Source organism: Ranitomeya imitator, chromosome 7 (assembly GCF_032444005.1).
Source record: "Ranitomeya imitator isolate aRanImi1 chromosome 7, aRanImi1.pri, whole genome shotgun sequence".
Taxonomy (NCBI): Eukaryota; Metazoa; Chordata; class Amphibia; order Anura; family Dendrobatidae; genus Ranitomeya; species Ranitomeya imitator.
In genome coordinates, this window is record NC_091288.1 from 193,000,074 (window position 1) to 193,144,252 (window position 144,179).

A 144,179-nucleotide genomic window follows, 5' to 3' on the forward strand; every position below is an offset into this window, starting at 1 on the left:
AGGGAGTGCGTTCAGGTTGCTACTACACAGGTACCCGCAGATCTTTCCTCTCTCCCCAAGCACTGTTGGCCCTATGCTGACGTGTTCTCCAAAAGAGCTGCGGAGACCCTTCCGCCTCACCGCCCCTATGACTGTCCTATTGACCTCTTGCCTGGTGCTGAGCCTCCCCCGGGTCGAGTCTATCTGTTATCTCTCCCGGAGACAGAGGCAATGTCTCAGTACATCCAAGAAAATCTGGCAAGAGGATTCAATAGGAAGTCAGTGTCACCGGCAGGGGCTGGGTTCTTCTTCGTACAGAAGAAGACTGGAGACTTACGTCCATGCATAGACTACAGGGGTCTTAATGCCATCACCGTTAAGAACAAGTACCCTTTACCCCTGATATCTGAGCTGTTTGATAGGCTACGGGGAGCGAGGGTATTTACAAAGTTAGATCTGCGGGGTGCTTACAACCTGATTCGCATCCGTGAGGGGGATGAATGGAAGACGGCTTTTAACACTAGGGATGGGCACTATGAATATCTGGTGATGCCCTTCGGGCTCTGTAATGCCCCAGCCGTTTTCCAAGACTTTGTGAACGACATCTTCCGGGATATGCTCACCACCTCAGTCGTAGTCTATCTGGATGATATTCTCATCTTTTCTCCAGATATTGACTCCCATCGGAGAGATGTTCGCAAAGTCTTTGACCTCTTATGGGAAAACTCCCTCTACGCCAAGTTGGAGAAGTGTGTGTTTGAGCAGGAGTCCTTGCCCTTCCTTGGTTATATCATCTCTGCCCAGGGATTGGCTATGGATCCTGCCAAGCTACAGGCTGTAATGGACTGGCAGGAACCCCATTCTCTTAAAGCGGTGCAGCGCTTTATGGGGTTCATTAATTACTATCGCCAGTTCATTCCACACTTCTCAACTTTGGTAGCTCCCTTGGTTGCCCTCACCAAAAAGGGAGCAAATCCCAAGTTGTGGTCAGAGGAGGTCTCCAAAGCCTTTCTCTCGATCAAGTCTCATTTCCCTAGCGCTCCCATCCTACATCGCCCCTATGTTGATAAACCATTTATCTTGGAGGTGGATGCCTCATCTGTTGGTGCTGGAGCAGTCCTTTTCCAAAAGGATGCTCAAGGTCGGAAGCATCCTTGCTTCTTCTTCTCCAAGACCTTCACACCAGCGGAGAGGAATTATTCCATCGGGGACAGGGAGTTGCTAGCCATGAAGTTGGCTTTTTCAGAGTGGAGACATCTCTTGGAGGGAGCTCGCTTTCCCTTCCAATTCTTCACTGACCACAAGAACTTGGTATATCTACAAACGGCCCAGCGGCTGAATTCTCGCCAGGCTCGATGGTCCCTGTTCTTCTCCCGGTTCCATTTTACTCTCCATTTTCTCTCCAGGGAGAAGAACGTTCGTGCCGACGCTCTCTCCCGCTCCGTAGTGTCATCTGAGGAGGAGGAGGAGGAGCCTCGGCTTATTGTCCCTTCTGAGAGCCTGAGAACTGTAGCTCCGGTTTCGCTAGAGTCTGTGCCCCCGGGCAAGACTTTCGTGCCAGCTAACTTGCGACCGGAGGTTCTCTCTTGGGCTCACTCCTCTAGAGTGGGTGGGCATTTTGGGACCAAGAGGACATCTGAGCTTTTGGCGAGAACATACTGGTGGCCGCATATGGCCCGAGATGTCAGGGACTATATTCAGGCGTGTATTTCTTGCGCCCAGAATCGGTCTCCTCAGCAATGGCCTGCTGGGTTGCTTTACCCTCTAACGGTGGCAGACAGGCCCTGGGAGATGGTCGGGATGGACTTTGTGGTGGGCTTACCCAAGTCGCGTGGCTGCTCCATTATTTGGGTTGTCACCGACCATTTCTCTAAGATGGTGCATTTGGTGCCGCTTCCTCGGTTACCTTCAGCACGGGCCTTGGTGGTGTTGTTCATTAAGCACGTTTTCCGATTGCATGGTATGCCTGATAAGATTGTCAGCGATCGGGGTCCCCAGTTCGCGTCTCGGTTTTGGAGAGAGCTCTGCCGTTTACTCAGCATAGAGTTAAACCTCTCCTCTGCATACCATCCCGAGACGAATGGGTTGGTGGAGAGAACCAACCAGACTCCGGTGACATATTTGCGTCATTTCGTCTCTGCTAGGCAGGACGACTGGGCATCTTTGCTACCTTGGGCGGAATTTGCCTTGAACAACGCCGTAGCCGATTCCACTGGTCAGACTCCTTTTCTCCTTAATTACAGCCAGCATCCGCGTGTCCCTGTGCCCATGCCCGTGTCATCCACCGATTCTAGGGTGGCAGACTGGGCGGTGGAGGCACGTGACATCTGGGACTGCACACAGGATGCCATCCGGGCCTCCAAGGAGAGAATGAGGGTTTCGGCTGATACACACCGGCGCCCCGCTCCGGTCTTTGCTCCTGGCGACTTAGTGTGGCTCTCCGCCCGTAACATCAGGCTGCGAGTTGAGTCCACTAAGTTTGCTCCTCACTACATTGGCCCGTTTAAGGTTCTGGAACAGGTCAACCCTGTGGTCTACCGTTTGCCTATTCCTCCACGCCTTGGTATCACGGATACTTTTCACGTTTCCCTCTTAAAGCCCGTTTGTTTGTCCCGGTTTTCTGAGACATCTGCTGGGATATCGGGTTCATCCACGGATGAGTTTGAGGTGAATGCTATTGTGGGGTGCAAGGTGGTACGTGGCAAGAAATTTTATCTGGTGGACTGGAAGGGTCACGGCCCAGAGGATAGAACCTGGGAGCCTGTGGAGCACATTCGGGCTCCGCTGCTTATTGCAGCTTTTGAGCGTAGTGAGGCTCAAGGAGGGGGGGGCCCTAGGAGGGGGGGTAATGTTAGGAGTCGAGTTTCCTCTGCTGCACAGGAGGAATCTCGATCCGTGTCTGCTGCGGTCTCCCATTCTGCATCGGCCGCAGTGGGGTCTGCTCAGCAGAGGCTTCACTCCCAGCGTCTTGCTGGGACTGATTCTGTGCAGAGGGTTACTGCTGCCTTTTCTGGCTCTCCTGTTGTACCCTGCACTAATCTGCGGCGAGCAGGCTTCTCTGGGACTAAGTCCTTATTTTCACACACTGAGCATGCCCAGGGCAAGATCTCCCGTTGGAGATCGAGGGTGTCACGATTCCCCTGACCTCTGTCACCAATTGGTCAGGATTCCCACCGTGACCGTCACCCCTACGTCACGGATTGAGGTGACTTTAGGCCAACAGACGGCTATCACATGTGCAGGGGGGCTTATCTTAGTTATCCCTCCACTCCACAATGTGATGAAAAACCACACACAAGGCTATTGACCTCTTAGTTTACAGCAGGGGCTTATTCTAGGTATCCCACTGCTTTCAATATACCACAAACTGCAGGGATTTATGTATATCCCACTTACAGTTCCACTTAACACTTGCAGCTCTCTGGCGCCCCTTACTCTCAGGTCAGATTAGGTACTGCACCCTGGGTAATTAGTCGCCAGAAAGGCTGCCTGCTATGTACTGGCTATTGGGCATGCTGCAGCGACGCGATAACTACTCCCACTTAGGCAGGATCAATAATTATCAACGCCGCAGTCGCTACAGCATCGCTCAACAGTCTGCACACTTTCGCTGCCACCAGCTTCGATTAAACGGGTCCGAAGCTAACCCAACACAGTAGCGTAATTCTCTTCAAGAGACAGGGTATGGCTTTTAGAGCATGGAGAAATGAACTAACATATAATAGTATATCCCATTAAAAAAATTAGGCAGTGCTTTATCAAAAATATTTTATAAAGATGTTACAAATGAGACAATTGCAAATATGTACAAGGGTAATTATAACATAAAGGGAATAAATGAGAAAAAGCAACACTTACATGTTCAAAGCATGACAGGCAAGCAGGCTAGTGGAGTTTTCCATATGTCCCAGCTCATTAGGACGTGTGCAGGGCTCTTCCAGGAGAAGACAAGAAGTCCACAAGAAGAAATCAAGCAGAGAGACTGAGCTGGGGAGCCTGCCACAACTTAATACATTAAGGCTTTGACATCACAGAAGGGCTGGCTTATCCAGACCCTCCTCTCTCTACATTCTGAGTACTTCAGTCTTAAATTTATCTACTTGCTATAACTTTGCTACAAAACATGACAGAGTCAGACCCAACCTATCATTCATCTCGGATTAACGTGAGCATTCTAATGAGATCAAATATGTCCTATCTGGGATACATATTTACAGAGAAATCCCTACTTCTTTACCAGATGGAGTTAGAAGCCCGTGTTTCGCGGGATGTGTAGATACACCGAGTGAGAATAAGAATTTATATTTTTGTATTTCTAGCTTAAATCGTTTGCCTAATATCTAACAAAAACTAAACAAAGAATCTTTCAGGAATTTTGAAGTTTCTACATCACTTATAGCTGAACAAGAGCTTACACAGGAAATGCCAGTCGTAAATTCCATTCGGTAATAAAACTTCCCCCAGTACATTGCAAAGCAGCTCTTGGCTGAATGAAAGGGAAGGGATTTGAAGCTCCAACTGTTGCAGCATCCCTTCAAGAAGGGGGGCTTAGCCCACGCAGGCTAGCAAGAAAACTAACTTATGATATACATTTTCCTCACACCTCCCCCTTCAGGTGTGCGCTAGGGAGGCAGGACCTGACAGTATGCCTCCATGGGCACCTCAGTAGGTTCACCCTGGCGGGAGAGTCCATCTGCATTTCCATGCTCTTTGCCCGTTTAGTGTTCAATGGTGAAGTCAAACTGCTGAAGGTCAAGGCTCCAGCGTAGCAACCTGCCGTTGGTTCCACACATGGCGTTTAGCCAGCGCAGAGGGTTGTGGTCGGTCACCACAGTGAAGGGTCGACCGTACAAGTAGTGCTGCAAGTGCTGCAGGGCCCAGACTATGGCCAGGCACTCCTTCTCGATTGTGGAGTAGGCCACTTCCCTCGGAAAAAGTTTCTGGCTCAGGTATAACACGGGGTGCTCTTGGTTCTCCGAGTCAACCTGGCTGAGCACAGCACCAAGGCCAAACTCGCTGGCATCGGTCTGCACCAAGTACGGTCGACTGCTGTCGACTGCTTTCAACACAGGGGCGTTGCACAGTGCGGTTTTCCACGCCTGGAAGGCCCCCTCACAGCCTTCTGTCCAGTTGACGATGTGGGGTAGCTTCTTCCTGGTGAGGTCCGTCAGAGGTTTTGCCAGGCTACTATAGTGCTGTACGAAGCGCCTATAATACCCTGCAGTGCCCAAGAAGAACATCACCTGTTTCTTGGTCACGGGAGTGGGCCAGTTCACGATCACTCCCACTTTGTCAGGCTCTGGCTTCAGGGTGTTCCCGCCTACCCGGTGCCCCAGGTAGTGAACCTCCCTCATGCCCATCTGACACTTTCCCAGCTTGATAGTCAGTCCTGCTTGGTGAATTCACCTGAGCACCTCCTCGAGATGCTGCAGGTGTTCCTCCCAGGAGGAACTGAAGATGGCAATGTCATCCAAGTACGCCACGGCGTACTTCTCCAGTCCCTGAAGCAGGAGGTTGACCATCCGCTGGAAAGTGGCAGGGGCATTCTTCATGCCGAAGGGCATGACCGTGGACTCGTACAGTCCAAAGGGTGTGATAAAGGCGGACTTCTCCTGCGCCTCAGGGCTCAGGGGAATCTGCCAGTATCCTCGACTCAGATCCATTATTGTTAGGTAATCTGCGCCAGCTAACTTCTCAAGCAGCTCCTCGATGCGCGGCATTGGGTGCGCATCCGAGGTTGTGATGGCGTTGAGCCCCCTGTAATCCACGCAGAACCGGGTGGTCCGGTCCTTCTTTGGCACGAGAACTACAGGTGATGCCCACGCGCTCTTTGACCGTCGAATCACCCCCAGCTGTAACATCTCATCGATCTCTTGGCTCATAATCTGCTGCACCTGGTCAGAGATTCGATAGGGTGTTCGCCGTAGTGGGGCGTGATTCCCGGTGTCCACCTCGTGGACTGCTAACTCAGTCCTCCCAGGTCGGTTGGAGAACACGACCCGGAAGGGTTCCAGTGTGGTTTGCAACTGCACCCGCTGGGGTTCAGTTAACGAGGCGCTTACCTCCACATCCTCGATGGACCCATTGGCCTTGGCTTGGGCCAGCAAGTCCAGGAGGGTGTCTTCCTCACCGTCTTCGGGCAAGCTGCAGACCGGTAGGACGAAAGGTTCACGTTCGTGATGAGCCTTCATCATGTTGACGTGAAAGGCCTTTCGCCTACCCCGAGCGTGGTCAAGCGTGACCACGTAAGTGACCGGGTTGAGCTGTTGGTGGACGACGTACGGGCCCTCCCAGGCTGCCTGAAGCTTATCCGTTGGTACGGGGACCAGCACCCACACCTTTTGACCCACGTGGTAGGTCCGCTCCCGGGCATTCTGGTCGTACCAGTGCTTCTGATCAGCCTGAGCCTGCGTCATGTTGTCATGCACCAACTGCGTCAAGGTCTGCATCTTGTCACGGAAGCGCATAACATACTCCACTATGGACACTTCAGAAGGGTTCAGCTCTTCTTCCCAGGATTCTCTTACCAACCCAAGGGGTCCCCGGACTCGCCTGCCGTACAGGAGCTCGAAGGGGGAGAACCCCGTCGAGGCCTGCGGAACCTCTCGGTAAGCGAACAGCAGGTGTGGGAGGTACCGCTCCCAGTCGCGCCCTTGAGTCTCAACCAGCATGCGTAGCATCTGTTTGAGGGTACCATTGAAGCGTTCACACAAGCCATTGGTCTGTGGGTGATACGCACTCGATACCAGGTGCTTCACCTGCATTCTCTTACAGAGAGCCTCCATTAGGCGAGACATAAATTGGGTCCCTTGATCAGTAAGCATTTCCCTGGGAAACCCTACATGTGAAAAGATAGCCAACAGGGCATCCGCCACCTTATCTGCCCTAGTTGACAACAGAGCTACTGCCTCTGGGTACCGGGTAGCGTAGTCTACCACAGTAAGGATGTATTGCTTTCCAGAGCTGCTGGGGACGGCCAGCGGGCCCACAATGTCCACTGCGATCCTCTGGAAAGGCTCCTCTATCACTGGCAAAGGGATCAGGGGAGCCTTAAGAGCAGGCCCCGCCTTCCCCACTCTTTGACAAGTGATACAGGAGCGGCAGTAGTTTGACACATCTGTCCCCATCTTAGGCCAATAGAAGTGTTGAGACAGCCGGGCCTTCGTTTTGCTGATCCCCAAGTGTCCAGCTAGCGGGATCTCATGGGCAATCCGCAACAACTCACCCCGGAATTGCTGGGGGACGACCAACTGTCTTTCCCTCAACCACTCCTTTTGTGATTCTCCGGGTACTGTCTCCCGGTATAACCTTCCTTGTTCCCAGAACACCTTCTCCTTATCAGTCTCGGAGAAGAGCGTCCCGGCAAGTTGTCTCAAACTCTCTAGGCTCGCATCTGTGTGCAGAGCGGCCTGAAACTCCTGGCTAGGGGAAGCCAAAAGCGACGTCAGGGTCCCTTCCCCACGGGAACCCTCTTGGACCTGCTCTGGGTCCACCTCTGGTTCAGTCACAGTGATGACTGAGGAGGGTCCGGAAGGCAGACAGTTATCTGCGTTCCGGGCACTCTGACTGCGGGTGACAGCAGCTACGTAGGCTGTCTCCCCGGGGGTTTCTACAGTCCCATCAGCCGGCGCTGCTATGGGCTCTACCTCCCCATCCACCCCCAACACTCCAGGGGCAGTGCTACTTATGGGCCAGTTACCTTCCTCGGTGGCACTGGTCACTTTCATGGCATCACCTTCCTCACGGTTCCCATGCATCTCCCCATTTCCTGTAGCACCGACACTTGCCCCTGCTAGGGGTTCCTCAGCCGTCTCACTCCGCAGAGCGACGTGGCTGGGCACGCCTGTACCTATGGACACATTAACCTTCACAGAAAAATCATTATCAGGTTCAGCTGGCACAGGTACAACATATTCACCATCAATCCTAGGGAAAAAATGGTTAATAGATGCATCATTACAAGATAAAGCATAGTCAGGTAACACATGCGATTTCCCATCATCATCATCATCAGGGTTAACTTTACCCTCATTAGTAGATTGGGGAGGGGTGCCAGGGACGTAGTATGCAACCATCCTCCCCAAATCAGTCCCCAACAAAACATCAGTGGGCAAATTATCAGACAGCCCCACTTCCTTCACCCCGCTCCCGGCACCCCAATCAATAAAAACCCGGGCCATCGGTAAGGGACAGCTGATGCCCCCAATCCCAGTGACAGTTAGGGTTTTCCCCGGAATGATTTCTTCAGGGGCCGCCAGTTCGGGTCGGATGAGGGTTCGTTAAGCCCCGGTGTCCTTGAGGCCTGTAGCAACATGGCCTCCCACAGTGACGTGCTGTACATTGTCACACACCCTCCCAACCACACCACCCACCAAAAGAACTGCTGCATAAGGCCCTGGGGCCTTGGCTGGGGTGTTCTTCGGCTTGGCTGGGCAGTAGGTACTGATATGACCAGTCTGATTGCAGTGGTAACACTTGCGAGGTTCGGTGGTAGGTCTGGCGCTGCTGGCCACGGGGACAGGACCTCTGGTGTGCTGGCTGGCAGGGGTACTGGTGTTGGTTGCAGGCTTACCCCCTCTCCAGCTGGTGGTGACTGGCTTCCGCACTTCCGATCTATGGTTGGCCTCATAGGCAACGGCAATCTGTGCTGCTTTCGTCACGTCTTTGGGTTCTCTGTCCATCACGAACTGTCGCACCTCAGCTGGGCAAAGATGAAAGAACTGGTCTTTGATCATCAGGTCTCGCAGCTGTGCAAAGGTGGTCACTGACAGTCCTTGGGTCCACTGGTCAAAGTGGGTCCCCAGTCCATGCACCACATCACTGTAACTGTCGTGTGGGCCACGTTGGAGGGTCCGGAACTTTCTACGGTACACCTCGGGTGTAAGCTGGTACTTGGCTATCAGAGCCTGCTTGATGGCCTCATAGTCACCATCTTGTTCTTGAGGGAGGGCAGCAAACGCCTCCAGAGCTTTACCTCTCAGCCCTGGTGTCAGGTATCGGGCCCATTCATCTGTAGGCAGCCGGTACTGTCTGCAGGCTTTCTCAAAGGCCCGCAGAAAAGTGTCCAAGTCCCCGTCCTTCTCCATAACAGGGAAGTGATCGGGCCGGGGCTTAGGTATCTGAGCGCTGCTGGGCTCACGTCGCTGGGCGGTGGAGGGCATCCCCCCTGCCGGAGCATCTCCAGTTCATGTTCTCGCTGGGCTTGGCGCTCAGCTCTCTCAGCCTCCCGCTCGGCTCGGGCCTCTCTCTCGGCTCGCTCCTGGTAGTGCTGGATCAGCTGCAGACGTCTCTCTAGGTCATCCGCGGAGCATTGTTGCAGAGCCAGCTGCAGGAGGAGGTCTGCACCCCCCTAGTTGCCAGTAGGGCCCAAATTCAGTGGTTGGACCTCTGCTGCAGCACCATGTTCGCTTGTGCTGGCTTCTGCGGCCTCTGGGCTCTGTGGCCTGGCTTGGTCTGCTTCAAATTGCACCAGTTCAGCGACCATTTGAGCCTTGGTCTTACCCTGGGGGTTCAGGCCATGGCACGTGCATATCCCAGCAAGAAAGTCCTTCTTCTGCTGGTTGTACCAGGCTTCCCCTTTCGCAGCCATGGTTGCCAAATAAAAGATAGGATAGAAAAACAAAGAGAAGGGGAGGGGATAATTACCCGTACACAATTGTCTCACAACTAAAAAGCACTGAGTTCGTTCTCCAAACTTATTTGCGCAGAGTCCTCGCAAGAACTTTCTGCAAGTTTTTAGTGAGAGGAATGATTACTCAAACCAAATCACTAATGCTCTAAGATATCCCACCGCCTTGCCACCAATTTTCACGATTCCCCTGACCGCTGTCACCAATTGGTCAGGATTCCCACCGTGACCGTCACCCCTACGTCACGGATTGAGGTGACTTTAGGCCAACAGACGGCTATCACATGTGCAGGGGGGCTTATCTTAGTTATCCCTCCACTCCACGATGTGATGAAAAACCACACACAAGGCTATTGACCTCTTAGTTTACAGCAGGGGCTTATTCTAGGTATCCCACTGCTTTCAATATACCACAAACTGCAGGGATTTATGTATATCCCACTTACAGTTCCACTTAACACTTGCAGCTCTCTGGCGCCCCTTAGGCCTCTTTCACACTTCAGTCTTTTGGCGTCAGTCACTACCGACATAGTGACGGATTGACGGATCCGTCACAATTGTTGCGAAAACGGTTCTAACGTTCTAACGGATCCGTTTTTTTGATGGATCCGTTACTTGGGGGTTGTCTGGGAGAAGTATCTACTTTTTGGAGCATGCGCAATTGAAAAAACGGATTGGGGTGACGGATCCGCCGAAAAAACGGTTGCGGCGGATCCGTCGCCCATAGGCGCCCATTCTATGGAATGGCGGACGCGACGGATCCGTCGCGATCCGTCATTTCGGCGTTGACAAAAAACGTTCCAATGTCCGTCTATTTTCAGAAAACGTCCGCCAAATTTCGACGGATCCGTCGCATGGCGGACGACCATCCGTCACAATCCGTCACTAATGCAAGTCTATGGGAAAATAACGGATCCATCAAAAAAAATGACGGATCCGTTATTTGAGGAAAATGGCGGTTTTAGACTGACGCCAAATAACTGAAGTGTGAAAGAGGCCTCACTCTCAGGTCAGATTAGGTACTGCACCCTGGGTAATTAGTCGCCAGAAAGGCTGCCTGCTATGTACTGGCTATTGGGCACGCTGTAGCGACGCGATAACTACTCCCACTTAGGCAGGATCAATAATTATCAACGCCGCAGTCGCTACAGCATCGCTCAACAGTCTGCACACTTTCGCTGCCACCAGCTTAGATTAAACGGGTCCGAAGCTAACCCAACACAGTAGCGTAATTCTCTTCAAGAGACAGGGTACGGCTTTTAGAGCATGGAGAAATGAACTAACACATAATAGTATATCCCATTAAAAAAATTAGGCAGTGCTTTATCAAAAATATTTTATAAAGATGTTACAAATGAGACAATTGCAAATATGTACAAGGGTAATTATAACATAAAGGGAATAAATGAGAAAAAGCAACACTTACATGTTCAAAGCATGACAGGCAAGCAGGCTAGTGGAGTTTTCCATATGTCCCAGCTCATTAGGACGTGTGCAGGGCTCTTCCAGGAGAAGACAAGAAGTCCACAAGAAGAAATCAAGCAGAGAGACTGAGCTGGGGAGCCTGCCACAACTTAATACATTAAGGCTTTGACATCACAGAAGGGCTGGCTTATCCAGACCCTCCTCTCTCTACATTCTGAGTACTTCAGTCTTAAATTTATCTACTTGCTATAACTTTGCTACAAAACATGACAGAGTCAGACCCAACCTATCATTCATCTCGGATTAACGTGAGCATTCTAATGAGATCAAATGTGTCCTATCTGGGATACATATTTACAGAGAAATCCCTACTTCTTTACCAGATGGAGTTAGAAGCCCGTGTTTCACGGGATGTGTAGATACACCGAGTGAGAATAAGAATATATATTTTTGTATTTCTAGCTTAAATCGTTTGCCTAATATCTAACAAAAACTAAACAAAGAATCTTTCAGGAATTTTGAAGTTTCTACATCACTTATAGCTGAACAAGAGCTTACACAGGAAATGCCAGTCGTAAATTCCATTCGGTAATAAAACTTCCCCCAGTACATTGCAAAGCAGCTCTTGGCTGAATGAAAGGGAAGGGATTTGAAGCTCCAACTGTTGCAGCATCCCTTCAAGAAGGGGGGCTTAGCCCACGCAGGCTAGCAAGAAAACTAACTTATGATATACATTTTCCTCACAGAGGGTCACATGCTCAGGTACTGCAGCACATTCCATTGGTCCTCCAGGAAGGTCCTGAAAGGGCAAAACTTCGGTAGCAGCTTCCTGTGCTGCAATTATATAAACTGCGCATGACCGCACGGCCATGCGCTAGTATTGTCTTGTAAATATGTGTATGTGTTGTGAGTGAAAGTCGCTCTTTAAATAACCCTCCCTATGGGATGACTGTTCGCGGAAGGTGTATGTTTGCTATCTAGCGCCCGACTTATCCAACAGCACGTAACACACATTACAGCTACCAGTTGCTGTGTCCGCCAGTACGGCGCCGTGCGCTTGCTCTGCGCTTTCCTGACCCAAGCCTGGGTGGTTAGTGGCGTCCGTCAGTGCGGCACCGCATGCACTCTTGTGCCTTTATATTATTATTTATGTTCCTCTGACACCCCAGTTGCGGTGTCGAGCGCATGGGGTCTTCTGAACTCAAATCCTCAGTCTCGGGTTTGAGATTAGTGACTCCTTGCTTGCGCTCTATGTGCGGTACCGCGGTCCTGTGACGCAACAGGGTCGCTTCCTTCACACAGGGTGAAGCTAACCCATGTGTGTATTCTTATAGTACCGCCATATAGTCCATCTTTACTAGCAGCAGGGTTTTTACCTGCACGGTGGACCTCGGACTGCGAACGCACCTAGTTCCATTTCATCTTGTACTTGGTGCGCTCCGCCAGTCCTTAACATGGAATATGTGTATATGCCGCCGTATGATCACTGCTAACTCCACGGTAACCCCACACTCCTTGCTGACAACAATAATCCTGTTTTTTTTTTTAATTTATTAATATGGGCACATTGGACGCCATTCTTCTTTGGAGGTTTACACCATCAGGGTTTTCCATCTCCTCTCTCTCCAAGTAGGGGTCATATACTGTCCCCCATGCTTATTCACCCACTTCCTTGATCACCTTTCTGCCTTGAGCAACACTTCATGTCCTCAGAATTGCCATCCCTTAACCAGAGAGACTTCAATAGCCCCAACTGCATCCCAGCTTCTATCTCTAGCCACTTCTTGTGGCCTCTCACAACTTTGAATCTCAAAGACACACAAAGACGGCAATATCCCTGATATGGTCTTTGTCCGGCTCAGTTCAATCTCCTACCTAGATAACTCAATTCTTTACCTTTGTTCCCCATGAAATTAGGAGTATAACCACAACTTACACATTTTTAGGTGCTCCCTAAAAACACATCTGATTAGGGTGGCCTATCATGTTCCCTAATCAAAGTCCTTTTTATATATAGCCTATTCTCTTTTTGCATTAATTTATCTGCACCAAAATACTATCATTAAAAACATCAGCTCAGTGCCAAAATATAAGCCCTCACCCAACCCGAGATCACGAAAAATGGAGATGCTATGGGTATCGGAAAACGGTGCAATTATTTCTTTAAGAAACTTTAGAATTTTTCACCACTTAGATAAAAAAGAACCTAGACATATTTGGTGTCTACGAACTCATAATGGCCTGGAGAATCATAATGGCAGGTCAGTTTTAGCATTTAGTGAACATGGTGAAAAAAAAAACAACTGTGGAATTGCATTTTTCTTGCAATTTCACCGCACTTGGAATTTTTTTCCCATTTTCCAGTACACAATATATTACAACAAATGGTGTTGCTTAAAAGTACAACTTGTTCCACAAAAAACAAGCCCTCACATGGCCATAGTGATGGAAAAATAAAAAGTTATGCCTCTGGGAAAAAAGGGAGCAAAAAACAAAAGCGCAAAAATGAAAATACCTCCAGGGGTTAAGGGGTTAAAATGGCATAGTTAAATCGCTAATTGTTATGACCTGGTGGTCAGGACAATAATGGACCTGGTGGTTAAGAGCTCACGGAATGACCTGATAGTTACTGATAATAAAGGACGAGCTCTGGGACGTGGGAACTCTGCTGACCGCAATCCCTAATCCTATCAAACACACTAGAAATAGCCGTGGATTGCGCCTAACGCTCCCTATGCAACTCGGCACAGCCTAAGAAACTAGCTAGCCCTGAAGATAGAAAAATAAAGCCTACCTTGCCTCAGAGAAATTCCCCAAAGGAAAAGGCAGCCCCCCACATATAATGACTGTGAGTAAGATGAAAATACAAACACAGAGATGAAATAGATTTAGCAAAGTGAGGCCCGACTTACTGAACAGACCGAGGATAGGAAAGGTTACTTTGCGATCAGCACAAAAACCTACAAAAAGACCACGCAGAGGGCGCAAAAAGACCCTCCGCACCGACTCACGGTGCGGAGGCACTCCCTCTGCGTCCCAGAGCTTCCAGCAAGCAAGACAACAATAAAAAATAGCAAGCTGGACAGAAAAATAGCAAACCAAAGAAATACAAGCTGGAACTTAGCTTCTGTTGGGAAGACAGGTCACAAGAACGATCCAGGAGAGAACTAAACCAATACTGGAACATTGACAGGTGGCATGGAGCAAAGATCTAAGTGGATTTAAATAGAGCAGCAGCTAACGAATTAATCTCGTCACCTGTGGAAGGAAACTCAGAAACACCCACCAGAGGAAGTCCATGGACAGAACCAGCCGAAGTACCATTCATGACCACAGGAGGGAGCCCGACAACAGAATTCACAACAGCTAATCTCATTTCTATAGGAAGAAGAGCTTGCGCTAGGAAAGCTTGGCCAAGATGGAATTTTTTCTTTTTATTAATGGACTTCTTCAAACGTTTACTTTCTATCCACCTCCAGGAGTTTCCAGAGAAGATCTAAATCTCAAGCCTGGCTGTGGAATTATATTTGTCCCTTTAACATGTCTAGGAAAATGCTCCAGATATATCACTTAATTTAGGCCACTGTGGTATATTTTGCTCATAGTCTGCCTCGTTTAGTTTCAAGCTAAGTTTAGGTCGCAAACAGTAATAAATCTGCCGCAATACGCAAATATTAAAACTATATATATATATGTATCTAATATATAAAGCTGAATGTGTGTGTGTATGTCCGGGATTGGCATCTGCACCGTCGCAGCTACAGCCACAAAATTTTGCACAGTCACACGTCTGGACCCTGAGAGCATCATAGGCTATGTTGTGAGGTGAAATTTTAACCCCGCGCTTTCCAATTCACCAAACAATTTTGCCCCTATCTACATAATGGGGAAAAGTGAAAGGAAAAGTGTTGGAGGCAAATTGACAGCTGCCAGATGTGAACAAGAGCGATGGCGCCAAAGAGTATATACCATACAGTTGCTAAGGTGGGGCCCCAACATGGGATACTCACCACACATGGGGATATGAACACACACACAAAATGCGCCACACACTACCACGTGCTTGAACACATATTACCCTCAGCACACATTTCACCACACATACACCAACCTCGCCACATAAAAGTCGAAACACAAAAGTCACCGCTCAAAACTCGCCATGCACAAAACTTGCCACATGCAAAAACAGGGCTCACGCAAAACTCGCCACAAGTGCAAAACTCACCTCATGGAAAACTTGCCACATGCAAAACTTGCACACGCGGAAAAATTGACACATGCACAAAAGTTGCAACACATGCAAAAGTTGCCTCACACAAAACTTACTCAAAAGGCACCACACATAATACTCGCCACGCGCAATACTCGCCATGCGCAAAACTTGCTGCACACAACTTGCTACACTAACCTGTCACATGCAACTCGACACAAAAAGTTGCTACACGCATGTTGCCACACAAAACTCATCTCACAAAAGTCGCTACATGCATGTCGCCACACGCAACTCAACACACACAACTTGACAAACGAAACTTGCCCTAAAACACACACAAGTCTGGTATTATCCTTCAAAAATAAATATCTGATTAATAAGCAGACAAACTACAAGAGCAACAAATGTACCATATAGGAAATACGGCAGCTGTCAGTCACATGACTGTTGTGAATTCTGCTCTTGGGCTCCCTCCGGTGGTTATGAGTGGTAGTGCTGCTGTCTTTGAATCGAAGCATTTATCAGGTGTGTCCACTTATTGCAATTTGGACTGGGCTATTTAGTCTTGCTTGATCCTTTAGTCAGTGCCAGTTGTCCATTGTTTTTGGAGGATTCACATCCCTACCTGGTCTCTCCTGTTTTGCTGTGCTTTTCTACAAAGATAAGTCCTGGCTTTGTTTTTGCTGTCCACATGCTGTGGGCCTTATAGTTCAGTGCATTTTCATGTTTTGTCTTGTCCAGCTTGTCTGTGTAAGGATTTTTTGCAGCCAAGCTGTATCTCTGGAGATGCAGATATACCCTCCATGTCTTTAGTCAGATGTGGAGATTTGTATTTTCTGTGGTGGATATTTTCTAGTGTTTTAATGCTGACCGCATAGTACTCTGTCCTATTCTTTCTTTTTAGCTAGAAAGGCCTCCTTTGCTAAATCCTGATTTCAGTCTGCATATGTCATTTCCCTCTCCTCTCACAGTCAATATTTGTGGGGGGCTGTCTATCCTTTGGGGATTTTCTCTCAGGCAAGATAGTTTTCCCGTTTCTATCTTTAGGGGAAGTTAGTCCTTAGGCTGTGTCGAGGTGTCTAGGGAGTGTTAGGTACATCCCATGGCTACTTCTAGTTGCGGTGCTAAGTTCAGGGTCTGCGGTCAGTACAGGTACCACCTTCTCCAGAGTACGTCTCATGCTGCTCCTAGGCCACCAGATCATAACACATGACCTGTCTGTTATGTGTATGTGTGAGCTAATATATACTGCCAGGGGGAGGGCTTCCTGTTGGCTGGGGATTTATCAGGCTGCCAATTTAGCTTACAAATACTGAGGTAAAAATACTGAGCAAATAACGTGTGAACAAGGTCTAATACAGGAGGAGATGACACACAGGTATATACTATATACAGGAGAGATGACACACAGGTATATACTATATAGAGGAGGAGATGACATACAGGTACATACTATATACAGGAGGAGATGACATACAGGTATATTCTATATACAGGAGGAGATGACACACAGGTATATACTATATACAGGGGAGATGACACACAGATATATACTATATACAGGAGAGATGACACACAGGTATATACCATATAGAGGAGGAGATGACATACAGGTACATACTATATACAGGAGGAGATGACATACAGGTATATACTATATACAGGAGGAGATGACACACAGGTATATACTATATACAGGAGCAGATGACCTACAGGTATATACTATATACAGGAGGAGATGACATACAGGTATATGCTATATATAGAAGATGACATACAGGTATATACTATATACAGGAGGAGATGACACACAGATATATACTTTATACAGGGGAGATGACACACAGGTATATACTATATATAGAAGGAGATGACATACAGGTATATACTATATATAGGAGGAGATTACATACAGGTATATACCATATACAGGGGAGATGACACACAGCAGGTATATACTATATACAGGGGAGATGACATACAGGTATATACTATATACAGGAGATCATATCAAAAAATACCGCACTCAGACTTGATGTGATGCAAAAAAGTTTTTCAACATGTTTATTGTAGCCAAAAAGAGGTAGTCATAGAAATCTAGGAACAGATGTGTTCAAATCAGACCAAACCCAACGTTTCGACCCACCAGGGTCTTACTCATGGGGTTGCTTGGTTTCAGTGATATGTACATATACGGCAACTAAAGGAAGCAGAAGGGCAACTTCTCTAGTGCGAGTCCTGTCTCTGTAATGTCTAGGGAGGGCGCTCCCGTGTTGAGGTACTCGACTGCACAGTGTTGAAGTGGTAAGTTGATTATATGTCTAAGGAAACTAAGTCTGACACACCATGGTCCTAAGGTATCCTGTGGCAGTGGTGTCGGGTACGGTCCAAAATGGTATACGAGAGAAGGTAGATCTATATGCCCTATTAGATATAGCCGGACTCGGCGTTCCAGATAGTCCTGTAGAGACAGCGCACTAATACCCAGTAGGTTAAGCTTCAATAGAGTGATGGTGGATGATGGACAGTTGAGTCCTACTGTTCCTGTGGAGCCTGGAGTACTGGACCTGAGAGGTCCTGTGTCCATTGTGAGAAGAGGAGGTGGAGCGGCACTCCCGTGCCCTGAGCTAGGCAGGGGAGTGCCGCTGCACCTCCTCTTCTCACAACGGACACAGGACCTCTCAGGTCCAGTACTCCAGGCTCCACAGGAACAGTAGGACTCAACTGTCCATCATCCACCATCACTCTATTGAAGCTTAACCTACTGGGTATTAGTGCGCTGTCTCTACAGGACTATCCGGAACGCCGAGTCCGGCTATATCTAATAGGGCATATAGATCTACCTTCTCTCGTATACCATTTTGGACCGTACCCGACACCACTGCCACAGGATACCTTAGGACCATGGTGTGTCAGACTTAGTTTCCTTAGACATATAATCAACTTACCACTTCAACACTGTGCAGTCGAGTACCTCAACACGGGAGCGCCCTCCCTAGACATTACAGAGACAGGACTCGCACTAGAGAATTCGCCCTTCTGCTTCCTTTAGTTGCCGTATATGTACATATCACTGAAACCAAGCAACCCCATGAGTAAGACCCTGGTGGGTCGAAACGTTGGGTTTGGTCTGATTTGAACACATCTGTTCCTAGATTTCTATGACTACCTCTTTTTGGCTACAATAAACATGTTGAAAAACTTTTTTGCATCACATCAAGTCTGAGTGCGGTATTTTTTTATATGACTATTTGGGCCTTCAGGTCTGTTTTACCAGCACCTTGAGTATTTCCGATCTGAGTGCATACCATCATTTCCCCTATATACAGGAGATGACATACAGGTGTATACTATATAAAAGGGAGATGACAAACATGTATATACTGAGGTGAAAATGAAAGGTGTGAGGTGAAAATGAAAAGGTGTGAGTGCAAAATGAGAGGAGTGAGGGAAAATAGTGGAGTGATCGGAAAATGACAGATGTGAGGTTGAAATGACAAGTGTTAGGGGCAATGAGAGGAGTGAGGGAGAAAATGAGAGGTGTGAGAGAAAATGAGAGATGTGAGGGGAAAATGAAAGATGTGATTGGGAAAATGAGAGGCGTGATGGGAAAATAAGAGAAGTGAGGTGCTATAACTAACTACAGATATTTACTATGCCCAGGCAATGCCGGGCTCTTCAGCTAGTATATATTTATATATATATATATATATATATATATATATATATATACAGTGGGGCAAAAAAGTATTTAGTCAGTCAGCAATAGTGCAAGTTCCACCACTTAAAAAGATGAGAGGCGTCTCTAATTTACATCATAGGTAGACCTCAACTATGGTAGACAAACTGAGAAAAAAAAATCCAGAAAATATCATTGTCTGTTTTTTTAACATTTTATTTGCATATTATGGTGGAAAATAAGTATTTGGTCAGAAACAAAATTTCATCTCAATACTTTGTAATATATCCTTTGTTGGCAATGACAGAGGTCAAACGTTTTCTGTAAGTCTTCACAAGGTTGCCACACACTGTTGTTGGTATGTTAGCCCATTCCTCCATGCAGATCTCCTCTAGAGCAGTGATGTTTTTGGCTTTTCGCTTGGCAACACGGACTTTCAACTCCCTCCAAAGGTTTTCTATAGGGTTGAGATCTGGAGACTGGCTAGGCCACTCCAGGACCTTGAAATGCTTCTTACGAAGCCACTCCTTCGTTGCCCTGGCGGTGTGCTTTGGATCATTGTCATGTTGAAAGACCCAGCCACGTTTCATCTTCAATGCCCTTGCTGATGGAAGGAGGTTTGCACTTAAAATCTCACGATACATGGCCCCATTCATTCTTTCATGTACCCGGATCAGTCATCCTGGCCCCTTTGCAGAGAAACAGCCCCAAAGCATGATGTTTCCACCACCATGCTTTACAATAGGTATGGTGTTTGATGGATGCAACTCAGTATTCTTTTTCCACCAAACACGACAAGTTGTGTTTCTACCAAACAGTTCCAGTTTGGTTTCATCAGACCATAGGACATTCTCCCAAAACTCCTCTGGATCATCCAAATGCTCTCTAGCAAACTTCAGACGGGCCCGGACATGTACTGGCTTAAGCAGTGGGACACGTCTGGCACTGCAGGATCTGAGTCCATGGTGGCGTAGTGTGTTACTTATGGTAGGCCTTGTTACATTGGTCCCAGCTCTCTGCAGTTCATTCACTAGGTCCCCCCGCGTGGTTCTGGGATTTTTGCTCACCGTTCTTGTGATCATTCTGACCCCACGGGGTGGGATTTTGCGTGGAGCCCCAGATCGAGAGAGATTATCAGTGGTCTTGTATGTCTTCCATTTTCTAATTATTGCTCCCACTGTTGATTTTTTCACTCCAAGCTGGTTGGCTATTGCAGATTCAGTCTTCCCAGCCTGGTGCAGGGCTACAATTTTGTTTCTGGTGTCCTTTGACAGCTCTTTGGTCTTCACCATAGTGGAGTTTGGAGTCAGACTGTTTGAGGGTGTGCACAGGTGTCTTTTTATACTGATAACAAGTTTAAACAGGTGCCATTACTACAGGTAATGAGTGGAGGAAAGAGGAGACTCTTAAAGAAGAAGTTACAGGTCTGTGAGAGCCTGAAATCTTGATTGTTTGTTTCTGACCAAATACTTATTTTCCACCATAATATGCAAATAAAATGTTAAAAAAACAGACAATGTGATTTTCTGAATTTTTGTTTGTCAGTTTGTCTCCCATAGTTGAGGTCTACCTATGAAATTACAGACGCCTCTCATCTTTTTAAGTGGTGGAACTTGCACTATTGCTGACTGACTAAATACTTTTTTGCCCCACTGTATATATATATATTACTAATTTAAGGGCTTAACCAATAATAATCTAATCTCATCACTGCTGGGCTTCTAGAGAACAGCTGCAATCCGTGATGGAAAGCAAAAATAGGTTTTCAAATTCTTTACGGCGCCGCTGCTGGGAATGCAAGATTCAATTGAAAAATTGTTATTCAGATTCAATTGAAAAAAAATTCACTATCCAAAAATGCATTAACTTAATTGGTCCTCCTGAATGAAAGACAATACATTGCTGTAGGCAAGGAGGAACCATCTACTAATATTGGGTATATATTGTAGGTCATACAGGACATAGGTATGTTTGACAAGTTCACAACGTGCTTCGACGGTAACCCTGCTTCCTCAGGTGGAATTTTGACCTGATGAAGACATGGTTACCACTGAAACGCGTTATCAAACATACCCATGTCCTGTAGTTCCTAGCATTCCACTGACCGTTCTTTTATTCTACTACTCTACCCATCCTCCGTTGGAGGTAGACGGCTGTAGCTGCAATGGACCTCCTGCTTGCTCAATTTACCCGGCCAGTCTACTCTCTCGGCGCTCCCCAGTGACCGCAACCTGTCTGACTGCTATATTGTAGGCCATGTCCTACGTGGCAGAATCTGGCACAGTTTTTTCAATGATGTTCCCTTTTTTCAATGTAGACCACTATTGGAGTTGCTACTTCTAGGTTCCCATAGATGTAATTGTCAGACATCTCTAAAGCTGGAAAAAAATTTCAGTCTTAGGCCCAAAAATTCTGTTTAGCTGATTACGTTGGTAATTTATTAAAATCTTCAATACACTAAATCTAATGCAAACGAGCATAATTTATATAAAGTTCATCCTGCTATAACTGCAAATAGATTCATTTGAGTCCCCAAACATTAGTATGTGAACTTCATACCTTGGCACTGGTAAAGCTGCAGAACAAACAAGATAAAAAAAACTGCAAATCATATTCTTTTATCCACTGGACACATCACGTTATAACACACCTTGGCCAACATTCATTTGGATGAAATATATAATGCTATGTATGTAAAAACAAGATTGTGCAATCTAAGCCAAGATTGTCTGACGAAGGTAAATGGCAATGGGCCAATCAGTTTATTATAGGTTATTTGTGTCCTAGTAAAGATTAACACATGTAGGAAAAATAAGCCAAAGTGTATAAGTATAAGGACAGCAGCACAATCAGAACTGACTCTTAACAGTACTTCGCTATGGCTTTCGTTGCCTACTTTTTGGCTAGAGCCGATGTGTTGGTATACTTTTCAATTTTCATTGCACTATTCATCTATTGGATAAATGGAATTAAGAAGAGCACAGCAAAGATGCCCCCTGGACCTATGCCTCTGCCGGCCATTGGAAACCTCAACCTGCTGGACCTGGAAAAGCCCCACGAATCTCTGATGCAGGTAGGATACTGTACTTACTGTATGGTCAAGGAGGGTGCAACAATATTTAGCTGGGGGCAAAGGAATTGGGGGTGGTTGCTGAATGAGACAGGTATGAATGGATTCATGGTGGGCATTAAAGATCTGGAGGTCGTATTCTTTACTGAATTGTACACAAACTATTGATGTGAATGAGCACTTTGTGAGCAAATTATTGTCAAGGAATGAAAATAATAAAATAGGGATTGTTCAAATCAAGAACCTCTTGAAGAGCCGTAGACTTGTCATGTTGCTGGAGATGCGTGCAACCATGTTCTGCTATCATGATTTTCACTGTGTTGATTTACTAAGTTTGAGACTCGCTCCTTTTTTAAACAATAGAAGAAGAAAAAATGGATTAATGAAAATACCATAGCATTTAATGTATAGCCAAATGTAACTCCAATACCATTTACAAGGGCATTTATTAATTTCATTTGTAAACTTTGGCCAATATTATGCTATGAGGTTGATTGTCTCTCCTGGTGCTGTAACAGTTTCCAATTTCCTGGGGAGTATTTCTACCAAATATTACAATGGCTGTAAAGATTTATGTCCATTGAAGCACATGAGCATTAGTATTTCAAGTATTTTTTGAATTTTTTTCTTTAAGGGAATATAAAGGGAGGGAGGAGGAGTAAACAATAAAAACTTGGAAAGGAGACAGAAGGGATCCATACGGGCTCCAGTAGGTCTCCTGCAGTATTTGTGGTGGCTGTGGTGTAATTTTACTGAAGATTCAGCAGAGAAATCCCCCTTCTGCCACTTTTCCAGCGTCCATCTGTTTAGCAGGCTGTGGGACTTTGCAAATGCCACATGGTTTTTTATTTGCCTTTTGTTTGGTGCTGGCTTCTGGGCACTGATTCGACCATGGAGGCCATTTTGAGACAGAATCCTACAAACTGTTCTAGTTGACACAGGGACTTGAGGTGACCAGGCCTGTTGGAGCTCTGCTGCAGTGGAAGAGGGGCTTGCTTTGGATTTTCTAACCAACAATTGTTCCCCCTGAGAAGTTGTCTTGCGAGGTCTGCCGGACCTGGGCTTGTCAAACACATCTCCAGTCTCTTCAAATCTTTTTTTATTTTTTTGTATTTGACACTGAGACACATTGAAGGTGCCAGCCACCTCTGCAGTGGATCTGGTCTTCAGCCTCTTGACAATCCAAGCTTTGGTCGCAGGGTGGATTTTTGGCATGTTGTAAGAGCTCAAGTTGCAGTTCAAGTGAAGGTTTGGGGTGCTGGGTTTCTTTTTATACACACACATTAATTAACTGATCATTTACTGAGCACAGGTGAGGATGTGGACTAGGATTGGGTGCATTATATGACCAGGCGACAAAACTTTTGTCTTGCCAAGATCTGACCATTCTGTGTCCATTAACTGATCAATATTTCTGCATTGATGCCAATTTATTTTTTTTAATCTAAACCACATTTCGGAGGGTTTCAGCTTTCAAAAGAATAATTTATAAAATCAATGGATGAATTTAATGTCAGGTTATAAGCTTTTATTTACATAACATGGATAAGCGACATAACTTCTGTCAGGGAGTGTAGTGATAAGGCAACATACTTCGATCATGTCCACATTTTTGCATTTTTCCCCAGCTTCATGGTCTCAACAGCAACTGTGGCTTGTTGGAAGTTCATCTTAATTAGCTCTGTTTGAGTGACATTGTGGTTTGAAACTACAATTTTTTGTCTTTAGAGAAGTACAACTCAAACTATTGTTTTAAATAACTAAAAACACAATATTTTACAGCTTTCTGAGAAGTATGGCGAAATATTTACTTTGCATTTTGGACCCAAGAAAATGGTGATACTTGCTGGATATAAGATTATAAAGGAAGCACTTGTTACCCGAGCTGACGATTTTGGAGAACGGGCGATTGCTCCAATTTTCGAAATGGCTTCAAAAGGACATGGTATTTATAGATATATTTATAATAATATTGTGCATTCTATGAATCAAAAATTCCACAATGTTGACCTGTTAGGAGAGCAGAGTACTATAAAGACCAGTAACTAAAGCTGATTCTGCTATTGAAGATTCACTAAAATCATTAACAAATGTCGTTTATGAGCAAATATTATGAATTGAAAAACTCTTTAAACATCTACGCCAATTCTTAGAGGTTGCGTAATGACTGCAGAAAGTCGTAGCAGAAATTGTCTATAATTCTGCTTTCTTCTCATTCCTGCATTATTGTCATCATCATATTTTTGCTACCTTTTTCTCATTTTCATTAATATTTTTAAACATTTTTTGTGAAGTTTACAAAAAATAATGTACATTTAAAATGAAGCTGCTGATATTTATTGAACAAATCCAGGAGAACAAACACCCGAAGATTTTTTTATCCGGCAAGGATGAACATGTACAAGAAAGACACAAAAGAAAACAGGAGGGAGGTGCTCAGGTTATTCCTAGAAAGTAGCCAGCAGTCCTGTTTTTAACTTTTATCTACCTTCTCCTTCCTCTCCTTCTCCTTCATCTCTTTCTACTTCTATACATCACTATTCTTCCGTTTCCTTCTTCACATTCATAATCCTCATTATCATCATGTTCAGTCTTCTTCCTTTTACATTTTGCGCTTTTCTTTGCTTTCATCTTCCTTCTATTTCTTTTCTTTATCTAATCATTCATTTACTTCTTCATTGTCTTCGTTGTTTATCTTATCTTCACCTTATCTCCTTCCTGGCTTCTTTTCCATCTCCTTCATCATCATTTTCATTATAATAACTATCATCTACATTATTCTTCCTCTTCCTTTTTCTTCTCCATCTTTACCATTATAATCTTTGTTCTACTTTTCTTCCTTTGTTTCTTCTTCCTCCTCCATCAACTTTGTCTCCAACTTTCTTCTTCAGCTTTATCATAATTTTCTTAATTCTTTCTTTCTTACTTTTCCTGTTTTTTTTTTAATAATATTTTACTTTTTCTTTATTTGTCTTCACTTTCTTCATCTTTTCTGTAACCATTATCTTTTTCATTTCTTCTTCTCTTCTTCTTTCCTATTACTTTTGCATCATTTTCTTCTTTCTCATTATTATGGTAGAGCGACTTTTACTTTTATAGGATCGGGTCGGGTTTCACGAAACCAGACTTTTTCAAAAGTCGGGTCGAGTGAAATCGGCTGATCCTATAAAAAAGTCAGGGTCGGGGTCGGCCGAAACACGAAACCCAATGCAGTGCATTGGGTTTCCAATGGTTCCCAGGGTCTGAAGGAGAGGAAACTCTCCCTTCAGGCCCTGGGATCCATATTTAAGTGTAAAATAAAGAATTAAAATAAAAAATATTGCTATACTCACCCTCTATATTATAGCAAAAATATTGCTATACTCATTCCTATTAGGTATATACTCACCCTCGGACGCGCCCTGCTTCTTTCCGGCAGCCTTCCTTCCTAAGAATCAGCGCTTGAAGGACCTTCGGTGACGTCGCGGCTTGTGATTGGTCGCGCGAGCGGTCACATGGGCGGTCGCGCGACCAATCACAAGCCGCGACATCATCTAAGGCCCTTCACGCGCTGATTCTAAGGAAGGAAGGCTGCCGGTTAGTACCAGGGCGCGTCAGAGGGTGAGTATAGCAATATTTTTTATTTTAATTCTTTATTTTACACTTAAATATGGATTCTGATACTGATTTCCGATGTTGCAAACATATCGGAACTCGGTATCGGAATTCCGATACCAGATTCAGAAGATCGCCGACCTCATGGCCGACCCCACACAGGGGTCGGGTCGGGTTTCATGAAACCCGACTTTGCCAAAAGTCGGCGACTTCTGAAAATGGCCGACCCGTTTCGCTCAACCCTACTCATTATTAGTGTAATTAATATTGTGTATAACATCCTCATTTGTCAATTTACATGTGTATTCTTATTTGTGGGTTTTATTTACATATCCTATTTTTAATTCACAGAATGCAACTTCTTCCACTATTTAAAGAAACTATTTATTGGATTGTTTAGATTGTAAGGCTGTTTTCTATTCAGTATGATTTATACTTGCCAAAGATTTTCCTATTTAACTATATTTTAGGTATAATATTTTCTAACGGAGAAACATGGAAATCCATGAGAAGATTCTCACTATCAACACTTCGAGACTTTGGAATGGGGAAGAAAAGTGTGGAAGCCAGAATTCAAGATGAATTAATGCCCCTTATAGAAAGTTTTAGATCTCATAATGGTAAGATACATCATTCTTATTTATTTCACAGCTTCTATATAATCTAACTTCTTGTCTGCTGTTTTCAACAACCCAGTCTACAGAATCCACACGTGGAAAACACCTGCAGCATCCAAACTTATCATTAGGAAAACAATTGTAATTCAGGCTGTAGGTTTGATCCAATTATGACTTGGTTGTTTCAGTAATCTACTGTCATTACTGATGGTGGTTTTCCCTTGCGGTTACAAATGACCTTTTACATTAAGTAATTGTTTTAGATTTTTTGTTTTTGTATTCATAATTTATTCTGTTGTTAATATATCTTTTTTTTATTAATTTAGGCAAACCATTCAATACTCATATGCTGATAAACAGTGCAGTTTCCAATGTAATCTGCTCTATTATCTTTGGGAAAAGGTTTGAGTATGATGACCCAACGTTTGAAAAATTAATAAAAATTTTAGATGAAAATGCCAAACTGGCCGGTACACCCACAGTGCTGGTAAGAAAACCTTGAGATCTTTTATCTAATCTTTTTAGTGAATTCTTAGAAGAATAGTTTTAGGGTCACCTTTAGGACTAATTGTAGTGCAATCATGAGCTCAGACAAATGGACCCAAACTCATCTCTTGGTTCTCACCCAATATCTTTCAAATTCAATGGTTTTCTGTACTGTAGCAGAACAGTCCTTCTCAGACGCTCACCAGATATGTACAGTGGGTACAAGATAAACATAATAGGGGGTTTAACCCCTTCATGACCTTGGGATTTTCCATTTTTCCATGTTCGTTTTTTGCTTCCCTTCTTCCCAGAGCCATAACTTTTTTATTTTTCCATCAATATGGCCATGTTGGGGCTTATTTTTTGTGAAAAAAGTTGTAGTTTTGAAAAACATCATTGGTTTTAGCATGTCTTGTACTAGAAAACGGGAAAAAAATTCCAAGTGCGGTGAAATTGCTAAAAAAGTGCATTCCCACACTTGTTTTTTGATTGGCTTTTCTACTAGGTTCACTAAATGCTAAAACTGACCTGCCAGTATGAGTCTCCAGGTCATTGCAAGTTCATAGACACTAAACATGTCTAGGTTCTCTTTTATCTAAGTGGTGAAAAAAAATTCCAAACTTTGCTAAAAAAAAAAAATTGCGCCATTTTCCGATATCCGTAGCATCTCCATTTTTCATGATCTGGGGTCGGGTGAGGGCTTATTTTTTGCGTGCTGAGCTGGCGTTTTTAATGATAGCATTTTGGTGCAGATACATTCTTTTGATCGCCCGTTATTGCATTTTAATGCAATGTTGCGGCGACCAAAAAAATGTAATTCTGGCGTTTTGAATTTTTTTCTTGCTACACCGTTTAGCGATCAGGTTAATGCTTTTTTTTATTGATAGATTGGGCAATTCTGAGCGCGGCGATACCAAATATGTGTAGGTTTGATTTTTTTATTGATTTATTTTGAATGGGGTGTAAGGGGGGTGATTTAAACTTTTATATTTTTTTATTTTTTTCACATTTTTTCACTTTTTTTTTTGCTTTTGCCATGCTTCAATAGCCTCCATGGGAGGCTAGAAGGTGGCACCACTCGATCGGCTCTGCTACATAGCAGCGATCATCAGATCGCTGCTATGCAGCAGAAATACAGGTGTGCTATGAGCGCCGACCACAGGGGGGCGTTCACAGCAGGCCTGCATCAGTAACCATAGAGGTCTCAAGGACATCTATGGTTACCATTCTGACGCATCGCTGACCCCCGATCATGTGACGGGGTTGGCGATGCTCTCATTTCCGGCCGCCCGGACGGATGCGCCGGTTAAATGCCGCTGTCAGCGTTTGACAGCAAGATTTAACTAGTTAATAGCCGCTATTGCGGGCACATGTCAGCTGTTCAAAACAGCTGACATGTCCCGGCTTTGATGCGGGCTCACCGCCGGAGCCCTGCATCAAAGCGCGGTATCTGACCTCGGACGTACTATCCCGTCCGAAGTCAGAAAGAGGTTAATGGAACTGACTGCTTTGCCCTACGGGGTCCAGATAATACTGATTGCTGATTTCTAAATATCTATTATACACTACTCACAAAAATGTAGGGTTATTTGGCTTTCGGGTGAAATTTCAGGATGATCTTAAAATGCCCTCTAACTTTTTCAATTGAACTTAATGTGACGTCTCTAAACTTCTTCATGCACATGTCCAACTGTTCAATGTCGCAGCACATTTTGCACAACTTGCTGTTCTCTAACAAGGAGCCTAGTGGCAAAACTCACAACAGGTGTTTGATCCATAAATCGCCCAATACTTATGGGGTTCAATTTAAATTGGTATTTAAACCGTCCTACACATTACGCTGTTCACATTTTGGCATCATGAGACCAAGACAACACTTAACAACTGATCAACAGTACCTCGCCTTTGAGATGCTTCAAGCAGGATGTTCTCAGATGGAAGTGGCCATAGCATGCTGCAATTGTACGCGCATATCGCCCGAGACTCTCCAATGCAAGCCGATGGGTGCGAGAAAAACTCAGACACCACATAGACCATCCATCTCACTTGCGACAAGTACACACACATTTTTCTCATTTCAGCCCATTGAGCAATATAATTCAATAGGGAAAATCAGTGAGAAATGTAAAGACATACAGTATGCATGTCATATGGATGTCATACGGATACATAGGTGCGAGAAAATTGCATCATCGCATTGCAAACGCCTTACACACGGATGACCATACGGAGAACACTCGTGCGACTCTCAGCAGGGAGACTCGAACTGATTTTCCACATGTTTAGTGTGACACCGGCCTTAAAAAGCTCCAGTAGCCAGTGTGAAAATTGCAAGATTGCTATTTTTTTAATAAAGATCTTAGTAAATAAAAAAACAATACATGTAACACAAAAACCTGGTTTAAACAGTAGGTCATTTTGGTAATTTTCTGATGACTGCCTCCCTGTAAGTTAATTATATTTAGGTGAAAAACTAGACACTGTTGAAACATTAATCTGTCATGAAAATAGGAGACAATTTTTCTAATCCTAGATAATACCTATAATTAATTGATCGATGTGATGTGTCCTCTCTGATAAAGAGGTTTGTACCATAATATTGTACAGCTCTCCAGAGAGATCGCCATTAGTCTTATCAGTTCTTGTCCCCAATGAGGGTCCCAATCTAAATCTGTCTCTCACTCACATTCATACTAGGACCAATGAATCTACCCGTATGCTTTTTAGAGTATACTAAGAAAGTGGAGAACCTCGAGGAAACCAATGCAAACCTACAAGGAGAACATATCAACTTAGGTCCCATTTACACGTTTTGTGTTTTTATTTGCTTTTTTTTGCAGATAGAAAATGTACCTATTATAATCTGTGGCCATTTTCACATACCCAAAGTCATGTCCGATTTTGATCCATTTTCGCGGATTAAACTCATCTATTTCAGTGAATTTGTGCTGTGTCCTTTTTCACTACCTAATGGTAGTAGAAGCTTAGGAAACTTCTGTTTTTTTTCTCATATGAGAAAAATGGATGACACATATGAATGGTGAAAAAACCATCCAAACTAACCAACAATGGACAAAAATTGGATCCACTATACTGATAAAAGTTTTGTAGAAAAAAAATGAACGGGGCCGAATTCAGAGGTTACACTTGGCCGGATTCTAACCTAGGCTCCTGGTGATGTAGGGTGGAGCGCCACTGACTGGCCGAGCTGCTCCCAATATACACAGTTATTGATCTGATCTGTACTTTTTGCTGCATGAAAATTTAAACAGGAATTGTTGATTTCCACAGCTGTATAATTATTATCCCGTCCTCGGAACACTCCTTGGCCTACATAAGAAAGCAATGCAGAACATACAAGAGCTGAAGAGTTTTATTTCCCAATGTTCGATGAATCGACGATTGGAGTTCGATGCAAATGACATCACAGGATACATCGATGCATATCTTCTGAAGCAGGAACAGGTGCGTTAAAGGTGCATATGTTACCTTAATTTTCCTTTATGAGATTAAAAGTGTGTGATATCAATTATTCTGGGAACATCTGACAATTTTTCTGTCTAATTGGTTGGTTTTAGGTGACGTGTGACCTTGTGGCAGGAAGTAAAAGTGAGACGGTAAATACCGAACTATTATACCAACAACATAATCATATATAGAATCGGGAGGCAATAGATCTATTGTCAGTGTTCCTCTGCAGTGTGTTATAAATCCAATCCAAAACCAATGTCTTCTCTTTTGGGACTTGTTCACTTTTCCCATTTTTTTCATCTAGCCCAGACCGCAATGAAGACTTCTTCCAGCTGCAATTTGTTTCTGCAGAGTTAAGTTCACTGACATTTTGCCTCCTTGATCTACATCCATACCCTGCTTCTTGATTTATTAACATTAGAAACAGGTTCTGCTGCCTGATGTCATCTCTACTCTAAACTGAAGGGTGGCACCGGAAGAAAGAATCGAGGAAGAACGGAGGACTACAAGTGCACTGATACGCCCACTGGTGCACTTGCGAGCCCAATTTTCTCACAAATAAAACATGAATTTTGGCAAAACAGAACACCAGTAATGAGTAGATACAATTGGAAATGTATTTCCCTGTCCTGTCCTCCAATGCTTCAGTTATTGAAGGCACATTCTTAGTGAAAGGTTCGCTTTATTTCATGAATGGCTGGTTACCTGGAGTTATACAATACACAATACTAGAACATCCAATTCCACCAAACATTTCTATAATAAGTGGATCACTCTAATAATACATATACCACAGAAGGGAATTTCGAGTAATGAAAAAGACCCAATAAGAGTGTTTATAGCAAGATATATAGATTTATTAAACCATAAAATACAGGTCAGTATAGCAGGGTAGAGCTAATCATGCAGGATGGGGAAAATAGCTAACCACATACCACAATGCAATAAATAATGGTATAGACAAGACCAATAGATCACCGAATCAGGGTAAAAAGTACCAACAAAATATATGTAAATACCATGATATCATTAAAGAAATATATTGAACAGCACAGGTATATAAAGGTATACATTAGCCTAGTAAAATCAATGTAAGTCCATAAGCAAAAAGTGCCATAGTGCAAAGTGCAACAAGTGCTAAACCCAGGAGTAACGCTGTGGAGTATATTTGTAGGCTATTCAATAAGGGCAGTAAGCTGTTATATATTACCTATTACGGAATGTTGAAGCCAGATCCCTGCCTGCCACCTCAACGCGCGTTTCGCCGGTCTTCGTCAGGCAGGGATCTGAAATCACTGACTTTGCTATACTTTATGCTCTGCCATCTCTTTCCTCTGTTTCGAGGGGGATTAAGTCACTGCAGACTTGTCAGTGACTGCTACTTTTAGCTGCCAGTATGTTACCAAAATTATGCTGACTGTACCATTTTTGTTGACTAAGGCACAGGATGTGAAAGATGTAATCAGAACAGGAGTTCACTGAAAATAAAGCAATAATGGTTACAGCCTCCCATTGAGGCTACAATCTTGGTAGTTACACACAGTATTGAGGAGCAGACCTTGGAGGTTACATATCCCCTGATCAATGTTTACGCTGGAGCATGTTGATGTCTCTTTCATACTGATGTACTTCATTTTAAAATATGACCTATTTCAATGATATCACAAATTGCCTTAGTACTTTCCATTCAAGCAGCTATAGTCATGAGAACATTTCCGTGACAAGCTGTTTCAGGTAAAAAAAGGGGAAGGTGCCTTGAAGAAACAGAAGAAGGTTATAATTGCCTTGGAACCAGCTGATTATAGTAACATGGGGAAAATTCATCTTATGTATTTTTAGGAATCAACAAAAGATCAAACATATTTTAATGAAGAAAATCTGGTTTCTTCCGTCCTGGATCTCTTCATTGCTGGAACTGAAACTTCATCTACAACAATTCGATGGGGAATTTTATTGATGATGAAGTATCCGGAGATTCAAAGTAATTCTTGCTGTTTATTATAAAAGTGTTATAAAACTGTAGGTGAACAGGTACAGTCTCTAAAGGCCACCAAATCACCTCTTCCTGAAGGCTACCACTTTATCCAAATTGTCTGTTATTTATTCACTTTGGCATTATATTCCATATACTGTATGTTAGGAGTCGAGTTTCCTCTGCTGCACAGGGGGAATCTCAATCCGTGTCTGCTGCGGTCTCCCATTCTGCATCGGCCGCAGTGGGCTCTGCTCAGCGGAGGCGTCGCTCCCAGCGTCTTGCTGGGACTGATTCTGTGCAAAGGGTTACTGCTGCCTTTTCTGGCTCTCCTGTTGTACCCTGCACTGATCTGCGGCGAGCGGGCTTCTCTGGGACTAAGTCCTTATTTGCACACACTGAGCATGCCCAGGGCAAGATCTCCCATTGGAGATCGAGGGTCACATGCTCAGGTACTGCAGCACATCCCATTGGTCCTCTTGGCAGGTCCTGAAAGGGCAAAACTTCTGTAGCTGCTTCCTGTGCTGCAACTATTTAAGCTGCGCATGACCGCACGGCCATGCGCTAGTATTGTCTTGATATAATGTGTGTGTGTGTAGATGGATGTATGTCGATGGATGAAAGCTCCTAAGTATCCCTCCCTAGTGTTGTTGACTGCTCGCGGATGATGGTAGCTATCTAGCGCCCGACTAGCCATCTGCACGTTACACACATCACAGCGTCTAGTTGCTGTGTCTGCCAGTACGGCGCCGTGCGCTTCCTCTGCGTTTTCCTTACCCAAACCTGGGTGGTTAGTGGCGTCCGTCAGTGTGGCACCGCATGCACTCTCGTGCCTCTATATACTATTTAATAGTTTCCTTACACACCCAGTTGCGGTGTTGTGCCAGCAAGTGTCTAATCGGACTTCAATCCTAGTTGGGGTTGTGTTCGCTGACTTCTTGCTCGCGCTCTATGTGCGGTACCGCGGTCCTGTGACGCAACAGGATCGCTTCCTTCACGCAGAGTGAAGTTAACCCATGCGTGTATACTTATAGTACCGCCATATAGTCCGTCTTACTAGCAGCAGGGTTTATACCTGCACGGTGGACCTCGGACTGCGAACGCACCTAGTTTCATATCTTCTATACTTGGTGCGTTCCGCCAGTCTCTAACATAATACTAGCGCCAAGGTCTGGCTAATAAATGACGGACATTCAGCAATCTTTGCGGTATATCCAGCAGCTGGAGGGTAGGTTGACGGCTCTCGAGAGCTCAACCTCAGCTGTGGATGTTACCGCAGTTGCTGTACAGGCTGCTAACGTGGCTGCAGCAACCTTGTCCACTGCCACCCCTGTTCCGACATCATCTAGCCTCCCGTTGCCAGAAAAATTTTCTGGAGATTGCAAAACTTGTAGGGGATTCGTGAGTCAGTGCTCTATCCACCTCGAGCTCCTGGCTGCACGTTTTCCTACAGAGCGGGCTAAGGTGGGATTTATTGTCTCTCTCTTGTCGGACAGGGCGATGGAGTGGGCTACGCCGCTGTGGGAGCGTGGTGATCATGTGGTGCAGAGTGCTCCGTTGTTTCTGAGCACTCTGAAAAAGGTCTTTTTAGGACCTCAAGTCACCCATGACACAGCGCTCCAACTACTGGCATTAACTCAGGGTGAGTCCTTGGTCAGCCATTTTTCCGTCCGCTTCCGTACTTTAGCTTCTGAGCTGGAGTGGTCGGATAAAGCCCTTATCCCCATATTTTGGAGGGGCCTGGCTGATCACGTTAAGGACGCTCTGGCCACTAGGGAGATTCCTGCCACACTGGAGGAGTTAATAACTGTCTCTACTCGTATTGACCTCCGTTTTAACGAGCGGAGGTTAGAGCGAGCCCAGTGTAGGCAGAGGTTTCGGCTGGCTCCCACCTTCGCCAAACCTTTGGAATCTCCAATTCAGGCATCTGAGTCACATGAGGCCTTAGAGGTGACACGAGCGGGATCCAAATCTCAGTCCGCCCGTGCACATAGGGTCCGTCATGTTTGCCAGCAGTCAGGACATCTTGCCTCCAAAGGTCCTCAGCGGTCGGGGAAAAGTCAGCGTCTAGTGGCAGTAGGAGGAGGTACACTAGACATGGCGACGTTTGCCTCAAAGTTGTCCTTCAAGGGGACAATTACCATTGGCCCTTCCACTCTTATGGTCGAGCTATGCGTGGATTCTGGGGCAGAGGGTAATTTTATGTCTTCCTCTTTTGCCCAGCGTCACGCAATACCCTTGGTGATGCTCGCCAAGCCTGTAACCGTTCGAGTGGTAAATGGGTCAACACTACCCTCACAGATTACCCACCAAACCATTCCTTTCACGCTTTCTGTGTCTCCATCACATCAGGAGATAATCTCCCTATTAGTCATTCCTGAGGGAATTGATGAGGTCCTGTTGGGGATACCATGGCTTCGCTACCATTCTCCTCATATTGAGTGGTCCTCTGGGAGAATTTTGGGATGGAGTAAATCCTGCAAGGGTAGATGTCAGAGGGAGTGCGTTCAGGTTGCTACTACACAGGTACCCGCAGATCTTTCCTCTCTCCCCAAGCACTATTGGCCCTATGCAGACGTGTTCTCCAAAAGAGCTGCGGAGACCCTTCCGCCTCACCGCCCCTATGACTGTCCTATTGACCTCTTGCCTGGTGCTGAGCCTCCCCGGGGTCGAGTCTATCCGTTATCTCTCCCGGAGACGGAGGCAATGTCTCAGTACATCCAAGAGAATCTGGCAAGAGGATTCATTAGGAAGTCAGTGTCACCGGCAGGGGCTGGGTTCTTCTTCGTACAGAAGAAGACTGGAGACTTACGTCCATGCATAGACTACAGGGGTCTTAACGCCATCACCGTTAAGAACAAGTACCCATTACCCCTGATATCTGAGCTGTTTGATAGGCTACGGGGAGCGAGGATATTTACTAAGTTAGACCTGCGGGGTGCTTACAACCTGATTCGCATCTGTGAGGGGGATGAATGGAAGACGGCTTTTAACACCAGGGATGGGCACTATGAATATCTGGTGATGCCCTTCGGGTTCTGTAATGCCCCAGCCGTTTTCCAAGACTTTGTGAACGACATCTTCCAAGATATGCTCACCACCTCGGTCATAGTCTAACTGGATGATATTCTCATCTTCTCTCCAGATATTGACTCCCACCGGAGAGATGTTCGCAAAGTCTTCGACCTCTTACGGGCAAACTCCCTCTACGCCAAGTTGGAGAAGTGTGTGTTTGAGCAGGAGTCCTTGCCTTTCCTTGGTTATATCATCTCTGCCCAGGGTTTGAATATGGATCCTGCCAAGCTACAGGCTGTAATGGACTGGCAGGAACCCCATTCTCTTAAAGCGGTGCAGCGCTTTATGGGGTTCATTAATTACTATCGCCAGTTCATTCCACACTTCTCAACTTTGGTAGCTCCCTTGGTTGCCCTCACCAAGAAGGGAGCAAATCCCAAGTTGTGGTCAGAGGAGGTCTCCGAAGCCTTTCTCTCGATCAAGTCACACTTCGCTAGCGCTCCCATCCTACATCGCCCCGATGTTGATAAACCATTTATCTTGGAGGTGGATGCCTCATCCGTTGGTGCTGGAGCAGTCCTTTTCCAAAAGGATGCTCAAGGTCGGAAGCATCCTTGCTTCTTCTTCTCCAAGACCTTCACACCAGCGAAGAGGAATTATTCCATCGGGGACAGGGAGTTGCTAGCCATGAAGTTGGCTTTTTCAGAGTGGAGACATCTCTTGGAGGGAGCTCGCTTTCCCTTCCAAGTCTTCACTGACCACAAGAACTTGGTATATCTACAAACGGCCCAGCGGCTGAATTCTCACCAGGCTAGATGGTCCCTGTTCTTCTCCCGGTTCCATTTTACTCTCCATTTCCTCTCCGGGGAGAAGAACGTTCGTGCTGACGCTCTCTCCCGTTCCGTAGTGTCATCGGAGGAGGAGGAGGAGGAGCCTCGGCTTATTGTCCCTTCTGAGAGCCTGAGAACTGTAGCTCCGGTTTCGCTAGAGTCTGTGCCCCCGGGCAAGACTTTCGTACCAGCTAACTTGCGACCAGAGGTTCTCTCTTGGGCTCACTCCTCCAGAGTGGGTGGGCATTTTGGGACCAAGAGGACATCTGAGCTTTTGGCGAGAACATACTGGTGGCCGCATATGGCCCGAGATGTCAGGGACTATATTCAGGCGTGCATTTCTTGCGCCCAGAATCGGTCTCCTCGGCAACGGCCTGCTGGGTTGCTTTACCCTCTACCGGTGGCAGACAGGCCCTGGGAGATGGTCGGGATGGACTTTGTGGTGGGCTTACCCAAGTCGCGTGGCTGCTCCATTATTTGGGTTGTCACCGACCATTTCTCTAAGATGGTGCATTTGGTGCCGCTTCCTCGGTTACCCTCAGCACGAGCCTTGGCGGTGTTGTTCATTAAGCACGTTTTCCGATTGCATGGTATGCCTGATAAGATTGTCAGCGATCGGGTTCCCCAGTTCGCATCTCGGTTTTGGAGAGAGCTCTGCCGTTTACTCAGCATAGAGTTAAACCTCTCCTCTGCATACCATCCCGAGACGAATGGGTTGGTGGAGAGAACCAACCAGACCCTGGTGACATATTTGCGACATTTCGTCTCTGCTAGGCAGGATGACTGGGCATCTTTGCTACCTTGGGCGGAATTTGCCTTGAACAACGCCGTAGCCGATTCCACTGGTCAGACTCCGTTTCTCCTTAATTACGGCCAGCATCCGCGTGTCCCTGTGCCCATGCCCATGTCATCCACCGATTCTAGGGTGGCAGACTGGGCGGTGGAGGCACGTGACATCTGGGACCGCACACAGGATGCCATCCGGGCCTCCAAGGAGAGAATGAGGGTTTCGGCTGATACACACCGGCACCCCGCTCTGGTCTTTGCTCCTGGCGACTTAGTGTGGCTCTCCGCCCGTAACATCAGGCTGCGAGTTGAGTCCACTAAGTTTGCTCCTCGCTACATTGGCCCATTTAAGGTTCTGGAACAGGTCAACCCTGTGGTCTACCGTTTGGCTATTCCTCCACGCCTTGGTATCACCGATACTTTTCACGTTTCCCTCTTAAAGCCCGTTCATTTGTCCCGGTTTTCTGAGTCATCTGCTGGGACATCGGGTTCATCCAAGGATGAGTTTGAGGTGAATGCTATTGTGGGGTGTAAGGTGGTACGTGGCAAGAAATTTTATCTGGTGGACTGGAAGGGTCACTGCCCAGAGGATAGAACCTGGGAGCCTGTGGAGCACATTCGGGCTCCGCTGCTTATTGCAGCTTTTGAGCGTAGTGAGGCTCAAGGAGGGGGGGCCCTAGGAGGGGGGGTAATGTTAGGAGTCGAGTTTCCTCTGCTGCACAGGGGGAATCTCGATCCGTGTCTGCTGCAGTCTCCCATTCTGCTTCGGCCGCAGTGGGCTCTGCTCAGCGGAGGCGTCGCTCCCAGCGTCTTGCTGGGACTGATTCTGTGCAAAGGGTTACTGCTGCCTTTTCTGGCTCTCCTGTTGTACCCTGCACTGATCTGCGGCGAGAGGGCTTCTCTGGGACTAAGTCCTTATTTGCACACACTGAGCATGCCCAGGGCAAGATCTCCCATTGGAGATCGAGGGTCACATGCTCAGGTACTGCAGCACATCCCATTGGTCCTCTTGGCAGGTCCTGAAAGGGCAAAACTTCTGTAGCTGCTTCCTGTGCTGCAACTATTTAAACTGCGCATGACCGCACGGCCATGCGCTAGTATTGTCTTGATATAATGTGTGTGTGTAGATGGATGTATGTCGATGGATGAAAGCTCCTAAGTATCCCTCCCTAGTGTTGTTGACTGCTCGCGGATGATGGTAGCTATCTAGCGCCCGACTAGCCATCTGCACGTTACACACATCACAGCGTCTAGTTGCTGTGTCTGCCAGTACGGCGCCGTGCGCTTCCTCTGCGCTTTCCTTACCCAAGCCTGGGTGGTTAGTGGCATCTGTCAGTGTGGCACCGCATGCACTCTCGTTCCTCTATACACTATTTAATAGTTTCCTTACACACCCAGTTGCGGTGTTGTGCCAGCAAGTGTCTAATCGGACTTCAATCCTAGTTGGGGTTGTGTTCGCTGACTTCTTGCTCGCGCTCTATGTGCGGTACCGCGGTCCTGTGACGCAACAGGATCGCTTCCTTCACGCAGGGTGAAGTTAACCCGTGCGTGTATACTTATAGTACCGCCATATAGTCCGTCTTACTAGCAGCAGGGTTTATACCTGCACGGTGGACCTCGGACTGCGAACGCACCTAGTTTCATATCTTCTATACTTGGTGCGTTCCGCCAGTCCCTAACACTGTATGATGGCCTTCTTTTTGATGACCACCCCTAAAGGAGTCAATTTTTAAAGGGAGTTTTGTGTGGTTCTCTCAAGCAGGTTTTACAATACTTGTATACACAAATGATCAATTAAGTTGAGACAATTCTAGTATATATTTTTTGCATTTATTGCATGTTTTATATTTTCTATTGATGGATGATGCTGCCAGTGCCACCCACCCTAGACAGAGGGGACGTGTGATTTGTGGTGGACTGTGACATTTAGATTTCACCTGAAATGGCTTTTTTATAGCCAATGAAAAAACAAATTCTAGCGTCATCAAGCTTTAGAACTTTGTTACACGATAGAGTATATCGGGAATTCTTGATGTAATCTCCAGCGGTCTAATAGAGTATGAATGGAACAGCAGTGCTCATGCTTGATTTTCACTCCATTTAAAGAGAATCCCAAGGCTGCCCGTCTGCAGCACTGAGAACTCGGCTACTGTGAGCAAGTTTGCTTTATTGCTCTTGGCAGCCTCTGGCTTTCAGTTACAAAGGCATGGCTTCAGTCATTGCTCAGTACATATTGAGCTTCAGCTGTAACCATGCCCCATATCACTGACTGACTGCAGATACAAGTCATAATAAAAGCCTGTAATCTATTAATTAAATGCATTGGTATTGCTTTGATAGTGCAAAATTAAGCAAAATATGTTTTCTTTTGCTTTATAGAGAGGGTACAGGAGGAAATTAAAACACATATTAAACCAGGACAGTTGCCGACAGTTGAAGATCGGAGGAAAATGCCTTATACTGATGCAGTGATACATGAAATTCAAAGGTTTGGCAATATTGTCCCATTGAACCTGTCACATTCAACTCCAAGTGATGTATATTTACGGGGTTTCCTTATTCCAAAAGTGAGTTTATAAAAAAACTGTACTTATGCTCAAGTACTGTATTTGTTTGCCTATTATTTAAAAGTACTGCTATGGGGTCCACAGCCACCCCAATATCCTCACATTTTTGAAAATGAAATGTATATAATAAAAAAGATATCTACTGATTTATTGTTCACAGGGTACAGAGGTTATTCCATTCCTGACATCAGTTCTCTACGACAAGACTCAATGGAAAACTCCTAATGATTTCAATCCCAATCACTTCCTGGATGAAAATGGGAAATTTGTCCGACATGATGCATTTATGCCATTCTCAGTAGGTAAGTAATGAGGACCATTAAGATGAAAATCAAATCATTTTACTTGTCATTCAACTGACAAAACACTCCCTAACAGAATTTTACAAGGAATAATATGTATGTTTTCTAAATCTTATATTTTGTCCTCCAAAAACTTCAAAAATGTTCTGTGGTCTTATAAAGATGCTCAGCATATGCATGTGCACTTTACAATTTTTTTGCAGTATAGTCTAGAGTAATAATATTACTAAAAAATAATAATTTCATTTATATATTGCCAACATATTTTGCCGCACTTTACAATTAAACGGGGATGTGTAGAGACAATAAAAACAATACAAAGTAACGCATAGTTCTACTGTTACAGGACAAGTGAGGGCACTGCCTGAACATTTACAATCTATATTGAAATAGTGGGAGACACAATAGTTAGAACGGGCTTGTCATGTATGGCCCAGCCATCATTCTAATACATAAGCTTTTCATATAAAGCTGCATGATCCGGTTTTCAGCCAATATCTGTCTAAGTGCAGTTACCATGTGCTATTGGGTGCATGGAGGATGTGGAGACAGTGATTAGGAATGAGCAGATTCTGAATAAAATTTAGAAGGAGGGAACAGGGGAGAGTTGGGTTGGTGAGTTGAGGTGATAGGCCTGTCTAAAGCGCTGTGCTTTTAAAGTATTCCATTCCAAAACACTGCTGCAGCACGAGAGAAGTCTTGGAGACAGATCAACTGTCATGTGCAGGAAAAGATGCGGGCTTAGCGTTAGAGCCCTTATCAAATGTAGGGAGATGATCTAGAATGTACCTACACATCCAAGGCCATAAAGGGGTTTAAAGAGTTGCAACCAATAGTTAAAAATGTCATCATAATTTGCTTGGTCATGCTTTCAGGTACTTAAATTCATAAAGATCAGCATTCATTTCTAAATACCATAGCCATATCTGTGGCAACGAAAGGGAGCAAAGTCAAACTTTTCACCCTTTTTCCAGAATAGATCCTTCAATTGGCATCCTTGTCGAGGATGGAGTATTGTTGTAATTTACTTTGTATGCTGGGGCTTGGTCTGGATATGAAACATCCTGGAGCCATGATCAAGAAACATTCAGTCAACGATGCTTTCCAGAGGGTTCTAGGAAACTTTTGTGACTTCCTGGAGGTCTCATGTTTTTCTCTAGGAGACTCGCAGTCATTCAGAGAGAGTTGGAAAGTATGCATTATTTCCAATTTATTTAATTACTACATCTGTTAGGGTCAAAATCTACTTTAAACATGACAATTTTAACTCACTAATCCCATTTCTACAGGAAGAAGAGCTTGTGCTGGGGAGGGCTTGGCCAAGATGGAACTTTTCCTGTTTTTTACTGGACTTCTTCAAGCATTTACTTTCTATCCACCTCCAGGAGTTTCCAGAGAAGACCTCAGTCTCAAGCCTGCCATTGGATTCACATTAGTGCCCACACCATACATGACATGTGCGAAGTCAAACTATTAGTTTGGGGTGAAAAACAGAGAAAGCACAGAGACTGATGTTTTTTACTTGGTTATGTTTTAATATATTTAATGTTGTACTTTTTTTAAATCTCACTATTAAATATATTTAGCTGAAAGTTGTGTCATTGAATGAAACAAAGCACAGCTCCCAAAGCTTAGTAGAGTAAATCTTGCAATGGCCTCCAATTATCTTAATCAACCTTTAAACTAAAGGAATCTTTTTATTATAGTAAACACTGATAGGCTTTTTTTATTAGGTGTATCTTCTGGCACAAATACAAATTTTAATGTGCTGTAACTGTGCATAGTTTATATTTTGTAAGATTTGTTTTTTCTTTCTCCTGACATCTTGTGCCTTTAATTTCTGGGACAGAAAATAGAGTAGAACTTTTAGGATCCTCATACAGATCAAGTTAAAGTCACACAAACATCTAATCTGTATAGGGGCCTCCTAACTTTCCACCAACTAATGATGTCAGGAAACAAACCAAGCACACATATATTTTGGGAAGTCAGGAGAGATAGTTGTTGGTCGATTGAGGGTTGGCTGATCTTTTTCTAGGTGGGTTGGCACATGTAAATCACCATTCAGGACCCTTGAGCCTTTCCCCATCCCATTGATTGATAATAGTGCAAATATTTAGGAGAGGGAAGTCCTGTAAAAGGTCATTGCACACAATGGCATAAAACATCAGAGGAAAGTGCTGTATGGGGCTTCCAGCTATAGTGAATGATTGTAATTGCTGCTGGTATTATTGCACATGAATGCAGGAAATAATGTACTGGTATATACAGTTAGGGCCAGAAATATTTGGACAGTGACACAATTTTCGCGAGTTGGGCTCTGCATGCCACCACATTGGATTTGAAATGAAACCTCTACAACAGAATTCAAGTGCAGATTGTAACGTTTAATTTGAAGGGTTGAACAAAAATATCTGATAGAAAATGTAGGAATTGTACACATTTCTTTACAAACACTCCACATTTTAGGAGGTCAAAAGTAATTGGACAAATAAACATAACCCAAACAAAATATTTTTATTTTCAATAATTTGTTGCAAATCCTTTGGAGGCAATCACTGCCTTAAGTCTGGAACCCATGAACATCACCAAACGCTGGGTTTCCTCCTTCTTACAGCCGCAGCCTTCAGGTCTTGCTTGTTTGTGGGTCTTTCCGTCTTAAGTCTGGATTTGAGCAAGTGAAATGCATGCTCAATTGGGTTTAGATCTGGAGATTGACTTGGCCATTGCAGAATGTGCCACTTTTTGGCACTCATGAACTCCTGGGTAGCTTTGGCTGTATGCTTGGGGTCATTGTCCATCTGTACTATGAAGCGCCGTCCAATCAACTTTGCAGCATTTGGCTGAATCTGGGCTGAAAGTATATCCCGGTACACTTCAGAATTCATCCGGCTACTCTTGTCTGCTCTTATGTCATCAATAAACACAAGTGACCCAGTGCCATTGAAAGCCATGCATGCCCATGCCATCACGTTGCCTCCACCATGTTTTACAGAGGATGTGGTGTGCCTTGGATCATGTGCCGTTCCCTTTCTTCTCCAAACTTTTTTCTTCCCATCATTCTGGTACAGGTTGATCTTTGTCTCATCTGTCCATAGAATATTTTTCCAGAACTGAGCTGGCTTCTTGAGGTGTTTTTCTGCAAATTTAACTCTGGCCTGTCTATTTTTGTTATTGATGAATGGTTTGCATCTAGATGTGAACCCTTTGTATTTACTGTCATGGAGTCTTCTCTTTACTGTTGACTTAGAGACAGATACACCTACTTCACTGAGAGTGTTCTGGACTTCAGTTGATGTTGTGAACGGGTTCTTCTTCACCAAATTAAGTATGCGGCGATCATCCACCACTGTTGTCATCCGTGGACGCCCAGGCCTTTTTGAGTTCCCAAGCTCACCAGTCAATTCCTTTTTTCTCAGAATGTACCCAACTGTTGATTTTGCTACTCCAAGCATGTCTGCTATCTCTCTGATGGATTTTTTCTTTTTTTTCAGCCTCAGGATGTTCTGCTTCACCTCAATTGAGAGTTCCTTTGACCGCATGTTGTCTGCTCACAGCAACAGCTTCCAAATGCAAAACCACACACCTGGAATCCACCCCTGACCTTTTAACTACTTCATTGATTACAGGTTAACGAGGGAGACGCCTTCAGAGTTAATTGCAGCCCTTAGAGTCCATTGTCCAATTACTTTTGGTCCCTTGAAAAAGAGGACACTATGCATTACAGAGCTTTGATTCCTAAACCCTTTCTCCGATTTGGATGTGGAAACTATCATATTGCAGCTGGGAGTGTGCACTTTCCGCCCATATTATATATATAATTGTATTTCTGAACATGTTTTTGTAAACAGCTAAAATAACAAAACTTGTGTCACTGTCCAAATATTTCTGGCCCTAACTGTACATATGCATCTGTCACAGGTGTGTCAGTGACTGCAGACTGTCGCTCTACATCTGACTGCAGAAGGTCTCAGCACTTTGCTTTGCAGACTTCTTCCTTGGCCTTCTGACTTTAGGACCCAGTGGCAATCTCCCCTGGCTCTTGTTGACACATCTGGATCGGGGTGTATATAACTCCCAGCTTGCTGTTGGAAGGCGCGGTTGATATTTCTATTTCCAGTTCCCTGTGGTGGCTATGAGCTATAGCAGTTGGATATCTTCCTCTCTGGTGTTTAGAGGACTTCCGTGTTTCTCTCTGAGTCTACTCAAGCTAAGTGTTCCCCCTTGTTTGCGTATCCCATCTGTCTTTAGTAGTAGTGGGGATTGACTAGCGTACATCCTGTCCTTCCCAGTGCAGGGCTTATCGCCAGGGTCAGGCAGGGATTAGGTATCCTGCTCGGCGATAAGTGCGGAACCTTTATAGAGACGATAGGGCAGACAGGGTGACATTAGATCTGCCTATGGGTCTCCACTCCCCCCTCCCTAGTGTTTGGTTCCCTTTCCCCTATCCCTTTGTGCTGCACTTAGCCTTTCCTACATGTTGCGTGACAGTATCTCTACATATCAGAATATTATTACCTGTAAAAAATAAAAATACCATTAAGATCTATAAATGTAAATTGTCTAATACATAACAGTGCAACTTGTGGCTCACTGTTGGAGATTCTGCCTTACGAGTTCCTGCTCCTGTATTCAAATCATGGGAAAGACATTTACAAAAAATTAAAAGGCGTCTATCAGCCCAAACTGACATTATATGGCAGTGTATGAAATCAGGGACCCACCACACCTGACGCGCGTTTTGCAATGAAATGCTTTGTCCAAGGTTAATTACCATTTCACCTGTTTTGGAGGTGGAAATTACCTCTTGGGCCCCTGCGCAGCTGCACAGGTTGCACCAGTGATATTTCCACCCCTGAACATGCATTTCAGGAAACAGGGTACCAGACAGTGACAGAATAGTTATATTCGGAAATATGTTTTCCTGCACTGTCCTACAGGGTTTTAGGTATTCTAGGCACATTCTTACTAAAAGATTCACTTTAATATTATGAATGAGTGAATACCTGTGGTTAGACAATACACAATACTAGAAAAATCCAGAAAAAAGTTAAACTGGAATTCAAAAGAGGCTGTCCAATAGTAAAGCAACCCTTTCTTATGCTGAATATTAGCCTCCCACGTTAAAACAAAAACACCCTTAATTCACCTCCCATGCTTGCGCTGTTCTAATGACGGTGACATATATGCAAGATGTATTCAAAATAGGTATTGAGCCCACTGCCACGTCACGGCAAACCTCGTAGTGGGTCCTACCGCCCTAATGGAGCGGAGCCGTGTGCCGACCACTGCCACAGCGGCAATGCATCAGCAGGGCAGATGGCCTGGTGCCCCACAGCAGCCATGCTACAAGGCTGAGTCCCCATGACTCCAGACTGCGCCGCCCCACCAGCACAAAACCGCAGCAACAATGGCTACCACACAGCACCCACACCAAATGAAAGGAGTACTTAAACTCACCTTCCCCAGCTCTTCAGTGAGAGCAAAAATGGGCTAGACCCCTTTCATTTGGTGTGGGTGCTGTGTGGTGGCCAATGACGTAGCAGTGGGCTTCATACAGTCTGAACAGAATGTTAAACTAAGAACCTCATGTTTGGTTACATATATTTTTGCCTAGTGGCTTTAGATCAACGTATGATTTTTGGGGGTGCAGATCATGCTCTTTTTTGATGCAAAGCATGTTCTTTTCCCTTTCTTAGACCAGCACTCCTCCCATTTGACACAGGTGATTTTAATTAACAGGAGACTGCAAAGTAAGGGGACTAGCCCAGTTTTGCTCTCGCTGAAGAGCTGGAGGAAGGTGAGTTTCAGTGCTCCTTTCATTTAATGTGGGTGCTGTTGTGGTGGCCATTGTTGCTGTGGTTTTGTGCTGGTGGGGTGGCGCAGCATGGGTGCTTTGGGGCACCAGGCCATCCACGCTGCTGGTGCATTGCCGCTGTGGCAGTGGTCGGTGCACGGCTCCATTAGGGCGATAGGAACCACTTCGAGGTTTGCCGTGACATGGCAGTGGGCTTCATACAGTCTGATCAGAATGTTAAACTAAGAACCTCATGTTCAGTTATATAAATTTTTGCCTAGCGGCACTAGATCAACGTATGATTTTTGGAGGTGTGGTTCATGCTCTTTTTTTGGTGCAAAACAACATATTTGTGTTTCATGTTTTCAGGAATTAACAAAAGCTGAGACATATTTTAATGAAGAAAATCTACTTTCTTCAGTCCTGGATCTATTTGCTGGTGGAACTGAAGGCACATCCACAACAATCCGATGGGGAATTTTACTGATGATGAAGTATCTGGAGATTCAAAGTAATTCTTGCTACATTTTTTAAAATTACATAAGACTGAAGGTGAACAGCAGCAGTCTCTGAAGACCACCAAATTACCTCTTTCTGAAGGCTACCACTTAGTCTAGACCAAAGTTTCTGTTACATATTTACCTTTCCATCATGTTTCATATGCTGAATAATGGCCATCTTTTTGATGACCAATCCCTGTAGATGCAAATTTAAAAAAAAATACAATTTTAAATGGTTCTCTCAATCAGTAATTTGTAAATCAGAGTATTTAAAAATTGTGATGCAATTTCCCCTGAGAAATGCATTTTGCCATATGTGGGAAAAAAAACTACTGTGTGGGTGCATGGCAGGGCTCAGAATGGAAGGAGCATCATTTGATTTTTTGACTGCAAAATTGGCTGGATTCGAGAGTGGACGCTATGTTGCATTTGGAGAGCCCCTGAAGTGCCTAATCAGTGGAAATCCCCTACATATGACCCCGTTATGGAAACTATACCCCTCAAAGAAGCATTTACCTAGGGGCATTGGTTTATAGTATGGATCATAATGTTTTTGTTTTACTGGTGTATGAATTTATAATGTGGTGGTCTATGTAAGTTGTGCAGAGTACATCAGATTATAAAAGTGTGTTGTGTCAACAGGGTAAAAACAAATGTTTGTTGGGCTCTCCATGCATGTATTATGACTGTGACACAGCCACGACACATACAGCTGCGGAGCCAAACAGCTGATGAGCCGGAAAACTCCAGGTATCCGGGTTCCCTCTGCAGCTTATTCGGTAAGTGCTATATCTTGCCGAATAAGGAAGGACCCAAACAAATTCGCTCATCTCTAATACTCACTATAATGCAAACATTTTTTGATCGTTGCAAATTGTGTCCTTATTAAGGCCATACGGAATACCAGTGTGCTGTAGAGTATATCAGTACTCCCGTATTGCCGAAGCACTCATTTTCTGACTATGCTCATATTCAGCACAATGCCTCAAAATGTCATAATGTCTGCTCCGTTTAAAGGAGTCCATCTGGTGTATGATGATGTGGAATTTTGGGTGAAAAAATGATGGGCATATTAATTTCTCTAGGTCACCATAAGATTTATTATTTCCTCGCTGAAAAATAATTTGAAAAAGTCAATTTCAGTGAAGCCTGTAACGTCAAATTGGATTCCTGAGCTGCCCATGAAATCCGGAATAAAAAGCTGATAATTTTCAGGGGGGTGGAATCCATATGGGATTGATTATTGAAGGGGTAGCCTTGGTCCTAGGGTGCCTTGCTGGAAAAATGGACGTTACTAGCACTGCTCCCCTAATGCACCAGCTAAAAATTTATCTGGCGCTAACTACAGTTTTTTTTTGCAAAAGAAATGTGGAAGTCACTTAGGCTACCATCTCACATCAGGTTTTCGCCGTCAGACTGAATCCGGCGACTTTTGAAAAAAACGGATCCACTGCAAATTGTGAAAAACTGATGCAACGGATTTTTTGCCGGATCCAACTAGCTATTTTCTGGGCACTAACTGGTCCGGGGATGAGAGAGAGAGACTCCATCTTTTGACCTCACATTTCACCCGTTTTTCGCCGCATCCGTCGATTTCCAGTTCTTCGCCGGAGAGAAAAAACGTTCCAATGTACGTTTTCTCCAGCTGCTGAAAATGGATTTTGGACAGATCCGGCAAAAAATAGATGAAACGTTAGGCCATCAGGTGCTAATACAAGTCTATGAGAAAAAAACGGATCCGGCGGCAAAAAAAAAGGATCCGTTTTTTTCAAAATTCCCCGGATTGTGCCTGACAGCACAAATCCTGATGTGTGAAAGTAGCCTTACAGTGCAACCTACACTCCTCTAATGCACTAGCTGTAAATTTACTCAGTGCTTACAATTCTGCGCTTTGGCGCAAAGAAAAATGGACGTCACTGATACTGCAATGTACGCTTCCCTAATGCACTAGCAAAGAAATTACCTGTCTAAAACAATTAAAAAAAAAAACACCCTACCTATGAACCTACGATGTACTAACTAGTAATTTTATTTTCTTTAAGAAATTTGGACGTCACTTACACTACGATGTCCGCTACCTTAATGCGCTACCTCCCTACCTATAAAGCTACTCTGCATAAGATAAGTTTTTTCTAAAAGAAAATCAGATATCACTTACACTGAGGCGTCCCCTACTCTAATGTGCTACCACCCCACCAATCACTGCACGTCACATATTCATTTTTTTTCACAGCTTTAATTTGACATCGTTGTGGTTGGCTGGTCAGAATTGATCCGCCAATGACAGCGGTCGCTGACGCGGGGGCAGCACAGCCCACCGAGGTGAAGTGCAGGGATGGCTTGGTGTTACACACCAAGGCCATCTTAACTCGAACACTGCGCCATGCTGCATAGTGTCCAGAAATAGCAGCACTGTATATGTACTCCACTTTATGGGAATGGATGTGGGGAAGTGGTTAATTAAAAGTAAAATTATTTTACACTATTTAGACTATTTTTGTTACCTTCTTTACTATTGCATATCATGGATTGCTGCACAGGTACAACAGACAAAAAGAAAGATCAAGAAAGATAAAAAATAACAAGAAGGTAGGCATGTGAGGATACTCAATAAATTAGCAGCTCATCCTTAATTAAGCTGCCCCTGATATAGGAACTACAACTCATAGTAAAAGCCTATAATCTATCAATTAAATGCATTGACATTGTTGTGCTAGTACAAAAGAATAACAAAATATTTTCTCCTTTACTTTACAGAGAAGGTTCAGGATGAAATTAAAACACATGTTAAACCTGGACAGCTGCCGAGAGTTGAAGATCGGAAGAAAATGCCTTATACTGATGCAGTAATACATGAAATACAAAGGTTTTGCAATATTGTCCCACTGAACGTGTCACACTCAACGGCAACTGATGTGTATTTGCGGGGCTACCTCATCCCAAAGGTGAGTTTATTAAAAAATCCTATTGATTGATTATTGTGGTGTTTTTTGCTTATAAACAAGTACTGTTTTTGTTTACCTATTACTAAAAGGGACTGCTATGGGGTCCACCACCATACCAACAATTTCAGATTTTGAAAATGAAATGTATATAATAAAGATATTTGGTGATTTCATATTCACAGGGTACAGAGATTACTCCTTTCCTGACATCAGTTCTCTATGACAAGACCCAATGGAAAACACCCTATGATTTCAATCCCAATCACTTCTTGGATGAAAATGGAAAATTTGTGAAACATAATACATTTATGCCATTCTCAGCAGGTAACTAATGAGGACCATTAAACTCCAAAATTAAATCATTTTACTTGTCAATCAAATGACAAAACACTCCCTAACAAAATGGCTATATTTTATTAAGAAATAATGTACGTTTTTTTCTATATCTCATATCTCATATTTTGTACTAAAAAAATCAAAACTGTTCTACAGTCTTATTGAGATGCTAAGCATATTCATGGGCAACTTTATAATTTTTTTTAGCAATATAGCCTACAGTATATTTATAAAAGTCTTCACTATCTTTTGCTTCAAATGGAGCAAGAGTTGTTTGATGGAGCTCTCCTTATAGTCAGCACCAGGACACATGCCCTGCGCTCAATCTATGCTTCTAGCATTTTGATTCTTTAAAATTCCAGTTGCAAGCATATGTACACTTAGGAGAGTAATTAGCAACTAATGCTGTTCAGATAATCAGTGTAGAGTAATCATACGATTATTAACAGATTGCTAAAAGGCAAATAAACACTAATTAAAGACCATAAAAATTAACTTTTAATCATTCTATTAAAGGATAAAGAAAATAAAAATTGTATTTTTCCTTTAATAGTATGAGAGTAGGAACCACTAGTTCAAAATGTTCTCATACGCTGCTTGGTCATGGTCGCAAGGACTTAAGCTCATGAAGATCAGCATTAATTTATTAATGGTGTTAGCTATATTTGAAGCAAAGAAAGGGAGCAAGGTCAATCTTTTCTTCACTTTTCAAAAATCATTTCTTGAATTGGCATCCTTGTGGAGGATGAAACATTGCTGTAATACTCTATGAATGCTGGGGCTTAGTGTGAATTCCAGAGCCATTCACGGGAAACCGTCAGTCAACAATGCTTTCCAGGGGGTTCTATGAAGATTTTGTTGCTTGCTGGAGGTTTTCCTTTTGTTCAGGAGCCTCACGAACATTAAGAGAAAGTTGGAAAGCATGCATTATATTCAATGTGTTAGGGTCAAGATATAATTTCAACATGACATGGTTATATCACTAATCCCATTTCTACAGGAAGAAGAGCTTGTGCTGGGGAAAGTTTGGCCAAGTTGGAACTTTTCCTGTTTTCACTGGACTTCTTCAAGCATTTACTTTCTATCCGCCTCCAGGAGTTTCCAGAGAAGATTTAAATCTCAAGCCTGGCGTTGGATTCTTATTACTCCCTACACCATACATGACATGTGCGAAGCCAAACTATTAGTGCATGGTGAACAGTAGAGACCAATGTTTTTGTTCATTATATATTAATGTATCTAATTTTTCTAATTTTGTACTTTGCTTGGTTAAAATTTAATTATCAAATATCTTTTGGTGAAAGTTGTGTAATTGAATAATAATAATAATAATCTTTATTTTTATATAGCGCTAACATATTCCGCAGCGCTTTACAGTTTTGCACACATTATCATTACTGTCCCCAATGGGGCTCACAATCTAGATTCCCTATCAGTATGTCTTTGGAATGTGGGAGGAAACCGGAGTACCCGGAGGAAACCCACGCAAACATGGAGAGAACATACAAACTCTTTGCAGATGTTGTCCTGGGTGGGATTCGAACCCAGGACCCCAGTGCTGCAAGGCTGCTGTGCTATCCACTGAGCCACCGTGCTGCCCCAATTGAATCACACAATGCACAGCTCCCAAGCCTTAGTGGAGTAAATCTCTCAATGGCCTCCAGTTATCAAAATGTACATTTTATTCAAAGGAAATGTTTTAGTTTTATTAACACAGATAGGATTTTTTGATTATGTAAATCTTCTGGCTCAAATAAATATTTGAATGTGCTGCAACTGTGGACAGTTTTTCTTTTATAACATCAGTTTGTATTCTTTATTTTCTTTAGACTATTTTTGCCTTTAGTTACTGGCTGAGTAAATATAACTCTTAGGGCCCTGTAGGGAAGCAGGAAGTAAAGTACTGGATGGCAGGTATGTGTCACTGAGGTGCCTGGCCTCAGTGACTCAGGTTTCAAAATAGAGTGTTCCAATAATGAAAGGTTACTGAAAGGAATTTTAGTTGACTGGTTGACTGGAGTTTGGGTTTGCGATTTTGGAGACCAAAAGAGCCTGGGTGGGAAAGGTCGCTCCCATACACTCCAGCCCAGGTCTTGCAGATTCTATAAAAGGCAGCTGGGCTGGTTCAGGTGTGTCTGACTTGTTGGAGTTACCACGATTGCTGACCAAACTGAGCTGAAAATAGTGTCTGTACTGCTGCATGGATGAGGCCTTATTGTATCTTTCCCTACCCAGTGGTAGCACTGTTTTTGTTGTTATTCAATTAAGACGGGAAAAGGCTGCTTTCTTTCATGTGAGCACTGTTAAAGTTTAAAATGGATAATAAAGCTATGACTGTTTTACGCAAGAACCAAGTATCTGTGTTTACCCTAACAGCTGAATCCATACAGACCCCCACATGTAAGCAGTGGACCTGGATGGGCTTCCCAGGATACAGCGAAGCCATGAACTAGGAAAGCAGTAAACACTAAATTTGTCAAATGAACTTTGACTGTTAAACTCAGACCTAGTGCACTTCCAGCAAATAACAAAATGTAACAGGTTAATTCACAAACACACGGTCAAAACTGACCAAGACCACTGTGCTGCGTCACTCAATATGCATGGAAATTTTGACTACATTACTATAATTTGCCTAGTTGTGCACCCGCCTAGTGCAGCTACAGCGCATTTACCTGTAAAACTGGAGCAATCAAATGAAAACCAGGGGTGGCCAATTGGTGATGGAGTACAGCAGCGTACAAATATAACAAAATGATTCTCAACCCACTAGAACCCACCCACTACCTTATTTTTCGGACTATAAGATGCACCAGATCATAAGACGCACCCCAAATTTGGGGTGAAAATTGCAGAAAAAAAGATTTTTTATAAGATGGGGGTCTGTTTTATTGTTCGAATTTACAGTATCTTACCTGAGGGCTGGCGGTGGCAGAGCAGGGTCACAGGAGGCATGGTGTCGGCAGAGGTGCGGTGATGCGGTGGGCGATATGGCGTGCTCCTGAGCAGGGTCCCTTCCTGTTTAAGTGGGCGACGCCAAGGCCTGGTGTCCATGGGGGGGTTGCAGCAGTGCTGTGGCAGTGGCAGAGGTGTGGGGATGATGAGGGGCAGTGAGTGGTATGGCGTGAGCAGGGTACCTTCCAAAGGTGAGGTGACGCAGCGGCCCGTTATCCAAGATAAGCAGCAGAGCCAGGTGAACCATGGCTTTATCGGAGGCGGTGGCCATCTTCCTGAGGCCGCGCATGCGCAGATGAAGTGCTCTGCTTCCCGGTGCTTCAGGAAAATGGCCGCGTGAAGGCCGCGCGTGCGCAGATGGAGATCGCAGTGGCCAGCTTCCTGAAGCCGAGTTCGCAGACTTAGATTTAGCTGTGATTACATCTGCAAGTCGCTTGGGGTATGTCTCTATCAGTTTTGTACAATGAGAGACTGAAATTCTTACCCATTCTTCCTTGGCAAACAGCTCAAGCTCAGAGAGGTTTGATGGAGATCGTTTGTGAACAGCACTTTTCAGCTCTTTCCACAGATTCTCGATTGGATTGAGGTCTGGACTGTGACTTGGCCATTCTAACACCTGGATACGTTTATTTGTGAACCATTCCATTGTAGATTTTGTTTTGTTTGGGATCATTGTCTTGTTGGAAGACAAATCTCCGTCCCAGTCACAGGTCTTTTGCAGACTCCAACAGGTTTTCTTCAAGAATGATCCTGTATTTGGCTCCATCCATCTTCCCATCAATTTTAACCATCTTCCCTGTCCCTGCTGAAGAAAAGCAGGCCCAAACCTTTATGCTGCCACCACCATGTTTGACAGTGGGGATGGTGTGTTCAGGGTGATGAGCTGTGTTGCCTTTACGCCAAACATATCATTTGGCACTGTTGCCAAAAAGTTTGATTTTGGTTTCATCTGACCAGAGCACCTTCTTCCACATGTTTGGTGTGTCTCCCATGTGGCTTGTTGCAAACTTTAAACAACACTTTTTATGGATATCTTTGAGAAATGGCTTTCTTTTGCCACTCTTCCATAAAGACCAGAATTGTGCAGTGTACGTCTGATTGTTGTCCTATGGACAGACTGTCCCACCTCAGCTGTAGATGTCTGCAGTTCATCCAGAGTGATCATGGGCCTCTTGGCTACATCTCTGATCATCAGTGTTCTCCTTGTTTGAGATGAAAGTTTAGAGGGACGGCCGGGTCTTGGAAGATTTGCAGTGGTATGATACTCCTTCCATTTCAATATGATCGCTTGCACTGTGCTCCTTGGAATGTTTAAAGTTTTGGAAATCATTTTGTATCCAAATCCAGCTTTAAACTTCTCCACAACAGTATCACCGACCTGTCTGTTGTGTTCCTAGGTCTTCATGATGCTCTCTGCAAACAGAACCCTGAGACTATCACAGAGCAAGTGCATTTATATAGAGACTTGATTACACACAGGTGGATTATATTTATCATCATTAGGCATTTAGGACAACATTGGATCATTCAGAGATCCACAATGAACTTCTGGAGTGAGTGTGCTGCACTGAAAGTAAAGGGGTCGAATAATATTGCACGTTTCAGTTTTTGAATTTCCCAAATTTAAAATAACAAATAAATTTCGTTCAACTTCACAATTGTGTTCCACTTGTTGATTCTTCACCAAAGATTTACAAATGGTATCTTTATGTTTGAAGCATGATACGTGGGAAAAGGTTGAAAAGTTCCAGGGGGCCGAATACTTCCACAAGGCACTGTATATTTGCCTGTTTGATTATGTTGCCAAGCTAACTCACCATAATCCTTGTGATGGACTTGAGCTCAGGACTAGTGATGGGCGAACCCGTGGATGTTCAGGTCTGGTGGGTTCTGCCAAACATCTAAAAAAAGTATGGTTTGGATACCAGAACGATACCCAAACCCGGACTCTATTCAGATGATTCATGGGCCCGAAGATCCAATGCTTGCCACACAGTCATCTGCATGGCAGCTTGGCAAACATGGGATCTGAACAACGGTAAGATCCTTACTGTCACTGTTTCCTCACTGTCAGATGACAGCGTGATCCAGCAGCTGTGAGCAGCAGTAAAACGGTTACTGCTGGCCACAGGCGTCGGCTGATGAAAGATTACTACTCTCATCAGCCTATGCCTACTGGTGCTGATAAAAGTGAGAGCAGATTCTGCTGATGGAAGTATCAGCTGGAGCCTGTGCTATAAATAGTTAGAAAATGACTTGGGGTCTCTTCTATTTTTGACAACCAGCGCATGGAAATCTCACAGGGGGGCTGCGACTTTCAGCTGTCACCTTTATCATGGCTGATTATCAAGAATAGAGGGGTCCTAAGTAGTGGTGAGCGAATATACTCGTTACTCGAGATTTCTCGAGCATGCTCGGGGGTCATCCGAGTATTTTTTAGTGCTCGGAGATTTATTTTTTCTTGCCGCAGCTGAATGACTTACATCTGTTAGCCAGCATAAGTACATGTGGGGGTTGCCTGGTTGCTAAGCAACCCCCACATGTACTTATGCTGGCTAATGTTAGGACTGGCGGAACGCACCAAGAAAGATGTAATAGATGCATTCGCAGTCCGGGGTCCACCGTGCAGGTGAAAACCTGCTGCTAGTAAATGGCAGCGTAATATGGCGGTGGAAGCGAACCCGGTAAAGCCACAGGTCCGCAATACCGCACTAAAGAGTGCAAGCAAGGAGTCAGTGAACACAACCCCAAGACTCAGGATTGAAGTCCGATTAGACCACTTGCTGACACAACACCGCAACTGGGTGTGTTAGGTAACTATTATAATTAGAGCACCGAAGTGCGAACTGTGCCGTGCTGGCATACACCACTAAGCACCCAGACGTGGGTCAGGAAGCGCACTACTGGCGCGTGGCGCCGCACTGGCAGACACAGCAATAGACGCTGATACGTGTGTGACACGTTGAGTGGTTAGTCGGGCGCTAGATAGCAGCCATACTCCATACGCGAACAGTCATACAATAGGGTAGGGGTATTTAATGAACGACTTGCACTCACAACAAACACACGTATACAAATGTACACTAGCGCATGGTCGTGCGGTCATGCGAAGCTTATATAGCTGTAGTACTTTCAGGACCTTCCAATAAAGGACCAATGGGCAGCTGCCACAGAAGTTAGCCCTTTGAGGACCTGCCAGGAGGACCAATGTGAACCACTGCAGCATCTGAGCATGTGACCCTTGATCTCCAACGGGAGATCTCACCCTGGGCATGCTCAGAAGGGAAAAAGGAGGACTTAGTCCCAAAAGCGTCCGCTTGCTGCTGCCCAGCACTGGCTTTAATGGCAAAAGCTGGAGAAGCAACAGCAAGCCTAAGCACAGAGTGAGACTGAGCCAGACGCAAGGACCGACGTCTCCGCTGAGCAGGTTTAGCTGTGGCAGGAGAAGAATGGGAGACCGCAGCAGAAGCAGCCCGAGATTCCTCCTGTGCAGAAGCGGGAACTCGACCCCTAACATTACCCCCCCCCTAGGGCCCCCGTCCTTGGGCCTCGCTACGTTCGAAGGCAGCAATGAGCTGCGGAGCCCAAATGTGCTCAGCAGGCTCCCAGGATCTATCCTCAGGACCGTAACCCCTCTAGTCCACCAAATAAAATTTTTTGCCACGAACCACCTTGTACCCCAAGATAGCGTTCACCTCGTAATCGTCCGTAGACGAACCCGACGTCCCAGTAGATGACTCAGAAAACCAGGACATGTACACGGGCTTAAGGAGGGACACATGAAAGGTGTCTGTGATACCTAGGCGTGGAGGAAGGGCTAGACGGTAAACCACAGGATTAACCTGTTCGAGGACCTTAAAAGGACCTAAGTAGCGAGGTGCAAACTTGGTAGACTCAACTCGCAGCCTGATGTTACGGGCGGAGAGCCACACTAAGTCGCCAGGAGCAAAGGTTGGAGCGGGGCACCGATGTGCGTCGGCCGAGGACCTCATTCTCTCCTTGGAAGCCCGAATGGCATCCTGAGTGCGATCCCAAATGACCCGTGCCTCCACAGCCCAGTCTGCCACCCTGGAATCGGCGGAAGACACGGGCATGGGCACAGGTACCCGCGGATGCTGACCATAGTTAAGGAGGAATGGGGTCTGTCCAGTGGAGTCAGCTACAGCATTGTTAAGAGCAAACTCCGCCCACGGTAGCAAAGATGCCCAGTCATCTTGCCTAGCAGAGACAAAATGTCGCAGATATGTGACCAAGGTCTGGTTGGCCCTCTCCACCAACCCATTCGTCTCGGGATGATATGCCGAAGAGAGATTTAACTCAATACTGAGAAGATGACAAAGCTCTCTCCAGAACCGAGACGCAAACTGGGGACCCCGGTCACTGACAATTTTGTCTGGCATACCGTGAAGGCGGAAGATGTGTTTAATAAACAACGCTGCCAAGGCCCGTGCAGATGGTAGCCGGGGAAGCGGCACCAAATGCACCATTTTAGAAAAATGGTCGGTGACAGGCTCGGACTGGCCCACCGGAGAACCGGAGGATTCTCCGGTGGGCCCAGGCACTGACACCTGCTGGCATACTGGCCAGCAGCTGCCTAGGGCCCCCACTGCTCCAGGGGCCCCCTGCCGGTGGCTATAGGGCCCCTGAGTCAAGGGGGCCCGCCCTGTGCCAGTAGCAGCAGCTGGAGACACAATCCTGTCCCCGCTGCTAAAGCCAAATGAATATTCACGCTTCCCCACGCCCCTATGGGCGTGGAGAGGAGTGAATACCATTTGTCTGTAATAGCGGGCAGCGTTAGCCGCAGGGTGCAGCTAACACTGCCTGCATATAAAGCCGCACCACACACACAAGCAGCGCTCATGTGGCATAACAGTAAAGAAGTTATCCAAGTAGTAGCCATTTCCTCCGCCCTCCAGCTCCGTAGTAGACCCCTCTGATCACTGTAGCTAGATAAGGCTCTACAGATAGCCACGCCCACATGTGACCAGCAGACCACTTTGACTCCGCCCCTTTCTATCTCCATACACGTGTGCCTAACCCCGCCCTGTGCGTGACGTCAGTGGATGGCGCGCGAGGCTCGGAATGGAGGCCGTGTTGGAGCTGCTGCTGCTGCTGCTGCTGCTGCTGCTGCTGCTGCAGGAGCGGGTGACGCACACGACGCAGGTAGAGCCGGGCCGCACACGTCAGCTGTTATCTGCGGCCACGGCAGTTATGTGCCAGTGCTCTGTGGAGGGAGTTTTACCTCAGGAGTTAGCGCCAGCTGCAGCTGTTTAGTCCATGGAGCCTGCCCGCTCCTGTGTCTGCAGTACAGCTGCTGGCTCTATGTATGTGCGCCCCTCGTGCCAAGTACAGACATCCCCCCCCCCTCATGTCACCACATATGGGTCCGCTGAGGTCTCTAGTGCTACATCTCCTTGGTGACGGTTACCATAGCAGCAAGCACACTGTCTGGGGTAACTATAGTGGGTGCATGGGTTACAGTCCCTGCAGGGTTGCCAGGCACACCCCCTGCACATAATGTTTGTGGGCACAATGGGCAGACTTTTCCCCCACTGCAGGAAGGGCCGCGTCCTGGGCTGGTGGGGATCAAGTCTTTGGCCTGGCTGGGTGCGGTGCCTGAGTCTTCAGCATGGGGGGGTACCAGTACCTGAATCCTGGGGTCTGAAATGTAAAAATAAAGGCATTCTGCTCTCCCTCACTGCCGCTCTGTGGTTCCCTGCCATATATCTCTCCGATCAGCAGCTGCTGTGTAGTGATGGCTGGACCATTGTCACGACACTGCAGCAAATGACCAGTCAGCCTCTGGCACATCGTCTCTTTAGGATCTGTACTCTCCCAGGCAGGTGATGCAGACACTGGATGGTAGTAATCCAAATTGGACAAAGGGTTAACATGTTGGGTAGTCTATCGTTTTTTCTTCACCATGTATTTTTATCATTTTTCTTTCTGCAAAGATGCCATAAATTTTAAAGGTGTTGTCAAGGACAATTTTATTTCTTTACTATGAGCCTAAAAACTAACAGGCAGTTGGAAGCAATCACCTGCCTCTTGTATCCAGCACTGGCTCAGAGCAGTCACCGACCTCTCCTGCCGGCAATTCAGCTGCTCCACTTCAACAGAGCAGTTGTTCTTCTTTCGGGCCGCTGTCGGCAGGATGTGACTGCTGACATTCTGATTGACAGCCATCTTTCTGCAGTGAGGCGTTGGGGAGCTGGCTGTCAATCGGCATGACATCAGCACGCCGTGTGGAATGAGCAGCCTGGAAAAAGATCTGCTCTGCTAACATTGAGCAGCTGAATCATCAGCAAGTGGTGGCAGATATCGGCAGGGAGTTAGCAATTACCTGCCTGTTAAATCTTAGGCCCTTGGTAAAAAAGAATTAATAATAAAAAATAATGTTCCTGCACAACCCCTTTAAATTGGCTTACAAGTTTTGGAAACCTCTGATCTCCCTTCTGCCACTTGTTTAAAAAAAAAAACAAAAAAAAAACACAACTTTCTTTATTCATCCTCCCCGAGACCAGCACTGATGTCTGCATCACGGCCCCAAATGTCTGTTATCTGCAGCACAGATGCCACATGGGCAACTTGGGCAGAGCCGACTGCTGTGTAAGTGGGTGAGTTTTTGAAGCTTCAAAAAAACACAGCTTGTTACCCTGACAGCTAAGTAGGTGAGGTTTCTTTAAATCGTGTGTAAGAGAGTGTGTGTGTGAGAGTGTGTGTGTGAGAGTGTGTGTGTGTGTGTGAGCTGCGGTAAGCTGTGTGTGTGGTGAAGGACAATGACATTGGTGGGGGGAGACAATGATGGAGGTGATGGGCAATGATGGTGGGGGAGACAATAATGGAGGTGATGGGCAATGATGGAGTTGATGGGCAAAGATGGTGGTGGTGGGGAGGCAATGATGGAGGTGAGGGGAGGCAATTATGGAAGTGATCGGCAGTGATGGTGGGGGAGACAATGATGGAGGTAATGGGCAATCATGGTGAGGGAGGGAATGATGGAGGTGATGTTCAATGAGGGTGAGGGGAGGCAATGATGGTGGGGGAGGAGGCAATGATGCAGGTGGTGGAATGGGCAGTGATGGAGGAGGGGGAGAATGCTAGGGGTGTTGGGGAGAAGGCAATGATGGAGGTGGTGATGAGGACAATGATGGGGGTCGAGAGGGGCTGCATTATACTTTATGAGGGGGCTACATTATATTCTGTGGGGGGACTGCATTATTCTCAGGGGACTACATTATATTATGGGGGGCTACATCATACTATGTGAGGGGGCTACAGTATACTCTATGGGGGGCTGCATTATATTCTGTGGTGGGGCTGCATTCTCTCAGTTGACTACATTATATTCTGTGGTGGCTGCATTATACTATATGAGCGGGCTGCATTATACCCTATGAGGGTGCTACATTATATTCTATGGTGGGGACTGCGTTATACCTGAGGGGGTTGCATTATATTTTGTGGGGTGCTGCATTATATTCTATTAGAAGGGACTGCGTTATATTTTATGAGGGGGCTAAATTATATTCTGCGAAGGGGCTACCCCAACCCTTGCTACATAATTAAGACGTAAACTACCTTATATTATACCCTGATATTAGCGCTTTGTACCGCACAATTGGTGGCCTTGTATCTATTTCTATGTAGCTACATAGTGGGCCCCAAGAATGATTTTCTCTGGTGGGCCCAAGGTGCTCCAGTCCGACGCTGGTCGGTGATTACCCAAATGATGGTACAGCCACGAGACTTGGGCAAACCCACCACAAAGTCCATCCCGACCATCTCCCAGGGCCTGTCTGCCACCGGCAGAGGGTATAACAAACCAGCTGGCCGTTGATGGAGAGACTTATTTTTGGCACAAGAGACACATGCTCGAACGTAGTCTCCGACGTCACGAACCATATGTGGCCACCAGTACATTCTCGCCAGCAACTCAGATGTCCTCTTTGCCCCAAAGTGTCCACCCACTCTGGACGAATGAGCCCAAGAGAGAACCTCCGGTCGCAAATTGATGGGAACAAAGTCTTGCCCGGAGGCACAGACTCAAGCGAAACCGGAGCTACGGTTCTCAGACTCTCCGAAGGGACAATAAGCCGAGGCTCCTCCTCCTCAGTTGACACAAGGGAGCGAGAGAGAGCGTCAGCACGAATGTTCTTCTCTCCGGCAAGATAATGTAGAGTGAAGTGGAACCGGGAGAAAAACAAGGACCATCTGGCCTGACGAGAATTCAGCCGCTGGGCTGTACGCAAATAGACCAAATTTTTGTGGTCCATGAAGACTTGGAATGGAAACCGAGCACCCTCCAAAAGATGTCTCCACTCCGAAAAGGCCAACTTCATTGCTAGCAACTCCCTATCCCCGATGGAGTAATTTCTCTCCGCTGGTGTGAAGGTCTTTGAGAAGAAGAAGCATGGATGCTTCCGACCTTGAGCATCCTTTTGATAGAGAACTGCTCCAGCACCAACGGATGAGGCATCCACCTCCATAAGGAATGGCTTATCCACATCGGGACGATGTAAGATGGGAGCACTAGCAAAATGGGACTTTATAGAAGTGAAGGCCTTGGAGACCTCTTCCGACCACAATTTGGGATTCGCTCCCTTCTTGGTGAGGGATACCAAGGGAGCTACCAAAGTGGAGAAGTGGGGGATGAACTGGCGATAGCAATTTATGAACCCCATAAAGCGCTGCACCGCTTTAAGAGAATGGGGTTCTTGCCAGTCCATCACAGCCTGTAGTTTGGCAGGATCCATAGCCAATCCCTGGGCCGAGATGATATAGCCCAGGAAAGGTAAAGACTCCTGCTCAAACACACACTTCTCCAACTTTGCATAAAGAGAATTCGCCCGTAAGAGTTCGAAGACTCTGCCAACATCTCTCCGGTGGGAGTCAATATCTGGAGAGAAGATGAGAATATCATCCAGATAGACTACAACCGAGGTGGAAAGCATATCCCGGAAGATATCGTTGACAAAGTCCTGAAAAACGGCTGGGGCATTACAGAGCCCGAAGGGCATCACCAGGTACTCATAGTGCCCATCCCTGGTATTGAAAGCCGTTTTCCATTCGTCCCCGTCACGGATGCGAATCAGGTTGTAGGCACCCCGCAGATCTAGTTTGGTGAATATCTTAGCTCCCCTTAGCCTGTCAAAGAGCTCCGATATCAGGGGCAACGGGTACTTATTTTTAATGGTGATAGCATTGAGACGCCTGTAATCGATGCAAGGACGTAATTCCCCGTTCTTCTTCTGTACGAAGAAGAATCCCGCCCCTGCAGGAGACACTGACTTCCTAATGAACCCTCTTGCCAAATTCTCCTGGATGTATTGAGACATAGCCTCCGTCTCAGGGAGAGAGAGGGGATATACCCTTCCCCGAGGAGGTTCAGCTCCAGGCAAGAGGTCAATAGGACAGTCATAGGGGCGATGAGGCGGTAGAGTCTCTTCTGCCTTTTTAGAGAATACATCTGCATAGCACCAATAGCACCTTGGAAGAGATGAAAGCTCTGCGGGTACCTCGGTAGTAGAGACCTGTACACACTCACTCACACACCTGCCCATACAAGACTTACTCCAACCCAATATTCTCCCTGAGGACCACTCAATATGTGGGGAGTGGTAACGGAGCCAGGGTATTCCCAGTAAAATCTCATCCATTCCCTCGGGAAGGACCAGAAGGGAAATAATCTCCTGGTGGGAAGGGGACATGGACAACGAGAATGGAACAGTCTGATGTGTGATTTGTTGTGGAAGTGTCGACCCATTCACAACTCTAACAGTTACAGGTTTGGTGAGCATAACAAGTGGTACAGCGTGACGCAGAGCAAAAGCAGAGGACATGAAATTTCCCTCTGCTCCTGAGTCCACACAAAGCTCGACTGTTAGAGTGGATGAGTCAAACAGGATTGTCCCCTTAAAGGACAGTTTGGAGGAAAAAGCCGCTGTGTCTAGTGAACCTCCCCCTAAGGTTACTAGACGCGATCGTTTTCCTGACCGCCGTGGACATTTATTAGTGTAATGTCCTCGTTGGTGACAATTTTTGCAAACCATGGGTACTCGAGCGGTCTGAGACTTAGGTCCCGCTTGAGAAACCTCCATGGCCTCATGGGAGTCGGATGCCAAAACAGAAGATTCAAGAGGTCTGGCGAAGGTGGGAGCCAGTCTAAACCTCTGCCTACACTGGGTCTGCTCTAACCTTCGTTCGTGGAAACGGAGGTCGATGCGGGTGGATAGAGAAATAAGCTCCTCCAGTGTGGCGGGTATCTCTCTGGTGGCTAAGGCGTCCTTCACGTGGTCTGCCAGTCCCCTCCAGAACACCGGAATTAGCACTTTATCCGACCACTCTAACTCCGAGGCCAGAGTCCGGAACTGGATGGCAAACTGGCTGACCACGGACGAGCCCTGAGTAATTGTCAATAACTGGAGCGCGGTATCGTGTGTAATACGGGGTCCCAAAAAGACCTGCTTCAGAGCGTCCAGAAAGAGCGGAGCACTCTGTAGCACACGGTCATCATGCTCCCAAAGTGGCGTTGCCCACTCCAACGCCCTGCCCGACAAGAGAGATAAAATAAATCCCACTTTCGCCCGTTCCGTAGGGAAACGCACCGCCAGGAGCTCGAGATGTATGGAGCACTGGCTTACGAATCCGCGACATTGTTTACTGTCACCAGCAAACTTGTCAGGAAGCGGGAGACGGGATAAAGTCGGGGCAGAGGTGGCAGCGGACAAACTGGCTGCAGCTACACTTGCAGCCTGAACAGCGACAGCAGTGACATCCACAGCTGAGGTTGAACGCTCTAGAGCCGCCAACCTTCCCTCCAGCTGCTGGATGTACCGCTGTAAACGCTGATCGTCTGCCATTTACTAGCCAGACCCTGGCGCTAGTGTTCTGTTAGGACTGGCGGAACGCACCAAGAAAGATGTAAAAGATGCGTTCGCAGTCCGGGGTCCACCGTGCAGGTGAAAACCTGCTGCTAGTAAATGGCAGCGTAATATGGCGGTGGAAGCGAACCCGGTAAAGCCACAGGTCCGCAATACCGCACTAAAGAGTGCAAGCAAGCAGTCAGCGAACACAACCCCAAGACTCAGGATTGAAGTCCGATTAGACCACTTGCTGACACAACACCGCAACTGGGTGTGTTAGGTAACTATTATAATTAGAGCACCGAAGTGCGAACTGTGCCGTGCTGGCAGACACCACTAAGCACCCAGACGTGGGTCAGGAAGCGCACTACTGGCGCGTGGCGCCGCACTGGCGGACACAGCAATAGACGCTGATACGTGTGTGACACGTTGAGTGGTTAGTCGGGCGCTAGATAGCAGCCATACTCCATACGCGAACAGTCATACAATAGGGTAGGGGTATTTAATGAACGACTTGCACTCACAACAAACACACGTATACAAATGTACATGGCCGGCCGTAAAGCAGAGCACAGTGGTGACGCCGGGGGACGTGACAGACACCGGAATGTGAGTATGTAGTGTTTGTTTTTTTTAACTTTTACAATGGTAACCAGGGTAAACATTGGGTTACTAAGCACGGCCCTGTTACCAGTGAACACATCGCTGGATCGGCGTCACACACGCCGATCCAGCGATGACAGCGGGTGATCAGTGACCAAAAAAAAGGTCCTGATCATTCCCAGCGACCATCGATCTCCCAGCAGGGGCCTGATCGTTGGTCGCTGTCACGCATAACAATTTTGTTAACGATATCGTTGCTACGTCACAAAAAGCAACGATATCGTTAACGAAATCGTTATGTGTGAAGGTACCTTAAGTCCATGGTGTCTTGGTAACAGGGCAACACTCAAGCTTGCTTCCTACGTCACCTCCCACCAATGACGGACATCAGAGAGGGGATCAATATCCTCTTCCTCATCTGACTGTTGCATGCCCATCAGCCCTTCCTCCTCATCCTCTTCCATTTATTCCTTGCTCCTGCACCTTCACTGTCTGGTGCCATGACCCCCCCCTCGATCGCTGTCGTCCACCCTCCCATAGCACCTGCTTGTGCGGCGACAGTCCAGAGCTATGAGATAGAGATGAGGGAACTTGCTCACCAATCTCCAATTCGGCACGAACGTAGTTCCTTCGGATTCGTGTTCGGAATCCAGAGCATTTTCCCTCAAAGTCAGCTAAATTCGGGCGCAGTTCAATAAGTGATTGCTTTTCCACTAATGCTTTTGTTAAGATTTTGGCTAACATAGTGATGCTGTATGATGAGTGGGAGGACGTATTTAATGAGGGAAGGGGTTGGGTATAGGTCAGATGAGCGACGGACTGTTTTTTTTTTAATGAACTTAATGTGGGTACATTGCGGCAGTCAATCAACGTGCAGAATCCATCCACAACATCCAGACACAAGGGCTTCTATCATGGCTTCTATGGCTGCTGAAGTCACATGTCACTCTCCATATAAAAAGTGGATTGTTGTTTTGCTGGCCAACCTGCCACGAGTGGTGGCGAGTTCTCCTTCAAAGGAAGTCTTCAAACAGGCTGGACAGACATCTATCTGAGATGGTTTAGTGAATCCCACATTGTGCAGGGGATTGAACACGACAACCCAGGAGGCCCCTTCCAACTCTAACATTCTATGATTCCATGAACTTGTATGACCATATTAATAGTTTAGATAGGTCATATGTGGTGACTGGTGACAAATTCCCTTTAAGAAACCTGAGGTACTTTACATAGGCAGGGAAACACTATACTTTTTCTGTCATTATCCATTGCAACAAAATACTACTTAAGGTCCCTTCACATTAAGCGACGCTGCAGCGATACCGACAACGATCCGGATCGCTGCAGCGTCGCTGTTTGGTCGCTGGAGAGCTGTCACACAGACCGCTCTCCAGCGACCAACGATGCCGGTAACCAGGGTAAACATCGGGTAACTAAGCGCAGGGCCGCGCTTAGTAACCCGATGTTTACCCTGGTTACCTTCCTAAAAGTAAAAAAAACAAACACTACATACTTACCTACCGCTGTCTGTCCTTCAGCGCTGTGCTCTGCACTCCTCCTGTACTGTCTGTGTGAGCACAGCGGCCGGAAAGCAGAGCGGTGACGTCACCGCTCTGCTTTCCGGCTGACCGACGCTCACAGCCAGTACAGGAGGAGTGCAGAGCACAGCGCCGGGGACAGACAGCTGTAGGTAAGTATGTACTGTTTGTTTTTTTTACTTTAACGATGGTAACCAGGGTAAACATCGGGCTACTAAGCGCGGCCCTGCGCTTAGTTACCCGATGTTTACCCTGGTTACCAGTGAAGACATCGCTGGATCGGTGTCACACACGCCGATCCAGCGATGTCTCCAGGGAGTCCAGCGACGAAATAAAGTTCTGGACTTTCTTCAGCGACCAACAATCTCCCAGCAGGGGCCTGATCGTTGGTCGCTGTCACACATAACGATTTTATTAACGATATCGTTGCTACGTCACAAAAAGCAACAATATCGTTAACAATATCGTTATGTGTGAAGGTACCTTTAGTCTTGCAAGTGCACCAGCGGGCGTATCATTGTTCTTGCAGTCCTTGCTTCTCTTCACTTCTCACCTTTGGTGCTGCCCTCTGCTTCTTGAATGACAGTAAAGACAGGCTATGTTGCCCGATATGACCTCTGCTCTCCACTCGGTGACGGCATTGACAAGGAGAATCAAGAGGAGTCGAGAACTTCAATTGTACTGATACGCTTGCTGGTCGATGCACTTATGAGCCTAATTTGCATATAAATAAAGCATACATTTCATCAAAATGATACCAGATAGCGACAGGATAGGTAACGTCGGAAATGTGTTTCCCTGCCATGTATTGGCCTCTAGTATTCTAGGCACATTCTTACTGACAGGTTTGCTCTAATTTAATTCAATGAATGACTGAATACCTGTCGTTAAACAACTCACAGTACTATAAACATTCAGAAAATAGTTTAACTGGATGTGATGTTGTATGCTTAAAATGATATGTAAATCTGTAACTTTAGTTACTGAGTATGAGCTGTTTATGTCATATTTGCAGTTTTTATTTTTTATTACTGATCTATTATGGGTTAGCCATGATAAGGAACAACTGACAATAGAGTCTGAAATCCAGCGCCAACCTTGACACAATGAAGGGAACATGGCGCTACTTTGTTCTTCCCTTTTTTTGGCTCTGGCAGCTCTATGAACATGACTGACCTTCAGAGAAAGAACTGAATCCATGTAGGTCACAGTCCCCTGCGCTTTTTGTGAACTTTGAACTGCTTTGCTGACAGCTCCAAAATTCTGCGCTCCTAATGAGTCATCTGTTCTTTATACTCACAGATAAAATACCCAGAACTAGCCCTCCACTTTTGAATGGACCTCACGGACTCTTCATCTGCAGGGTCCTAGAACTGGTTGACTTTTCTCCATTTCATTCTCTGTCACCTCTTTCTCCTGTTCCGATGGGGACTAATTCACTACAGGGTGGTTAGTCACTGCCATTTTGAGATGCCAATGTTCTACAACCATGGCTGCCACCAGGAATTTCAGGGCCTCATACTAGCAACATTTTTGGACCTCCTTGTGACAATGCCCAGGCTCCAGACTCATTTTTTTAAATTATCAATAATACCACATACAAGAAACAAATACTATCACACCATGGTTGGACCATATATTACCACCACATAGTGACCAAATAATGCCACATAGAAAGAACAAATACAACAATATCGTGAGCAGACCATATATTACCACCACAGAATGACAGAATAATGCCACATACAAGGAAAAATTACTACCACACCATGACAGTACACATAAAACTGCCACCTAATGACCGAATAATACCACATACACGGGACAAATACCATCACACCATGACCAGACCCCATATTGCCAATACATAGTGACCAAATAATACTACATACAAGGAACAAATACTACCACACCATGACCAGACCACATATTACTACCACATAGTGACTGAATAATACCACATACAAGGAACAAATACTACCACACCATGACCAGACCACATAAAACCACCACATACTGACCAAATAATACTGCATACAAGGAACGCATACCATCACACCATGACCAGACCAATTCATAGTCATTTACTCTCCTCACTCTCCACCTTTAATTCATCAATTTCTGTCCCCTGTCCTCCACCACCAATTCATTATTATTTGTGTTCCCCCACAACCATTTAATTCATTTTATTTGACAAAAAAGAACTAAGTGCACACTGGGCCCCATATACCAGTAAGGGCAGTAATGCCCTGATGGCAGACCTGGTTACAACAAGTGTGCTGACTATGCCAATTTTCTGAGTAACGCACAGGATCAGCAAGATGTAACCGCAATAGGTGCTTACTTTAGGGGTTTCACTAAGAATAAGATAAAATGGCGTCCCTGATATAATTCAAACTGACCCATCCTAGTCACGTGTCAGGATGGGCTGCAGACTAAAGATATCAAGCTCTCGAGCCCTGTGTCTCAACTCATAAGAGCTGTATCACACATACCTCGGTTGGCTGCCGGGAGCATGGATGTCATGTGTGTAGAGATATGTTTTGACCCATGTTGTGCTCAGCAAAGAGATACCCAGCTTAATCCTTCTTCCCCATCGGTCTGACAGCTTTTATACCAGTGCACTGAAACTAACTGCGCCCAACTGGAAAACAAATAAACATTGAGGAGGATGAAGCTGGAGATAACCAGTATAGGCTCAGTGAGGATAAGATATACTGTATTTCTTCACATATGACAGCTGTGCTCCTAGATGCCAACTGAGGTATGTGTGATACAGATCTTATCAATTGAAATGCAGTCAAAACACGGGTCAATTCATCATTTGCTCTTCACCATCCATAATTCATCACTATTTACTTTCTCTCACATCCCACCCTGAAGTCATCATCAAATGTGGTTTGTCACTCAATTCATAATAATTTGCTGTATCCCACCCTCCAGGCTCAATTCATAATAATTTACTATTCCCCTCCTCAGTCTCAGCTCAGCACCCTCTGATAGTGACTACTGTCACAATACCTCAGCGCAGATATTCCTGAAAGCTTTTCTACCATTCTAGTCCGAACAATCACCTCTGGCCACAGTGGGTACTACATACTCAGTCTCCATTACAACCAGGAACAACATTTATCTGATGAAGGTCCAAGTAACCGAAACGTCATATCCACCATCTGTTTTCTACAGACTAATCGATAGTAAATAAACTCACATTTTCTTGCCAAGTATCCCGTTGAGTGCCTAGCTTTGCTACTACTACTCATGCGGATTGTAACCTCACGCGGGCACCCCATCCACCTACACCAGAGTGCGGTCTATGAGTTTTCTTTCGATTATACTATCGGTGTAGCTATAAATGATCAATTAGGTTGAGATCATTTCAGTACATATATTTTGCTTTAATTAAATGTTTTACATTTACTAATCTTCCATAAAATTCAGAATAGAAATATTCTGGAAGCATGATGCTGCCACCCACCCTAGACAGAGGGGACTTGTGATTTTTGGCAGAGTGTGACTTGTAGCTTTCACCAAAAATAGCTTTTTTTCATTGCCTAAAAAGATCCAAATTTTAATCTCATCAAGCTTCAGAACCTTGTTACTCAAAGAAGTATTCCAGGAATTTTCTTTGGAATCTCCGGCAGTCCGATAGAGAATGAATGGTGCAGCAGTGCCCATCCTTGAACCTCTCTGCATTCAAACAGACGAAGGTCCCATATTCTAGCAATCAGGAGTTTTTTTTTTCCTGTAAATAGAGTACGGTAAGTAGAATATACCACTTTTCCTCCTTCAACACCATTCAGTTCCAGAATATTTGCCATTCTTTTGAGAAAGTGGAGACAAGATGTGATATGACATCAATAGTGACTTTTGCCACTTTATCATAGAAGTGAAGCTCCTGGTCAAAACTTGATGAATCTAAAGCCACGGTAAAGACCATAGCTTTAAGGGTATGTGTCCACGTTCAGGATTGCATCAGGATTTGGTCAGGATTTTATGTCAGTATTTGTAAGCCAAAACCAGGAGTGGAACAATTAGAGGAAAAGTATAATAGAAACATATGCACCACTTCTGCATTTATCACCCACTCCTGGTTTTGGCTTACAAATACTGACATAAAATCCTGACCAAATCCTGATGCAATCCTGAACGTGGACACATACCCTAATAGTGAACATTTTCATGGTGCTTTCCTATTTGAAGATTTCTTACTCTGCACAGATGATTTACATAACTGTACCCTAAAGAATATTCAGTGACTTTTATAGTTTGTTATGTCCATCACCTGGGATTTTTTAATAGCCTTGTTACAAATTCCCTTTTGTATTCATGGTGTCCTTTTGCCTTAAAAAAAAAAAAAAAAAATATATATATATATATATATATATATATATATATTTATTTATATATATTTATATATAAATATATATATATGAACAACGTTATATATATATATATATATATATATATATATACACATATAACGTTGTTCATTCCAAATTCTGGTATAATAAAACTACTAGAAAAAAACAAACTTAAGTGTACTTAGTTAAGAGTTTCATGTTTTCGATAATAAATGACAATAGACAATTGAAAAAAGATTCTTGTTCTAGTTAAGAGTTGGGCATGTGAATTTATTGAGTAAATTCAATTAAGATTGAAATTATTTTAGACTAGCTTTGTTACTTTTTTAAACTATTGTATATAATGGATGGCTATGACCAAAAGGAAAAAAAACTGGACAGACAAGAAATAACCAGAGGGTAGGCATATGGGGATACTGAATCAATTGGTAGCCTATCCTTTATTCAGGTGCTCTTGGTATAGGAAGTACACACCATAAAAATATAATCTATCAATTATATTGCATTGGCATTCTGTACGAGTAGACAAAATAAAAAATGTTTTCTGTTGCTTGACAGAGATGGTACAGGAGGAAAATGAAAGACATATTGAACCAGGACAGCTGCTGATAGTTGAAGATTGGAAGACAATGCTTTTACTGATGCAGTAATATACAAATATACAAAGGTTTGGCAATATTGTCCCACAGAACCTGCCATATTCAATTCTAACTGATGTGTATTTGGAGGGCTATCTCATCCCAAAAGTGAGTGTATAATAAAAAAAATTCTTATGTTACAGGATTTATATTTTTGCTTTTTATCAAGTACTGAGTACGTTTACCACTTAGTAAAAGGGAAAAAGGGACTGCTGTGGGGTCCAATGTCATCCAAATAAATTCACATTTTTCAAAATGAAATGTAAATGATAAAGAAAGCTATTTGGTGATTTATTATTCACAGGTTAGAGAGGTTATTCCATTCCTGACATCAGATTTCTATGACAAAACTCAATGGACAACTCACTATGTGTAACGCCGGCACCTCTGCTTCCCCCTCCCCAGCAGTGGTGCCAACATTCTCACCACCGCAGCCCTGCACCTCCTTCTTCCCTTGTTGCTGCTCCTGTCCTATCCGCGGCATCTCTGCTCTCCACCTCCCTCCCGCTGCAGAGACGCCTAAGGGGGAGGTGCCTATGCAAAGTCGTAAGTTTTTTCCTAACACTCTTGTTAATTCTCAGGTCTCAGTGCTCGTATCCCCATATACTTGCTTGTTTATTAGCCACGGCCGCCAGCCTGCCTATCTCACCCATGCCCATCTGCTTGTACATCTGCCGAACCCGCTGCACTTGCCAGTTCTCATCTCTACGTCAGCCAGTCACATCCCACCTGCCAGTGCTCTCCTCTACATTTGCCATTTCAGTTGCACTTGCCAGTGCTCATCTCTACGTCAGCCAGTCCTGTCTGCATCCGTGGTTCATCTGTTTCTTTGAGCCATCCCAGCTACACATCTCTAGGGGGTCAGCTTCCATCTACCAGAGGTCAGTCCTGGTGTAGCACTTGGTCCACCTCTTGGGTCTCTCCTCGGAAGTGTATGCAGTCATGTATCCAAGGCCAGATTTGGTGAAGCCCCTAGTTACGCCCCACCAGGCCTTCCTTCGTCCAAAGCACAGTGGTTCCTCCACCCAGCACATTATACTATTATTTCAATTCCAATCACTTCTTGAATGAAAATGAGAAATTTGTTCAGCATGATGCATTTAAGCCATTCTCAGTAATGAAGTCCATTAAACTACAAAATCAAATCATTTTCCATGTCACTCAACTGCCAAAACACTCCCTTACAGAATAATCTTATTTAATCCATAAACAATATATTTTTTCTAAATCCCATATTTAGTCAAAATAAAATTTCAAAAGTATTCTATTATCTTATTAAGATGCTCAACACATGCATAGGCACTTTATAATTTTTCAGCTTCCCCTAGGGCAAGAATTCAGTTTGCACCTTTGGCCCTCTATCTAAATACCCTGAATGAGGCAGAACATGCGACCCACACCCAAGCTGTGCTTCTAACATAAAGATTCTTTTAACGAGAACTTTTCAGCACACCCACCTACCTCTGATCTCAGATCTTTGTATGACCTGCCTCCTCTATTTGAAAATTTCAGCAGTGACCTGTCAAAGATCGCAAACAGGCAGAGGGGCAGAGGAATAAAAATTGCAAATCATATTCCTTTATCCTACAATACACCATCACGTTATAATACGCCTTGGCAAACATTTATTAATGAAATGCATAATGTAATGTATGTCATTTTGTTTTATTCCTCCAAGCCCTGACACCACGGTTGCGTGCTCCTAGCTTCCAAGGATGTCAATTATGGTGAGCTGGACTTTGTTTGATAATGTATGTAAAACCAAGATTGTGCAATCTAAGCCAAGGTAGTTGACCACGGTTAATTACAATGAGTTTATCCAAGTTTATTTGAGCTCTAGCAGATTGACCAAGGTAAATGGCAATTGGCCAATGAGTTTATCCAAGTTTATTTGTGCCCTAGTAGTTTGAGCAACGTAAATGGCAATGGGCCAATGAGTTTATCCAAGTTTATTTGTGCCCTAGTAGATTGGCCAAGGTAAATGGCCATAGGCCAATGAGTTTATTCAAGTTTATTTGTGACCAAGTAGACTAACAAATGTAATGACAAAAAAAGCCCATGTGTATAAATATATGGACAGCAGTACAATCAGAACAGTATCTTAACAGTACTTCACTATGGCTTTTATTGCCTACTTTTTGGCTAGAGCCAAATGGTGGACCTGAACAAGCCCCACGAATCTCTGATGAAGGTAAGATACTGTACTTACTGTATAGTCAACACGGGTGTAACAGTTTTTAACTAAGGTCAAAGGAATTGGGCTGGTTGTTGAATGACACAGGTATGAATGGATTAATGTTGGGCATTAAATGTCTGAAGGTCTTGTCCCGTACTGCAGTGTACATAAGCCATTGATGTGAGTGGGCACTGTGTAACTCTTCATTTTCCTGTGGTGCAACTGCCCAGAGATTGAATACTTACTATCAGATTTCCCTGTAATAATAGCTAATCACAGGAGTTACCTACAGATGGACACTTTATGATCAACCTATTATCAAGGGACAAACTAATAAAATAGTGTTTGTTCAAAGCACCTCTCGATGTCCCGTAGACTTGTCATGTTGCTGGAGATGCACACAACCATATTCTGTTGTCATGGTTTTCAAGGTGTTAATTTTGTTCAGTTAGTGCCATATTCCATTAATGAGAAAATCAATGAAGAAAACAATGGATTAATGAAAATACCACAGCATTTAATATATGGCCAAATGTATCTCCAATACCATTTCCAAGAGCGTTAATCATTTCATTCAGAAACTATGGCCAATATTATGGGGTAGATTTATGTGCATTGACGCAAACGAACATGAGTAAAGTTGGGCATTGGTGTTGGAATTTTCAGTTGATCACCATGGAAAAAAAAAACAAATTTGTACTGGTTAACTGGTCACTTCTCTAGATTTTGGTTGAGCATCCTCTTTAAGAATGTTTATTGTTAGATCAGGGTTTGTGGAGTTCTTTCTCACCATACTTTGCAAAAAATATATATTTTTATCAGTTTTGCTTCACCTGCAGAGCCATGGTATTGTATTGAATGAGTATTACATACCTTGTATCACTGGGCTGAAATGAGACAGTTAACCAAATAAAAATTTTCCTTGGCTTCTAAGGGCCGTAAATCATAACCCCCACTAATTGCCAGAACAGGGACTGAAATATAAAGCATATAAAGCAGGAGGCCCCTTATGAACCCAACTGAACTCCCAAAAAATTGGTCTGAACTCAATACTCAATAAATAATAAATATGCAAATGGGTCATCGATTGTGGGTGTCTTTGACCCTAAACATGGCTCCACGGATAGTGCAGTTACAGACAAAGAATGGTAAACTTACAGCTTATTCAGTAGGAGGCCAGTCAGTGTAGCACTTATAGTATCTGAGAGCACAAGCCCAATGGATGCAACATTATACAAAGGCAAAACTTTTAATAATTACATGTCATATTGAGGCGCTAAGCTTGGTTGTTATACTTCGAAATTGAGAACTTGGCAGTTGCAGAGAAATAGGAATATTCTATTTCACTCGAACATTAGATCACTGGCAATCACAGTCCAACTACTTATGGGTTCCATGAAATTTTTATGGAATGCCTTGCACAGTCTTACCTATGCAGTGCGCAACTGCTTAAGTCCTTGAAGTCTTTTATATACTTCTCCAGTTTCATGGACTCAACAGAAACTGTGGCTTGTTGGAAGTTAATCTTTGTAGGCCATTTTTAAAATGACATTGTGATTTGTAAATACAAATCTGTCTGTACTATTCAAATAAATGTTTATATGCCTAAAAAAAATATGATATTTTTCAGCTTTCTGAGAAGTATGGCGAAATATTTACTTTGCATTTTGGACCCAAGAAAATGGTGATACTTGCTGGATATAAGATTGTAAAGGAAGCACTTGTTACCCGAGCTGATGATTTTGGAGAACGGGCGATTTCTCCAATCTTCAAAATCGTCTCTAATCAACACGGTATTTATAGAATTATAATAGAACTATAGCAATATAATATTGTGCATTCTATGAATCATAAAATCCACAATGGTGACCTGTTAGGGGAGAAGAATACTAGAGCTGATTCTGCTAATTGATGATTCATTAAAAACATCCCGAAAGGTCATTTATGAGCAAATAATATGAATTGAAGAACACTATAAACATGTAAGCAAACTCTTAAAAGTTGCGTAATGACTGCAGAAAGTCGTAGCGACCAGTGTCTATACTTCTGTATTCTTCTTATTCCTACGTCATCATAATTATCATGATTCTGCTTTCTTATCTTCCTTTGTTTCTATTTTATTTTTTTTTAACAAAAGCAATATACATTAAAATGAAACTGCTGATATTTACTGAACAAATCCAGCAAACCAAAAAAAAATTTCTCAGTTAAGATTGAACATGATCAAGAAAGACACAAAATAAAAACGGGAGGGGAGGGAGGCGCCATGGACAGTCCTAGAAAGTAGTCGCAGTCATCTTTTTTCTTTTATTTACCCTTTTCCTTCATCTCCTACTTCTATACATCATCTTCTGTTTCCTTCGTCTCATTCATCTTCTTTATTATCATTTTTCTTTTTCCTGTTTTCTTTGATTTCTTCTTCCTTCTGTTTTTATTTTCTTTAACTATTTATCTATTTTAGTATTATCTTCATCATTTTTATAGTATCTTCATAATTTTCTCCTTCCTGGCTTCTTTTCCATCTCCTTCATCATCACTATAAAAATCATCTTCTTTATTATTCTTCCTTCACTGTTTTCTTGTCCATTGTTGTCATTATCTTCTTCATTCTACTTTTCTTCCTCGTTTTTTTTCATCTTCTTCTCCAATTTCCTTGTTTAGTTGTTTCCACATTTTCTTTATTTGTCCTTTGTTCCATTTCCTGCTTTTTTCTTATCTTCCTTTTGTTCCTTTTTTATCTTCATTTTCTCCATCTTTTCTGTTAACATCATCCTTTTGTTTGTCATTCTTAATAACCACTTTGGTTTATTCCGTTTTCGTTTTTTTTTGCTCCCCTTCTTAACAGAGCCATAACTTTTTTATTTTTCTGCCAATATGGCCATGTGAGGGCTTGTTTTTTGAGGGATGAGTTGGGCTTTTGAACGAGATTATTGATTTTACCATTCCATGTACTGGAAAACTTGAAAAAAAATTAAAAGTGTGGTGAAATTGCAAAAACAGCAATTCCACAATTTTTTTTTTTACCATGCTCACTAAATACTAAAACTGCCATTATGATTCTCCAGGTCATGACGAGTTTGTAGATACCAAACATGTTTAGGGGTTTTTATAAGTGGTGAAAAAAAAAATTTGGAAAAAAAAACACCATTTTCCGAAACCCATAGCGTCTCCATTTTTTGTGATCTGGAGCTGGGTGAGGACTTATTTTTTGCGTGCCGAGCTGACATTTTTACTCATACCATTTTGGGTACATACGATGTTATAATCACCTGCTATTGCATTTTAATGCGTTGTGGCGACCAAAAAAAAATCATAATTCTGGCATTTTTATTTTTTTTCTTGTTACGCTGTTTACCGATCAGATTAATTCTTTTTATATATTGATAGATGCGGCGATACCATGATGTGCATTTTTTAAAAATTGTTTTTTGTTTTATTTTGAATGGGGCAAAAGGAGGGTGATTTTAACTTTCATATTCTTTTAATTTTTTTTTACTTTTTTTTTTTTACTTTTTACCTGCTTCAAAAATCTCCATGGGAAACTAGAAGCTCCGATCATCTGATCGCCTGTGTTTTTCACAGCAGGGCTTCTGCCCTGTTATGTGTAGCAAAAATGTTCATCTGCTATGAGCGCCGGAAATAGAGGGTGGCATTCATAGCAGTTTGGGTGGAACCAATGGGTGGAGCTATTGACATGCTTCTGGCACAATCATGTTAAATATTAAAAGCTGCGGGTTGATCGCGATTCCACACGCGGCTGTTAGGGGCACATGTTAATTGATGAAATCAGATGACATGTGCCAGCAAAGATGAGGGCACCAGCGATAAGGGGAGGCGACCTATGACATACTTATACTTCATAGGTCATAAAGGGGTTAATAGTATAATTATTATAATGTTTGACAGCTCGGTGGTCAATTTATATGCATTTTCTTATTTTGGGGTATTATTTTTTAATGCAATTTTTATGTCACAGATTTAAATTTCGTTCATTTCTAAAGGAACAACTTGTTGGCTTGTTTAGATTACAAGACTACTTTTTCTTCAAAATGATTCATTAATTGTAACTAAAGCCTAATGCTTCCTTTCTCATATATAACTGTGATTTAGGCATAATATATACTAATGGAGAAGAATGGAAATCTATGAGGAGGTTCACGGTATCAGCACTTCGAGACTTTGGAATGGGAAAGAAAAGTTTGGAAAACAGAATTCAAGATGAATTAATTCCCCTTATAGAAAGTTTTAAATCTCACAATGGTAAGATACATCATTCACATTTATCTCATAGTTTTATATTTAACTTCTTGTTTGCCTCTCTCCTATCCGGTATACACTCAAGTGTTTTGAGCGAGGCCACACCCACTTGACAGCCGCACCCATTGGTCTGTCATGCCCACTAGCCAGCCGCACCATTGCTTCATACACTTGTATGGATTGAGGCCATGCTCACTAGATGGGCACTGCCCTGGAATATTGCATACGTCACTACCATTCCTGGCTTAGAAATCGTCGAGTACTCGCAGTGCACAATTCTTGTACTATAAGGGTTCAAAAGTCTGCAGTCACACATAGCGACTGCAGACTTTTCATTTTAGACCAGACAACCCTTTTAAACTATATTGTGACTCATAAGTGTTTTGCAAACCCCTATTCACATGCAGTAGACACTTCCACTACATATTTGAGGTGTGCGATTACTACTCACTTGGGTGCATCGTGAGGTAACACAGGAAGCATTTCTGTTTAGTTGTCCATGCTGGTTTATTGGTACTTCATAAATCAGTCACAGGAAAAAGAAAAAATAAACAACCTTTCAATGCAAGCAAAAAAGTAAGCAATCTTTGGCAAAGTCTCTTTAGAGCCAGTCCAGGTCATACAGACTGGATGGAAACCAATATAAAGGCTCAGTCTGGATATAACACTCAGGAGGCCTTCTCCTTCAACAAACACACACACAGATTGTGTCAAATAACAGGCTCTATTTTGATATGTGAAACACTCACAGAGGTGGAGTATGTGGGCAACCCAACCCGCCCATCTCTCAGGCTGCCCGTAAAACTTGATCCAGATGAACCAAACCTTTTAGTGCTGTGTGCATGAGAGTAATACTTCAGGTTTACAACACAGATGACAACTACCTCTGTGATACATACCCACCATCAACTATGTGTCCAGAAGCCACCTTACAGTGTTGGGTTTTTACTCTGTATTTGTTGGAAATTTGCATCACAATTTGCTGCATGTGTAAAACATCTGCAGCATTTAATCATATCATTAGGATTTCAATAGTCATCATCACAACTAAAAGCTTCCTCCCACAAAATTATCTCTATAGTGGATTCAGTGATCTACTGAAAGTAGTCATTTACTGGGGTTACAAATGACCCTTCAAATTGAGTAACTATTATTTTTGCTAGTTATTTATTTTAATTCATATTTTAACCTTTTTAATGTTTTTATTCTTCTAGGCAAACCATTCAATACTCACATGTTAACAAACAGTGCACTTTCCAATGTAATCTGCTCTATTATCTTTGGGAAAAGGTTTGAGTATGATGACCCAATGTTTCAAAAATTAATCAACATGCTAGATGAAAGTGTCAAACTGGTTGCTACTCCCAAAGTGATGGTAAGAAAACCTTCAGATCTTATATCTAAAGTTTTTAGTGAAGTCTCATGAGAAAAGTTTCAGAATCACATTTAAGACCATTGGTAGTGGTATCATGAGCTCAGACAAATGTACCCAGACTCAATTTTTGGTTTTCATCAACTACCCTTCAGTCTTTTAATTTATTAAATAAAAGTGCCCAATGTATTAGATGATAACGTATAAATTTGGTTCCCTAAATGGTACATTTCAATTCATGTATAACAACAAATTAATATTCTGTTTCCCCTCTCTCAAATGAAATGGCTTATTGTACTGGAGGACAAGTCATTCTCAGACTTTCACCAAATACGGTGGGTACAAGATGAACATAACAGAGAGTTTGCGGGAACCAGACACTTTGCCCTGTAGCGTCCAGGTCATTCTAATAGCGGTATTGCATAGATCTATTATATATTGCAAAATTCATCCTCTGCTTTATAGGTAGTACCATATGATGCATGGAAATTACCACAAAACAGGGGAACGTTCATGATGCCAGCGTGCACTCAATTAGTATCTGCTTCTGGTACTGTGGTGTAATGTGGTGCGCTCCAAATAGTCCAGAAAACAGGTGATTATACAGGATTAATTGCAAACATTTACTTGTAAAGAATTCACAGGTCCATCCATCGTATTGGTTACTGTGTGAAGGTTCTATTCTGTTGCAGCAAACAAATATAATGTGAAGTGAGGTCTTTGATCTCAGACAATGTCCCCGGTGCAGTTCTTTGTGTGAGGTGCTCTGAGTCTTCAACTCCTCATCTGCATATACTGTATATTTCTTGTCCACAGCAATCTGCACTTGAGATGTTGATTCTTTATACAGGGGAGTTATGGACTCTCTCTCCGACCTGCTTCCTTAGCTTTTTTCAGGCTGTATGCTTTCAGATGAGAACGAGGCCTATTTACATAACTTCTCCTCAGCTCCATCCCATCACAACATGTCTGCCGAGCATCTTTCCTCACACGCTTCTGTCTGATCCTTCAAGAAGACTTCACACATACTCTGACTTCACCCTCTTAATGAGGCAAGTGTACAAGTAATGACAGACACAAATACATGACCGGCCATGACTGTACTGAATGCCTGTGGCCGGAGGAAGGTGCTGGGCGACCAAAGGCATTCAGCTATTTTATTTTAAAGTGCACCCCCCATAGGTATGCAGGAGGTTGCGCCCTAGGCAGATATCTACTCTGCCTACACCTTGTCCTGGTCCTGTTTATCATAAAAGCCAGGGGTCTGCTAAAAGACCCCCATGCCTGTCATTATGATACTTCCATGAACACCAGTCTGTAGCTGGCGTACATAGGAGAGCGTGATTTTAGCACAAGTGATAAGATGATTGCAGCTTCAAGTGGGGATTACTAAATACAATAAAAGGTGAAAATAATGTTTTTAAAAATATGAAAAAAAAACACAAAATTCAAATCAACTTCCTTTTGCCCCATTAAAAATAAAACAATAAAAAAAACGGTAATTTGTTATTCTCGTGTTCATAAAAGCAAATTAATATGATCAGTAAATGGTGTATTGAAAAGAAATTAAAACCCCAGAATTACAGTAATCCCCATATCTCTATAAATGAAAACGTGAGTCTCAGAAAATGACGGCTAAAGCAAATTTTTTTTTTTTACAAATTTTCAATTTTTTTTGCACCACTTAAAATAAAAAAAAACTATACATATTTGGTATATTGGTAATCGTACCGACCTGGCAAATCTTATTGCCATGTTAGTTTTACCATATAGTGAACATGGTAAAAAAAAATAATAATAATTGTGAAATTGCACTATTTTTGTAATTTCAACGCACTTGGAATTGTTTTGCTGTTTTTCATGACTCTACATGTTAGAATGAAAGATGTCATTCAAAAATACAGCTCGCCTTGCAAAAAAACAAGCCTTCATATGGCTATGTGGATGGAAAATAAAAAAGTTGTGTTTCTTGATAGAAGGGGAGGAAAAAACAAAAACGAAAAAATGGAAAATCACCGTGTCACGAAGGGTTTAAGTGAATTATTTTTAGCTGAAAAACTTGACACAGCTGAAGCATTACTCTTTCATGAAAAAGGAGACCATTTTATCTAATCCTAGATAATATTTTTTAATTAATTGCTTGATGTGATGTGTCATCTTTTCGAGAAAATTAATTTGTACCATAATATTCTACTTACATACAGACTAGGACCAATGAGCCTACCTGTATACTTTTAGCATATAAGAAGAAAGTGCAGAACCTCGAGGAAACCTGTGCAAGCCTACAAGGAGAACATATCAACTTGGGTCCCATTTATATAAGTTTTGTGGATATGTTTTGTGATTGTTGTTTTTCTTTGCAGATAGAGCACCTATTATAGTCTATGGCCTTTTTCACACATCCAAAGTCATGTCTGATTTTGATCCATTTTGGAGATAAATTTCATCCATTTCAGTGAATTTGTGCAAGTCTGATTTTCACTGACTAATGCTACTAGAAGCTTATGAAACCGCAATCATTTTTTTTAACTTGAGAAAAATGGATGACACGCATGACTGGTAAAAAAAATTCAATCGACACGGACCAAAAACGTATAAAAATCAAATCCACTACACTGATGAAAACTGTGTTGAAAAATCAAATAGAGGTCAATTCAAAGATTACACTTGGCTGGATTTTAACATGATGTTCGTCCTTCGTTTTCGAAGATGACTATGACTTCAGGGTTAGAAGAGAATTAGTAGTTATGGGTCCGGAGGTGGCTGATGAGTCCAATCCGGGCCCTGAAGGTTCGCCCACATACTTGACATAAGGAAGCAGATGTGGTCAGTACACCAGATTCTACTTGTGCCTTGCGTACAGCACGCTTTCTTTTTGAGTCACAGATTTTCCTATCTTCAGCTGCAAGTGCTTCTGAGGTGATCCTGCCCCGCCAACCTGGACGATCCAGGGCAAGCTCTTCCCATTCATTGGTGTTGACTTCCAGGTTTTTGAGAGACACCTTAAGGATTTTAACATAGTCTCCTAGTGACATCGGGTGGAGTGCTAACCACTGACTGCCCGAGCTGCTCCCAATATGTACTATGTAAGGCCACATGCACACATCAGTTTTTGGTCAGTATTTTGCATCAGTATTTGTATAACAAAACTGGGAGTGGAACTCACAGAGAAAAACTGTAATTTAAAGACTGACACCTGTTTTGTCTTTTGGATACATCCTTAGTTTTGGCATACAAATACTGATGAAATACTGATCAAAAATGCTGATGTGCGAATAAAGCCTTATTGAACTGTTCTGTACTTTTTCTTGCAGGAGCATCTAATGAGGAACTGTTTTTTTTCCACAGCTGTATAATTATTATCCCTTCCTCGGATCACTCCTTGGCCTACATAAGAAAATACAGCAGAACATTCAAGATGTGAAAAGTTTTATTTCAAATTTTTCAAAGAATCGACGATTGGATTTCAATGCAAATGACATCACAGGATATATTGATGCATATCTTAAGAAGCAGGAACAGGTGCGTTTCTATAATGGTGCATAGGTTGACCTAATTTTCCTTTATGATATAATTAAAGGGATTGTCTGGCCTTAGGCTACAAGATTGCAGTCAGTCTATGTGACTGCAGACTTGTGAATCCTCGCATCACAAACAGCTCTCCTATATACACACTATCTGATATTGCGCAGATCTCCTACATACACACAGTTCTGCTACATAGTCACACAGCTATGCTAAATGGGAGGAAGATGAGAGAGAGTATCAGTAAAGATGCTGTCTCAGAGTTCCCTCCAGACTACAAGATGCACACATTTTTAACAAGATTTTTTTCATTCTATAGAGTGCATCTTATAGTCCAAAAATACAAAAAAAAAATAATTTTATCATATGTAGATATTATATATTAGTAATATGCCATTGCTGAATAATACTATCATATGGCGATTAAATATTACCTTCAATACTGACCTTGAACAAAAATCACTAAACATTAGTAATATTTATATTTGTAATCACTATACAAAACCCAGATATTGGCACCATCTTGATCATTACCAATACCACTGCACTGTGACTAAAAATATTACCTTACTATTTCTGAATAAAAACCATTATATAAGGACATAAAAATAAATACAATACAGGTAAATCTGTTCCTAAACTAATTATTTCAATTTCCTTTCTTAATGGACTTTTTCACCTTTCCTGTCTTTCTCCTTTGGCCCAGACCGCTATGAAGATTGATTCCAGCCACAGTTTGTGTCTGCAGAGTTAGGTTTCATGACCTTTTTTGTCATTATCCGGTGTTCCGTTATAACAAATTTCATGCTTTATTCCTATGCAAATTAGGCTTTCAATTAACCAGGTGGGCGTATCAGTGCGCTGGCAGTCCTTGGCTCCTTCTTTGCTTTTCCAGTGCTGCTGCTTGATGTCACCTCTACTCTCAACTCAGGAGTGGCACTGGCTGGGAAAATTAAGGAAGAACTGAAGAGTGCAAGTGTACTGATATGCCCACTGTTTGATGCAAATACCACAGAAGGTCCAGAAATGAACGGCACCAGGGGCCCTCCTATATGCAGGCTCAGTTAATGCAAAAGGATTCTTATTAAGACCTTTGTAACACATGCGTTCCAAGCATTTCACGGGTTGTGCTCAACATGTAGCATAAAATAGGGGAACAATCGATGCTAGAGGAGACAGACATGGCACTCACCCAAAGTATGCTGTATTCAATGTCCTTCAAACACGAATGGACATATTGGTGGAGAGGCGGCAGGTAAACGAGGAGGTGCGGGAGTGAAAGGAGGACGATGGCGGTTTCGCGCAAATGCGCTTCCACGGGTCCTGGTCATGTGACCCTAATTTGCACAGAAATAAAACATACATTTCAGGACAACAGCCACCTGTGGTTATACAATACACAATACAAGAAACATCTAGAAAACAGTTAAACTGGATGTTAAAAGGGGTTGTCCACTACTAGGTCAACCCCTTCTCACTCTGAATATTTGCCTTTCCGTTAAAATAAAAACACTTGTAACTTACCTCCCATGCCGGCGCCATTCCAGTGGTAGGCGCTCACATTCCTGGAGCTCACGTGCAATTGTTACGTCATGTAAGTCCTGAACCCATTCATTGCTGGCATCACTGTCTCCATCTTCAAACCTGTAAGTGATCGACAGGAAGTGAGAGCTCTAGTGAAAGTAGGTCACAGTCCCCTGTATTTTTTGTGAATTCTTAACTGCTTTGCTGACAGCCCTTTTAACAGCTCCCAATTTCTGTGCTCCTAAAGGGTACTACTCTGTTCTTTAAACTCAAAAATAATATTCCTAGTCTTCTCTCTCCATGCTTGGGAGGACCTCATGGACTCTTCCTTTGCAGGGTCCTTGAGCTGAATGAATTTTCTCCACTTTATGTCCGGTCACCACTTTCCACTCTTCGAAGGGGGAGTAAGTCACTGTAGAGTGGTCAGTTGCTGCTACTTTCAACTGCCCATGTGCTATCACATTTGTGCTGATTATGCCATTTCTTTCATGCCAACCACAGAATCAGGAAGGCGTAATTAGAACAGGTATTTACTGAATATAAAACCATTTGTGCAATGGTTACAGCCTCACATGAAGTTACAATCTTGGTAGTTACACTTAGTATAGAGGCACAGAGTTTACTGTTTCAGGAACAAAAAAGAGTTAAAGAAAAGGGAAGGTGTATGTGTAACACCCCAGGAAGCCGGTTGTTACAGTATTGCCTTCCTCACAAGGGAGGATGATGCCATGCCTGGAAGTGACAAGGATCCCTTTAAGAAATAACACATACATACAACACTGTTCTTACTCCAGGCAAGAAGGGGGAGCTATAGACCCGGTTTCAGGGTCCCTATATATATTCTGGCTGGAAGAGGAGTTAGGCAGTCAGTAGAGGAGACTAGCAGTGAAGAGGAGAGCTGGAGCCGTGCAGACATTAGGTTCTGCAGCTCCTGACAGGAGTCAGTCAGATTGTAAGAGACAGTGAGGGGAGAAGAGGCAAAGGAGAGGAAAGTTACTGGGAGTGGAGCTGCGACTGGGCTCACTCCAGAATCAGTGCAGAAACCGGAGGCCGAAATTCCGAGGTTGTGGGGGTAACTGTATGCCCCACTGCAGAAACCGGCGGGCAGGAGATTCCAAGTCTCCTGGCCACCATTACACCTGAAGGCACAGCAGCAGATAAAGCCCGGAGTCACCACGAGAAGGGACGCCTGTAAAAAGGCTCGAGTTGACTGCCATGCGGGTAGTGTCCACCTAAAAGAGACAGAGAGGACCTTGTGTGAAGTTTCAGACAGCAAGGAACTTAAAACACAGCGCAATAAGGAAGGCTTCCAACCCCACCTGGCTTGGGGAATTCCAAATCACTTCCAGGCTGCCCTGACCTCACCATCACCTATTACCGGTACCCTGGACTGTGGCTGCATACTACAGTAAAAGGTAAAGAGACTGCAACCTTGTGTCCTCTAATTCTCTCCTGCACTTTACCATCTATCATTCTTACCAACTACAGCGGGAGCCCTGGGGACTAAGTTCTACCTGTGGGGTAGATACCATCATCCCCAGAGGACCAATTTTAGCAGCGTTGGCCATCCCTGGCCGAGTACCACAGGTGGCGTCATGAACATTACTCATTAGACTTTATTTTCTCACTTGAAAACCCCATTTACTGGACTCCCAGGGCCACGGACCTGGTCACTGCCACTATGACACATCCCTTTAAGAACTGTACCGACCTGGCACCGAGTACCCCACGGCAGTGGCGTAGGAAGGGGGGTGCGGGGGGGCGGTCCGCCCCGGGCGGCACAATGCGGGGGGCGGCCGGCGCTGCAGGAGAAGAAAAAAAAAAAAAAGACGCCCCTTTAAATCTTCGGGCGGCGCTGTCCGCCGCCACGACCAGGGCCAGCTCCCCCCACCCCCGCCCCCCGCCCCCCGCTCTAATACTCACCTCTCCTGGTTCCTGCGGCTTCAGCGTCCTCTGACTCTGCGACGTCTCAGAGCAGAGGGCGCGATGACGTCACTACTGTGCGCGCCGCTCAGCCTCTCTGTCCTGAGCGTCGCAGAGCCGGAGAGACGCTGACTGCACCGGACCTGCGCTAGGAACGGGAGAGGTGAGGATTTTACTTTTTTTTTTTTCTTTATGTCTGACTGTCTGGGGGCAATGCTGGACACACTGGGGCAATACTGGAGAGCATGGGGCAGATTGCTGGACACACTGGGGCAATACTGGAGACCCTGGGGCAGAATGCTGGACACACTGGGGCAATACTGGAGACCATGGGGCAGAATGCTGGACACACTGGGGCAATACAGGAGACCATGGGGCAGAATGCTGGACACACTGGGGCAATACTGGAGACCATGGGGCAGATTGCTGGACACACTGGGGCAATACTGGAGGCCATGGGGCAGAATGCTGGACACACTGGGGCAATACTGGAGACCATGGGGCAGAATGCTGGACACACTGGGGCAATACTGGAGACCATGGGGCAGATTGCTGGACACACTGGGGCAATACAGGAGACTATGGGGCAGATTGCTGGACACACTGGGGCAATACAGGAGACTATGGGGCAGATTGCTGGACACACTGGGGCAATACTGGAGACCATGGGGCAGAATGCTGGACACACTGGGGCAATACTGGAGACCATGGGGCAGAATGCTGGACACACTGGGGCAATACTGGAGACCATGGGGCAGATTGCTGGACACACTGGGGCAATACAGGAGACTATGGGGCAGATTGCTGGACACACTGGGGCAATACAGGAGACTATGGGGCAGATTGCTGGACACACTGGGGCAATACTGGAGACCATGGGGCAGAATGCTGGACACACTGGGGCAATACTGGAGACCATGGGGCAGAATGCTGGACACACTGGGGCAATACTGGAGACCCTGGGGCAGAATGCTGGACACACTGGGGCAATACTGGAGACCATGGGGCAGAATGCTGGACACACTGGGGCAATACAGGAGACCATGGGGCAGAATGCTGGACACACTGGGGCAATACTGGAGACCATGGGGCAGATTGCTGGACACACTGGGGCAATACTGGAGGCCATGGGGCAGAATGCTGGACACACTGGGGCAATACTGGAGACCATGGGGCAGAATGCTGGACACACTGGGGCAATACTGGAGACCATGGGGCAGATTGCTGGACACACTGGGGCAATACAGGAGACTATGGGGCAGATTGCTGGACACACTGGGGCAATACAGGAGACTATGGGGCAGATTGCTGGACACACTGGGGCAATACTGGAGACCATGGGGCAGAATGCTGGACACACTGGGGCAATACTGGAGACCATGGGGCAGAATGCTGGACACACTGGGGCAATACAGGAGACCATGGGGCAGATTTCAGGACACATTGAGGCAATGCTGGAGACCCTGGGGCAGACTTCTGGACATACTGGGGCAATACTGGAGACCATGGGGCAGATTGCTGGACACACTGGGGCAATACTGGAGACCATGGGGCAGAATGCTGGACACACTGGGGCAATACTGGAGACCATGGGGCAGAATGCTGGACACACTGGGGCAATACAGGAGACTATGGGGCAGATTGCTGGACACACTGAATACTGGAGACCATGGGGCAGATTTCAGGACACATTGAGGCAATGCTGGAGACCCTGGGGCAGACTTCTGGACATACTGGGGCAATACAGGAGACCATGGGGCAGATTGCTGGACACACCGGGGCAATACTGGAGACCATGGGGCAGAATGCTGGACACTGGGGCAATACAGGAGACCATGGGGCAGATTGCTGGACACACTGGGGCAATACTGGAGACCCTGGGGCAGATTTCTGGACACATTGAGGCAATGCTGGAGACCCTGGGGCAGACTTCTGGACACACTGGGGCAATGCTGGACACTGGGGCAGATGGCTGGACACACTGGGGGTAATATGCTGGACATACTGGGGCAATGCTGGACACTGGGGGTAATATGCTGGACACACTGGGGCAGACTGCTGGACACACCGGATAAAGGCTGGACACTGGGGCAGATTGCTGCACACACTGGGGGCAGTGCTGGACACACTGGGGCAGATTGCTGGACAACATGGGGGTAATATGCTGGACACACTGGGGCAGATTGCTGGACAACATGGGGGTAATATGCTGGACACACTGGGGGCAGGACTTGAGGCATGGGCAGAATGTAGATACGGGGCATGATTGGAGACACGGGGCAGGATTGGATCATGGGGCAGGATGGATACGATGGAGGCTGGTGGGGCAGGATGGGGAGATCATATGGGGTAGAATGGATACTCATGAGGGCAGGATGCGAGAACATATGGCTGGAGCCAGGAATGAGATAAACGGGGCCAGGGTGGGGAATAGTGTTACCATAGGGGATAATTAAGGGATATTATTACTGCAGTGATGTATTTATTTTATTTTTTGAGTATACTGTTTTAAATGGGGGGGCGGTCCTGTTACTGTGCAGAGTGACACTATATCACCTTTTTTTCTTCATGTGATGTAATGTAGAAGTTGTGAAAAATTAAGTAATGTGTTCTGCAAGCGGAGCTCGAGATAACTGTGTTATTTCCTGCAGAAACGAGTCCTGGCTGGAAGGAATGATGGCGGTCTGTGCTGGATGAAAGATGAAGGACTTCACCTAGAGACGTCACTGGTGAGTCAGTGTTACCTATACACTGACACTATACACTGTATACTATATAGAGGTCCTGTGTATAATGTCACCAGTGATCTCTGTATTACCTCTACACAGACACTGCATACTAAGTACAGATTAAGCACAGGTGTGGCATGTGGGGGTGACACCATTAGGCCCAGTTTAAGTTCTACAAAACAGGAAAACCATTTTTGGTAACCTTTGTGTGTATTGAGCCGGGGGGGGGGGAGGGCGCCAAACTCGGGAACAGCCCCGGGCGGGAAAAGCTCTAGCTACGCCTCTGCCCCACGGTCCTAGCGGGCGCTCCATATGCCAAATAAGAAACTGAAGTAGGTTATACTGTAATTGCCTTAGAACCATCTGCTTATAGTAAGTAAATAGGGAATATTTGTGTTTCATATTTTCAGGATTCAACAAAAACTGAGACGTATTTTAATGATGAAAATCTAATTTCTTCTGTCCTGGATCTCTTCGCTGGTGGAACTGAAACTGTATCTACAACGATCCAATGGGGAATTTTATTGATGATGAAGTATCCAGAGATTCAAAGTAATTCTTCATACATTTTTTAAGGTTACACAAGACTGTGGGTGAACAGCTAAGGTCTCTGAAGACCATCAAATCACCTCTTCCTGAAGGCTACCATTCAGCCTAGACCAAAGTTTCTGTTACATATTTACTTAATACATAACATATTTCATATACCGCATAATGGCTTTTTTTATGGCAAATCCCCGCAGAGCTAAATTTTTCAATACAATTTTGGGTGGTTCTCCCAAACAGGTTTCATTATAAGAGGATTTGCAAACTATCAATTAGGTTTAGATAATTCTAGTGTATATAGTATATTTTTTAACTTAATGAATGTTTTATATTTTCTCATGTTCTAGGAAATTCTGCTTAGAAACATTCTAGAATCATGATGTCACCACCCACCTTTGACAGAGGGACATGTGATTTTTGGCATTTAGCTTTCACCTAATACAGCTTTATTTAACGTAGTCATTAAAAATGAGAGGTTTAGTCTCATCAAGCTTTGGAACTTTGTTAGGCCGGGTTCACACTGCGTTAGCAGCAGCCCGTTCAGCACATACGCTAATGGGCTGCTGTAACGCAAGTCGACGTTTGCATCGCGCTAGCGCAGATAGAGCATCTGCTAGCTCTATCTGCGCTAGCAGTGATGGACCCGGAAACGCTGCAGCCCGCATCTCAGGGTCCGTCACTCAATGACGGCACATTCCTAGCACACGCCCATGGTAGGCGTGCGCTAGCGATGCATCCAACATTGCTATCAATGGCAGCATTAACGGACTACGTTACACCGCGTTATGCCGCGGTGTAACGTAGTCCATTTAACGTACCACCATAACGCAATGTGAACCCAGCCTTACAGAAAGAAGTATTCCGGGAATATTTTACAAAATTTATGTCAGACCGATAGAGAATAAATGAGGGAGCAGCGCCCATGCTTGATCTCTCTCCAGTTAAACAGGAGAAAAAGTCCTCCGTCTTATCAATTAGGCCGGAGTCACACACATCGTTTAAAAATACGGTCCGTTTTTGATAGCCGAGATATGCAGAAAATTTCCTGAATAGTGATCCGTATTCAATGCGAGGATGCGATTTTTTTCTCAAAAAATTATCCGTGTATCATCCGTATGGCATCCCTACGGCGAGATTTTCTCACTGGCTTGCAAAATGGACATAGAATGGATACATGGCCTCAAATTTTCAGAAAAACATATATGCAGTCTATATATATATATATATATATATATATATATATAAATATGTCAGTGAGACACATATATATACATATATTTATATTTCATATAGCGCTAGATAGCAGAAAAGCCGGTAATTCAATTGCCGGCTTTTCCTATTTCCTTATCAAACCCGACAGGATATAAGACATGGTTTACATACAGTAAACTATTTCATATCCCTTATTTTTTTTTACATATTCCTCACTAGTAATGTTAGAAGTGTATGTGTGCAAAATTTGGGGGCTCCAGCTGTTTAAATAAAGGATTAAATCACTGAAAAAACTGGTGTGGGCTCCCACGCAATTTTCTCCGCCAGAGCGGGAAAGCCAGTGACTGAGGGCAGATATTAATAGCCTAGAAAGGGACCATGCTTATAGGACCCCCCTGGTTAAAAACATCTGCCCCCAGCCACCCCAGAAAAGGCACATCTGTAAGATGCGCCTATTCTGGCACTTAGCCTCTCTTCCCACTTACCTGTAGTGGTGGGATATGGGGTAATAAAGGGTTAATGTCACCTTGATATTGTAAGGTGACATTAAGCCAGGTTAATAATGGAGAGGTGTCAATAAGACACCTATCCATGATTAATCCTATGTTCATAAAGGGTTAAAAAACACACACACATTAGAAATATACCGGATTACGTACCGGTAATGCTCTTTTATAGAGCCCACGACAGCACCCACTAGAGAGAGGGGATCCGCCCCTAGGAACAGGAAACCTACAGAGAGATAAAAGGGGCGGCCCCCCCTCGCTCCTCAGTTGTTTTACAGAGAATAGGAGGAACCGCCGCCAGGTTTTAGTTAACAGGTTCAGGTATATCCATATATATATATACATATTTACAACCTTATGCTACTTTCTTCTAATATTTACACCTCACCAAAGAAGCACCACGTGCGACTATATACAGAAAAGGGAGGGATGTGAAAGGGTGCTGTCGTGGGCTCTATAAAAGAGCATTACCGGTACGTAATCCGGTATTTTCTATTCGCCACGACAGCACCCACTAGAGAGAATTTCAGAGACTATAGACTGGGTGGGTTTACTGAGTCAAGGACCGATACCCCAAAAGTCAGATCAGAAGCAGAGGATAGATCTAATCTATAATGTTTATAGAAGGTATTAGGTGAAGACCAAGTTGCAGCCTTACATATAAGGTCTATTGGCACATTCGCCCTTTCTGCCCAGGAAGTCGACAAGGCTCTTGTAGAGTGTGCTCCTATATGCATTGGAGGATCTCTATCTCCAGCTTTATACGCCAGGATTATGGCCTCTCTGATCCAGCGAGATAATGTGTTCTTTGTCACTCTGGTACCTTTGGTTTTACCCTGGAAAGACACAAAGAGAGCCCTACTCTTCCTCCAGTCCCTGGTTCTCTCTAAATAGGCTAGCACAATTCTTTTTACATCTAGAGTATGAAGTTTTACTTCTTCTGGAGTTGAGTGGTTCTCATAAAAGGTAGGTAACAAGATCTCCTGGGTTCTATGAAAAGTAGTGGCTACTTTAGGAAGATAACAAGGGTCTGTTTTCAAAATTATCCTATCTGATGTTACAGATAAAAAGGGAGGATCTATAGATAATGCCTGGAGATCACTCACTCTTCTAGCAGAAACTAATGCCACTAACAATACCGTTTTCCAAGAAATATTTTTTAGTGAGGCTGTATGGAGAGGCTCAAACGGTGGCTGTGTCAATGCTTCCAGGACTATGGATAAATCCCACTGAGGCACCTGCGGTATGCTAATTGGTCTTGAACGCTCACAGGCAGATATGAATCGGGATATCCACCTATTACCCGCAACATCATAATTAAAAAGAGCTCCTAAAGCTGAAACCTGGACCTTCAGAGTGCTTACGGAGAGTCCTAATTCCAAACCTCTTTGTAGAAATTCCAACACTGGAAATATAGGAACCTCAGATGAAAGTTGTGCAGTATGGAATTGAAGAAATTTTCTCCAAATTCTAACATAAATTCTAGTAGTTGAAGGTTTTCTACTCTTCATAAGAGTGTTAATTAACCCACTAGAAAACCCCCTTATACTTAGTAACTGCCTCTCAAACTCCAGGCAGTCAGGTTCATGCCCTTTGCCTGAGGATGAAGGAATGGTCCCTGAGAGAGCAAGTCCTTGGACTGAGGCAGAATCCACGGGTCTGACACTGACATCGCCCTCAGCCATGAGAACCATGGCCTTTTGGGCCAGAATGGGGCTATTAACAGAACTCTTGCGCCTTCCTCCCTTATTTTTCTTATTACTATAGGTAATAGATTCCATGGGGGGAAAGCATAGGCCAGGTCGAATGTCCATGGTACCTGGAGGGCATCGAGTATGTCCGGCTTGTCCTCCCTGCATAGAGAGGCAAACCTCCTGACCTGACGGTTGGCTCTTGTGGAAAACAAGTCTATTTGAGGAACACCCCATCGAGCTGTTATTAATCTGAAAATCTTCCTGTTCAGCATCCATTCTCCCTGATAAAGAGTGTGACGGCTGAGGAAATCGGCATGAAGATTGTCTATGCCCCTGATGTGCACTGCTGACAAGGATAGCAGATGACCTTCGGCCAACTCCATGATGTCTGAAGCCACTTCTCTGAGTTTGTCCGACCTTGTACCTCCTTGATGGTTCAGATACGCCACCGCAGTGGTGTTGTCGGAGAATACTCTTGTGTGTGAGCCGCTGAGCTGAGGAAGAAAGTGAAGTAGGGAGTAGTATATAGCCCTCAACTCTTTGACATTTGAGGAATTATTAAGTTCTGAACTGGACCAAAGACCCTGGACCCATTGATCCTGAAAATGTGCCCCCCAGCCTTCAGGACTAGCGTCTGTGGTCACTATACTAGAAGGGGTGATTACCCATAGAACCCCTCTCGAAAGATTTTTCCGATTCAACCACCACATAAGGGAGTGTACTACTTCTGACGTTAGGAAAACTGTTCTATCCAGACATCCTCTATTTTTAATATCCTCATCCAATACAAATTTTTGTAGATGTCTAGTATGGAACTGCGCCCACTGGACCGCAGGAATGCACGATGTTAAAGAACCTAGTAGTGACATGACATTCCTTAATGACATACTACGCTTTCTGATCGCTAAGGACACTTTATCGAATATGGAAGTTTTCTTATCCTCAGGAAGCTTGCAAATCTGGTCAACTGAATCTAGAAGGAGCCCAAGGAATTTCTGACACGTTACTGGCTGGAGTCTAGATTTTTCCCAATTAACCAGCCAGCCCAGGTTTTGTAAGGATGACACTACCTCCTGTAACCTCTGCTCACACTGTAGGGAGTTCTTACCTACAATCAATAGGTCATCCAAATACGGAATGACCAAGGTATCTTTTACCCGTAAAAAGAACATTACTTCCAGTAGCAATTTGGTAAAAACCCTTGGGGCCATAGATAAACCGAAGGGCATTGCCCGGTATTGTAGATGACGAATTTGCCCTTCTATACAAACTGCTACCCGAAGAAATTGCTGATGTAAATGGTGTATAGGAATATGGTAATAAGCATCTTTAAGATCCAATACTACCATGTAACAGTTTGGAAATAGATTTTTTATGGCCGAACGTATGGATTCCATTTTAAATGTTTTGGGTCTTATAAAGGAGTTCAGTTTTCTCAAGTTAATTATAGTTCTGAAAGAGCCATCAGGCTTACTAATCAGAAATAAGGGAGAGTAAAATCCCCTCCCTATCTGGGAAGATGGAACCTCTACCAGCACTTGTTTGAGTAAGAGGGATTTAACTTCGGTTTCAAGTGCCTCTTGTTGAGGCCTGGATCTTAAGGTGGTAAGGAGGAAGGAGTCCGGAGGTCTTCTAATAAAGTCTAATGTGAGGCCTGAAGATATTAAATCAATGGCCCATGGATTAACCGTTATGTCTTTCCACTGCTTACTAAATTGTTTTAGTCTTCCTCCCACCGGTGAAATATAATCAGCGGAATTTATCTGCTGGCTTGAAGGGGCGCTTATTGAACAAATTTCCTCTTTGTTTGAAATCCTTGTTATTCCATCGGTCCCTGAAGCCTCCTTTCCTTCCGAATGGTGGCTTCTTGAACGCCCTTCTGTAAGAAGGAATAAAGGGATTAGGGAACCCCTTCTTCCTTTCACCTGCCTTAGTGAGAATTTCGTCTAAGACCGTTCCAAAGAGGTACTCACCCTGGCAGGGTATAGTACACAATTTAGCCCTGGACTGGGCATCCCCTTTCCAATTCTTTAACCATAAAGCGCGCCGTGCCGTATTAGTAAGGCTGGCTGTTCTGGCTGCTAGGCGGAGAGAGTCTATAGAGGCATCAGAAATGAAGGCTGCCGCCCCCTTAATCAAAGGAATAGAGGCACGTAGTTTCTCTCTAGATACACCACTCTTAATATTTTGGTCCAACTGTTCCAGCCAGACCAGCATAGATCTACTAGTGGACGTGGCTGAGATCGCCGGTTTAAATGCCGTGACACAAGCTTCCCATGACCTCTTAAGCAGAGCGTCTGATTTTCTATCCATGGGGTCCGGCAAGGAGCCCGCATCCTCTACGGGTAAGGAGGATCGGCGAGAAGTTGATGCTACAGCCGCATCCACTTTAGGAATTTTAGACCAAACTGCCAAGTCCTCATCATCAAAGGGGTACCGCCTCTTACATGATACCGGTACAAAGCCCTTCTGTCCTTTAGCCCATTCTTTTTTAACAAGGTCTTTAATGGCCTGATTCACAGGGAATACTTGGCCCTTTTGCTGCGATAAACCTGCGAACATGATGTCCTGTGGTGTCTGGGGATCTTTAGACTCTGACACCCCCATTGTTCCTCTTACAGCTTTAACCAAATTATTTACATTGTCTGTAGGAAAACAGACATAATCTTCCTCCTCCGAGGAATCCAATCTCTGAGAGATGTCTGAGTCCACCTCTCCACTTTCTGCTGATGTGTCGGCTATAGGTGAAAGAGTCCTTCTACTTCTCCTTTCCATATTAACCGCCGGACTACCCCTCAAGGACTGAAGCTCTTCCCGGATCATGAGACGTATGTCATTCATCCTGACCGAACTCTCCTGCTGTAAAGTGTTATCAATGCAATGTTGACATAGCTCCTTAATATATGAGTCAGGTAGGGGCTCATTACATATCTTACACTGCTTATGTTTAGATTTTGAAGTCCGCTTAGCCTATAAAAAAGACACAAGCAGAGGAGACTACTGTAAGAGATATGAAGCTATATATACACTTATCCGGAAAATAAAATATATACCGGCTGCAGAGTTGTCTGGTCGGCCTGGGGTTTGGAACGGGACGATTTTTTCCCTGATTTATCCGTGGAATCACTCATTTTTGAGTGTCCGCTGATTTTCTTATTAGCATCACCACTAGGCAGGATTACAACCTCCAGTGGGCGCTCAATATCTTCCTGAGACGACATGGTGCGCACAGTGCCATGTGTCTTCAGCCTTATATAGAGCCGTTCTTACAAGGGATACACGCCCCCATGTTTCCTCCCCCCTTTTTTTTTTTTTTTTTTACCTGACCAACTTTATTGGTCCTCTCCACCGCTGTTGAGCGCCAAGGCGTCCACGCCAGCATGCTCAGCTGACCCCGCATACCCGGAAGTTGCTCTTTACATCCGGGTACGCCGACCATACAGTGCCTGCATGCGCTCGCGCGTCTTCCTTCTCTGCAGAGGAAGAGAAGCTCCTGCTACCGCGGCCGTTCATGCCCCACTGTGGCCGGAGGGTAAGCGCTTTCCATAGCGACACTTACTTGGTGTGCTGACGGGGATTCTTTAGGCGGTGGAGCAAAAACCAACGGTCTCCCAACAGGGAGACTGTTGTGATCCCGGCATGCTGATGTATCCAGATGAGGGGGGAACCAACAGGAACCCCCGTCTCTGATGCTCGCTCTGGGGCCCCTGTCGCTCAGCAGAGACGTACAGGCTGTGTTCCAGGCGAGCTTTTCCTCTTCTTAGCTGCAGAGATTCTCTCTGAGGGTTCCCTCCTTGGGAACAGGAAACCAACTGAGGAGCGAGGGGGGGCCGCCCCTTTTATCTCTCTGTAGGTTTCCTGTTCCTAGGGGCGGATCCCCTCTCTCTAGTGGGTGCTGTCGTGGCGAATAGAAAAAAGTATTTTAATGAAATAAAGACACAGGGTGTTTTAATAGTTTATTAAACGCTCAATCCAATTGAAAACCCTTGTCACCTGAAACAAAGTTAAAATAAAAAAACAACAATATCCCATACCTCTCCAGCGTTACAGTCAAGTCCCACGCTGTAAATCCATCAAAAGGAGTTAAATAATTTTACAAGCAGAAGCTCTGCTAATGCAGCTGTGCTCCTGCCTGTAAAAAGTGGGGAATGAATGGAATGCAGGGGAACGTAGCTACCTAGCCTTGCGGTGCTGCGCCCCCTGCTGGCATAACCTCATATGAACTCGAGCATGGGAATTTTTCAGAATATTTTCTCACGCTCGAGCTCATATGAGTTTATACCAGCAGGGGGCACAGCACAGCAAATCTAGGTAGCTACGTTCCCCTGCTTTCCATCCATTCCCCACATTTTAAAGGCAGGAGCACTGCATATATATATATATATATATATATATATATATATATATATATACAGTTAGGGCCAGAAATATTTGGACAGTGACACAAGTTTTGTTATTTTAGCTGTTTACAAAAACATGTTCAGAAATACAATTATATATGTAATATGGGCTGAAAGTGCACACTCCCAGCTGCAATATGATAGTTTCCACATCCAAATCGGAGAAAGGGTTTAGGAATCATAGCTCTGTAATGCATAGCGTCCTCTTTTTCAAGGGACCAAAAGTAATTGGACAATGGACTTTAAGGGCTGCAATTAACTCTGAAGGCGTCTCCCTCGTTAACCTGTAATCAATGAAGTAGTTAAAAGGTCAGGGGTGGATTCCAGGTGTGTGGTTTTGCATTTGGAAGCTGTTGCTGTGAGCAGACAACATGCGGTCAAAGGAACTCTCAATTGAGGTGAAGCAGAACATCCTGAGGCTGAAAAGAAAGAAAAAATCCATCAGAGAGTTAGCAGACATGCTTGGAGTAGCAAAATCAACAGTTGGGTACATTCTGAGAAAAAAGGAATTGACTGGTGAGCTTGGGAACTTAAAAAGGCCTGGGCGTCCACGGATGACAACAGTGGTGGATGATCGCCGCATACTTAATTTGGTGAAGAAGAACCCGTTCACAACATCAACTGAAGTCCAGAACACTCTCAGTGAAGTAGGTGTATCTGTCTCTAAGTCAACAGGAAAGAGAAAACTCCATGACAGTAAATACAAAGGGTTCACATCTAGATGCAAACCATTCATCAATACCAAAAATAGACGGGCCAGAGTTAAATTTGCAGAAAAACACCTCAAGAAGCCAGCTCAGTTCTGGAAAAGTATTCTATGGACAGACGAGACAAAGATCAACCTGTACCAGAATGATGGGAAGAAAAAAGTTTGGAGAAGAAAGGGAACGGCACATGATCCAAGGCACACCACATCCTCTGTAAAACATGGTGGAGGCAACGTGATGGCATGGGCATGCATGGCTTTCAATGGCACTGGGTCACTTGTGTTTATTGATGACATAAGAGCAGACAAGAGTAGCCGGATGAATTCTGAAGTGTACCGGGATATACTTTCAGCCCAGATTCAGCCAAATGCTGCAAAGTTGATTGGACGGCGCTTCATAGTACAGATGGACAATGACCCCAAGCATACAGCCAAAGCTACCCAGGAGTTCATGAGTGCCAAAAAGTGGAACATTCTGCAATGGCCAAGTCAATCTCCAGATCTAAACCCAATTGAGCATGCATTTCACTTGCTCAAATCCAGACTTAAGACGGAAAGACCCACAAACAAGCAAGACCTGAAGGCTGCGGCTGTAAAGGCCTGGCAAAGCATTAAGAAGGAGGAAACCCAGCGTTTGGTGATGTCCATGGGTTCCAGACTTAAGGCAGTGATTGCCCCCAAAGGATTTGCAACAAAATATTGAAAATAAAAATATTTTGTTTGGGTTATGTTTATTTGTCCAATTACTTTTGACCTCCTAAAATGTGGAGTGTTTGTAAAGAAATGTGTACAATTCCTACATTTTCTATCAGATATTTTTGTTCAACCCTTCAAATTAAACGTTACAATCTGCACTTGAATTCTGTTGTAGAGGTTTCATTTCAAATTCAATGTGGTGGCATGCAGAGCCCAACTCGCGAAAATTGTGTCACTGTCCAAATATTTCTGGCCCTAACTGTATATATATATTTTCATATATATATATATATATATATATATATATATTCTAACCTCTCAGTGTAATTTTACTGTACACAGTGCTGAATTACCGGCTTTTCTATAGAACACCGGTGCGTATTTCTCACAAGTCACACAGATGGTCCGTGTGTAATCCGTTTTTTCTCGCAACCATAGACTTGCATTGGCGATTCTCGGCCAAGATTCGCTTACAATCGCAGCATGCTGCGATTTCACTCGGATCCTGAATACGGCCGAGAAAACAACGGATAATAGGAGCTGCCCCATAGATTAACATTGGGCCGAGTGCTGTGTGATTTTTTTATCGCATTGCACTCGTCTGTATTACGGTCTAGTGTGACTCCGGCCTTAGTTTGAATTTCTTGTGGATAGGTGATGCCACTTTTCTCCTAGAATACCCATTTAATCTCAGTGTTTTTCTTTTACAAACTAGAGCCAAGATATAATTTGATTTCGACAATGACTTTGTCACATTATCATAGAAGTGAAGATCCTTGTCAACACTTGAAGAATCTACAGCCATGTAATAGACCATAGCTTTAGTACTGACCTTTGTCACTAGTGAACATTATGGTGTTGTCCTTTTTGAAGATTTCTTACTCTGGATAGATGATTTTCATAACCCTACCCTAAAACATATTCAGTGACTTGAATAGTTTGTTATCTCCATCACCTAATTGGAACTCTTTAACAACTTTGGCACAAGCTCTCTTTTGTCTTCATGGTGTAATTTTGGCTTAAAATGGGTCTGAATACCATTGTTCATTCCAAATTCTGGTATATGATAGTAAAACCACTAGAAAAAATAAATTAAAGTGCACTTCATTATGTATTATATGTTTTTGATCGTAGATGGCAATAAACAATAGATCCTTATTCTAGTTAAGAGTTAGGCATGTTTAGTTAGTGAGTACATTTAATTAAAAGTGAAATTATTTTAACCATTTAGACTATTTTTGTTACTTTTTATACTACTGTAGACATTGGATTGCTGCATTTGTACAACAGCCAAAAAAGATAAGAAATAACAAGAAAGTAGGAATGTGAGGATACACAATAAATTGGCTGCTTATCCTTGATTAAGCTGCCCCTGATATAGGAACTACAAGTCATAGTACTATATAAGCCTATTATCTATGAAGTAAATGCATTTAGATTGCTATGCTAATACAAAAAACAAAATATGTTCTCTTTTGTTTTACAGAGAGGGTACAGGATGAAATTAAAACACATATTAAACCTGGACAGTTGCCGACAGTTGAAGATCGGAAGAAAATGCCTTATACCGATGCAGTAATACATGAAATACAAAGGTTTGGGAATATTGTCCCACTAAACGTGTCACACTCAACTCCAAGTGATGTGTATTTCCATGGCTACCTCATACCAAAAGTGAGCTTATAATAAAAATCTCCTAATGCTTAAGGATTTTGTTTTTTGCTTATAAACACTTACTGTATGTGTTTACTTATTAGTCAAAGGAACTGCTATGGGGTCCACCACCATACCAATAATTTCACATTTTTAAAAATGAAATGTATGTAATAAAGATATTTTGTGGTTTATTATTCACAGGGTACAGAGGTTATTCCTTTCCTGACATCAGTTCTCTATGACAAGACCCAATGGAAAACTCCCTATGATTTCAATCCCAATCACTTCTTAGATGAAAATGGGAAATTTGTCCGACCTGATGCATTTATGCCGTTCTCAGTAGGTAAGTAATGAGGAGCATTAACATGCAAGATCAAATCATTTTACGTGTCACTGGAATCGCAAAACACTCCTTAACAGAATTGCTATACTTTATTAAGAAATAATGTACGGTATGTTTTTTCTATATCCCATATTTTTTCCTTGAAAAAATTCAAAACTGTTCTACAGTCTTAATATGTGCTCAGTGGTGATGGGCGAGCTAGCTTGGCACTGCTCGATATTCTCTTGAGAGAATTTTTCCATCCTCTAGAAAAATGCTTGAATTTGCCATTCACTTCCATTATGCTTGCTTCTCAAGTGAAACACATTCGAGCATCCAACGTGCTCGATTCAAGTACTGAGCACTCAAGCATTTCACTGCTCAACAAAAACTAGTGCTCAGCATATTCATGGAAACTTTCGAATTTTTTAGCATTATAGCCTAGAGCACATTTCTCAAAGTCTTCACCATTAGTGATGAGCAAGTATACTGGTTGCTCGGGTTTTCCCGAGCACACTCGGGTGATCTCCGAGTATTTGTTATTGCTCAGAGATTAAGTTTTCATCCCCTCAGCTGAATTTTTTTTACGGCTGCTGGACAGGCTGGACACATGTGGGAATTCCCTATCAGGCATTCCTCACATGTATTCAGCCTGTCTGGCAGCCGTAAATCATTCAGCTGAGGCGATGAAAACTTAATCTCTGAGCAATAACAAATACTCGGAGATCACCCGAGTGTGCTCTGGAAAACCCGAGCAACGAGTATACTCGCTCATCACTATTCACTATATTTTGCTTCATATGGGGCAAGAATTTAAGCTCATGAAGATGACCATCAATTTCTGAATGGTGTTCGCCATATTTAGGGTAAAGATAGAGAGCAAGGTCAATCTTTTCATCACTTTTCAAGAACCAGTTCCGAATTGACATCCTTATGGAGGATGGAGCATTGTTGTAATGGAGCATTGTTGTAATATTCTAAGAACTCTAGAGCTTAAGGTACCGTTACACTAAATGACTTACCAATGATCACGACCAGCGATACGACCTGGCCATGATCGTTAGTAAGGCGTTGTGTGGTCGCTGGGGAGCTGTCACACAGACAGCTCTCTCCAGCGACCAATGATCAGGGGAACGACTTCGGCATCGTTGAAACTGGGTTCAACGATGCCGAAGTCCAGGGGTAACCACGATAAACATCGGGTTACTAAGCGCAGGGCCGCGCTTAGTAACCCGATATTTACCCTGGTTACCATTGTAAAAGTAAAAAAAAAAACAACTGCATACTTACAATCCGATGTCTGTCACGTCCCCCGCCGTCAGCTTCCCGCACTGACTGTGTCAGCAGTGCCGGCCGTAAAGCAGAGCACAGCGGTGACGTCACCGCTGTGCTCTGCTTTACGGCCGGCGCTTACAGTCAGTGCAGGGAAGCTGACGTCGGGGGACGTGACAGACATCGGAATGTAAGTATGCAGTGTTTTTTTTTTTTTACTTTTACAATGGTAACCAGGGTAAATATCGGGTTACTAAGCGCGGCCCTGCGCTTAGTAACCCGATATTTACCCTGGTTACAAGTGAATACATCGTTGGATCGGCGTCACACACGCCGATCCAGCAATGACAGCGGGTCATCAGCGACCAAAAAAAGGTCCTGATCATTCCCCACAACCAACGATCTCCCAGTAGGGGCCTGATCGTTGGTCGCTGTCACACATAACGAGATCGTTAGCGGGATCGTTGCTACGTCACAAAAAGCGTGACGTTGCAACGATATCGTTAACGAAATAGTTATGTGTGAAGGTACCTTAAGTCTGAATACAAACAATCCTGGAGCTATGTGCAGGAAGCCTTCAGTCAATAATGCTTTCCAGGGGGTCTATAAAACTTTTTTGGCTTCCTAGAGGTCTCCCTTTTTTCCTGGAGCCTCATGAACATTAAGAGAGAGTTGTAAACTATGCATTATATTCAATGTGTTAGGGCCAAGATATCATTTCAACATGACCTCTTTAAATCAGTAATCCCATTTCTACAGGAAGAAGAGCTTGTGCTGGGGAAAGTTTGGCCAGGATGGAACTTTTCCTTTTTTTCACTGGACTTCTTCAAGCATTTACTTTCTGTCCGCCTCCAGGAGTTTCCAGAGAAGATCTAAATCTCAAGCCTGGCATTGGAATCTTATTAATCCCCACACCATTCATGACATGTGCGAAGCCAAACTATTAGTGCATGGTGAACAGTAGAGTCCAATGTGTTTGTTGTTTATATTTCAATATATTTAATTTTGTACTTTGTTGTTAATTTCATTATCACATATATTTTGGTGAAAGTTCTGTTATTGAATCACAAAATGCACAGCTCCAAAACCTTAGTGGACTAAATCTCGCGATAGCCTCCAATTATCCTAATGTACCTTTAATGTAAAGGAAACTTTTTAGTTTTGGTAACACTGATACGATTTTTTGATTGGGTGTATCTTCTGGCACAAATAATAATTGAATGTGTTGTAAACTGTGCATAGTTTATCTTTTATAAGATCAGTTTGTTTTCTTCAGACATGTTGTGCCTTTAGTTTTTGGCATAGGAGATATAACACTTAGGGCATTGTAGAGAAGCAGGAAGTAAAGTCCTGGATAGCAGGTATGTGTCACCGAGGTGCCTAGCTTCAGTGAAGTAGGTCCTGGAATAGAGTGCTCCAGTAACAACAAGTTACTGAGAGAATTTTTAGTGCACTGTATTTTGGGCCAGATATTTAGGAGTGACCAAAAGAGCTTGGGTGGTAAAGGTCGCTCCCACTCACTCCAGGCCAGGTCTTGGATGTCCTATATAAGGCCGCTCGCTTGGCTCCAGGTGTCTAACGTGTTGGAGTTACCACAATTTTTGACCAAACTGAGCCAAAAGCACTGCCTGAATTGCTGCATGGGTGAGACCATTTTGTAGCTTTGCCTACCCAATGGAAGGACTGTTTTTGTTGTTGTTTGTTTAAGAAATAGTTGTTGGCTGAATTGTTTGACCTTTCTCTAGGTTTTTCGGCACATGAAGCTCATTAATCAGGGACCACTTTCCCTTGATTAATATCAATACCCATTCTATTAATGTAAGGCCTGCAAAGTGTCCTTACGCCCAATGACATAAGCGATAAAACGGCAAAGAAATTTACTCTATGGAGCCTCCATCTATAAAGAATGGTTGTGATTACTGCTATTGTTGCACACAAAGGCTAAAAAATATATAGGCTCTATTAACCTGACAGCATGTGATCAGCTCTGTCTACAGTTTTAGATGGTAGCAGTCAGCAGCTTTTATGGGGATGGTCCTCTTTTCACCTTTGGAGTTGCAGTAATGTTGATTCTAGATGAGTTAACCACCCCTCAACATTGACATTTCAAAACCAAACAGGAAAAATTGTGGAATTTTGTAAATCACAGTATGTATAGACACGTTACTGATATGTAAATAATAAATAAATGGACAAATTTTTTTTTAAATATCTTGATTTATTTAGTGTCAAGAATGAGCATCACACATAGAAATAGTCACACTTGCACTTGTTCCTATCAATGAGGCTACTAATGGAAGTTTGAGGAATATTCTGCCACTCTGAATTCAAATGGCCAAATCATCAAGATCCACTGCTGGCAGCTGCCTGTGCAATTACCAACCAATGAATTCCCAGATGTGCTTGATGGGAGAACAAGTCTGTAGATGCCACAAGCCGTGGTAGTACATTTACGTGACACAGGCTGCTCAGAGTAGTACGTTTGATGTTTTGGATCCCGTTTTTTGGCCTTCAGACGGAATCCTCAACTAAAGTAGGAACTGGAACTGAAATGTGGTCTGAAAGGAAGCTTAATGAGATCCTCCACCTCTCACATTAAATGTAACTATGCATTTATAATGTTTAGTCAGTATACCTTACATGTTCCATTGTGCTATCGCTTCTTCAGTCTGTGACATCATTTCCACGTCTACATCCACAAAATGGCCACTACAGAAGCACGAGGAACATTGTGAAAAGTCTGAACCCTGCATCCCCAGACTCACAAAACGTGACAGTGTGTGATGTGCATGCTGTCACGATTCCCCTGTAAGCAATGAGCAGGTGAACGGTCACGTGATCACATATATGCGAATTGCATACCTGCGGCCACCTTCGCAACACCATCTGTGGTAAGGTCCACATAACAACTAATATGTGGACCAATAAGCATGGACAGGGATGTTACATTTCCCTAACTGCCTACTGGGTAATTCTAGTGGCGGCTGGGTCAGAGGCAGAAGGTCTCATGTCCTACCACCACCGAGGATTGCTGGATGTTTCTCTGTCCTGTTTCTTCCACCTACTCCGTTTCCTCCACCATCTAATCATCCACTCAGAGTAAGATCTGTACCACCAACTTGAGCAAGGCCAAGTCCCCAATAGACCTGATATTAATGTTTGAAAATAAAATGTTTTATTTTCAAACATTAATATCAGGTCCATTTCGGACGCGTAAGGTTAATTCTGATTGGTTTGCACTCATTTTTTCTAGAGCTCATTAATTAGGCACATAATCATTCATTAACATATGCATTCTTTGTTAGTTACCGTTCACTTCTGGCTAGATGGCTGAAGTGTGTACCGCTCATGCACTGCTTCTCGATGCGGGGACTGGTGCTCAACACAGGTGTCGCATCGGCTTGGTAACATGTCCGGTCACTTGACTGGATCATGTGGCCTGGTGATGTGTGTTGTGAATTCTGCTCTTGGGTTCCCTCCAGTGGTTGTAGGTGGGAATGCAGTTGTCTCTGAGTCACAGCACTGGCCATGTGTATCAGCTAATTGCTGTTCTGACTGGGATATTTAAGTGTGCTGGATTCATTAGCCCTTGCCAGTTGTCAATGTTTCTTTGGAAGTATTGAATCTCTGCCTGGCCTCGCCTGCTTAGCTGCCAGTTCAGCAAAGATAAGTGTCTGTCTCTTTTTCTGAAGCACACTTGCTGTGTGCTTATTTTCAGTGCTGATCTTTTGTTTCTATTTGTCCAGCTTAGACTGTGTCAGCTGTTTTTCTCAGTCTGGTTGGATTCTCTGGAGTTGCAGTTATACTCTCCACGTCTTTAGTTAGATGGTGGAGTTTTTGTATTTTCTGCTGTGGATATTTTGGAAGGGTTTTATTACTGACCGCACAGAACTCTGTCCTGTCCTTTCTATTTAGCTAGAAGTGGCCTCCTTTGCTAAGCCTGTTTTCTGCCTGCGTGTGTCTTTTCCTGTCCAACTCACAGTCAATATTTGTGGGGGGCTGCGTATCCTTTGGGGGTCTACTCTGAGGCAAGATAGTTTTCCTATTTCCATCTTTAGGGGTATTTAGTCCTCCAGCTGTGTCGAGGTATCTAGGTTTTGTTAGGTACACCCCACAGCTACTTCTAGTTGCGGTGATAGGATCAGGGGTTGCGGTCAGTATAAGTTACCACCTACTCCAGAGATTGTTTTCATGCTGCTCCAAGGCCACCTGATCATAACAGATGTGCACCCTGAGCGCCAATCTCCTCTTCGTGATTCAACATGGTGGTGATGCCCAGCGCACAGCTGTATGAAGTTATACAACTTACCCTCACTATATAACACAGCCAGACACAGCACTTACCTACCTTCTGACGAAACTGCAGAGGCAGTGGTTCTAAGCCGCGTCGAGGTGCGGCTTACAACCATACATCCCGGTGGCAATATGACTACAGATAATCCATGATGATATCTATTGAGGGCTCTATAATGATGCACATTATTTCTGACCAGGATTCTATTTGCACTTTAATAGATTGTTGAGTACCATACCTGCATTATTGATGCATTCCATTTAATGGGCATATATGTGTTTTCCAACTTACCATTATGGATGTATAATTGTATGTCATTATCATCAATATAGCCTTTTATATTGGTTTATTCTGTATCTAATGGGTAATATGATATAGGGTAAACTGCCGTTAATACTAATATCTAATACCCCCATATTCCATACGGAGTGCTACAACCCCTGGCAAAATTATGGAATCACCGGCCTTGGAGGATGTTCATTCAGTTGTTTATTTTTTATTTAAAAAAGCAGATCATAGACATGGCACAAAACTACAGTCATTTCAAATGACAGCTTTCTGGCCTTAATAAACACTAAAAGAAATCAAGAACTTGTAACTTTTTCAGAACAAGCATAGGGGAAAAATTATGGACTCACTCAATTACGTGGGAAAAAATGATGGAATCACCCTGTAAATTTCAATTCCCTAAACTAACACCAGCATCAAATTAGATCTGCTCGTTATTCTGCATCTAAAAAGGAGTGATCACACCTTGGAGAGCTGCTGCACCAAGTGGACTAACATGAATCATGGCTCCAACATGAGAGATGTCAATTGAAACAAAGGAGAGGATTATCATACTCTTAAAAAAGGGTAAATCATCACACAATGTTGCAAAAGATGTTGGTTGTTCACAGTCAGCTGTGTCTAAAATCTGGACCAAATACAAACAACATGGGAAGGTTGTTAAAGGCAAACATACTGGTAGACCAAGGAAAAGACCTCAAAGCGTCAAGACCGGAAACTTAAAGCAATATGTCTCCAAAACAGGAAATGCACAACAGAACAAATGAGGAACGAATGGGTGGAAACTGGAGTCAACGTCTGTGACCGAACTGTAAGAAACCGCCTAAAGGAAATGGGATTTACATACAGAAAAGCTAAACGAAAACCATCATTAACACCTAAACAGAAAAAAACAAGGTTACAATGGGCTAAGGAAAAGCAATCGTGGACTGTGGATGACTGGATGAAAGTCATATTCAGTGATGAATCGCGAATCTGCATTGGGCAAGATGATGATGGTGAAATGTTTGTTTGGTGCCGTTGCAATGAGATTTATAAAGATGACTGCCTGAAGAGAACATGCAGATTTCCACCGTCATTGATGGTATGGGGCTGCATGTCAGGTAAAGGCACTGGAGAGATGGCTGTCATTACATCTTCAATAAATGCACAAGTTTATGTTGATATTTTGGACACTTTTCTGATCCCATCAATTGAAAGGATGTTTAGGGATGATGAAATCATTTTTCAAGATGATAATGCATCCTGCCATAGAGCAAAAACTGTGCAAACGTTCCTTGAAAAAAGACACATAAGGTCAATGTCATGGCCTGCAAATAGTCCGGATCTCAATCCAATTGAAAATCTTTGGTGGAAGTTGAAGAAAATGGTCCATGACAAAGATCAAACCTGCAAAGCTGATCTGACAACAGCAATCAGAGAAAGTTGGAGCCAGATTGATGAAGAGTCCTGTGGGACACTCATTAGGTCCATGCCTCAGAGACTGCAAGCTATTATAAAAGCCAGAGGTGGTGCAACAAAATACTAGTGATGTGTTGGAGTGGTTTTTTTTTTGTTTGTTTGCTTTTCATGATTCCATAATATTTTCCCACATAATTGAGTGAGTCCATAATTTTTTCCCTCTGCTTCTTCTAAAAAAGTAACAAATACTGACTACCACATTTTTTGTTCCTTATTTCTTTTAGTGTTTCCTAAAGCCAGAAAGTTGTCATTTGAAATGACTTTAGTTTTGTGCCATGTCTGTGATCTGCTTTTTTTAAAAAAAAAAACAACTGAATGAACATCCTCCAAGGCCGGTGATTACATAATTTTTGCCAGGGGTTGTATTAGAGCTTTTAATATATCATTGATGTATGGATCTATATCTTTCCATGATTTGCAACCATTCTAGATTTTTTAGGATAGCTAGTACTACCCTGTATGTATTCTTCATCTATATATAAGTTTATTTGTAATGGCATATTTTATATCTTGATATAATAATAAAATTGTATTTGATTGGATCACATAGTTCCTTCGTTATCTCTATTAGTTTATGGTTCATATTGAAGGGATCATCACTTTATTTGTATGTGAGGTAATAATCTTGGACTTTAAGAAATAATAGAATTTCAGCTGCAGCACACACGGGAGAGTTGCTCAGCGGAACAAACCCACTTTACCACCAATGCGGGATGTGTGTGCTGTGTAGAACTGCTTTGAATATGCCAGCAACATGGCCAGTGCTGATGACACCATCATCAGCACTACAATACCATTTATATGTCTGCTGGAATATAATACTTATGCCAAATGTGATTTTTGTGAAACAAATATGATTTTTTATTTTTACGGCTCTACATTATAAACTTCTGTGAAGTACTAGGGGGTTCAAAGTGCTCACCACTCATCTAGATATGTTCCTTAGGGGGTCTACTTTCCCAAATGATGTCAGTTGTAGGGGGTTTACACTGTTTAGGCACATCAGAGACTATCCAAACGCGACATGGCGTCCTATCTCAATTCTAGACAATTTTGCATTGAAAAGTCAAATGGCGCTCCTTCCCTTCCGAGCTCTGCCATGCGCCCAAACAGTGGTTTACCCACACATATGGGGTATTGGCGTACTGAGGATAAATTGTACAACAACTTTTGTGGTCCAATTTCTCCTGCTACCCTTGGTAAAATAAAACAAATTGGATCTGAACCAATTTTTTTTTGTGAAAAAAAGTTAAATGTTCATTTTTTTTAAACATTCCAAAAATTCCTGTGAAGCGCCTGAAGGGTTAATAAACTTCTTACATGTGGCTTTGAGCACCTTGAGGGGTGCAGTTTTTAGAATGGTGTCACTTTTGGGTATTTTCTATTATATAGACCCCCTCAATGTGATATCAAATGTGATGTGGTCCCTAAAAAAAATGGTGTTGTAAAAATGAGAAACCACTGGTGAATTTTGAACCCTTATAACTCCCTAACAAAAAAAAATTTTGGTTCAAAAATTGTGCTGATGTAAAGTAGACATGTGGGAAATGTTACTAATTAAGTATTTTGAGTAACATATCTCTGTGATTTAAGGGCATGAAAATTCAAATTTGGAAAATTGCGAAATTTTCACCAAATTTCTGTTCTTTTCACAAATAAATGCAAGTAATATCAAATAAATTTTATCACTATCATGAAGTACAATATGTCTCGAGAAAACAAAGTCAGAATCACCGGGATCCGTTGAAGCGTTCCAGAGTTATAACCAAATAAAGGGATAGTGGTCAGAATTGTAAAAACTGGCCCGGTCAATAACGTGCAAACCACCCTTGGGGGGGGGTGGGGTAAAGGGGTTAATTTTTTTTAATGAAAAAGGTCAAAATGCAAGTGAAAATGGTCGTCGGAGCTGGTTTTCTGACCCATCGGAGGGGGGTACATTAGGGGTCTGTGATGCAGCGGTATCACTATACGCAGTGAAAACGGCAGTGATCCAAGCAAGTTCAAACAAAACGTTCCATTAATAATAATAATAATAATAATAATAATAATAATTTTTATTTATATAGCGCCAACATATTCCGCAGTGCTTTACAAATTATAGAGGGGACTTGTACAGACAATAGACATTACAGCATAACAGAAATACAGTTCAAAACAGATACCAGGAGGAATGAGGGCCCTGCTCGCGAGCTTACAAACTATGAGGAAAAGGGGAGACACGAGAGGTGGATGGTAACAATTGCTATAGTTATTCGGACCAGCCATAGTGTAGGGCTCGGGTGTTCATGTAAAGCTGCATGAACCAGTTAACTGCCTAAGTATGTAGCAGTACAGACACAGAGGGCTATTAACTGCATAAAGTGAATGAGAACATAATGCGAGGAACCTGATTTTTTTTTTTTTTTTTTAAATAGGTAAGCCAGTCTGAACAAATGAGTTTTTAGGGCACGCTTAAAACTGTGGGGATTGGGGATTAATCGTATTAACCTAGGTAGTGCATTCCAAAGAATCGGCGCAGCACGTGTAAAGTCTTGGAGACGGGAGTGGGAGGTTCTGATTATTGAGGATGCTAACCTGAGGTCATTAGCGGAGCGGAGGGCACGGGTAGGGTGGTAGTCTGAGACCAGAGAGGAGATGTAGGGTGGTGCTGAGCCATGGAGTGCTTTGTGGATGAGGGTAGTAGTTTTGTACTGGATTCTGGAGTGTTAATGTGTTACTTCACACAGTCCATAAGAATACATAGTACACGGCTTTATGTTTGCAGTCCCTAAACAGGCCGGACTTCCCTTTGTCCAGTTTCCCTTGGCAACTGCATGCCGGGACAAAGTCTCTTTACTCACGCAGTGCACAGCACGCTGTATCCTCCTGATCGCACAAGACAGCCCGAGACGCGAGGTGTCAATCCCTTTGGTTCCTCTTGCCCCTGTGTTGCTCCACACAGAAAGAGCTCTGCAGACAACTGCTCTGTCTTCCAAGACCAACACTGACACACCTCTCCCTATACTACAGGGCTTTTAATCAGTCACTGCTTCACCATTCTAATCACAGCTACTCCTGTGTCTGCAGTACCCCCTCATGGCCTCACTACACCTCCGTGCACGTTCTGGAGAGCACAAACAGCACCCCCTAGCTGTAAAAGGGGTCACTGCCTCACAGGTCCTATTACCTTAGTCTCTGACACATTCCTTTGCTTGGGGTGGGTTCAACATTGACTTCATCAGCCTAGGGCACCAAAACACATTGTCCCAGCCCTGATCCTACTATAACTAAAAATTAATTCAAACATTAGTATGTGAACTTTATAACATGGAAGTGGTACAACTGTAGAGCAGGTAATGTAAAATTTTAAAATCATATTCATTTAACCTACTATACAATATCACATTATAATACATTTTGGCCAACATTTATTTTGCTGAAGTGCATGATGCAATATGTGTAAAAGCAAGATTGGGCAAAGATTGTGAAATATTAAACTCTGATTGTCTGGCCAAGTTAAATGGCAATTGGCCAATCTGCTGGTTAGTAAAGATTAACACATGTAGGAAAAATAAGCCCAAGTGTATAAATATGAGATCAGCAGTACAATCAGACTGGACTCTTACCAGTACGTCGCTATGGCTTTTAATGCCTACTTTTTGGCTAGAGCCGATGTGTTGGTATACTTTTCAATTTTCATTGCACTATTCATCTATTGGATAAATGGAATTAAGAAGAGCACAGCAAAGATGCCCCCTGGACCTATGCCTCTCCCTTTCATTGGAAATCTCAACTTGGTGGACCTGAACAAGCCCTACGAATCCCTGATGCAGGTAGGATACTGTATTTAATATATGGTCAAGGAGGGTACAACAGTATTTAGCTGGGGCAATGGAATTGGGGGTGGTTGGTCAATGAGACCGGTATGAATGGATTCATGGTGGGCATTAAAGGTCTGGAGGTCTTGTCATTTACTGCATTATACACAAACCACTGATGTGAATGGACACTGTATAATGCTACATTTCTTTTGTGCTGGCGAGGGAGAAAGATTGAATACTTACTGTCATATTTTCCCTGGAATAACAGCTGGCCATTGGAGCTGGACATTTTGTGATCAAATTATTGTCAAGGTACCATCAAATAAAATAGGGACTGTTCAAAGTCAAGAAACCCTTGAAGTCGCGTAGACTTGTCATGTTGCTGGAGCTGTGTTAATTTACTCATTTAGTGCCCTATTATTTTAATGAAACAATAGGGGAAGAAAAAATGGATTAATAAAAATACCATAGCATTTAATATTTGGCCAAACGTAACTTCAATAACATTTCCAAGAGCGTTGATCATTTTATATCAAAACTATGACCAATATAATAGGGTTGGTTCTCCCTCCTGGTGCTATAACAGATTCCAGTATTCTGGGGAGTTTTTCTATCAAATATTACAATTATTGTAGAAATTTTTGTCCATTTTTAATTATTATTATACATTTTTATAGCGCCATTTATTCCATGGCGCTTTACATGTGAATATGAGGCAAATATAGACAAATACATTAAACATGAGCAGATAACAAGGCACACGGGTACATAAGGAGGGAGGTCCATTGACGCATTAGTAAAGTTGGGCATTGCTTTTGGGCTCTTTGACTTTCCCCAAGATTAACAGTTGATCACCATGGATGAAAAAAGCCAAATCTACATGGGCCAATTGATGACTGCACCAGATTATTCTGAGTGAGCATTCTCTTTAATAATTTTCATAGTTGAGATCTGAGTTTTGTTGAGATCTTTCTCACCACGCTTCACATTTTTACCAGTTTTACCAGTTTTGCTTCATGTGCAGAGTCATGGTCTTGTAGTGACTGAATATTAAATATCTTGCACCATTGGGTTGAAGTGAGAAAATTGACCATAGGAAATTGATTTTCTAATGAAATTATATCACTTCCTACGGGGGCTAAAATATACAGCAGAGGGCCCCTATTAAACCTATTAAAAAATTCCTCTAGTAATGGCAGATCTTTTAGTTCAGCTTAATGCCATGAAATAGTGTAGTCTTCCATTTCATTAGAGGATATGTAAGTACATTTTAATTGTTAACATTTGAGAAAGGCATGGACATATGAAATCATCAAAGAGTAACTAAAATTATAATGCATTTTTTACATTTGAAGGCACTTTTTACGCAGAGAAGTCAGCAGAGCACACCGAATAGACCGCGGATACGCGGGAAGTCATAGACACTCTATTGTATCCATACACTATGCTTTGTATTCTCATGGGCAGGAGCTGTGCAGTCCTGCCTCCCACGTTCACCCTTCTCCAGCTACATGGACTCAACAGTAACTGTGGCTTGTTGGAAATGTACCTTAATTGGCCCTGTGTGAGTGACATTGTGGTTTAGAACATCATTTTTTTGTCCTTTACAGAAATAATATTCAAATAAATGTTTATATAACTCTAAAATACAATATTTTGCAGCTTTCTGAGAAGTATGGCGAAATATTTACTTTACATTTTGGACCCCAGAAAAAGGTGATACTTGCTGGATATAAGACTATAAAAGAAGCACTTGTTACACGAGCTGATGATTTTGGAGAACGGGCGATTGCACCAATCTTCGAGATTTTCTCTAATGGATTAGGTATTTAAAGAACTTTAATATTGTGAATTCCATGAATCGAAAATCCACAACAGTGATCTGTTAGGGGAGCAGAATACTATAAAGTCCAGTAACCATTAGAGATGAGTGAACCCTTTCTAGCTTAGTTTTGATTCGCTGAACATTTAGATGTTCGTAGAACATGTTCGCCAACACCTTAAGGGGTGACAAAAAGCTTCCCAAACAGCTAAAGTTAGGAGCAGAAACCATGAAAAGAGGCATGAATTGATCCACAGTAGAAATTTGACAATGGCACAGCAGCAGTCAGCCATGGGTCATGCATGAGGTATCAGGGTCTGGCCCAGCATTTATAGCTTGGAATTGAAGTTTCAATGAGCATCTGGTGGTTAAGGGAGCAATGTAAGTCTTCAGCTGGGAGACCTGAGTCCTCATGCAACACTGCCAATTTATTTTATATATATTCCAGCCACACTCAGCTGGCACAAACATCAGTCTCATACACAAATATTGGTAGAAAAATGTAAGTAAAGTAACACAGGTAATTGACGGAAGGTAAGTGCAGGCCTGCCTGTCTGGGAGCCCTACTTACACAGGTAACCCACCAGATGGAGACCCAACTTCGAGTCTCCATATTTCAAAAAATAATTGTCACACATCACTAAAATTGCATCAATTTCCGCAGAGTAGTGTAGAGCAGCGGGGTTGGTGCAGTGCGATAGACAGTCAGGGACCACAGAAAGTTCAACATAAGCAGTGTATTCAGACTCATATACAGGAGTGATATCCTCTGGATCGCAGCCGGGTTTCCACAAATACATTCCGTGTTCAAAACCCGTTGCCATGGACAATGGCACTGCCATGCGTATTGGGTGCGTCAGCCACCTTGAAGTTACTGGCTCTTTAGCTTCACACAGACTTGGGTTGTACTGAGCCTCCTGCTCTGCAGCTTGCAAACTACAAACTGACACACCCAAGGCCAAACTGGCAGATTTTAAATGGAATCTTGGCCATAGAGCCACTTCCCAAATCTGGAGTAGAGAGAGGGATTTGCCCCACTACCAAACCTGCAAATCCCTCTAAAAATAAAAACCCTTGACTGGTTTTCCTAAAAATCTGACTGGGTCAGCTACTTGGACCCAATCCACTCTTTCTTTTATTTTGCCTTGTGATTCACAGGTGTTCTGCTGTGAACACGAGGCAGTCCAGCGGGTTTAATAACACTCCTTCTGCATCCTGGGGGACACATTTCAAACCTCGCATATGATCCCCCTTACTGCCTCACAGTAGAAACAGTATAATAGGTCTCTGACACACCTTACACCACAGGCAACCCACCAGATGGAGACCCAATTTGGAGACTCTACATTTCGAAATATAACTGTCATGCACCACTGAAGTGGCATCAATTTCCACAGAGGAGAAACAATATAATAGGCCTCTGACACACCTTCTACTACAGGAAACCCATCAGATGGAGACCCAACTTGGAGTCACCACATTTCATAAAATAATTGTCACATACCACTAAAGTGGCATGAATTTCCACAGAGTAGAAACAGTATAATAGGCCTCTGACACACCTTCTACTACAGGTAACCAACCAGATAGAGACCCAACTTGGAGTCTCCACATTTCATAAAATAATTGTCACACACCACTAAAGTGGCATGAACTTCCACAGAGTAGCAACAGTATAATAGGACTCTGACACCCCTTACACCACAGGCAACCATCCAGATAGAGGCCCAACTTCGAGTCTCCACATTTCAACAAATAATTGTCACACACCACTAAAGTGGCATCAATTTCCATAGAATAGAAACAGTATAAATGGCCTCTGACACACCTTCTACTTACAGGCAACCCACCAAATAGAGACCCAACTTGGAGTTTCCACATTTCAAAAAATAATTGTCACATACCACTAAAGTGGCATGAATTTCCACAGAGTAGAAACAGTATAATAGGCCTCTGACACACCTTCTACTACAGGTAACCAACCAGATGGAGACACAACTTCGAATCTCCACATTTCAAATAATAATTGTCACACACCACTAAAGTGCCATCAATTTCAACAGATTAGAAACAATATAACAGGCCTCTGACACACCATCTACTACAGGCAACCGACCAAATAAAGACCCAACTTGGAGTCTCCACATTTCAGAAAAATAACTGTCATACACCACTAAAGTGGCATCAATTGCCACAGAGTAGAAACAGTATAATAGACCTCTGACACACCTTCCACTACAGGCAACCCACCACATTTCAAAAAATAATTGTCACATACCACTAAAGTGCCATTATTTTCTACAGAGTAGAAACAGTATAAAAGGCATCTGACACACCTTCTACTACAGGCAAGCCACAAAATAGAGACCCAACTTGGAGTCTCCACATTTCAAGAAATAATTGTCATACACCACTAAAGTGGCATCAATTTCCACAGAGTAGAAACAGTATAATAGGCCTCTGACACACCACCACAGACAACCCACCAGATGGAGGCACAACTTGGAGTCTCTACATTTCATAAAATTGTTTGCATAGGCAACAGTATCAACAACAGGCACAGAAGACACTGCAAAGAAGGCAGAGACTGCAATAACGCGATAACAACACCATCCCCTAGTCTTCCCAGTCTGCGACTGGGGTGCAAAACTCATTGGAGATCCATGAATTGTTCGGTTTGATGAGCGTTAGGTGTTCTACACTTTCATGAGACAGCTGGATGCGCTTCTCCATCAGGACTCCACAAGCTGGGCTGAAGAGTCGTTCTGACAGAACACTGGCTGTCTGGCATGACAAAACCTCCAAGATGTGACAGGCAAGCTTAGGCCATTCTTCCATTTTTGAAGACCAAAATGCAAAAGCTTCCAACCCCCCTTGATGGAATTGATATTGAGCTCCAGATACTCCTGTACCATCCTCTCCAGTCATTCACAATGTGTCAGACTTGTACTCTGTTCTGCTGGTGCATGGGCTGGTCTAAAAAATGCATGAAATGACTCACAGAAATTGTTTATACAACTTACACTGCTGCTGCTACTAATGTTTTTGTGATGACGCCATGACGTTGCCGGGGTGACTCATTTAGAACTGGGATGCACACTGTGTGCCATACTGGTGTATTGGGGTAAACCACTCTTAGTAAACCTAAGATGGTGCTAACCATCTTAGTAGCAATTTCAAAACTGTGCAGAAGGGTGCAGAGGTACCTCATCTGTGCCCACTCCACAAGCGTGATTTGTACCACATCTGGACTGCATTGGCCCAGACTATGCAAAAGGACATACTGCACCAGGGCTCGTTGCTGCTGCCACAGTCACTGCAACATGTGGAATTCCATCGTGTCGGAAAATCGCAAATCAAATGGTTAACCGGTGTGCCGAAAGACCTCTGTAGCAATGCAAGTTGATGACCTGTGGGGTGCGATCGTTGGAAGTGAAAATACAGTGACCTTGCTTTCTGTAACATTGCATCCAGGCAGGGATAGTGGCAGAGGAATTGCTGTACCACCAGGATGATGACGTGAGCCATGCAAGGCACATGTGTGAAGTTGACCGGGTGTAGGGCCGCCACCAATTTGCACCGTTATTGCACGCAGCCTTCCCTCGCTCCAGGTTCAGTGGACACAGCCATTGCTCTAACTTAGCCTGGATAGGTGTCCATAACTCTTGAGCTGTGTGACTGCGATCCCCAAGGCATATTAATGTAAACACTGCCTGAATGCAGTGAGCCATGGCTGCGCTGTACAGAGATGGAGGATATTCTATCTGTACTGTTGGATTGCGTGTTTTATTAAGGGAGAGGTTGAGGGCACAGATGGAGGCCCTAGAGCAGGTGGAGGAGCCAGAAGCAGTGGAAGAAGTGTTAGATACAGAGGTTTGTCCCGCAAGCCTTGGGGATTCAAACACTTCCCCACCTGCCCCCACAGCCACCAGAGTCACCCAATGCCCTGTCAGTGAGATGTAGCATCCCTGCCCATGTTTGCTTGTCCAGGTGTCAGTAATGAAATGCACCCTGGCAGAAATAGATTTTTTCAGGCAATGGGTGATGTTGGCGACATGCTGGTGTAGCGCAGACACAGATTTCTTAGAGAAATAATGGTGACTTGGCAACTGGTACTGTGGGACTGCGAAGGCTATCTACTTTCTGAAACCATCTGTATCCAGTAGGCGGAATGGCTCTAAGCTTTGGCATATGTAGGAGGAAACATTCTTTCACGCTACCACAAGGGCTGGCTGCTGTGCTGAGAGAGGGTGGATTACTTAAAAAAGAATAAACTGCTGGACTGTGAGTGTGGTGCTGGCGGAGATGTTATGGTGGATTGAGAAAGATGTGTTGTGCTAAGTGACACGAAAGCAGAAGTCATTTCAACTTTTGTAACAGCTGACGGGCTCTCAATCACCCCGATTGTAGTGGGTAAACAAGTGTTATTTCTGCGGCGGGAGACCTGTGTGAAAAGACTTGGCATGGTAATGGAGGAGGAAGAAGCAGCAAATGGGGTTATTGGGACGGCCGGTGGTTGGCCCACTAGTCCACATTTTAGCGCAGTGAGATTCCTATGCTAAGGGATGTTGAACGCACATGTGCCAAGTTCATGCATGTAGTTGTCAAATTATTGCATTTTTGCCACTACTGAGGTTTTTTTGCAAATTTGACACGTGTGCTGGGTCATCCTTTGCGGTCTCAAAAAATGCCTAGGCTAAGCAACCCTTGCCGCCCCTGAGAATTGCACACTGGTTACCAGTGCTGGCTACAGCCAGAGTTGGGGCTGAGAATGCAGTGCTTCTCGTGGTTCCATCACTTCATGTCTGTTTGGGAAGCTGCAACATAACCTCCTCATCTTCCTCCTCCTCCACCCCTTCTGCTGAGCTACTCAGCTCTGTACCTATTGGTTTACATCAAGTGGGATCTACAACCTCATCATCATCCTCAATGTTCTCCAAGATGAAAAAATTTGGGGCATCAGTGCAGATGCTTTCCTCCTCTGGTTTCTGTGATTCTTCGGAGCAGACCTCTGATGCCTATGGAACAGAATATGTGAATAGCTCTGCAAAATGGCCCATCTGTGGTTCTCCACAGTCAGTTGGGTGTTTGGAATTTTTTGACGCGAGGGGAGACAAGGATGATTAGGGTGCCACCTCTGAGGATTGTACTGTATGTGATGTTAAGGTGGAGGAAGAGGAGGAGAGACCACTTGACGCAGCGCTTGCCATCCACTGTAGCACATGCTCTTTCTGAGCCTCATCTACAAGGGATACCGCTGTGCGGCTGCCAAAGAAAGGGAATTGAGCAACCCGTCCACTATCAGATGTTGTCAGTGGTGTTTGGATAGGACGAAACGGTGTTTGTTCAGTTGAGTTTTCATTAACAACACCTAAGCAACATACATGTCAAATACCAAGCCTATTCCCCCTTCCACAATTACCTTGCTTTTTCCCACTCGTGTTGTAAGTAGCCTTCCCCTCTTCTAACCTGCTGTTTCACAACCTTAGGCCCACGCTGTCAGTCATCTGTCACTAAATAATCACTATTTATTTTCTTAGATAGTTTGCCTGAACAACACTGTTATACCTAAGGATTTTTAAGTGGAAATCTGGCCTTCTCATTTGCCCCTGAAACACAGTTTTATCACATATGATTTGGATTAAGTAATTGGCAGTCTAGGTTGCACCTGCATATTAGACCTAATGATTTTCCATTGAAACACAGTTTTATCATAAACAATTTGGAACTGCTAATTGGCCCTCTATGCTGCAACCCATTGTTAGGCCTAACAATTTTTAAGTGGAAATCTGACCAACTGATTTGCCACTGAAACACAGTTTTATCACAAACAATTTGGATTAACTAATTGGCCCTCCAGGCTGCACCCTATTATTAGGCTTAACAATAGTGTTGAGCGATACCGTCCGATATTTGAAAGTATCGGTATCGGATGGTATCGGCCGATATCCGAAAAATATCGGATATCGCCAATACCGATATCCGATACCAATACAAGTCAATGGGACACAAATATCGGAAGGTATCCTGTAATGGTTCCCAGGGTCTGAAGGAGAGGAAACTCTTCTTCAGGCCCTGGGATCCATATTCATGTGTAAAATAAAGAATAAAAATAAAATATATTGCTATACTCACCCTCGGACGCACCCTGGTTGTAACCGGGAGCCTTCCTTCCTAAGAATGAGCGCTTGAAGGACCTTTCGATTACGTCGCGGCTTGTGATTGGTCGCGGTAGCGTCATGTGACCGCTCACGCGACCAATAACAAGCCGCGACGTCATCGAAGGTCCTTAACACGCTCATTCTTAGGAATGAGTGCGTTAATGACTTTCGATGACGTCGCGGCTTATGATTGGTCGCGTGAGCGGTCACATGACGCTACCGCGACCAATCACAAGCCGCAACATCATCGAAAGGTCCTTCAAGCGCTCATTCTACCAAGGAAAGCATGGCGGTTGCAGCGGTGACAACCAGGGCGCGTCAGAGGGTAAGTATTTCAATATTTTTTATTTTTATTCTTTATTTTACACATAAATCTTACTCCCGATACCGATTCCCGATATCACAAAAATATCGGAACTCGGTATCGGAATTCCGATACCGCAAATATCGGCCGATACCCGATACTTGCGGTATCGGAATGCTCAACACTACTTAACAATTTTTAAGTGGAAATCTGGCCATCTGATTTGCCACTGAAAGACAGTTTTATCACAAACGATTTAGCAAATGGGGCCTCCGGAGACTGCCACACAGTTTTTCCACAATCTACTTTGATGCTGGAAGATTGATTTCACACTGGACAGGATCCTATCTAGTGAACTGACAAGTTCACTTTCAGCAGAAGCACTAGCGCAGGAGCGACCTCTCTGCACTGTAATACTGAGACAATGACGCCAGCAGAACAAAATGTCCAATTTTTATTTTCCCAGGGACATGTAATTTTGGCAGCCAATCACAGAAGACCTTGTGTCATGACATTGTGGATGGTTTCCGAGACCTGATTGGCTGCCGGAATCAACACTCATTAAGTTAAGAAAGAAAAAAAAAAAGAGCGCACTGCTCCTCTAACCTCTCCACACACCCCCATCAAACATGTCCCACCATCCCCCGCTCATCATACAGCACCACTATCCTAGCCAAAGTAATAACAAAAGCATTAGTGGAAACGTGATGATTTACCCATTTGTGACCAGACCACATTTTGCCAACTTTGAGTAAAAATGCTCATGACCGTGAATACGAATCCAAGTGTGCTACTTTTGTGCCGAATTTAAGATTGGCGAACGTTTTCCGAACAAGCTTGCTCATCTCTAGCAGCTATAGCTGATTCTTTTAATTGAAGATTCACTGAAAACATAAACAAATGTAATTTATGGACAAATGTTATGAATTGAAGAAGACGTTTAACACCTACGCTAATTCTTAGAAGTTGGGCGATGACTGCAGAAAGTTGTAGTGGTTATTGACTATACTTCCTATACTTCTCCATTGTTCTTACTCTGACTTCACAACATCATCATCATTCTACTTCCTTTATATCCTTTTATTTATTTTGAAAAAATTTTATTACATTTTGCACAAAATAATAAATGTTGAAATGAATCTGCTGATATTTATTGAACTAATCCAGGGAAACAAAAGCCTAAACTTTTTTCAGTCATGGGTGAACATGAACAAGGAAAACTCAAAAAAAAAATGGGAGGGGATGGATGTGATAAGCTCATTCCTACAAAGTAGCCAGCAGTCCTCTTTTTTGCTTTAATCTACATTTACCTTCATCTTCTTCTACTTCTATACATCATTCATCTTCTGTTTCCTTCTTCTCATCATCTACATTATTCTTCCTTCACCTTTTTCATCTCCAGTTTTCTCATTATCATCTTCATTCTATTTTTCTTCCTTCTTCGCTTCTTCGTCCTCATCCATCAACTTCTAAATAATCCACTCATTGAATTGTTTGGGTTACAAGCCTGTTTTCTATTTAGTAAGACTAATTCATTCTTTTTCCTATATAACTATGTTTTAGGCATAACATTTTCCAATGGAGAAACATGGAAATCCATGAGGAGGTTCACAGTATCAACACTCCGAGACTTTGGAATGGGGAAGAAAAGTGTGGAAGCCAGAATTCAAGATGAATTAATGCCCCTTATAGAAAGTTTTAAATCTCAGAATGGTAAGATATATATTTCCCATACATCTAATAACTTTTATATAATTTAGTTTCTTGTCTATCTCTCTCTTCAATCCAGTCTACAAAATCCAAATTGTCAATCCGCACCGCAGTCAAAGTACTATGCTACTCCTAAGAGTTTTACATATAGCGGATTCTTCCACTACGTATTTTAGGATTTGCCACAAATTGTCAAGTTTTTGCTGGAAATTTGCATCACATTTTTCTGCACATGGAAAACATCTGCAGTAGAGATGAGCAGTGTTCAAGTTGAACTATTCGCCAATTTCAAATTCGAGCTGTTTTTGGCGGTGTTCGAGTCGTTCGATGAACCCGAACAATTTGCTTAAAATTCGACTGTTCGAGTTTCTGTTCGATAACTGTTCGTTCACCAAAAGCCTGACTTGATTTGCACATTAAAACTGTTTATCATTGTTAATAGACTGTTTCAGTGTATAGTGGGCGGGGGATAGATCTGTGCTGAAATAACGCCGATCTCCTTTTTTTTTTCTTTCCCGCATTTACAGTGGGACGGTGCAGTCTCTCAGCCTATCAGCAGTGCACACACACACAGCAATGTGCATGCGATGCACACAAGCAAGGGCATGTGTCATTGGCTGTGTATGTCACATGTCCTTGCTCTATAAGAACCAGCCATTTGCCCTGTCACCGCCATTTCCTCACTGCTGCAGCATAGTGTTAGACGGCACCGCTGCTGCTGTGGGCGCTATACAGACTAAGAGTGTTTTTTGGAGCGAATTTTCAGAGAGATAGGTTTAGGGAGTCGGGAGGAGTCGGGACTAGTTGTAATATCAGCCCTTTTCAGGGTAGGTTACAGCAGTTCATAGCACTGTTTGCCAGGCAGGTCTGTGCCAGTGTTGTGCAAGTGTTTGTCACAGCATTTGGTGTAATCTAGCTCAGCCAATCCTTTTGGGCTAGTAGCATTGTCTGATAGTCATCTGAGTAGCCCTCCTGTGAAGCTAGCTACACCGCCTGCGTATCTCAATTTTTACTGCATCTAACCCAGTTATTAGTTTTGGGCCTAGGAGCAGTGTCTGCACGTCAGCAGAGTAGCCCGCCTGTGAAACTAACTACACCGCCTGTGTATCTCTATTTTCACTGCATCTAATCCAGTTAATAGTTTTGGGCCTAGGAGCAGTGTCTGCATGTCAGCAGAGTAGCCCGCCTGTGAAACTAACTACACCGCCTGTGTATCTCTATTTTCACTGCATCTAATCCAGTTAATAGTTTTGGGCCTAGGAGCAGTGTCTGCATGTCAGCAGAGTAGCCCGCCTGTGAAGCTAATTATACCGCCTGTGTATCTCAATTTTCACTGCATCTAATCCAGTTAATAGTTTAGGGCCTAAGAGCAGTGTTTGCACGTCATCAGAGTAGCCGCCTGTGTAACAAACTATACAGCCTGTGTATCTCAATTTTCACTGCATTTAATCCAGTTAATAGTTTAGGGCCTAGGAGCAGTGTCTGCTAGTCAGCAGAGTAGCCCAGCCACCCACCGCCTGTTTACCTAAGTACTATTTTTAACGGCATCTGGCCCAGGAAATCCTTTTGGGCCTAGTAGAATTTAGTGATACTCAGCAGCACACCCACACCCATGAAGCAAGTTACACCACCTGTTTACCTAACTACTATTTTGTAACAGCATCTAGCCCAGGAAATCCTTTTGGGCCTAGTAGAATTTAGTGATACTCAGCAGCGTACCCCACCCATGAAGCAAGCTACACCGCCTGTTGATCTAATTACTAATTTTTAACTGCATCTAGCCCTGGAAATCGATTTGTACCAAATAGCATTTTGTGCTACTCAGCAGAGTACCCCACCCATGAAGCAAGCTACACCGCCTGTTTACCTAACTACTATTTTGTAACGGCATCTAGCCCAGGAAATCCTTTTGGGCCTAATAGAATTTGGTGCAACTCAGCAGCTTACCCCACCCATAAAGCAAGCTACACCGCCTGTTTACATAAGTACTATTTTTTAATGGCATTTGGCCCAGGAAATCCTTTTGGGTCTAGTAGCAATTTCTGCTAGTCAGCAGAGTACCCCACCCATGAAGCAAGCTACACTGCCTTCTTTCTTTCTCAATCTAACCCTTCAGCTCTGGGCTGTCCACTCTCCCTCTAGCTCTCTCCTTCTCACAGGTGGACTGCCGCATGTTTTCACACTGTAGCGAATCTTTTGGGCCCAGGCATAAGAGGTAATGGATAATATGTGCTGCCTTACAAACGTCCATGACAACACATTCGAGGAAGCAACTAAACGCCTCAAATAGTGAGCAGAATATGGAGCACCCCATGGGCAAACAGCGATCTATGTAGTATGCTCCTTCACAGAAGCAGCCCAATGGGAGGACACTATTTGGAGGCACAGGTAGTAACCGGAACGCCCCTTCAATGTCTGTTTTGGCCATTAGGGTGCCCCTTACCAACTTCTTGACCTGCCTGATTGCCTCGTCAAAGGAGGTACAGTACATAGTACTGTACTTGGTTCCACGTCGATGTTGTCGTTTACTGAACTACCCCTTGGATATGACAAATGGTGGATTAGTCTGAATGTATTGGGTTCATTTTTTGGCACAACTCCCAATGGGGGTACCACTACGTCTTCTAAGGAAAGTGTTCTGAATGGACCCGCCACCATTCTACCTAAAGATTTTTCTTTTTTTTGTCAAGACATCTGGGTGTTGGTAGAGTGAGTTTAGATTTTTACTCCAGCCTTTCTTGATTTTACAAGGGCATGACATGCCTATATCTGTGTCTCCTCCTCCTTTTACTCCTCCACCTCTTTTCTTTTTGCATGACTATATGTAGTTGTGACTTTTTCATGTGTTTGTTGTGTCTTCTGAGCAGTTTGTCACCTTTTGGACACCTTAAGGTGTTTTCTATGTGTTTTCAATGTGTTTGTATGTGTTTGTGTTTGCCTGCCATTGGTTTCAATTGGGTTTGACGAACGTTCGATGAACATTTCGTCGAACATGTCCCTGTTCGATGAACCGAATAGAACCCGAACACTAGGGAGGTGGCTCAACACTAATCTGCAGCTTCTCAACATATCATTAGGATTTCAATTGTCATTCTGGCTGTAAGTTTAAAATTGTATAAGGTTGATTCAGTGATCTACTGTCATCTACTGAACATTGTTTTAATTTTGTGGTTGCAAATGTCTTTTCAAATTGATTTATGAAATTCATTTATATTTTAACCCTTTTTTTTATTCTTCTAGGCAAACCATTCAATACTCACATGCTGATAAACAGTGCAGTTTCCAATGTAATCTGCTCTATTATCTTTGGGAAAAGGTTTGATTACGATGACCCAACATTTCAAAAATTAATCAGCTTGTTAGATGAAAGTGTCAAACTTGTCGGTACACCCAAAGTGATGGTAAGAAAACCGTCAGATTTTATGTCTTGACATTTTAGTGAATTCTAGAATAGTTTGAGGATCACCTTTAGGAATAATGGGGTCACGATTCTTTTGTTGGGTATCCCGGTCTTCTTCCCTGTCCCTAATGCTAGGGGTACCCTAGCTTACCCTATTCCCCAGATTACTTCTGAAGGTGAAGACGCCAGGGCCACATACCTTGCCTTAGCTCCTGAATCAGCTCTCAGTCTGTACCCTTCCCTCACCCAGGGAAGAGAGGAGTAGTAGTGTACCAGTAAACACCAAGCAAACTAACAAGGTCTTCCAAGGTTTTCCAACTAGTATTCTGTTTCCCCTTTCTCAAATTTTGTGGGTTACTCTACCGGAGCAGAACACTCCTTCTCAGATGCTCACCAAAAGTGTTAGCACCCTTGTAATTGCTCCAGAAAATGAAGTATTTCTCCCAGAAAATATTTCAATTACACATGTTTTGTTATACACATGTTTATTTCCTGTGTGAAAAAAGACAGAGGCAAATTGGACATCATTTTACACAAACCCCCCCCCAAAATGTGCAAGGCAAAATTGTTGGCACCTTTACATTATTCAAACATACTGACTAAATTGCTATTAAGCTACATTCAGTCAAAAAAAGTGTCTCTTATTTTTTTGATTAAAAGATACAACTTTATTTAAACACATGTAAAATACATATACAAATAGATAAAAATAGTGCCTCTAACCAAAAATAAATCTTTTACACGGGGCCAGCTGAAGTGTATACAATCAAAAAATTCAAGTATAATGCAGACAGGATATATAAATACTCATTTAATTAATTGCTAAAAAAAGATATGGAAAACTAGCTGAGGAAACATTTTTTTTCCAAAATCATACCACCATCATAGCTGCACCTACTGGGATGCTACAGTAGCTAGGGGAATTTCCAAAGTCATACTGATATCATAAATACCTACACATATTCAAACAATTGTAATGGAATTCCCTGTTGCATGGAAACAAGCTATACTTTAAAAGTGCAAAGTGCATACACATTTTTAAATTTCCATATCTAATGTTCTGTAGCAAAATATGTGTCTCAAAAATATATGCGGTATAGGCAAAAAGACTAATAACCATAGCAGCTAAGATCTACAATATCACAGAACCCCGCACTATTAACCATGATGTGTGCATCATGCGGTTTTAGAAATAATAAAGTTACGATCCCTCATAAACACATATTACCTGACTGAATGTGTCGCTTCCAAAAGTGTGATGCCGCGTGGCACGCTGTGCCTCCGAGATCCCCGACGCGCAATTCGGCCCCCAGGAGGAAGCTAACGCGAAACGCGCGTCGGGTATCTCGGAGGCCAATTTATGCGCTAAACGCTCTAATTTTTTCATATTTCTAGTGCAGTAATGCAGTTCAATTTTCATGTTTCATGATTGCATGTTTTAGCCTTATTTATTTGACTGTATACGAGTTGGTGACTCAAGGTTCAGCACCTGTTCACACTTATTCTATGTTTGAAAGTGATGGTCAGTTTTTTAAATTTGTATTTAAAAACCTGGTCATATGTATAGTACCTGTATGAGCAGGATTCAGAAAGGAAAAGTCCAATGTGGACACGTAGCATAGAACGCCTTTTATGTGCACGGCTCACAAGGAAGGGTGGGAACCTCCCTAGTTAAAACCAACACATGAGCCAAGCACACAGTGAACAGGCCTGTAGGGTCTCCATTAGTGTTGAGCATTCTGATACCGCAAGTATTGGGTATCGGCCGATACTTGCGCTATCGGAATTCCGATACCGAGTTCCGATATTTTTGTGATATCGGGAATCGGTATCGGGATCCATATTAATGTGTAAAATAAAGAATTAAAGTAAAAAATATTGATATATTCACCTCTCCGGAGGCCCCTGGACATCACCGCGGGTAACCGGCAGCCTTCTTTGTTTAAAATGAGCGCGTTTAGGGACTTCCATGACGTCACGGCTTCTGATTGGTCGCGTTCTGCTCATGTGACCGCCACGCGACCAATCACAAGCCGCGACATCATTCTCCGGCCCTAAACTCCTCATTCTAGGAATTTAGGACCTGAGAATGATGTCGTGGCTTCTGATTGGTCGCGTGGCGGTCACATGAGCGGCACGTGACCAATCAGAAACCGCGACGTCATTCTCAGGTCCTAAACGCGCTCATTTTAAACAAAGAAGGCTGCCGGTTACCAGCGGTCCACTGCATCCTGTTAGTGCATTTGTTTGGAGGCCTAGGCAGGTAAGAACCTCTGCCGTGTTTTGCTGTTTGACTGGATTCTAACCTAGGTTTCTAGTGATGAATGGTGGAGTGCTAACCACTGACTGGCCGAGCTGCTCCCAATTTAAACGTTTATTGAACTGGTCTGTACTTTTTGTTGCACGAACATCTAAAGAGGAATTGTTGATTTCCACAGCTGTATAATTATTATCCCTTCCTCGGATCACTCCTTGGCCTACATAAGAAAGTACAGCAGATCATACAAGATCTGAGGAATTTTATTTCACAATGTTCGATGAATCGACGATTGGATTTAGATGCAAATGATGTCACCGGATATATCGATGCATATCTTCTGAAGCAGGAACAGGTGCGTTACTTTCTAATATGGTGCATATTACTAATACTGGGAGCATCTGAGCCTTGTACTATCCAGTTGGTCAATGCTCAAAATATTATATTACAGCAACAACACAATAATATTCATTCTAAGACTTATGCAGAGAGCAGGAGCACTGATCTCTGGGGCACTGCAAGGGTTGTTCAAGATGAGGAGCCACAGACCAAACTACAATATTTTTAAGACTATAGGATGAACCTTAGGCCGGGGTCACACTTGCGAGTGTGATGCGAGAATCTTGCGTGAGTCTCTCGCATCAATACCCGGCACTGGCGCCGGCACTCAGGTCCGGTAGAAATACATGCAGCCGCAGACTCCAGTCCCGAGTGCCGGCGGCAGTGCCGGGTATTGATGCGAGAGACTCGCACAAGTTTGTCCAATTGCAGTTTAGGCAACTAGACTAATGAGACCATTCCTTCGAAAACCTACTATTTCAGGTAAAAAAAAAAAGTTAAACAAAAGGTAAGGTGCCTATCGTATAAAAAACAGAGATTGGCTGCAATTGTCTTGGAAGCAGCTGCTTATAATGATTACCATGGGGATTATTATGTGTTTTCAGGAATCATCAAAAGCTGAGACATATTTTAATGAAAAAAATCTACATACTTGCGTCCGGGATGTTTTCAGTGCTGGAACTGAAACTACAGCTGCAACGCTCCACTGGGGAATTTTACTGATGATGAAGTATCCGGAGATTCAAAGTAATTCTTACTGCCTTTTTTTACAGTTACATAAGGCTGTAAATTAACAATTACAGTTTCTAAAGACTAGGCAACCCCCTCTTTCACAAGGCTACCACTTTTTTTCAGACCAGATTTTCTACTACATATTTAAAGTTCCATAATATTCCTTGTATAATGGCAATACAATACAATTTTGGATAGTTCTTTTAAACAGGTACTACTGTACTGTAGGTGTATCTATAAATTATCAATTAGGTTGAGGTCATATCAGTGCACTTATTTTACATTAATTGAATATTTTATATTTGCTAAGTTTCTAGGAAAATTGGCATAGAAACATTCTGGAAGCATGATGCTGCCACCCACCCTACACGGTAGGGAAATGTGATTTTTGGCAGAGTGAGGCGTTTAGCTTTCACTATTATTTATTTGGAAAAACTGTGGCAGATGAGGAGGTGCAGAAGGTAAAGATTCAGTACGTGCAAAATCCCTCAGTGTCATACAATAAAAAATATTACTCTATTACTGACCTTCCTAACTGTCATGCATGTGGGGGTGCACATGATGGGTAGACCCAATGTGCCATGGCGCCGGGCTTGCCTAGAGCGGCGTAGCTAAGCGGATGCCTGGTTTTCACTGGAGCTCCTGATGGCGGAGTCAGGCTTGAGCTGCAGGTAGTCACCAGGTACCACTCCTAGGCAGACCCTGGTACCACAACTACTGGAGTTAATGGAGTACATAGAAGATGCTATCCCCTGGGGTCAGATTTGAAGACACAGAAACAGACTCATGCTCTGTTAAGTCTACACCGTTTCTGGATTCTCAGGCAGAACAGACACTGACACATAATCACAGAGTGCGCTGGATTTGGAGACTTGGATAACAGTCTGGACAACATGAAGTACAGGGATAGGTACACATGGGTCTCGGAAACTGGCTCAGGTTCCAATGGAGGAGCTTTATTGCTCAAGGACCAAGAGTTCAGGTTTAGGATCTGGCCGCACAAGGACAAAGGGTTCAGGTTCAGGACCTTGCTGCATATAGACATGGGGTTCGGGTTCATGACTTGGCTGAACAAGGACCAGGGATTCAGGTTCAGGGCCTGGCAGCCCAAGTTCCAGGGAATCTGGTTCAGGGACTGGGACCTAACAACTCTCTAGTAGAACAAACTCACTAATGGAACAACATTGTTTAGACACATCTTATATACAGGATGCCTCTTAGCCATTGGTTGTGGGCATCTTTGGAGCTATGCGCTGACCATTTAAGAACAGAGCAGCATGCACTCTAGGCCCGTCACCGATGCAGCGTGCACAGATAACAGGAAGCAGGGTGCATGCCTTGCCAAATACAACATCGCATGGCCGGGGTGGTAATTATCTCTTGAGCTGCATAGAGGGAGAAGGAGACACATGCGGGGATGCAGGCATTAGCCCTACACTCTAGGTGCTTTTGTTTTTTGAAGATTTCTTACTCTGGACTGATAATTTACATAACCGTACCCTAAAGACTGTTCACAGACTTAAATATTTTGTTGTCTCCATCACCTGATTGGAACTTTTTACTAACTGTGGTACAAGTTCTCATTTCATTCCAAATTCTGGAAAAGTAAAATCATTAGAAAAATAAACTTAACATAAGTGTACTTCATTAAGAATTTCATGCTTTTCATAATGGATGGACGTGAGTAGTTATTAAGTACATTCAATTAAAATTAAATTTATTTTAGACAATTTACTTATTTAGATTACCTTTGTTATTTTTTAAACTATTGTATATAATTGATTGCTTCAGTCATAATCTTATTGCTATATACTAATATACACTTATTAAACGTACATAGTTACAACAGTCAGAAAAAGAGATCAGGAGAGATGAGAATTAACAAGAATGTAGGCATATCAATGTACTAAATATATTGTCAGCCTATCCTTGCTTAAACTGGCCCTGGTAGAAGAAGTACAAGTAGTAGTAAAAGTTTATAATCTAGCAATTTTAATTGCATTGGCATTGCTGTACACGTACAAAAAGTAACAAAATATATGTTTTATTTTACTTTACAGAGAAAGTACAGGATGAAATTAAAACACATATTAAACCAGGACAGCTACCGACAGTTGAAGATCGGAAGAACATGCCTTATACCGATGCAGTAATACATGAAATACAAAGGTTTGGAAATATTGCCCCACTAAACCTGTCACATTCAACTCCAACTGATGTGTATTTCCGGGGTTACCTGATCCCAAAAGTGAGTTTATAAAAATTGTGCTTATGCTCAAAGATTTTTTTTCTTTTGCACAATTAATTAAAAGGGACTGCCATGGGGTCCACAGCCATTTCAATAAATTCACATTTTTAGAAAGGAAATTTATATAATTAAAAATGATGTTTGGTGACTTATTGTTCACAGGGTACAGAGGTTATTCCATTTCTGACATCAGTTCTCTATGACAAGACTCAATGGAAAACTCCCTATGATTTTGATCCCAATAATTTCTTAGATGAAAATGGGAAATTTGTCCGAAATGATGCATTTATGCCTTTCTCAGTAGGTAAGTAATAAGATCTATAAAGATGCTAAATAAAATCGTTTTACATGTCACTCAACTGACAAAACACTCCCTAACAGAATGACTATATTTTATTAAGAAATAATGTGTTTTTCAAAATCCTATATTTTGTGCTTGAAAAAGTTCAAAAAGTTCAAAACTGTTGTATGGTCTTATTAAGATGCTCAGCAAATCATGGTCACTTTATAATTTTTCAGCAATAAAGCTTAGAGTATATTTCCCGAAGTCTTCACTATGTTTTGCTTCATTTGGGGCAAGAATTTAGTTTGCCACTCTATCCCTCTGTCTACATACCTGGACCAAGGATTTAGCCCCCCTTAAAGGGAACCTGTCACCCCCAAAATCGATGGTGAGGTAAGCTCACCGTCATCAGGGGCTTATCTACAGCATTCTGTAAAGAGGAGAAAAAGATGTTAGATTATACTCACCCACGGGCGGTCCCGCTGCGGTCTGGGTCCGATGGGTGTCTCAGGTCCGGTCCGGGGCCTCCCATTCTCATTCCATGGCATCCTCTTCTGGTATTCACGCCATGGCTGTGGTGCAGGCATGCTTTGTCTGCCCTGTTGAGGGCAGAGCAAAGTACTGCAGTGCCAAGGCGCCTGGCCTCTTTGACCTGTCCCGGCATCTGCGCACTGCAGTACTTTGCTCTGCCCTCAAAAGGGCAGACAAAGTACGCCTGTGCCGCGGCGTGAAGACCAGAAGAGGACGTCATGGAATGAAGATAGGGGGCCTTGGAACGGACCTGAGACACCCATCGGACCCGGACTGCAGCGGGACCGTCCCTGGGTGAGTATAATCTAAGGTCTTTTTCTCCTCTTTCAGGATACATCGAGGGCTTATCTACATCATTATAGAATGCTGTAGATAAGCCCCTGATGACGGTGAGCTTACCTCACCATCGATTTTGGGGGTGACAGGTTCCCTTTAAAGTCAGCTGCAAGACTTATGCCCCACAACCAAGGTGTGCCACTGACATTATGATTCTTTAAAATTCCACTTGCAAGTATGTATACACTTAGAAGAGTAGGAACCACTAGTCCGCATATGCAGTTTCGTCATGTTCTCAAGTACTTATGAAGTTCAGCTTTAATTTCTAAATGGTTTTGGCCATATTTGGAGCAATGAAAAGAAGCAAGGTCAACGTTTTCATCACTTTTCAAGAACCAGTTCTGAATTGGCATCCTTTTGGAGGATGGAGCATTGTTGTAATAGTCTATGAACTCTAAGGCTTAGTCTGGATACAAAGAATCCCGGAACCATGCACAGAAAATCTTCAGTCCACAATGCTTTACAGGGGGTTCTATGAAGCTTTTGTGGCTTCCTGGAGGTCTACCTTTTGTCCAGGAGCCTCAGGAACATTTAAGAGAGAGTGTTGTGTTATGGTTATGATCAAGATATAATTTCATCATGACATGATGGCCTGGATGTCTTCCTGGAGCAGAACAATATTGTATCATACAATTATTAGGTTCTGTAGAAGGACGTAGATCTGGGTATTTATTATGATGGAATATAGGCTGAACTGGATGGACAAATGTCTTTTTTCGGCCTTACTAACTATGTTACTATGTTACTATGTTACTATGACATGATTAAATCAGTAATCCCATTTCTACAGGAAAAAGAGCTTGTGCTGGGCAAAGTTTGGCCAAGATGGAACTTTTCCTGTTTTTCACTGGACTTCTTCAAGCATTTACTTTCTGTCCGCCTCCAGGAGTTTCCAGAGAAGATTTAAATCTCAAGCCTGGTATTGGATTCTTATTAATCCCTACACCATTCATGACATGTGCGAAGCCAAACTATTAGTGCAGGTTGAACAGTAGAGATCAATGTTTGGATTGATTATATTTTAATATATATAATTTTGTACCTTGTTTAAAATTTCATTATCAAATATCTGGAGGTGTAAGTTGTGTTATTAAATCACACAATGCACAGTTTGCATACCTTAGTGGACCAAATCTTGCAATTATCCTAATGTACCTTTAATTTAAAGGAAACTTTTTTAGTTTTAGTAACACTGAACTGAGCTGAATGTTTTGACTAAGTCTATCTTCTGGCACAAATAAATATTTGAATGTGCTGTAACTGTGGGTAGTTATCATTTATAAGATCAGTTTGTTTTCTTCAGACTTTTTGTGCCTTTAATTTTGTCATAGGAAATATGAATTTTAGGGTCCTATAGGGAAACATTAGATAAAGTCCTGGATGGCAGGTATGTGTCACCGAGGTGACTGGTCTCAGTGATGAGGTCCCGGAATAGAGTGCTCCAGTAACAACAGGTTACTGAGAGGATATTTAGTGCAGTGCATTTTGGGTCTGGGATTTAGGAGCGACCAAAAGAGATTGGGTGGGAAAGGTCGATCCCGTACACTCCAGCCCAGGTCTTGCAGGTGTTATAAAAGGCAGCTGAGTTGGCTCAGGGGTGTAATCAGGACCTGGGGCCATTACATATTTTCTTGACTAATATCAGTGCACATATTCTGTAGAGATAAGGTCTGTAAAAGACCATTACACCCAATGGCATCAGTGAGAGAGTGGCAGAGGAAATTACTCTAAGGGGCCTCCAGCCATAAGGAATGGTTTTAATTGCTGCTGTTATTATTTGCCACACAGACCAGAAAATACAGATGCTTTTTGCAAAATCAGAATATTATCAAAAAGTAGTTAATTTATTTCAGTTCTTCAATACAAAAAGTGAAACTCATATATTATATAGAGTCATTACAAACAAAGTGATCTATTGCATGTGTTTATTTCTGTTAATGTTGATGCTTATGGCTTACAGCCAATGAAAACCCAAAAGTCATTATACTATATAGAGTCTTAGGCCGGCGTCACACACAGCGTAAAACAATACGGTCCGTATATTACGGCCGTAATACGCTGAAAAGTCCCGAAAAAAGTGGTCCGTAGCTCCTCCGTAGGCAGGGTGTGTCAGCGTTTTTTGCGCATGGCATCCTCCGTATGTAATCCGTATGGCATCCGTACTGCGTGGTTTTCTCGCAGGCTAGCAAAACCAACATACCGCTATAGAAGTGATCCATGTGTCCCAAAAAGAAAAGAAAATATATATATACTGTCTATATATATATATATATATATATATATATATATATATGTCAGTAGACACATATATTAGAGATAAAAGCCGGTAATTCAGTGCGGTGTACAGTAAAATCACACTGACAGCTTACAGTAGAATAGGTAGAATAAATGTGTACACATAGAATAGGTATATATATATATATATATATATGTCAGTGAGACACATATATGTATATATATTAATATTTTTTCCAGCGCTATACAGCTTGAAAGCCGGTAATTCAATTACCGGCTTTTTCTTTCTCCTTCCTAAAACCCGACATGATTTGAGACATGGTTTACATACAGTAAACCATGTCTTCTCTCCATTTTTTTTGCAGATTCCACACTACTAATGTCAGTAGTGTGTATCTGCAAAATTTGGCCGTTCTAGCTCTTAAAATAAAGGGTTAAATGGCGGAAAAAATTGGCGTGGGCTCCCGCGCAATTTTCTCCACCAGAGTAGTAAAGCCAGTGACTGAGGGCAGATATTAATAGCCTGGAGAGGGTCCATGGTTATTGCATCCCCCCCTGGCTAAAAATATCTGCCCCCAGCCACCCCAGAAAAGGCACATCTGGAAGATGCGCCTATCCTGGCACTTGGCCACTCTCTTCCCATTCCCGTGTAGCGGTGGGATATGGGGTAATGAAGGGTTAATGCCACCTTGCTATTGTAAGGTGACATTAAGCCTAATTAATAATGGAGAGGCGTCAATTATGACACCTATCCATTATTAATCCAATTGTAGTGAAGGGTTAAATAAAACACAAACACATTATTTAAAATTATTTTAATGAAATAAAAACAATGGTTGTTGCAGTATTTTATTCAACGCCCAATCCAGTCACTGAAGACCCTCGTTCTGTGAGTAAAAAAACATAATAAACCAACAATATACTTACCCTCCGCAGATCTGTAACGTCCAACGATGTAAATCCTTCTGAAGGGGTTAAAACATTTTGCAGCAAGGAGCTGTGCTAATGCAGGCTGCTCCTCGCTGCAAAACCCCAGGAAATGAGGCTAAAAATAGATCAATGATCTATATTTAGCTTCATTTGCGGTGAGGCGCCCTCTGCTGGCTGTTCATAGATCGTGGGAAATTACCTAGAAAGCTCCCAGGCTTTCTAGGAAAGTTCCCACGATCTATGACCAGCCAGCAGAGGGCGCCTCGCCGCAAATGAAGCTAAATATAGATCATTGATCTATTTTTAGCCTCATTCCCTGGGGTTTTGCAGCGAGGAGCAGCCTGCATTAGCACAGCTCCTTGCTGCAAAATGTTTTAACCCCTTCAGAAGGATTTACATCGTTGGACGTTACAGATCTGCGGAGGGTAAGTATATTGTTGGTTTATTATGTTTTTTTACTCACAGAACGAGGGTCTTCAGTGACTGGATTGGGCGTTGAATAAAATACTGCAACAACCATTGTTTTTATTTCATTAAAATAATTTTAAATAATGTGTTTGTGTTTTATTTAACCCTTCACTACAATTGGATTAATAATGGATAGGTGTCATAATTGACGCCTCTCCATTATTAATTAGGCTTAATGTCACCTTACAATAGCAAGGTGGCATTAACCCTTCATTACCCCATATCCCACCGCTACACGGGAATGGGAAGAGAGTGGCCAAGTGCCAGAATAGGCGCATCTTCCAGATGTGCCTTTTCTGGGGTGGCTGGGGGCAGATATTTTTAGCCAGGGGGGGGCCAATAACCGTGGACCCTCTCCAGGCTATTAATATCTGCCCTCAGTCACTGGCTTTACTACTCTGGCGGAGAAAATTGCGCGGGAGCCCACGCCAATTTTTTCCGCCATTTAACCCTTTATTTTAAGAGCTAGAACGGCCAAATTTTGCAGATACACACTACTGACATTAGTAGTGTGGAATCTGCAAAAAAAATGGAGAGAAGACATGGTTTACTGTATGTAAACCATGTCTCAAATCATGTCGGGTTTTAGGAAGGAGAAAGAAAAAGCCGGTAATTCTTTGCGTCTGGAGGAGAGAAGGTTTTTCCACCAACATAGAAGAGGATTCTTTACTGTTAGGGCAGTGAGAATCTGGAATTGCTTGCCTGAGGAGGTGGTGATGGCGAACTCAGTCGAGGGGTTCAAGAGAGGCCTGGATGTCTTCCTGGAGCAGAACAATATTGTATCAGACAATTAGGTTCTGTAGAAGGACGTAGATCTGGGGATTTATTATGATGGAATATAGGCTGAACTGGATGGACAAATGTCTTTTTTCGGCCTTACTAACTATGTTACTATGTTACTATGTAATTGAATTACCGGCTTTCAAGCTGTATAGCGCTGGAATAAATATTAATATATATACATATATGTGTCTCACTGACATATATATATATATACCTATTCTATGTGTACACATTTATTCTACCTATTGGACTGTAAGCTGTCAGTGTGATTTTACTGTACACCGCACTGAATTGCCGGCTTTTCTCTCTAACAGCGCTGCGTATTTCTCGCAAGTCACACTGCTTGTCCGTGTGTAATCCGTATTTTTCACGCTTCCATAGACTTTCATTGGCGTATTTCTTGCGCAGTACGGTGACAAACGCAGCATGCTGCGATTTTGTACGGCCGTAGAAAGCCGTATAATACTGATCAGTAAAATACGGCAAATAGGAGCAGGGGCATAGAGAATAATTGTGCCGTATTTTTTGCGAGTTTTACGGACGTAGATTCTGCGCTCTTACGTCCGTAAAACTCGCAAGTGTGACGCCGGCCTTATAGGAGGACTGCTGTATACTATATGAAGGACTATGGGGATTACAGTGAGGGGACCATCATACATTATGGGAGCTAATGTGGGGTCTTTGTATAGTGTGGGGGCCATTAGACAGTGTTGGAACCATCAAACAGTTTGGGGGCTACTAAGGGGTCAGTGTAATGTTTGGGGGCATTATACTGTGTTTAGGGGAGCATCATATTGTGTAGAGAGGAGCTGTATGCAGGAGACTCGGGACATTATTAAGGCTATGTGCACACGTTGCAGAAATGCCACGGAAATTTCCACGGCAATTCCGCAACTCCTGCTGTGGGTATATTGCATACGGAATTGGCATGTGTATTCCCGCTAAACACTAGCATTTTGCAAGAGTAATTAGCTTGCAGAATGCTAGCATTTGCCAAGCGATCTGTAGCATCGCTTGGAAAACTGATTGACAGGTTGGTCACACTTTTCAAGCATAGTGTTTAACAACTGTGACCAACTTTTTACTATTGATGCTGCCTATGCAAATGTCACTTTAAATGAAGGGCACGATATCACTTTAATTATTTATATTTTAATATGGAGGACTTGTTTAAGTGTCCTCATTTAGGCACATGGAACGTTTCCCAGCACATTTTATTATTCCTGTTCCCTTTTCCGCTATTATACTATGTAATATGCGGCTCCATTCCCATGGATCCCTCCTCACACTTTCACTGCGGCAGAGTTGTCTGTTACCATGGTCGTGCGCATGCGCCAGCCCCCTGCCCTGTCCAGTTCCAGATGCGCTCACACCTGGAATGTTTGCGTCTCAGCGAGCGTTCCAGGGAGCGCAGGTCCGGAAGTGACCTTCATTACAGGAAGCAGGCAGCGGTACAAGTGCCGTTATGACCAGGTTACCGCTCCTACCCACCCCCGGTCACATGCTCCGGTCGATCGCGTATCATTGGCAGATTGCCATGATAAAAACCCCGCACTTACCCACCCCTGTCACGCCCCCGGAAGAAGCCTGGTGCAAAACGTACGTTGGGGTGAGGTGGAACGCTGTTGTGAATTCTGTTGTTGGGCTCCCTCCTGTGGTCATGAATGGTACTTCGGCTGGTTCTGTCCATGGACTTCCTCTGGTGGGTGTTTCTGAGTTTCCTTCCACAGGTGACGAGGTTAATTCGTTAGCTGGCTGCTCTATTTAACTCCACTTAGATCTTTGCTCCATGCCACCTGTCAATGTTCCAGTATTGGTCTAGTTCACTCCTGGATCGGTCTTGTGACCTGTCTTCCCAGCAGAAGCTAAGTTCCTGCTTGTATTTTCATTGGTTTGCTATTTTTCTGTCCAGCTTGCTATTTTTTATTGTTGTCTTGCTTGCTGGAAGCTCTGGGACGCAGAGGAAGCGCCTCCGCACCGTGAGTCGGTGCGGAGGGTCTTTTTGCGCCCTCTGCGTGGTCTTTTTGTAGGTTTTTGTGCTGACCGCAAAGCAACCTTTCCTATCCTCAGTCTGTTCAGTAAGTCGGGCCTCACTTTGCTAAATCTATTTCATCTCTGTGTTTGTATTTTCATCTTTACTCACAGTCATTATATGTGGGGGGCTGCCTTTTCCTTTGGGGAATTTCTCTGAGGCAAGGTAGGCTTTATTTTTCTATCTTCAGGGCTAGCTAGCTCCTTAGGCTGTGCCGAGCTGCATAGGGAGCGTTAGGAGCAATCCACGGCTATTTCTAGTGTGTGTGATAGGATTAGGGATTGCGGTCAGCAGAGTTCCCACGTCCCAGAGCTCGTCCTTTATTATCAGTAACTATCAGGTCATTCCGTGTGCTCTTAACCACCAGGTCCATTATTGTCCTGACCACCAGGTCATAACAGTACAGGTGGCCCAAAGTACTAATGCATCTCAATAGAGGGATAAGAGAAGTTCTGAGACCATTTTTTTTTTCTTTGCAGTGTGTTTTGTCTCTCTTTTCCCCTTTACCTCTGGGTGGTTCAGGACACAGGTGTAAACATGGACATTCAAGGTCTGTCCTCTTGGATGGATAATCTCACTACAAGAGTACAAAACATTCAAGATTTTGGGGTTCAGAATCCGATGTCAGAGCCTAGGATTCCAATTCCTGATTTGTTTTTTGGTGATAGATCTAAGTTCTTGAATTTCAAAAATAATTGTAAATTGTTTCTTGCCTTGAAACCTCGCTCCTCAGGTGACCCTGTTCAACAGGTAAAGGTCATTATTTCTTTGTTGCGTGGTGACCCTCAAGACTGGGCATTTTCCCTTGCGCCAGGAGATCCGGCATTGCGTGATGTTGATGCATTTTTCCTGGCGCTTGGATTGCTTTATGACGAACCTAATTCAGTGGATCAGGCAGAGAAAATCTTCCTGGCTCTGTGTCAGGGTCAGGATGAAGCGGAGATATATTGTCAGAAGTTTAGAAAGTGGTCTGTGCTCACTCAGGGGAATGAATGTGCCCTGGCAGCAATCTTCAGAAAGGGTCTCTCTGAAGCCCTTAAGGATGTCATGGTGGGATTTCCCATGCCTGCTGGTCTGAATGAGTCTATGTCTTTGGCCATTCAGATCGATCGACGCTTGCGTGAGAGTAAAGCTGTGCACCATTTGGCGGTACTATCTGAGCATGGGCCTGAGCCTATGCAATGTGATAGGACTTTGACCAGAGCTGAACGGCAAGAACACAGGCGTCGGAATGGGCTATGTTTTTACTGTGGTGATTCCACTCATGTTATCTCCGATTGTCCTAAGCGCACTAAGCGGTTTGCTAGGTCTGCCACCATTGGTACGGTACAGTCTAAATTTCTATTGCCCGTTACTCTGATTTGCTCTTTGTCATCCTATTCTGTTATGGCATTTGTGGATTCAGGCGCTGCCCTGAATTTGATGGACTTGGAGTATGCTAGGCGCTGTGGTTTTTTCTTGGAGCCCTTGCAGTATCCTATTCCATTGAGAGGAATTGATGCTACGCCTTTGGCCAAGAATAAGCCTCAGTACTGGACCCAATTGACCATGTGCATGGCTCCTGCACATCAGGAGGATATCCGCTTTCTGGTGTTGCATAATCTGCATGATGTGGTCGTTTTGGGGTTGCCATGGCTACAGGTTCATAATCCAGTATTGGACTGGAAATCTATGTCTGTGTCCAGCTGGGGTTGCCAGGGGGTACATGGTGATGTTCCATTTTTGTCTTTTTCGTCTTCCACTCCTTCTGAAGTTCCAGAGTTTTTGTCGGATTATCGGGATGTATTTGATGAGACCAAAGCCAGTGCCCTACCTCCTCATAGGGATTGCGATTGTGCAATTAATTTGATTCCTGGTAGTAAGTTTCCTAAGGGCCGATTGTTCAATTTATCTGTGCCAGAACACGCCGCTATGCAGAGTTATATAAAGGAATCCTTGGAGAAAGGCCATATTCGCCCGTCGTCATCACCGTTAGGAGCAGGGTTCTTTTTTGTGGCCAAGAAGGATGGATCTTTGAGACCTTGTATTGATTACCACCTTCTTAATAAAATTACAGTCAAATTTCAGTATCCTTTGCCGTTGCTGTCTGATTTGTTTGCTCGTATTAAAGGGGCTAGATGGTTCACCAAGATAGATCTTCGAGGGGCGTATAATCTTGTGCGTATTAAACAAGGCGATGAATGGAAAACAGCATTTAATACGCCCGAGGGCCATTTTGAGTACCTGGTTATGCCATTCGGGCTTTCCAATGCTCCATCAGTATTTCAGTCCTTTATGCATGACATCTTCCGAGAGTACCTGGATAAATTCCTGATTGTGTATTTGGATGATATTTTGGTCTTTTCGGATGATTGGGAGTCTCATGTGAAGCAGGTCAGAATGGTGTTCCAGGTCCTTCGTGCGAATTCCTTGTTTGTGAAGGGGTCAAAGTGTCTCTTTGGAGTTCAGAAGGTTTCATTTTTGGGGTTCATTTTTTCCCCTTCTACTATCGAGATGGACCCTGTTAAAGTCCAGGCCATTTACGATTGGACTCAGCCGACATCTGTGAAGAGCCTGCAAAAGTTCCTGGGCTTTGCTAATTTTTATCGGCGCTTCATCGCTAATTTTTCGAGTGTTGCTAAACCGTTGACTGATTTGACCAAGAAGGGTGCTGATGTGGTCAATTGGTCTTCTGCAGCTGTAGAGGCTTTTCAGGAGTTGAAGCGTCGTTTTTCTTCTGCCCCTGTGTTGTGCCAGCCAGATGTTTCGCTCCCATTTCAGGTTGAGGTTGATGCTTCTGAGATTGGAGCTGGGGCTGTTTTGTCGCAAAGAAGTTCTGATGGCTCGGTGATGAAGCCATGTGCTTTCTTTTCTAGAAAGTTTTCGCCTGCTGATCGTAATTATGATGTTGGTAATCGAGAGTTGTTGGCCATGAAGTGGGCATTCGAGGAGTGGCATCATTGGCTTGAAGGAGCCAAGCATCGCGTGGTGGTCTTGACAGATCACAAGAATTTGACTTATCTTGAGTCTGCCAAACGGTTGAATCCGAGACAGGCTCGATGGTCGTTATTTTTCTCCCGTTTTGATTTTGTGGTTTCGTACCTTCCGGGCTCTAAAAATGTGAATGCTGATGCCCTGTCAAGGAGTTTTGTACCTGAGTCTCCGGGTGTTCCTGAGCTGGCGGGTATTCTCAAAGAGGGGGTAATTTTGTCTGCCATCTCCCCTGATTTGCGGCGGGTGCTGCAAAAATTTCAGGCTGATAGACCTGACCGTTGCCCAGCGGAGAAACTGTTTGTCCCTGATAGATGGACTAGTAGAGTTATCTCTGAGATTCATTGTTCAGTGTTGGCTGGGCATCCTGGAATCTTTGGTACCAGAGATTTGGTGGCTAGATCCTTTTGGTGGCCATCTTTGTCACGGGATGTGCGTTCTTTTGTGCAGTCCTGTAGGACTTGTGATCGGGCTAAGCCCTGCTGTTCTCGTGCCAGTGGGTTGCTTTTGCCCTTGCCGGTCCCGAAGAGGCCCTGGACGCATATTTCTATGGATTTTATTTCGGATCTCCCCGTCTCTCAAAAGATGTCGATCATTTGGGTGGTTTGTGATCGCTTCTCTAAGATGGTCCATTTGGTACCTTTGTCTAAATTGCCTTCCTCCTCTGATTTGGTGCCATTATTTTTCCAGCATGTGGTTCGTTTACATGGTATCCCGGAGAACATCGTTTCTGACAGAGGTTCCCAGTTTGTTTCGAGATTTTGGCGATCCTTTTGTGCTAGGATGGGCATTGATTTGTCTTTTTCCTCGGCTTTCCATCCTCAGACAAATGGCCAAACCGAACGAACTAATCAAACTTTGGAAACATATCTGAGATGCTTTGTTTCTGCTGATCAGGATGATTGGGTGTCCTTTTTGCCGTTGGCTGAGTTCGCCCTTAATAATCGGGCCAGCTCGGCTACTTTGGTTTCGCCGTTTTTCTGCAATTCTGGTTTCCATCCTCGTTTCTCTTCAGGGCAGGTTGAGTCTTCGGACTGTCCTGGTGTAGATACTGTGGTGGATAGGTTGCAGCAGATTTGGACTCATGTGGTGGACAATTTGACATTGTCCCAGGAGAAGGCTCAACGTTTCGCTAACCGCTGGCGCTGTGTGGGTCCCCGACTTCGTGTTGGGGATTTGGTTTGGTTGTCATCTCGTTATGTTCCTATGAAGGTTTCCTCTCCTAAGTTTAAGCCTCGTTTCATTGGTCCGTATAAGATTTCTGAGGTTATTAATCCTGTGTCATTTCGTTTGGCCCTTCCTGCTTCTTTTGCCATCCATAATGTGTTCCATAGGTCGTTATTGTGGAGATACGTGGCGCCTGTGGTTCCATCCGTTGATCCTCCTGCCCCGGTGTTGGTTGAGGGGGAGTTGGAGTATGTGGTGGAGAAGATTTTGGATTCTCGTATTTCGAGACGGAAACTCCAGTACCTGGTCAAGTGGAAGGGTTATGGTCAGGAAGATAATTCCTGGGTTTTTGCCTCTGATGTTCATGCTGCCGATCTGGTTCGTGCCTTTCATTTGGCTCATCCTGGTCGGCCTGGGGGCTCTGGTGAGGGTTCGGTGACCCCTCCTCAAGGGGGGGTACTGTTGTGAATTCTGTTGTTGGGCTCCCTCCTGTGGTCATGAATGGTACTTCAGCTGGTTCTGTCCATGGACTTCCTCTGGTGGGTGTTTCTGAGTTTCCTTCCACAGGTGACGAGGTTCATTCGTTAGCTGGCTGCTCTATTTAACTCCACTTAGATCTTTGCTCTATGCCACCTGTCAATGTTCCAGTATTGGTCTAGTTCACTCCTGGATCGTTCTTGTGACCTGTCTTCCCAGCAGAAGCTAAGTTCCTGCTTGTATTTTCTTTGGTTTGCTATTTTTCTGTCCAGCTTGCTATTTTTTATTGTTGTCTTGCTTGCTGGAAGCTCTGGGACGCAGAGGGAGCGCCTCCGCACCGTGAGTCGGTGCGGAGGGTCTTTTTGCGCCCTCTGCGTGGTCTTTTTGTAGGTTTTTGTGCTGACCGCAAAGCAACCTTTCCTATCCTCAGTCTGTTCAGTAAGTCGGGCCTCACTTTGCTAAATCTATTTCATCTCTGTGTTTGTATTTTCATCTTTACTCACAGTCATTATATGTGGGGGGCTGTCTTTTCCTTTGGGGAATTTCTCTGAGGCAAGGTAGGCTTTATTTTTCTATCTTCAGGGCTAGCTAGTTCCTTAGGCTGTGCCGAGTTGCATAGGGAGCGTTAGGAGCAATCCACGGCTATATCTAGTGTGTGTGATAGGATTAGGGATTGCGGTCAGCAGAGTTCCCACGTCCCAGAGCTCGTCCTTTATTATCAGTAACTATCAGGTCATTCCGTGTGCTCTTAACCACCAGGTCCATTATTGTCCTGACCACCAGGTCATAACAGAACGCTGTGCTGCTAGCAGGTAGATATGGCCGTATAGACCTATTATGTATACTGTTATGGTTGTTATTTATTGGGCATGCTTAGGCAGCTTAAGGTATATATAGCCAAATATGCTGCTATGATACTATTACCCTGCATATGGATTTTCTTTTGTGATGTACTGCACATACTGTAGCTTCCACCTTATGTTAGGGTGCTTGGGCATTTTTTTATGCATTTTATATTTTCCAATAAAAGCCTTTATTAATATCATTCCTGGATCTCTTCGTTATGGTTATCCTTTGGGTGACCATGTGTTTTCTATAGTGGATTGGAAGTGCCAGCGTTATCTATATTGGACATTGGTGAGAACATGTGCACACAGCCTAAATGTTAAGTAGGCACTTATTGTTATAGAGGCACTTTTTATTTTGACTGTCAAAGGGACATTTTTACTTTCTAGGGGGCAAAATGTGGGCACTGTATTCTTGGGCACTTGCACAGGGCGTTAATATACTCTAGAGGTTTGTTTTACCATCTAGAGGGCACACAGTAACACAGCAGGTGCAGTAATAGGGACACATACAGCAGCAGCGGCTCAGCATTTTGTTATCAGCAGGATAAGGAGTTTGTGCAGGTTGGGGATAGATGGGGACCTGAAAATGCTGAAAATGTGAGAAGTGAAATGTGTCTTTGTTGTAATTTCTACAGCCGAGTCCTGGCTGAAGATGTTGTCATGTTGGTCTTGGCCAGATGGAAAAGATGGGAAAAGCGAATGACTCCATCATAAAGAACGTCATCTGTAAGTCACTATCTGTAACTGTACTGTAATGTCTTATATGTTCTGCAGGACTTGTATCTACCACTATATGGTCACTAACATCAGTCTTGGTCCTTGTATAAAGATTTTTATATGTAACAGCGTGGTCATCTGCTGGGTTCTCCTACATCCACTATTAGGGTGTGCCACCATAGTTGTAATCAGGGTTACCTGGTTAGGGCCATCTCAGAAGTTTCGCTCCCCGAACCAAAACCCTATATATGCCTCTGAGCATCATGCTAAGTTTAAAATGGTAATAATAATAAATCTGCCCCAATATATATACTGACAAGGAAAAGGGTAACAATGTTTTGATCTTTTGACTTTTAAGCTCTTGAAGGAACACAAACAGCATTAGTCATACTTATCTTAGCCCATTAAGCAAACAAAAAGCCTTAAATCTCATGTGCCCCTTTAGTTTATTACACAGTAGTTAACATTTTCGTTTGGACTACAGCAACGCTCTACTAATCGGTCTCACTCTTACTAAACTTTCTACAGCAGCCATGATCATATTTCTTTCCATCCACTACACTGATCCGTCCCTACTGTGCCAGTCATTGCAGTGGTTGCCCACCTACTCCAGAGTTCAATATAAACTTATCAGTCTCACCTACAAAGCGCTCCAAGGTTCTGCACCATCATATAACTCTTCCCTCATCTTAGTCTGGAATGCACATCATACTCGGTACCGGGTCCAGTACTCAAAGGGGATGTCATGGTGGCTGCGACCCAGTCCGTAACTCTGGGCGCCCAAGTAAAAGAAATAGGTCTTCAAAGGGGTTTTGATAATAAAGTTTGTTCGTGATGCCACCTGTGGTATTCGGGCAGAGGGGACCGACGCTGCTTAAAGGGGTCCACTGGGGTG

The 144,179-nt window shown here is 43.6% G+C and overlaps 2 protein-coding genes and 1 pseudogene across 3 annotated transcripts; all 3 read left to right on the forward strand.

The window, feature by feature from the left end:
- The first annotated feature begins 21,716 nt into the window (after positions 1–21,716).
- On the forward strand, positions 21,717–102,897 carry LOC138645184 (cytochrome P450 2K1-like). 2 transcript variants are annotated; one of them, XM_069734284.1, is made up of 12 exons: positions 21,717–21,997; positions 23,777–23,939; positions 26,059–26,208; positions 26,532–26,692; positions 73,982–74,144; positions 76,462–76,611; positions 77,823–77,983; positions 81,329–81,502; positions 88,092–88,233; positions 98,928–99,115; positions 99,299–99,440; positions 101,451–102,897. In XM_069734284.1, the coding sequence occupies exons 1-12, from the start codon at positions 21,803–21,805 to the stop codon at positions 101,636–101,638; spliced, it is 1,977 nt and encodes a 658-aa protein (XP_069590385.1). In that variant the 5' UTR covers positions 21,717–21,802; the 3' UTR covers positions 101,639–102,897. The 2 variants fall into 2 exon arrangements, with proteins under 2 accessions (XP_069590385.1, XP_069590384.1); XM_069734283.1 differs by lacking the exons at positions 73,982–74,144; positions 76,462–76,611; positions 77,823–77,983; ... (3 more) ...; positions 99,299–99,440; positions 101,451–102,897 and adding exons at positions 29,983–30,156; positions 30,270–30,308; positions 32,002–32,143; ... (1 more) ...; positions 39,493–39,634; positions 40,924–41,226.
- Positions 43,145–50,806, forward strand: LOC138645183 (cytochrome P450 2K6-like; annotated as a pseudogene).
- Positions 102,898–110,292: 7,395 nt separating the features above from the next.
- On the forward strand, positions 110,293–131,917 carry LOC138645948 (cytochrome P450 2K6-like). The gene is made up of 9 exons (XM_069735426.1): positions 110,293–110,546; positions 112,197–112,359; positions 120,385–120,534; positions 123,772–123,932; positions 126,370–126,543; positions 127,133–127,274; positions 129,320–129,507; positions 129,670–129,811; positions 131,448–131,917. Exons 1-9 carry the CDS (start codon positions 110,352–110,354, stop codon positions 131,633–131,635), a joined length of 1,503 nt encoding a protein of 500 aa, XP_069591527.1. The 5' UTR covers positions 110,293–110,351; the 3' UTR covers positions 131,636–131,917.
- The last annotated feature ends 12,262 nt before the right edge of the window (positions 131,918–144,179 follow it).

What these genes read in the sequence shown, in the direction of transcription:
- LOC138645184 (XM_069734284.1), top strand. Translation starts at nt 21,803, where the DNA reads ATGGCTTTCGTTGCCTACTTTTTGGCTAGAGCCGATGTGTTGGTATAC. An exon ending in TTGCTACTCCCAAAGTGATG is followed by an intron (nt 77,984 to 81,328) that starts GTAAGAAAACCT and finishes TTTTTTCCACAG; the next exon opens with CTGTATAATTATTATCCCTT. An exon ending in ATTTATGCCGTTCTCAGTAG is followed by an intron (nt 99,441 to 101,450) that starts GTAAGTAATGAG and finishes CCATTTCTACAG; the next exon opens with GAAGAAGAGCTTGTGCTGGG.
- LOC138645948 (XM_069735426.1), top strand. Translation starts at nt 110,352, where the DNA reads ATGGCTTTTAATGCCTACTTTTTGGCTAGAGCCGATGTGTTGGTATAC. An exon ending in CCTACGAATCCCTGATGCAG is followed by an intron (nt 110,547 to 112,196) that starts GTAGGATACTGT and finishes AATATTTTGCAG; the next exon opens with CTTTCTGAGAAGTATGGCGA. An exon ending in GATTTTCTCTAATGGATTAG is followed by an intron (nt 112,360 to 120,384) that starts GTATTTAAAGAA and finishes ACTATGTTTTAG; the next exon opens with GCATAACATTTTCCAATGGA.